Source organism: Strigops habroptila, chromosome 11 (genome assembly GCF_004027225.2).
Source record: "Strigops habroptila isolate Jane chromosome 11, bStrHab1.2.pri, whole genome shotgun sequence".
NCBI classification, from domain to species: Eukaryota; Metazoa; Chordata; class Aves; order Psittaciformes; family Psittacidae; genus Strigops; species Strigops habroptila.
The window spans coordinates 4,100,499-4,222,394 of NC_046360.1; the positions used below are offsets into that span (position 1 = coordinate 4,100,499).

General features: G+C 45.3%; 5 protein-coding genes and 5 non-coding genes across 14 annotated transcripts; 2 read left to right on the forward strand and 8 right to left on the reverse strand.

Moving 5' to 3' along the window:
* Positions 1 to 9,993: 9,993 nt before the first annotated feature.
* On the reverse strand, positions 9,994 to 29,994 carry SCARB1 (scavenger receptor class B member 1). The gene is made up of 12 exons (XM_030501068.1): positions 29,742 to 29,994; positions 26,126 to 26,283; positions 24,249 to 24,390; positions 23,592 to 23,795; positions 23,185 to 23,280; positions 22,491 to 22,603; positions 20,440 to 20,606; positions 19,677 to 19,795; positions 17,963 to 18,036; positions 17,160 to 17,211; positions 16,549 to 16,695; positions 9,994 to 11,997 (listed from the first exon to the last, which is right to left on the reverse strand). Exons 1-12 carry the CDS (start codon positions 29,865 to 29,867, stop codon positions 11,890 to 11,892), a joined length of 1,506 nt encoding a protein of 501 aa, XP_030356928.1. The 5' UTR covers positions 29,868 to 29,994; the 3' UTR covers positions 9,994 to 11,889.
* Positions 29,995 to 32,864: 2,870 nt separating this feature from the next.
* UBC (ubiquitin C) lies at positions 32,865 to 34,472 on the reverse strand. Of its 5 annotated transcripts, none has more exons than XM_030501072.1 (3): positions 34,337 to 34,433; positions 33,682 to 33,867; positions 32,865 to 33,453 (listed from the first exon to the last, which is right to left on the reverse strand). In XM_030501072.1, the coding sequence occupies exons 2-3, from the start codon at positions 33,859 to 33,861 to the stop codon at positions 32,944 to 32,946; spliced, it is 690 nt and encodes a 229-aa protein (XP_030356932.1). In that variant the 5' UTR covers positions 33,862 to 33,867; positions 34,337 to 34,433; the 3' UTR covers positions 32,865 to 32,943. The 5 variants fall into 5 exon arrangements, with proteins under 5 accessions (XP_030356932.1, XP_030356933.1, XP_030356929.1 ...); XM_030501073.1 differs by having other exon boundaries at positions 32,865 to 32,954; positions 33,411 to 33,867; positions 34,337 to 34,426; XM_030501069.1 differs by having other exon boundaries at positions 32,865 to 33,867; positions 34,337 to 34,472.
* Positions 34,473 to 36,811: 2,339 nt separating this feature from the next.
* TRNAA-UGC lies at positions 36,812 to 36,883 on the reverse strand. The gene has a single exon. It is a non-coding gene; the product is annotated as a tRNA-Ala (tRNA).
* A 247-nt stretch (positions 36,884 to 37,130) lies between these two features.
* TRNAD-GUC lies at positions 37,131 to 37,202 on the reverse strand. Its single transcript has one exon. It is a non-coding gene; the product is annotated as a tRNA-Asp (tRNA).
* A 188-nt stretch (positions 37,203 to 37,390) lies between these two features.
* TRNAF-GAA lies at positions 37,391 to 37,463 on the reverse strand. The gene has a single exon. It is a non-coding gene; the product is annotated as a tRNA-Phe (tRNA).
* A 344-nt stretch (positions 37,464 to 37,807) lies between these two features.
* On the reverse strand, positions 37,808 to 37,879 carry TRNAD-GUC. The gene has a single exon. It is a non-coding gene; the product is annotated as a tRNA-Asp (tRNA).
* Positions 37,880 to 38,062: 183 nt separating this feature from the next.
* TRNAA-UGC lies at positions 38,063 to 38,134 on the forward strand. Its single transcript has one exon. It is a non-coding gene; the product is annotated as a tRNA-Ala (tRNA).
* A 1,238-nt stretch (positions 38,135 to 39,372) lies between these two features.
* Positions 39,373 to 56,443, reverse strand: DHX37 (DEAH-box helicase 37). The gene is made up of 27 exons (XM_030501067.1): positions 56,273 to 56,443; positions 55,401 to 55,570; positions 54,086 to 54,198; positions 53,020 to 53,341; positions 52,216 to 52,364; positions 51,502 to 51,594; positions 51,154 to 51,250; positions 50,647 to 50,760; positions 49,862 to 49,963; positions 49,284 to 49,398; positions 48,814 to 48,909; positions 48,118 to 48,194; positions 47,240 to 47,378; positions 46,925 to 47,001; positions 46,219 to 46,451; positions 45,673 to 45,784; positions 44,980 to 45,086; positions 44,389 to 44,577; positions 44,157 to 44,281; positions 43,759 to 43,875; positions 43,463 to 43,635; positions 42,966 to 43,080; positions 42,414 to 42,551; positions 41,975 to 42,069; positions 41,397 to 41,470; positions 40,392 to 40,489; positions 39,373 to 39,791 (listed from the first exon to the last, which is right to left on the reverse strand). Exons 1-27 carry the CDS (start codon positions 56,376 to 56,378, stop codon positions 39,709 to 39,711), a joined length of 3,429 nt encoding a protein of 1,142 aa, XP_030356927.1. The 5' UTR covers positions 56,379 to 56,443; the 3' UTR covers positions 39,373 to 39,708.
* Positions 56,444 to 57,083: 640 nt separating this feature from the next.
* On the reverse strand, positions 57,084 to 62,934 carry BRI3BP (BRI3 binding protein). The gene is made up of 3 exons (XM_030501074.1): positions 62,661 to 62,934; positions 61,694 to 61,796; positions 57,084 to 61,064 (listed from the first exon to the last, which is right to left on the reverse strand). Exons 1-3 carry the CDS (start codon positions 62,850 to 62,852, stop codon positions 60,646 to 60,648), a joined length of 714 nt encoding a protein of 237 aa, XP_030356934.1. The 5' UTR covers positions 62,853 to 62,934; the 3' UTR covers positions 57,084 to 60,645.
* Positions 62,935 to 68,858: 5,924 nt separating this feature from the next.
* Positions 68,859 to 109,940, forward strand: AACS (acetoacetyl-CoA synthetase). Its single transcript, XM_030501075.1, has 19 exons — positions 68,859 to 69,140; positions 72,055 to 72,158; positions 76,613 to 76,733; positions 79,599 to 79,712; positions 87,281 to 87,371; positions 89,458 to 89,464; positions 91,132 to 91,246; positions 91,785 to 91,866; positions 92,554 to 92,701; positions 96,853 to 96,933; positions 97,793 to 97,917; positions 100,527 to 100,591; positions 100,772 to 100,894; positions 102,230 to 102,343; positions 102,827 to 102,952; positions 104,570 to 104,639; positions 105,513 to 105,571; positions 106,403 to 106,605; positions 108,600 to 109,940. The coding sequence occupies exons 1-19, from the start codon at positions 69,023 to 69,025 to the stop codon at positions 108,735 to 108,737; spliced, it is 2,004 nt and encodes a 667-aa protein (XP_030356935.1). The 5' UTR covers positions 68,859 to 69,022; the 3' UTR covers positions 108,738 to 109,940.
* The last annotated feature ends 11,956 nt before the right edge of the window (positions 109,941 to 121,896 follow it).

Sequence of the window (121,896 nt, forward strand, 5' to 3'; positions counted from 1 at the left end):
CTCCTGATTCAGTGTCCTCAATCCCAGCTGGAGAACCAGTTCTCTGTCTCCACTATTCTCTTGCAAAGGCACCAAGCCCATGGGTTTGGGTGTCTAAATCTAGGACTCTAATTATATTTTTAAGCCAGACATGCACAAATGCACTTGTATTGGCAGACAGCACATTCTGGACCAGCTCTGTACTGTGTTTTGAACCTCCCAGTGCCGCAGCATGGTGTGAGAGGTGCAGCCCACTCTGGCATGCCTGGCTTTGAGAGGCACCATCACCATATGGCCAGGCTGCCCCCAAAGCAGCTGTGCTGGTAGGCAAAGGCTCTCCCTGGCCACTTTCTGGGCCTTTTAAGCACCCTTTGTATCACTCCAGGCCTCTCTGTCTCCTCCTGTAATAGTCTGAGCTGGTCTCACTCCTCTGCTGTGCCCATTCACGTGCTGCTCACAGGGGTGATGCTCTGAGGCTGTCCTGGTGCAAGCTGCCAGGAAGCACAACCCTACATGCCCAAAGCCATGCCGCAGCAGAAACGCACAGCCTCCTGTCAGCAGAGAGTGCTTTCCATGGCCTCTGCCCCTTCCTAGAGCCAGCAAGCAAGAGGAAAAGCAAAAACACATTCCAAAACACATTCCCTTGCCATGCACCCAGCAAGACGCAGTCACCCACCCTGAGCATCAGGCAAAGCAGCACCATAAGGGCAGTGGTCTATAGAGGAAAGTTACAGAAGCGACTGAGAATTCACCAAACCCCAAAATGAATCTGCACCTCATTACACTGGGGACACAGAGCACATGGAAGGCATTTCAAGTGGTTTCAGACTCGCAGCACTGACCGTCACGATGCTGGCACAGCCACTGCCTGACCCCAGACACCTCTGCAGAATTCTGCCACTGATTAAATGTCAAGGGCATTTCTCCTGCCCTCAGTTAGCTCTGTGGAACCCCCACCCCAGCACACAGCCAAACCCAGCTCAGGTGATCACACACACAGCTGGGAGTTATTTGGAGGGGAACAGCTCCCCTCACTCCACATGGAGACCAGGACCACCCCGAGCTTCATAAGCCCACGTGCATCCCAATCCTTGTCCTGTGCCCAAGCTGCTGACAGCATCACAATGCAATGTACTGCAACGGGGGATTAACGGCCCAGGGAGAGGAGAGGACAAGTTAACAGAGCAGATCCCTTGTCCGGACTCTCTTGCTACCACAGGGTTTTGATCCCATTTGAGTCCTTCAGGCTAGCACAATGCTAGGGGATGATTTAAGAGTACGTAATGAAATCAAAGCCAGCTCCAATTAGTTCTTCCAGAACCACCATGTGTGTGGAATACCATGAGTTATGCTTCCAAAAGGCAGGGAGCTGTGGAGATCATATTGGCAGAGGAAACCATTCCCTGGCATGGCCAGGGGCTCACAAGAACCAAATGTGTTTGTACCAACAGGCAGCTTCTGTGCAAAAGGTACCGGCGGCTGGTTCAGAAAAGCAGATTTGGAGCCGGTACAAAGCACTTGTGTTCCTCTGCAGCCCAAATGTTTGCTAGATGTGTAATTCTTTCCACTAGCAGATCAAGGAGGAGAAAAAAAACCTGGAAGGGCTTTTGTACAGCCTCCTGGGACTTGGTTTCGAGTCTAATTGCCACTTACACATCTTTAATTTCAGGTGTTGACCTTGCAACTTCTCCTAAGGCAAACTGAGGGTGGAATGCAGAGGCTGCTCCTCTCCCCAGCCCTGGAGGCTGCAGTGATTGCAGCGGGTGCTGTGTCAGACAGCAGCGGTTTTCCCAGCTCCCTGGCCCTTCCCAGTGCCAGGGATGGTGCTGAGGCTGCCCCAACCTCTGCCCAAGGACCTGGACACACAGATGCTCACTTCAGCTGGGCTATGGGCATTTATACCCATGCAGAAGGCCAGCAAGCTGCTCAGCCCTGCATCAAGACCCTGCACAAACCCAGCCAGAGGGGCACGGCCAGCCCCAATGTCCAGAAGGGTGCCCCAAAACCCCCCCAAAGCAGCATGAAATCAGGCTGGGGATGGGAGGATCTGAGATTAACCCCGCATGGTCAATGGACAAGCAGCCCTGCAGCAGCAAGGCAGACGCAGCCCCAAAACACACCCTGACCAGCCGAAGCCAGCACACACAGCACTAGTCACATTTAGAATTACAATTGCACTTACTGACACACACATACACGATCCAGCGCTCCTCGATTTACTATTTTGTATTTCAACAAGTCAAAATTCACCTGGTCAATGATGCTGCAAGGAGAACCCATCGCTCAGCCGCACTCATGGCATACAGGCACAATGATGCATTGGCATCAATCACCGGGCACAGGAGAAGGAAAAGCGCTGGAGTATTGTTGTCCCAGGATTAATGCCTCTTGCTGGGAAAACAAACGTCCCAGGCTTGCCTCAACATTCATTTCTGATAAATGATTTGACTTCACTTTGACACTCCTGTAGCAGCAGGAGACCATTATCCTGAGACAATGTTTTATTCTATTGACATTATCTCTTAATTATAATGTGAGTGATATCAAAGAGAGCAAGAGCCCACCAATTCCTCAGGCAGAGTTTCTGCAGTTTCTCCTGTCAGGGTATCTGGGAGAGGTTTTACTACAGCAGTTAAATCATCTGCTCCAGCCCAGCCTGTAAAGGGCACGTTGTGGAGGGGAAGGGTCCTTACCTGGCCCACCTTCATTGCAGCAAGGGGTTTGGGTTTCAATGGGTTGGGTTTTGAGGGAGTTTTGGGGGTTTTGGGTTGTTTTTTTTTAATTTCCAGAAGCAGGGAGCTTTTTAGAAAGACAGGAAGGTCGTTTGCATATTTAAAAAATGAGATTTTCAGCAAGATTCAGAAGGGATTTGGCATTTACTGTACCTCAGCATATAGTTAACATTCAGATGAAGTTTTTGGAAGGGATCATAAACCTCATGCTTCAAGGATTATGTCAGTTGTGAACTATTGGCAGGAGACTGAGGGGGTGAGTTACGTGCTCACCTTTGCTATTTCGGGGTTAGTTCCTGCCCCTGGAAGCAGCAGGAACAGGCAGAGCCACAGCTCAGCCCATGCTCCGAGCAGCCGGGATTGTGCTGTCAGCAGGTCTGATTGGCATTAATTGCTTGCAAGATTTTGTTTAGCAAAACCATTTTGCACACAGTGAATAAACAAGACGAGGAACCAAAGCACTCTCTCATCCTTAAATCCCTGAATCAGAGGAAGCGTGCCTGCCCCCCCCCTCGAGAGCACTGCAGAGCAGCACATCGCTGCTCTGGAAAGAGGAGAGTACCAGAGAAAAGTGGTTTTAATATTTAAACCGAGCCAACTTAATTAACTTGCAAGAATATATGGCACAGCATTCCGTACTGGGATGAGCTTCCTCTACAGCAGAAGACAAAAGGGCAGGTCTGGTCGCCGGCTCAGCTCCCATCAACAGCAGGGCTGTAGGTGCCCATACAGCGTAGCGGGAGGGCTGGGCCAGGAAAATCAGCTGTGACATGTTCAGCCGAGCAGGATCAGAGCGAGATGATGGGGCTCATCATAACATCTTCATTCCTACTCCGCAGCCTTAAGGCAAGGCATCTTTGCCAGTGACAGACAGTGCTGCAAGTCCCCTGTGTGCTGTGGGGCAGAGCAATTAGCAGCACCCTAACAGCACAGGGAGGGTCAGGCATCCCACAGCCATACATTAAGGGGGAGCATGCTTGTAGGTAAGGACATCCCTCAATAACTAGGAGCTCCATCAGTGATGGGGTGGTGAGGACCAAGTCCTGCCTCAGCTTCATGGCAGCACTTCCTGCTCTCATACTCAAGCCATACCCCGTTCTCCATCAGCGCTTTGAAACCAGAGCATGAAGCTCTCCACAGGGAGTGTGTGTTGATTTGTTTCACGATTTCCATTAATTACCAGGTAAATGAGATCCCTGCGCACTCATTGGGCACCTCGCCTCATCTGTTTGGGCTTTTGACAGCTGCTGGAGCAGTAAGTATGTTTTCATCACGTGGTGCCTGGCAGGGCATCCTCTCCCTCGCTCTGACCTCCAGAATCATCCCATCTGCTTTATTTCAACATCCTCCCTTGGAATTTGTTCTCTGCAGCTAAAATCCATCCTGCTGCAGGCAGGGGAGCTCCAAGCCCTTAAGGATTCAATTAGCCAGGGAAAAACACCTTGGAGCCTTGGGGCTGGCTGCAGCTTTTGGGTGGATGTCACCCGGTGTGCTGAATTTAGGACCTGGAGAAGGGCTTGCGTCAGGCTGAGCTAATGCACGAGGCACCAAGCGAATCGATTGCTGCTGCGTTCAACTTTCTGTGCTGAAACCTTTCCTGGAAAGACAATTAACAGCACCTAGAGCCTGCTCCAGCTGCTCGTTTCATCATTGAAGTCAGGCCACAGCGAAGCAATAGCGACCTTTGGGTGGAGGCGATGGAGAAGAGGGGAATAATGTTTGATTTACTACAAAGGGAGGAGCCCATAGCCTGGCTGCACATGGCTCAATGACTTAAAACCCCATTGCACTGCAGGCCCAGGGGGTGAGGCAGGGCTGCTGCACGGGGCAAGGCTCCTGCCCCACCACAGGAGACTTCCAGTGATGGGAAATAAACCAAGCAGGGCAGGAGGTGCAGAAGATGTATGTGGCCATGACTGCATTTAGCCACCCGGTTAATGAGTGACCGAGGGAGGTCCTGGGGGATGCAGGCAGAGGTGAGCCAGGAGCATCCAGACCAAGGCACATGCAGGCACCTGGAGGACACCAAAACCATCCCCAAACTGGATACCTGAGGAGCTGCCCCTCAAGGAGAGCCCTCTGCTCAAGTCCTGCATGGATACGCACCTCCCAGGCACGCTCCCACCCCACCGCTTGTGACAATCCCAGCCCTGCAAGCTGCATTTCTGATTTCACAAGGATGGTTTCTCTGTGGGGCAGGGGGGGTGTTTCAGATCAAATTAAGGGCTAGGACACACTCATGTACCTGCTTATTTACAGCGAGTGACATGCCCCAGTGATTTACAGGCATGCAGAGGGCCTGCAACCCACAGCGGCTTTCAAGGATTACTTAACACAGGATGAAGTAGATCAAATGCAAATGGGTAGATGGTATGTGAACTACTCCAGGCAGGGCTGATAAACCCTCTGGTTTCTTTCACAAGGCTTTGAAATGGGGAAATGTAGCTTCAGATAATTTATTTGCTGGGGGTACTGGGGAGGGCAGGGGAGTATTTATGAGCTAAAGAAAAACCACAGGTATGTCTCTGGGGATGCACCCACCAGGGCACTGTTAAGGCAGGGAGGGGGAATGCAATCCCTGCCTTCAGCCCTGGCTGCTGGGAGAGGGGTCACCTCTTTGGGAGACCATCCAGAGCCCCACAACTATCCCCACCAGGGCATGGAGGATAATGCTGTGCACAGAGCATCTTCTAGAGAAGGAAGAGCAAACATGGGGCTATTTGGCAGCTCTCTGCAGACAGACAGGGACTGCACCTCATTCTCTGCCTCCCCATGGGGTCACACAAGCTAGATGGTTATCAGGGATGCAGGTGATACAGATCCCATAGGGCATCTCCCCTACACCCCTCCAGGATGCTCAGCACATCTGGACCTGAAGCAGCCCTGCCAGAGTCCCACAAGCAAGGGGACTGACTTACCAACACCAGGAACTGCTGTTTGCTAAAATAGTGCTCAAAAAAGAACTATTCCTAACCACCGTTTATTTTTATTGGCACTGAAGGTGGTTTCACTGCTCCTTGTGGCATTCGGAGCACTGGAAACATGGTGCTCACAAGGGAGATAGGAAGAGGCAGTGCTCAGCATCTTAATTGGGGGCACTTGATAAGAGCCGTGCACTGTGGACCTGGCCAGCACTGACCTCCAGCCCCCAATGTTCCCATGGATCTGCTCCGCTCCAGTTACTACACATGGCCCCAAGCCAGAGACTTACTTGGAAAAGCAGAGGAAGTCTGCAGCGGGAAGGGGGGAAGAGGGTAATTCCTTGAAATGCTGTCTTTGGGGATGGGATCTGCAGTTGCTGGAAATTCCTTCCCTGGAAGCTCAGCTCCCTCCCCACAACGGCTGCCAGCCCCATGCAATGCCTCGTGCTCAGCACTACGTGCAGCAGGACACCACAGCCCCACAGTCTGCAGGCACAGGGTGAAGCCTGTCCATGGCACCAGTGGCTCAGCAGGCAATTTCCTACAAGAACCGGTACAGAAACCAGATCAGATGGAAAAGGCAGAAAGCAGCTGGGCCATGTATGATTCTATGATTCTATGTAGGGAAGTGGGGTTTTAACAGAGCAGTGCAGCCACAACAAGGTTATTAAGCCCAGAAATCCAACTGAATACCCCAAGAAATGTTGCTCAACATCATCTGCAGTCGCAGGGGTGAGCACTGAAGATGGAAAGGGAGCCAGGCAGACAGCCCCAAGGTGTCTATGGCCTGCTGAGGAGTGCCGCTACCTGAGGACTATGACCACATGGGGCTGGCAAAGCCCCTGATCCCATATCAGCTGCTGGGGATGGTTCCTGGCCTTAGAGCTGGAGCAGGGCCAGGCACAGCTCCACAGACCCTCCTCATCCTGCAGACATCACATGCATCCAAAGTGGCAGCCTGTGCCATCAGCATCAAATCTGAAGCCAGCTCGTGTCTGGGAAACTCATGAACTTACAAAAAGGAAAAATAGTAAACTTTAAAAGTCATAATTGTAAAATCCCTCTAAAATAGCATTGTGTGCCTGCGCCCTAACCCCCAGGAACCACGGGCTGAGGGATCAAACCTTCCTCCTCCAGGGACTGATATCACCATTTGGTATCAATTTTCCATCTGACTGCTCCTTTTTAGGAATTGTTTCTCTTGCTCCAGAAAATGAGTGCTCCCAGGGAGCCACCGAGCACAGGGAGCCCTGGCTCCATGCCGGCTGCACGTCACCACTCCGAGCCCTGCGGCCTCAGGGTGCAGCAGGACCTCATCCCACATGGATACACACAGGAAAGGGAACAGGGACTCAATATGGGGCCACAGTCTGGTTTGCCCCATCGAAGCTAAGGCTTGACACATGAACTGCCATGGAAAGGTGATGGCAAGGTGACTTGAGGAGCCCCATGCCCACAGCAACAAAGATGGAGCATCCCAAAGAGAGCATCCCGATGCTCTGTGCAATGGGCTATAGCTGTGGCTCTCACTGCCAGGACACAGCAGCACCTCAGTAAAAGGAACTGCTCAAAACAAGGAGTACATTATGTTTTTTCCTTCCCGTTTTGAAGGGCAGGAGAGTTTCTGACAGTGCTGGGTGGAGGAGCTTGTGCACACACAGGCTTTTATCCAAAAATGGTCCAGCCCTGACTCTGATGACTAGCGAGGCGATAAAATAAAGCTCCCATCTCCTCAGGAGCAGGAGGTAGAAGGACATTTAGTCACCCTCTTTAAATGAGGCATTGAACACCATAAAGTTTAATGCCAACATCCAACACACATTTGGGAGCAGAGGCTTCACTGCCAAAGCCCAGCAGCCCTTATTTGCTTTCTGCAACGGTAACACATTGGGACACATGCGGGGTGTACCCATGGCACGGCTCACAGTGGGGCGATGCCGGGGTCGCCCAGCACTGCCCCTCTGCATGCTGCAAGGGAAGGGGTGCGGGCAGAGCACACTGCAGCACGGGGCAGCTCTCGGGCAGGCTGGTCGGCAGCCAAGGCAGCAGATGGCTGCGCAGAGCTGTGCTGGCCAAGCACAGAGGGCAGCTGAGGGCCGGGGCTGCCGGGCACCGCTCGCGCCAGCACTGTGGAGCAGAAATCACTTTCTGCTCAGTGTCAGGCTGGGAAAGGGCTTAAACCGGGGCAGATCCCCATGCACATGCTATGGGGGGGTCCAGGCTGACCCCCCAGCTCAGACACAGGAGGGATGCTGGCTTAAGTTGCATGCACCCATCAAGGACCCGAGTCCTGCACCACAACGCGACACAGCAGAGATCCCTGCCCAAAATAGGATTGAACTCAACCAGCACAGGCAAACCCTGCAGTGCCCAGGGATGGGCAGACTGCATAGACTGTCCTCCAAAATCACATGAGCTTGTTGTCCTACCCCCATCTATTTCCTCCCAGACAGAAAGGCTTTGTGGCCAAATGCAAGAGAAACCAAGTGCCACACTTCGCTTAATCCCTTCCCTGCACCTCTTGCATGGACTTTGGGCCCTGCAGCCCCACACTGCAGCCTCACACAGGCAGCTGCATGCATGTAAAGCTTGGTCCCCTGTAGCTGCCAGGAGAAAAACACTTCTCCATCCAACATCATGATGCCACCCCTATAACTGTACCAGCATCAGCCGCACATTGCTTTTGTTTGGTTGGTTGCTGGGTTTTTGTGTTTAGGGTTTATTTTAAGCTCTGCCCCAGGAGATGCGCCTGCCCACAACCTTCACAACAGCAACATCACTTACCACCCCGCATCGCTGGAAGGTTTTGTCACTGCTGTAGGAGTCCTGCAGGCAAGGGACTGGAGTCACAGCTTGTGTATGTTCAGGAACAAACCTGGGTGCAACAAGGAGGAGCAGAGCAGAACTAAGACCTGCTGCCTCTCAAACCCAGGGGTTTTAACCCAGCACAACCAGTGATGGGCACCTGGAAGCATTGGGACGCAGGTGAAGGAGATAATACAGAAGCTGCTCCTGGTGCAGGAGGGCCTGAGCTCCCTCCCTAGCCCTGCAGTCGCAGAGGATGGGTGGGTCTGGGGTGCTGCAGGGAAGGTGAGAGAGGGCTGGAGAAAGGGAGCAGCCCTGAGGAGGATTTGGGGGTGTTTGTGGATGAAAAGCTCAACATGAGCTGGCAGTGTGCACTTACAGCCCAGAAACCAATCATTTCCTGGGCTGCATCAATAGGAGCATGGGCAGAGAGGGATGTTTTACAAGGGCATGTAGTGACCGGACAAGGTGTAACGGCTTTAAACTGACAGAGGGAAGATTGAACTTAGGCAGGAATAAATTCTTCCCTGTGAGGGTGCTGAGGCGCTGGCACAGGGTGCCCAGAGAAGCTGTGGCTGCCCCATCCCTGGCAGTGTTCAAGGCCAGGTTGGACACAGGGGCTTGGAGCAACCTGCTCTAGTGGAAGGTGTCCCTGCCTGTGGCAGGAGGTTGGAACGGGATGAGCTTTAAGGCTCTTTCCAACCCAAACCATTCTGGAATTCTATGAAAGGGAACAGCATTTATATACCCCGTTTATAAATGCACCCTAACCAAATGCACATGGGGAGGGCTGTTATCCCTGGTGTGTTTTCCAGAGAAGCTGGTGGTGGCTCTGTCACAGTAGGGGAAAATAAAGTAGAGGTGGAAGCCCATTAAAATCCTTGGGAGAATGTAGAGGACTTCAACCAGGTTGGTGCAGGGGAGGGCACAGAGGTGCTGTGCTGGCCCCTCTGCCGTGGGGTTTGTTGCACAGGGCTGCTGACTGCACTTTGACAACGTTTGGGCTTTACCAGCCCCGAACACCATGTACAAAGGCAAAGGGAATCGGCAAGACAGGACGAGTCAGGGCCAGGAGAGACTTGGGGGTTATGAGAAGCACTTTAAAATGAGCTGGAAACTTCACAAGCAGCCCGCAAGGTGACTGAAGCGCAGGAGATAGAATTGGAGCGCTGCGAGCTGATGAATAACCATATTGCAGCACAGCCGGTGCTCGGGGCGGGGGGACGAGAGCAGGGGAGCTGTGTCCATCAGCCCAGCCCTGCAAGGGGGGGTCAGGGGAGGGACAAAGGCCCAACATCGCGGGGTGGCGGCTTCGTGATGCGCCTGTGGAGGGGACGGGGGGGACCCACCGGGATCACCCCCAGCCCGGGTCCCGCTGCGCGCTGCCGCCCCGCGTCCGCGGCACTATGGCGCCCTCCGGCGGCCACGTCGCGACACTGCACCCCCCTACGTCCCACCCGAACCCCCCGGGCCCACCGCAGCGTGCAGAACGAGGCTTAAAACAAGGGCTCCTGCAACAAAGACAACGAACAAACAAACAAACCAACCCCCAAAGCTCGCACTAGGAGAAATACGCCAATATTTTATTTGTTTTCACCTGTACAGCAGCAATTAGTACCAGCACATCATTAAAGCCTCAAGCAGGTGAGCCCAAGGGTGGTTATCTTTGATCTACTGTTAGCTTTGCTGAACGCTGCCCAGTCTTATCTGTGTTGATGAGTTGAGTGTCCCACAGCGCCTGGTCTGAGGCTGTGCCTCTGACCTGCTCCTACTTCACAACCGCGTGCTGAGGGTGTAGGTTGTGAAGCACTGTTTGCAGGTGGATCATTTGGGATTCAAGCGCAGAGAGACTTTAAAGCTGTAGTTTAAGCATCACCCTCAGCGAGAACTCATGCCACAGAAATAATGCAGGTAAGGCTATTCCCATCGTCCTGCGAGACATGCTTTGAGCATCTAGGCAAGTTCAGCCACAGACCAAGTTCTGGGCTTCCTTCCCCTTCATGATCTGGGCTGTATGACAACTGTTCCCATGATCAGACAGCCTAAGCCCAGCTGCAGGACGTGGCCTGCAGGGAATGTACCAGCACAGGAACTGCTGGCACTGGTTTTAGCTCCTTGTGCTCCTCCTGCCCGATAAGAGGAACAGAAGTGTAAGAGGAAAAGTACTGCTTATCCCACTAGAAGGTTCCAGGGCTGTCTTTGACAATTACAACGGTTTCCAGACTATGACAACATCCATGCCACACACGGTGCAACAAGTCCTCCGCTCCAAAAGAGACCAGGGACTCCCTGCACTGTTCCATCCTTGCCAGACACACCAGCACTGGCCCCTTTGGTTTTCTCAAGGGCTCCTGGTTGGAAGCAGGGAAGGCAGGTGTGGCAGACAACTACTGCTGGGTAGCTAGCCAAGAATATCCTTGGGCTTTGGGCTTCTTTCCCACTAAAGAATGACCCCAGCCCATCTACCTCCAGTTAAAATCCCACCCTAGATCCCACAAGACATCACTTCAGAAACCTGCAGCATTTTTATCAAAACCTAAGGCCATCATTACTTTCATGATTGCACATAGCTTCCTCCATCCCAAAAGCACAACTACCTCTGTTAATGGTCACGGATCTCTCTGTTAAAGGTCAAGCTTCTTCCTGCTCCCTTCCCTTCCCATGTGCAGGCAGCATGGCCAGAGCAATGCAGTGACCACCCAGCAACAACGGTGAGTGACAGGTCAGATGGACCAGAGGTGTTGGCAAGGCTCATCTCACACAGCCATCTAAAGCAAGGAGAAGCCAAGTATAAGGGCTGTGGGCTGGAACTGTTGGAACACAAGGTCATGGCACAGAATTAGAGCTTTAAAAGTCACTGCTGTACTCTCCAACACATGGAAAGGCTGGAGCAACCCCAAGCAGGCTTCAGGTACTCTGGGAAGAGCCATCACCAAAGTGACAGCACCCAGAACTGATTTGTGGCATAGTCCAGTCACATCAAGTGGCAATAAACCCATAAGTGGCATCAAGATAGCAAGCCCCATCTGCATGAGATGAACGGTGGCTTTTAAAACCATCACTAAATCCCATCAGTGCTACATATACAAACCTCATTTATTTAAAAGGCTCCCATTAAAGTACCTTTTATTCCTAGCAATAGGCAGTTTTAAATCGCAAAATAATTCCTGGATCAGCCAACAACCGTCTTCATTCCCAAAAGGAAAGAGGGGCTGCAGCAAAGGCCAGCCCCTTAGGGACAAGGGCTCTTGGACACTGTATTGAGTGTCTGGATGAGGTCTCCTGTGCTCCAGTGTGAGAGTGCTGGTGCAGCAGTGATGTCTTGTGGCTTTGCCGCAGCGTACAGGGTCTCTGCTGAGTTGCCCAGGATGACTTCCCCATTGGAGAACACTCGGGATCCACAGCAGGTCTTGCCTAGCACAGACATGCCCCAGTGGGAAGCGTGCCGGGGCTCAGGCTTCAGCATCATCCTGACTCAGCGCGGCAGCGTCATGTAGGAGTGGCGTGGTCTCGGAGGAGGGGGGTGGTTTGCTCTGTGTGGCGGGGTGACGTGGGGGTCTCTGCAGACGAGAGGACAGCGGTTACAGCCATGCACGTGGTGGTGGCACTGTGGTCACACCACAGCCCCACTTAAGACACGCACACCTCAAACCTCTTGGACTTTTGTGTGGCCAAGAACCCTTTTCTGAAGGCTTCTTGATGACTTTTTGTACCAACTCCCCTAACAAAATGAAGCTATTTGCATTCCGACACTTGTCACAACCCCCACAAATGCCCAACCTGAAGAGCTGTGTCACACATGGGCCTACTGCTGAATTAGACAGGGGAACTCTGGGAGCAAGGAAGACATATCCTTAGTGGAAGAGGATGAGGTCAGAGAATACTTAAGCAACCTAGACATAGCTAAGTCCATGGACACTGACGGGATGCACGCACAAGAGCTGAGGGAGCTGGCTAATACCACAGTAAGGCCACTCCCCATCATCTCTGAACAATCCTGGCCATTGGGAGAGGTGCCCAAAGACTGAAGTAAAACAAGTGTCACTCCTATCTTGAAGTTCAAGACGACCTCAGAACTACAGGCCAGTCAGCCTCCCTCCAATCCTTGTGAAGGTGATGGAGCAGCTATTGTGCTTGGCTAACCTGATATACTTCTATGACTAAATGAATGGCTTGATAGATGACAGGAGATCTGGGGATATTGTCTCTTTGGACTTGAGTAAGTCTTTCAACACCATCTCCCACAAGAACCTTGTAGAGGAACTATGCAGTATGGGCAGGCAGTGAGCTGGACTGAAACTGGGCTGAACAGCCAGGCTCAGAGCATCATGAGAAGTCTGACTGCAGGTCAGTAACTAGCAGTGTACATGAGGTGTCAATACTGCATCCAATCCTGTTTAACATCTTTATTAATGACATGCAAGTTTGCTAATGATACAAAATGAGGAGTTACACTGCCCTCCTCAGTGTAACATCTCAGGCTGGAGAAACAGGCCGGCAGGAACCTCATGAGGTTCAGCAGGAGGATGTGCAAAGTCTTGTACCCAGGGAAGAACAACCCGTGCCCCATTCCATGCTAAGGGTCACCCAACTCTTAAGCAGTTTGGTAGAAAAGGACTCAAGGGTCTTGGTGAACACCAAGTTGAACATGAGTGAACAGCATCCCATGTAGGAAAGGCAGCTAACCATATCCTAGGCTGCATTAGGAGTGATACCAGCAGGTCAAGGGAGGTGATCCTTCTCCTCTACTCATCACTGGTGAGGCCACACAAGGAGCATCATGTCCAATTCTGGGCTTTCCAGGACAAGAGAGATGAAGCTACTAGAGAGAGCAAAAGGCCACTAAACTGATTAATGGACTGGAGCAGGGGGGTTGGAACTGGATGATCTATAGGTCCTTTCCAACCTTAACTATTCTATGATTTTATTTGTGCAAAGGCCAAGATAGCTGGGGCTGATTAGCCGGGAAAAGAGAAGGTTCACGGGGGATATTACCAACATATGCAAGTATACAAAGGGAGGGCATAAATACACAGCCAGGCTCTTCGCAGTGGTGTCCAGAGATCAGGACAAGAGCCACTGGGCACAAACTTAACACAGGAAGTTCCACCTGAACATTAGGGAACACGCTTTGTTTTTTCTCACTGTGAAAACTGGAATAAGTTGCCCAGAGAAGTTGGGGAATCTCCATCCTTGGAGATACTAAGAGACATCTGGACATGGTCCTGGGCAACCAGCTCTAGGTGGCCCTGCTTGAGCAGAGCAGATGGACTAGATGACCTTCAGAGGTCCCTTCCAACCTCACCGATTCAGTGATTTTGTGATCCTGTAATACAAACCCAGATTTTTTTATACATCAGAAATTCCCTCTTGAAAGCCTTTCCATGGAGGTTGCCCCTTTATGCAGGAGGGGAATGACACCCACCGGGTGACTACCGCTGTTACCCCATGAGTTTCTACCCATTCCAAAACTTACCTCTGGATCTCAAACACTCAGAGTGGGAGGAAATAGGCAAGAAACGTGTTTCCTCACACCAGTCCTACTTTCACTCTGATCCCTGCTGATATTATTAGGGCTGCAGATCAGGTACAGCCAGAAACAATAAAAGCATGTGCTTGCAGCCTTGGTTAAGTGTGAGTATTAAGACACCTAAATTGCCCTGAATAAAGCCATGAGCCAACATCGTTATATCAAAGCTTGCTCAGAAGGCACGTCTGGTAGATGAGGACAGTAAACATTGCTGTTTGATTGGCTTTAAGCAAAGTTTAAATCAAATCAGGACAAGAGAAAAGTGTGTTACCTTGACTGGGTACCCACCTACAGTCTGGCTTCCCGCAACACCGTCCCCTTAACCGGAGGCAGCTTTTTGGCAGAGGTGGCCTGGTTGGCCTTATTACTGTCTGAGTTCTTTTTATTGCTACTCCAAAATAAAGAGCATTTTTCCTAGAAAACAATCAGGCTAGTTGATGGTGCACTTGGACATGAATTCCATGAGGGTTCCAATTTTAGGAGGAGATTTTTAAATCATTGTTTAACTAGAATCTAGTCATTAATGAAGATTTCAAAATTTAGGTTAAACTAAGTCCTATTTTAGATTTTGGGCAGTGTCAAGCCAGTTTTAAAATGGTCTGTTTGCCTTTCAAATGCGTCACCACTAAGACTTTAGGCCGTGTTAGCAGAGCAGAGCTACAATGCTGCATCTGGACATGTTTTATACCTGCAGAGCTTCACACATTGTTTAGAACTGCAGGTCCATAGGATGCATTTTAAACTGGCTCCACTGTCAGCTAGGCTAAGATTTAAGTGTTTCATAGCACCTCATCTGGACTGGGTTTAGAGCACATTGCTCCCTCCAGAAGCCAGAGGCACAGAGATCAGGGAGACCTTCATGCTGGCAGACATGTGAAGCTGTGTTCAATGCCCCCACTCAGTGTCCCTGCACCTGTGTCTTCAGGAGGGAGGACTGTGCATGATTAAGCAATCATCAGCAAAGATCAGCAACACTTCAATCAAATGAGGAACACACCTTGGCTGCAAATTGCTGTCTTCCAGTTTACAAGCTCTTATCTATTCATAGACATGAGACTTTCATGTGTTGTTGCACAGCTTGCTTAGAGATTTATAAGGTCATCAAGGCTTTTTTTATCACTTTCCAGATAGTCAGGCACTTCCTGCAGTTGATTTTTAGATCTAGCACTTCACCACACTTATGGTTGAGCAGCCAAATACAGCAGGCTTATGCCTGGGTTTGGGGTATTTCATAGATATTCAGCTGACTTGACTAAATTTACATCCAGCTTTTCTTCCTGACCATTCCTGGCATGGTTAAGGCTCTTTGATAGCAGGAATTAAGACCTGCATAAAGGGGAAGAAAATGCCAGCCCAGGGCTGCATAAGGTCTTAGAAATAATGCCCAGCAAATAGGCATTTTTCAGATATGCTGGTGCTATGCAGCAGAGTGGAGTCCATTTGCCAGCAAGCTCTTGCAGTGCTGAAGCAGAGAGGCTCAGCACACAAAGCCTGACCATCTCAGGAGCACAGCAAGGGTTTACTTCTGAGCCCTCAGCCCTAACATTGCTCCCACCCTGTGGGGAGGTGTGTGGAAGAACAAGGGGATTTGGGATCATGTGCTTAAGTCAATTAAGCAGTTGTAAGCTTGGTTAAAATCCAATTACGTGATACTCTGAGAACTCTGGTGCTGTTTAAAGTGGGTTTGTACCAGTGTTTCTGTAAGGGCAGTTACAGGAGGTTAAGCAAAAGCAGCCCCACACACATGCTTGCCCTTTAGCCTGCTTTCATCCTAAGCATTATCTTTTTATCCCCACAAATAGCTTCACTTCTGCAACTTTAGAGCCAGCTCAAGACACTTAGTTGTAGTGGAAAAGTAAATAAGCTTGCTTTGATACAGGTTAGGGAAGGGAGCTAGATCCCTAATTCAAGAGATAAAGCTTTTAGAGAGCTTAGTGTTATCAGATGAATGTTTTGGAGCTGGATCTCCATCACATGTTTTAGCTGGTTTATATTCTGTCCTTACAGCTCAGAGCTATTTGGAGTAGTTTGCTTAGAAACCAAGTGAGTTTCAGGGAAAGGCAGAGCACAGTCAGGGTTGAGAAGCAGCCACAGTGTCTGTGCCTCTTCTGCAAGAACACAGCGACTGCTTTTCATCAGGGAACAAGCTGTGCTCAAGTAGCTCCATCCCCTCACGAAGGCTCTGTTCAGATTAGAAAACTGTTGGGACCCTGCAGAGATGCACAGATTTGTGCAATGGCACAGACCTGCTGCTTTCTATGGAGGCTGGGTTGATGAGTGAGGCTTGTTCTTTCATTAACTGGATGAGCTGAGAAATACCTCCTCCTACAGGAACCCATTTTCATCGCTGTTGTGCACTGAGAAAGCCAGAAATGCTTTTATGTTATCTATTTGCAGCCCAGTTTCTAGATGGCTGAGGAAGTCCTGCTGCTACATGCTGGCATCTGGCACCATTAGGTCACTGTTCATGGCATCAGCCAATGTTTCCTCAGGAGTGTTAGATTGTCAGCCCAATCTACATCATCTGATTAAGTCTGATTGGACTTACAGCATTTCCCATTAGACATCTGCAGGTTCTTACCTGACTCATTGCCATGAGTACAGCTGCTGAGATAATGAGCGGGACGCTCAGCCCAAGGCAGATATACTGCAGGTAGTCCAGCAGCGATGGGATCAGCACCAGGTTGGTGTAAAACTGCTTTAGGACCGAGCCTTCAATGGATCCACTCTGCTCAAAGAATCAAAGCTGTCAGTGGCATTTCCCTCCCACCCAGGGCTGAGACAGACCTGCTGCACAACTCCTCTCCAAGCACAGATTAGGGAATTTGAGCAAGATTCTGTCAGACTAGAAGCTTTTACTAAACAGTTGGAGTCAGCCAGGCATGCACACAGCTGGAGACTGCACTCCCAGGCCCACATCAGAATGGGGATGCTGGCAGCTCTGTTGTGGGCCCTATTTAACCCCACATCTAGGGCAGAGCCAGAGATTTACCAACTATAGTGCAGGGTTTGTTCAGCTCAGAGGGATTAATGGCATAGCCAAGTATTGTAAAGCCTTCTGTTGGTGCTTAATTAGTCTGTCTGGCTTTAAGCTTTATCCAAAGTGGAGTTTCCCAGCACTGGGTGATGCATAAGCAGTTCCCCCTCCCACAGGAGAGGCTCTGCAGGATCAGGTCAAGGAAGGCAACTCACCTCCACAAACCACAGCAGCGGCAGGACCACTGGCTTAATCTGCCCTGTTTGACTGGGGGGGAAGAAAGACACACACTTAGATTTCTGGTTGATCAGGCCACAATTAGTGCCATAATTCTTCCTAAAGAAGAGATGGGTCTGACAGACTGATAATGGCAAGGAAATCAGTGTAAGGAAGTAGCAATTCCTGCTGCTTCAGTGAGCTGCTCCCCCCTTAACGGACCAGGTCCAACTTGGCCCTTTCGCACAAGAGCAGAACTTATGCTTCTATTTGTGCTTAACAGTAAGTGCCATTCCAAATCTGGGCTCCAGATACATGAACTCAGTGAACTGGAATGTTAAACTTCACATGGCTCCAAGACATCTCTGTCACCTGCACGGTACCAGGGGGTGCAAGCTCACAGCACTGGGGCTGTCTGCTGGGGTATGCCCTAAAGCCAGTCAAAGCAGCAAGAGCCATTCTGTTTGCTGTCAGAGCTGAAAGTGTCTTTTTGGACACAGGCTACAACTGTCAACCCTGGAGACAGAGTGTGTTTTGTCCCTCCAATGTCAGATGTGACACCTTCTGAGCAGCAGCACAGTGCAGGCAAACCACTCCTGCACTTCACCAGGAGAAACCATCCACACGCTGCACTGCTAAAGGATGCCACTTCAAGGTCACTGTTATAGCTGGCATTTCACCACATGAGCCAGCTGGCTTCTGCAACCATGACAACCGGTAATGTTAAAGCTACTTCATCTCTGGGGACAGTAAATTCTGCTCAAGAAAGGGAGATGGACATTCCTAAAAGGTGACTACTTACGTTATACCAGACACCTGCTTTATGTACAGGTTCAGCTGGAGCTTGATAGAGCAATTCATAGGGATGCCAGTCAACTGCATAGAAAGAGACCAACCAGTTCATCAGTAAAGCCAACATTTGACTGGAGAGCTTTGCAGAAGAGAAACCCTTTGCTTTCCATCCTAGCTGCTCTGGGTACCACCAGATTGGATCATCTAGAGCTCCACTGCAGTCACCATGCTCAAGTCCGGGAGCATGGCTGAGGTTTCCACCAAAGCGCAAGCATCAGCCAGCCAGGCACCACTCCCCAAGCTCTGGGGATGACTGCGAATTGAGGAACAGCACTGTCCCCGTGGCAGTTTGCAGCTGTCCCCATCACCTGAACACTCACCCTCCAGTGAGACTGTTGCAGCACCTCCCTTGGGGTGGTCTGAAGGCACGAAGTTAACTTGGATAGATGTGGCTGCTGCAGAAGGCAGCACGCATTCAGCAGGCAGACAGCATCAACCAGGGAGGTGTTGTGTGACCCAGGGCTTGTGGGACTCAACATAAGCAAGTTCAAATTACCAAGTAGTGCATATAACCTGTAAGTGACCCCCTACACAGGGTGTTTTAATAGCAACTTCAGCATTTTCTGAAGCCTGATAAGTGTCTTCTGTTGTTCATTCTACCAGCAGCAGGATGGAAATGCATCAATGCAAAAGATTTGTGCATACAGGAAAGAACAAAATGCTTCTCATAATGAGGAACAGACATCACTGTCCACCAACATCCTAAGACCATGAAAACACCCCACTTCAAAGCTGGTCTTGATGACACCCATTAAGGCATTGTTTTCTCATGACACTGCAGTTTTGCAACACATTTTTAAGGGCAGAGAGTTTCTGCTGGATTGCCCGTTTGCACTCAGCCAGCTGCAGCTAGATAAGAATACAGTTAATTGTACTGTTATCAGTAGATGTTTGATACTGTAATAAACTTAATTAGATTTCCATAACTGCGATAAGAAAAGCACAGACAACCCAACGCCTAGATAAGAGGCACAGCTTGCTTTGCCTTGAGAGGGGAATTTGTTTCTTGCTTGAACAAACATCACAGTGTTTGGAAGATCTGACCACGTTCCACACAGGCCATGGGTGGAAGATCCCAAAGTCCTCTCCCCATCAGCAGCTGGGACAACAATGGCTCAGGACACCCCAATTCATCACCAATGGAGCAGTAACTTCACCCTTACTATAGATACATGAGAAGAGTAACACAGCAGCAGACAGTTAGATGGGCAGGTTGAGAGACTGGAGGAAGCCAGCCCAAAAACAGCGGTGACAGCTTCAGCTGCAGCATGGTCTGACTTTGCCAGTCAGTTCTCAGACACGGTTGCAGATCTGGGGCGTAACTGGGCTGCTGCTAGATACACCTCCTGGTGTTACAGACCTGAGTCAGTGGAAAGAACTTGACTGTGCTTACCAAAACAATTACGCTTAAAATTGGTTCTGCAATTTTCTAGAAGCCAGGCTAATTATTCAATTAGTTTATGGCTGTGACATTTTTTATCTGCACATGTCATCGCCAGTCTTTGCACTATGGAACCTGCTCAAATCAGTGCCACGAGAGCAGAGCAAGGCCATCACGCAGCTGGTGTCAGGCTCCCCGCTCAGCCCAATGGGACCCCTGGGGCACAGTGAGGCTCCTCCATGGGCGAGGGCCCCAGCAGGCTCTCACTCACTCATACACTCACCGGGTGCACGTCAAGGAAGAGCGCGTGCTGCTCCTTGCTGGGGTGCAGACCTTCAACGGCGTCCAACAGGACTGGGTCGGCGTTGTAGAAGTGAGGATGTGAAATGAACATGGGTGCATCTGGATGCAAACAAAGACACCCTAAGTTCATCCAAACCCATCTGAGACTTTTTGTCGTGATCTTTAAGCTATTGCAGCACTTGTTCTCAACAGGTTTTTATACTTTTCTCCTCCCAACCACCAAGCTCCTTCCCTTCCCACCCTGCAGCTTATTCCATTGCTCTGGGAGGGTAAAGACCCAGTGTTTAAGCCACGCTCTCCCTCCTATGCGCCATACAATGCCCTGGCAACTTGCTGTACCCAGACACAGGCTGGGGCACTGAGTCTGAATTCTCACTCCTGCACAACCTGCACTCAGTGTCCAAAGTTAACATTTAATTTGGCAGCTACACAGCCTGCCTCTTCCCACCCATGCTCCTCTGCCTACTCCCTCCACAGGCCAGGGGACATAAAACTCCCACCTTATCCTTAGGCATTCCCACAAATGCCAGGTTCTCATAGGACCGTGGACCAAGAGGACTTTGGGCACAAGGATTTTCCCTCTGTCCCTCCTTGCTGAGATGCCTGCAAGTGAGAATGCCATGCACAAGACCCCAGCACTCTGGCAGGATTACCTGCCGGTTTTCCAGATAGCCAAGCTCATATCGCATCCCCACCATTTAATACTGGTACAGCAGGGAGAGCCTGAGGAGGAAAGGACTTACTTCGTCTACAGGTACTGACGTTCTGGATGCCAGACTGCATGCAGGGGCAGAAGCCTTCGTTGGGTGGATAGTCCGTGCCATTGGCAAAGAGAGTTTTTGGTGCCACGAAGCGATAGGTGGGCACACCCTTAAACTTCCCAGACTGCTCGTACACCAGTCTCATTGATCTGGAAGGGTTTCATTGGAGAAGGATCAGGATTAGACAACAGGTTCCCAGCCCAGAATTGGGCTCTTATCTTTGCTGGATAAGATGCAGTTGTAACGTAACTTAGACTTTGAGATCAAGATAAGCACTCGGAGCAGTGCTTTGGATGGGGAATGAGTATTTAAGCCATTTGCTTTCCATGTTTTAAACACAGATAAAGGGTTGGTCAGCACTAGTTATGGAGAGAAAACACAGGCTTATAAGTCTGTTTGCAGTATCCAGGTGAGATTTGTTTAAAGGCATATAGTAATCCCTAGGGCTGCTCTCCAAGAGATAATACCCTCTTTGTGAAAGCCTTGGCTCTGAAGTGCTCAGGAGACATGCACAGAGGATGGACACTGACTAAATCTCCTTTGCAGCGCAACTTCAGCATAGAGGCTGTCAGGGGAGTGGAAATTTTTACTACATTATGCAGCAAGACTCTTGATAAAACAGGTTAGTGATGTTATGCTGCATTACTGCCACCAGTTGTGAGGATAGGATGCAAGTTTCCAGGAAGGAGGTTTGCTCCTTTCACACTTAAGTAAGGCTTACAGGGATGCAGACAGCCTGGGCAGGGGGATGCTTATTCCTGCAGACACCTTCTGACACCAGAACAAAGTATGCAGGATTAAAAGCATGTTCAGCAGTTACACGCATGACTCTCAGCTGTGCTCACCTTCCAGCAAGGAGGCAGAGGCTGCTGCAGCACATCAGCAGGGTAAAGCCTTGCCTACCTTACAGGGACATCCAGGTAGTGCCATATCAGCATCAGCTGCACTTAATGTGCAAACAGCACAGAAGATATGCCCTGCAGTAAGGCAGATATGCCTGATCATTGTGATTCCTTCCTCACCAGCTAGGCTAGCAGAGAGGCTGAGACAGAGATCTGAGCAGAAGAGACAGCAGAGCCACTTCCCCCACAGCACTGTCAGGCAAGAACCTCCTGTGCTAACAAGAAACCAAGTATGGTTTTGTCCTCTTCACTAGACGCCTTGCCAAGAAACACGCTCTGTTCCCTAGAAGATTTCTGTAGTTCTACAGGAACAGGCATGTGTATTTAAACTTTGATTACTGGTAGACTTCCCTGTAAGTTACTTGCTCTGGTGTCATCTTGGTATTTGCTGATGCCCCTTATGTAGAAGAATTCCTGTACTAATACTTGGCTCAGCTGACTTTGCTTGTTTGAAGAGGTCATTGTTCTCTATTCAACATGGCCACTTGCTTGTTTTGCAGCTCTATCTACAAAGCCTGAGTTAACATTATCTTCCCCAAGCTGGGGACAGGGTTTTGTGCCATCTCCTGTCTCCCCTCCTTCCAGCCTCAGGGAGTTTCCACTCAGGCAGGTTCCGCAGGGTACTTTAACCCCTGGGTGATCAGCTAAGGTCAGGGTGTCTTACACAGGACAGATGCACAGCAGCACTGGAACTAGGCAGCAAAAAAAAGAAAAAGCAGCAGCCTGGCAACAAGGGCACAACTCCCCCCCACCACCCCGAAATCACTTCTGCAACCGTTTAGTCAGCTGAAATAGTTCTGCAAATAGTTATAGCTGCATTTCCTCGTGACAACTCTCGCTTCTCCCTCTCACCTCCTACATCTTATCTAGACGGGTTATTTTCTACTGATTCAACATGGGCAAGTTTTACTTCTCCAAGTGATCTGGGAGGTATTTATGAATACCACAAGACACCGCTAATTAGACAACTACACTGTTTGCAAAGCTCAGATACTGCAACACGGAACCGTAGCTGACCTTTAACTACAGAAAGGAGTCCTGAGCCCTCTGCGTCACTGCACAGGTATGCTGTGTGCACAGGATGAACACTGCATCTCCTGCACAGGGACACACTGGCAGCTGTGGCCTCACCTGCAGGCATCCGGGCTGTAGAAATCCAGCGATGTTGGGGACATGAATGGTGGCCACATCTCTCCTGCTGTCCCATTGATCATGTTGCATTCGCGGCTCCGCCAGTAGTTCACCTACACGACCAAAGTAGAGAGAAGAGCTCAGAACAAGGAGAGAGTTGGCTTCCAGGCCTGCATGAGACATCCACCACTCTACACTGCTTCCAGAGCAGCTTGAGATCACAACACTGAAGAACTTCCAAGATCTTTCCCATTCAAACATCTGCCCAATTAGTGGAAACAAGATCCACCAGTCTCAAGTCCTCCCACAGGCTGGTCTGTAGATTCAGTTGATTTTAGTTAGGAGTGCAATCCCACAAGGGAAGAATAAGCACTCCTTTAACAAGTAAAGGAACATCTTAAACACAGGCCACGGGAGCCTGGGACTTCAACTTTAGAAGCAACCAGCTCCAACAGGATTTCAAGGGAATCCAAGTGACACAGATGATGAGCTGAACTTAATCCTTCATGTAAGCTTCTTGCTACATATAACAAGAGCTACCTTCTGCCAATTTGCCAGAACAAAAGTTGTAGCAGTTGAAGTCCTGTAGAAACTTGCCTTCAAACCCAAGACCCAGAGATACAACAGCTTTCAGTTTATCATGTTTTAGATCAGGCATTGTGCCCATATTAAACGTTTTCTGCCTGACTCTTACCTCCTTTAGCCCATTCCATGAATCCACCATGTGAACTTCACTGATGTTCTTCATACCCGTGTTCACTGTGAACAGTCCTGAATTGGAGTTGTTAAACTGCAGAGAAGAGAAGCTAATTTTTAATCCATTATACACAGCAAGACTGCAATAAGTTACTGACTTCGCATGCTTCCTCAGCCCTAGGGGTGCTTCACATACTGTAAGCTACTGAACTTCTATTTATTTCAGTTGCCAGCAACAGCTTCAAACACAAGCATTTCTGCCCAGGGAGAGAATTAAGGCAGCCTGACACAACCACCAGCTACACATGGCTGCTCCAAACACTTTGTGAGGGGATTGAGTGTCTGGGCTACCCCTAACACCAGCATTGCTGTGATTTTAGTGTTCCCAATCAACAGTTTATTCACCTCTACAAATAAGCCAAATTTTCCCTTGAAAGGGATCATGCCAGGAACAATTGTATTTATTGCATCTATAAGAGCATCTTCATAGCCCCACATGATCTCCCCAACTGTCCGGTTCATGAACGCCTCCTGTTTCAGGCCAGCCAGGACTCCACTCAGCAAAATCTTCACAAAGCTTGGCAAGTTTTCCATCATTACAGCTGCTCCCTGGGAAAGAAAACAAACCTGAGATGAGAGGCCCATCTTTACCTAAGAGCAAGCAATGCATCTTTGGTGCTCAGCAAGGTCCTTTGGCTACATCAATCTACATCCCTCAAAAAGTCTTTTGGACAAACCGAGGCTCACCATTTATCCCCAGTTTTGGAAGAAAGCAGTTGAGGGCTCACAGGCTTCGTTTCCCCAGAGGGTGCTCAGGCAAGGTTGCAGACTCAAGCCCAGCTGCTTTGCCAGCCCCTTTGCACACTCTGGGTTTGGAAGGGTAACAGCCCAACACAACAACCAGCACCCAGAAAGCTGAAAATTGCATATTATAAGCTTAACCACTTAATTGCTTGATTAGCCTTGGGCCCTAAATGAAAGCAAGCTCTGAGTCAGTATTGAGCATCACTGCCCTTCCCTCAAGCTCAGAAGTTGGTACCTATCCATGGAGCAAGTTCTTACCATCATCAAGATGTTTGGCACAACGATGTAGTCATCTTCACGGCCATTGGACAACTCTGGCTGGAAGAAGAGTCTCCGATATTCCAGGAAGGAGACAGTGTTATTGTCATGGAATGTGATATTTGTCTTATACCTGAACTCTCTGCAAAGAGATGGGAGAGATCATGGGAATCTTTCCCCAGGCAATACCCTTGCAAAGCCTGTGAAGTAAGGAGGGTCTGCACAGGCCCAGGCTTGCTTATGAAGAACAGAGGAAGGAGACCAAACCCCAGCAAGAAGACACAGGACAGCAGGGAGGCAACATCCCAGGAAAAAGGCGGTGTCAACCTGACACCCCAACTAGGGTTAGAGTCTAGCAAGAGAAGATAGCAGCCTGGGAGTGAGGCATCCCTGACAGACTGGATTCTGTAGCAACTTGCAGACACAAAGTGCTTCTCTTCACAACTCAAAACCCAGCTGATGAGAAGTTTGAGACAAAAGCATAAGATCTCTGTGACTGCACCTACAGCCATTGAAAAGCCCAGCCGCACCAGGGAGATGCCCAGATAACCAAACCTACACCAACACACTACATGTCCAAATAACTTCCAGAACAGAAGACGACCAAACTAGATGCCACAAGACCCAGCAATGAGCCCACAATGATTTGCCCCAGATCTCCCTGGTGGCTCCCAGGCTCAGGGCAGCTTGACCTTCCATCGTGGCTCTCCTGCTCCTCCGGGCTTCAGGTAGGGCCACCTCCTGCACACTGTCCAGCACTGCTCCCCTTCACTCCATGCTATAGGGGCAGCTCAGTCTCATGAAGGCCGTGATGCTCCACAGTAGCATGAGGTTGTCCCCAACACTGCGAGCCTGTTACAGCTCCCGAGGGAGCTGAAGCTCAACCCACCAGCAAAAACAAAGCCCTTTATTATGGAGCCTCTGTTTTATAGCACACATTAGGGAAGGGCACTAATCTCACTCAGCAGGAACACAAGGACACTAATAAGCTTTGCCCCTTTGTTTATTCTTATTTACAGTGAGGGAAGCCTTTTTCCCCAAGCCAAGTGACTGATGCGATCACAACATACAGAATCCACAGGGTGTTACGGTGTGACCTGGCAAGCCCAAAGGAAACAAGGGCCAACATACTGCCAGATTTCCCTCAATGCTACTGAAACAGCTTTGGATTAAACCAATAATCTTCCTGCCTGAGCTTTCTTAGGCTGCTGACCTAACTTTGCCTACGTGTGTAGGCAAACACATGCTACTTAGGGGTAAGTTCACACGCTCAACATCGACCATCATTTCGTGTTACAGGTCCAGAGAAGCATATGGGGCTTCAACGACCATCCTCAGCCATGGCAAATAGACCCAGCCCTGCCGTAGGTGGGCCTGATCAATCTTTAGTGCTCCATAATGGTTTTCATAACCAGCCCATTCATTTTAGGCAGATTCTGGGTCTCATGTTGGATTGGCCTAAGACCTCTTACCCATGAAATTTGATATTGAGGTGACTCCAGCTCTGGAGCTGGACCCTTAAATGTACAGTGAAGATAAAACAAGTCCACTCTGAAGATAAGGCTTGCCCACCACCATACCAACACCCCTCATGCCTGTGTTTGGACCATATCAGCCCAGGTCTGGCTGCCCAACAGGCCCCAGCACAGGACTACGCTCCACAACTCAGTGAAGCACAGGCCAAAGGTCCTCCTACTTCTGGCTTTAGCAAGATCAGGGCAATCAGAGCACACGTGGGTCACCTTAAAATCCTATGCCACCAGCCTTGCTCCAAGTATGCTGATGCTATGCCCCCATGCCAGAGGAGTTAGCCGCAAGCCTGGCAGGCAGCATGATGAATGGGCTCGTGCCTAGCTGGACCACAAGTGGTACCTGACCTGTAAACGTAGGGTCCATGCTGGTGCAGCACTGGCTTCGCTCCCTGGAGGACCTGCGTGGGGTTCAGCACTTCAAAGAAATACACTGACATGTAGAAAGGAACAGGAATGTCTTTCCACATCTTAAAGGAGATGCTGCCGGGGTCGATCCTGACATTCTGCAAGGGAAAAAACAGAGTAAGGAGACACAACTCTTGGACTCAGTGGCTGCAGCTGAGCACATCCACCCTCAGCTCCACGTCAGGCCCAGCTGAAGGTGGCAGTTCCAGCAGGGGCTCTCCAGAGGATCCAGGAATGTTATGCAGACTGAAACTGAGCCAGATCTAAACCACGAACTCTTATGTACGCAGACGCATCAAGTTCATGCCACAGGATGTCTGTAGGCTTATTTATTCAGGCTCAGCTTTCCAGATCCTACCCACAGGATTTCAGAGCTCTTTTGACGTGCTGGAGGCTCGCTTTGAATTATAACAAGCCAGCACTGAATTATTCACAGCTCTGCATATCTGACTTGCCGAGCATAAACTACCCTGTCTTGAAGTCCTCCGCTCACCTGCAAGGTTTGGCAGCTCCGTGCAGCCAAAAGCAGGCAAAGGCTGGGAAAGGCATCACACCCATTGGCACAAGTATATGGTTACCAGCAGGGAGGACCCACTAGATTCCCAGAAAGCAGACAGAGAACTGGGATGGCAACCTAGCTGGGTACCAACAGCACCGTGCAGGACACCTTTGTGTCCTCTCAGCTGCCACCCTGCAGTGACTCATAGTTGGTCATAAGGCAGGTCAAAGGCAACGCACAATCATGGTTCCCATATCGCTGTCTTGCTTGCTGGGAAATGCCTGCAGGAGCCCAAACATGCCTTAAGCCCTCACCAGGTTCCCAGCCCAGGATCTGGCACATCTGTTTTGACTCTGTCCCAGCCTTCTGGGGACTGCCTTACAGACAAGAGCCTGTTCATTCCTTTTTGAGCACTTATTCTGGATGAGTTCCACCAATAATCTTTGCTTCCTCTGCAAGCACAAGCCTTTGTTACTTTGGTTAAGTAACCCAGCCAGCTTATGGAAGCAGGTTTGACCCGTCAATAGCCGAAGGCACATGGCTGTTATCCCTTTGCAACTCAGTTCCACAATGGCTCTCCCGCCCTGGAGCAACTTCATCTGACCATGCATGTACTTGCTGCTACATGGGGTTGAGTTGTGAAAGTTGCTGGAGGCTTCCCTGCAAATCCCCATCTTTAGCAGTTTCATGGCTAGGCTGTGCTACCTGCAAGAAGCAGCAGCAGCAACAGGACAAGTTTTTATTTAGCCTGCTTTATAATCCTGACTCCTGAGTGTCCAACAGAGTTTCAGCAGCAACATCTGCTTTCCTTCACTTGCTTATTCTTGCACTCCCTGGATCCCTTCTTGCATATGCATTTATCCATACAATATGTTCCCAGTCAGATGGAGCTGCATTCTGGCTCAGCCTTCTCCCATCTGGGCACAGCAGCTCAAGGTACTTCACAGATGCTACTAATTAAGATCTATTTCAGGTAGGTTTAGAATTTAGCTACTTGTAGGTCAAAACAAACATGGTCATATGCCTAAAATAAAAAGAACATGTTTCACTTAGGCAGGCTATAAAGTGTCACCAGGATGTTTGACCCCTCCTGACCAGATGGTGCTCAAATCCTGCTCCTCCAAGAGGGAGGCTTCAGCCACCCTGCTCAGTAGAACCAAGAGCTGAGGTTTCCTCTTCAGATGGAGAGGAGCAGTCACGCTGTACCCAAGCACAACCTCAGTATCAGACCTCATCTTTCACAACCTCTCACCACCATCCTCATCACCACCCTGCTAAAAGAGCGAAGACAGTGCTGTCAGTCTTATCCCAGCTTTCAGGCAGGACAGCACAAGAGCCCCCAGGTGGAGCAGAAACATCAAGTAGCAGATGGATGAGTTGATGCAGTCTCACTGTGTTAAAAAGCTCATATCTTAGGCAGGTCCGTGGCACTCCAGGGGCTTCCAGAAAAGCAATGTTCCCAGGTTTTGCAGGTTCAGATACAGTTTCTGACACAGATTCAACTTCTGCAACGGGGCAGGAGACAGGCTCCAGGTTTCCTGTTTCTACTGCGTGTTCCCCTACAGACTTAAAGACACACTCAAAACTACCACCTCTTTGCAACTAAGTGCTCTTCCATCTTGATAGAGCTCAGGAACATAAGGTTGTGGATATTTCTCACCACCCTGGATATAATTCAGCTATTTTTTCTATTTCACATCAAGCTTCATGAAAGCTCAGGACCATTTTGGGTCATGCTGAAGACTCGGAGAGCAAGGGCTTGAGATAAAGGGAGAACAAACAAGGGCTGGTATTTCCTCATCATCTGTCCTCATTGCAAGTTACTAGGATTTAGCTAATCAGGCAGAAAGAACCAGGATTAGCTAAAAACAGGGCAGAAATAGTTTTGCACCAAAAATGTCACTCCTGTTCTGCAGGGGCCATTCAGCATTTTGCAGGTACCAGCTCCTGATGTCCATGAACTGAACAAAGATTGCTCTTTAATGCTTAAGCCACAAAACTTTGTGTGGCTTTGCCCAGGTTGCAGCCCTTCCAAAAGATAGGTTTAAGTAATTCATTTTCAGCAGAGACTTTGCAGCACATGTAACCACAGCCATCGGCTATGAGATGTTTATTCACATCTTTCATCAGAAGCACATTTCCAGGTGTTGACCTGGAAAGCTTGGGGAAATACCTGACAGGGCCACATCTCCTTTGGGCAGGGAGAAAAAGGTTTGACTAAATGTGGGAATGAGCCAATTGGATTGTTACAGCAGGATAAGGTGTCCCAGCAGCAGGGAGAGGAGTGCTAGTTCCCAAGACTGCGCAGCACTGAACAAACCGATTTCATCCACAGCCCCACATCTTAACCACGGGGAACAAACACCCTTTCGGCCTCAGGACACCTCCTGCAGATAAGACAGGTCTTCAGAGAAGCAACTCTTTACGTTTTCAGTGACTTGGAGGTTACTCCATGCACAAGGCTCCTTCAGAGCCCTTCTGCACATCATCTGTCCTGTTTCCAGTTTGGGAATTTTCTCGCCAGAGTAAGTCTGAGCCCATTAATGAAAGGAACAACTAGTGCAGCAAATTAAGGCAGCAGGGACAGAAGGAAGGACTGGTGCTGGGCACAGTGCTCAGCTTGCCAAGCTGCTCAGCCCAGCACCACAGCTGTGCCAAAAGCCTTTGCTAACCAGGGATTAGAGCCCATTCAGACCAGGCATGTCTGCTACAACCCAAGTTGGCACATCCCAAGCCGCTATTTGCCCACACTAAGCTTTAGAGGCTGCTCAGGGCCGCAGCACTGACGCCAAAGCAGAGTCCCTCAGGGCTCAGCTGTCTCACAAGGATCACTCTACACAGAGAAACCTGCCCAAGCACCAGCCCTGGCTCCGCCACGCCAGCGCACCCGGCTCCGCACCACCACCGCGACCCCCTGCACCTTGCACTGGCCCCGGGACTCACGCCAGCCCCGCTCCGCGCTCCCAGCCACGCACCAGCTCCAGCCCCCCGGCACAAAGCATTGGGGCACCCCGCAGCACACACGCACCCCGCAAATCCCTTCCCGGCCCCGCTGACCTTGATAACCTGCTCCTTGACGATGCGGGGCCCCACCAGCAGAAGGGAAACCCCCAGGAGGGCGCAGGCCGCCCCGGCCAGCCCCAGCCCCAGCCCCACCGACGCTCTGCGGCGGGCCGAGGCCATGGCGCGGCGCAGCGAAGCGGACCCGACCCGCCCCCGCCACCGCCGCTTTATGGCCCCGCGGCCCGGCCCGGCCCGGCCCGGTCCGACGGAGGGAGCGGGGCTGTGGGCGGAGCGGGGCGGAGCGGAGCCGGACACCGCCTCTTGCACAGCAGCGCCGGGGCGGGAAGGTCAAAACACGGGAAGCAGAACGCGCGGAGGTAAACCCATGTAGTAATAGATTAAAAACATATAAAGGTGTGTATTTATGGCCCAGGTCACCCCTGGCAGGGACCGGGTCCCTCCGTGACAGCTACCTGCGAGCCCGTTGTGTTTGGTGTCTGGGGAAAGAGGACAAGAGCAGGCGGCTGCGAGCTGTCAGCCCGCGGGTGGAAACCCACAGCTCAACCCCCGGCTCTCCCCGAGGACAAAGCATCCACCACCGCTTAACTTGCCTCTGATTTTCCAAGGAATTGGGGTTTTTGTCTATTTTGTGCATCTGAAGGGGCCCTAGGTGAGACTCATCCCTAAAAGCATGTAGAAGTCAGCAAAAAACAACAAAGGGAAGAGTCTGGTTTGTGACAGCCTATTTTGAAACCATACGTAGCTCCCCCCACTCCCTCTTTCAAGGCACAGCACCAGTACCTTGCCACTCTTGCAGAGGGCATTTTTGGTTTCCACTTTTCGGCCTCCCCCTTTTCCCACTTCCCACCCCTCAGTGCATGGTGAACTACTCATGAGCTCCAACATCCAGCAACCATCGCTTTCTCCACAGAACACTTTGGTGATTTCCCTCTTGTCAGGGCTTTTATAGCCTATGGGGCCTGCCTCGTGACATTCTAGGCCATCATTGCTATGTCCACTTCGTGTACAGCTGGAATGAAAGCACATTCCAAAGAGTTTTTAACAATCTGGTGTGTCTGAAAATAAGAAGTTTGCTTAATGTGCTTTTCCAAAACTATCTACCCCATAACCCAACGAGAGGGGCCCACTCTAGCCAGAACACTTCTCAGGTCCAAGGGCTGCAGGACCCACAGTGACATCCTACACTGCCACCAAGCAGCCACCCACATCAGAGCAGGTGCTCAACAGCAGTGTTACGTTAATCCATCGCTGCGGAAACACCCAGGGCAGGACCTGCCAATTCCTGGGCAAAGCCAGATTATCAAAGCCTCCCAGCTATTGCAGTTTCACATTATATATGCATGCTTACACAACCCAACAGCTGTGTAACATCTGCAGACTGGCACCAAACACCAGCTACTGCTTCAGCTAGTTGAGGACACTTATACAACTTCAGAAGGACTGATAGCTGAAGGGCTAGTTACACTTGCCAGGCATGTGTAAGCCTCACAGAAGGCTGTTTTGCAATACCTTTTGTGTGCAGAAGCTACATAACTTTGGTTTCTTAAATGGCTAATTTGGTTAATGACATAATTTGTTCACATATTTGTTAACACTACTTTGCCCACTGTAAGAGAGGATCGGGTTCAAGATAATCTTAAGAACCTGAACGTGCACAAGTCCATGGGACCCGATGAAATCCATCTGCGGGTCCTGAAGGAGCTGGCGAATGAAGTTGCTAAGCCACTGTCCATCATATTTGAAAAATCAGTCAGGTGAAGATCACAACAACAGGATAAAGGGAAATATAACCCCCACTTTCAAGAGGGGGAAAACGGAAGACCCAGGATACTACAGACCAGTCAGTCTCACCTCTGTGCCTGGCAAAATCCTGGAGCAGATTCTCCTGGAAAGCATGCTAAAAACGACGAAGTGGCTGGTGACAGTCAACATGGCTTCACTAAGGGGAAATCCTGCCTGACCAATTTGGTGGCCTTCTGTAACAGGGCTACAGAACTGATGGACAGGGGCAGAGCATTTGATGTCATCTACCTGGACTTGTGCAAAGCACTTGACACTGTCCCAACCTTCTAAGTTGGAGACATCAATTTGATGGATGGACCACTCAGTGGATAAAGAATTGGCTGGACAGCCACACGCAGAGTTGCTGGCAATGGCTCCATGTCCAACTGGAGAGGGGTAACAAGCAGTGTCCCTCAGGGGTCCATGTTGAGACCGATCTTGTTCAACATCTTTGTTACTGACATGGACAGTGGGATTGAGTGCACCCTCAGCAAGTTTGCCACCACCACCCTGTGGTTCGGTTGATACACTGGAGGGAAGGGATGCAATAGAGAGGGACCTGGACACGCTTGTGAGGTGGGCTGATGCCAACCTCATGAAGTTTAACCAAGCCAAGTGCAAGGTCCTACACCTGGGTCGGGGCAATCCCAGGCACTGCTACAGGCTGGGCAGAGAGGAGATTCAGAGCAGCCCTGTGGAGAAGGACTTGGGGGTGTTGGTCGATGAGAAACCGAACACGAGCCAGCTGCAGTATGCGCTCATAGCCCAGAAAGCCAACCGTATCCTGGGCTGCATCAAAAGGAGCATGACCAGCAGGCCACAGCTGGTGATCCTGCCCCCCTACTAAGACCTCACTTGGAGCACTGTGTACAGTTCCAGTGTCCTCTCAACATAAGGACATGGAGCTGTTCCCCACCCAGAGGCCACGAGGATGGTAAGAGGGCTGCAGCACCTCCCATATGAAGACAGGCTGAGAAAGGGCTGTTCAGCTTGGGTTAAGAGACGGCTGTGTGGAGACCTCACAGCAGGCTTCCAGCACCTGAAAGGGGCCTACAAGGATGCTGCAGAGAGACTCTTCATCAGGGACCATAGTGATAGGACAAAAGATAATGGGTTTAAACTTAAACAGGGGAAGTTCAGGTTAGATTTAAGGAAGACGTTCTTCCCTGTGAGGGTGCTGAGGCACTGGAACAGGCTGCCCAAAGAAGTGGTGAATGCTCCATCCCTGACAGTGTTCAAGGCCAGGTTGGACAGAACCTTGGGCAACATGGTCTAGTGTGAGGTGTCCCTGTCCATGGCAGGGGGTTGGAACTAGATGATCTTAAGGTCCTTTCCAACCCAAACCATTCTATGATTCTAACTTGAGACATGAGCTTTTGTGGATGCAACAGCTTTATTGGAATGAGCAAGTGCAGCGAAGCTTTTACTTAAAAGCAAGGAACAATCAGGAGGTTCAGTTGCCACCTCTCAGGCGCAGCACGAGATGGAGGGTAGATTCCTTCTGGATGTTGTAGTCAGAGAGGGTGCGCCCATCTTCCAGCTGCTTGCCAGCAAAGATCAACCTCTGTTGGTCAGGGGGGATGCCTTCCTTATCCTGGATCTTGGCCTTGACATTTTCGATGGTATCACTGGGTTCAACTTCAAGGGTGATAGTCTTGCCAGTGAGGGTCTTCACGAAGATCTGCATACCACCCCTGAGGCGCAGCACCAAGTGCAGAGTGGACTCCTTCTGGATGTTGTAGTCAGAGAGGGTGCGCCCATCTTCCAGCTGCTTGCCAGCGAAGATCAACCTCTGCTGGTCAGGGGGGATGCCTTCCTTGTCCTGGATCTTGGCTTTCACATTCTCAATGGTATCACTGGGCTCCACCTCCAGGGTGATGGTCTTGCCAGTGAGGGTCTTCACAAAGATCTGCATGCCACCTCTCAGGCGCAGCACAAGATGGAGGGTGGATTCCTTCTGGATGTTGTAGTCGGAGAGGGTGCGCCCATCTTCCAGCTGCTTGCCAGCAAAGATCAGCCTCTGCTGGTCAGGGGGGATGCCTTCCTTATCCTGGATCTTGGCCTTGACGTTTTCAATGGTATCACTGGGCTCAACTTCCAGGGTGATGGTCTTGCCAGTGAGGGTCTTCACGAAGATCTGCATACCACCCCTGAGGCGCAGCACCAAGTGCAGAGTGGATTCCTTCTGGATGTTGTAGTCAGAGAGGGTGCGCCCATCTTCCAGCTGCTTGCCAGCGAAGATCAACCTCTGCTGGTCAGGGGGGATGCCTTCCTTGTCCTGGATCTTGGCTTTCACATTCTCAATGGTGTCGCTGGGCTCCACCTCCAGGGTGATGGTCTTGCCAGTGAGGGTCTTCACGAAGATCTGCATGTTGCTCTGCAAGAAGAACGGCAGCACCTCAGCTCCTGGTCCCCATCCTGCCCCCAGCCGCTGCCCGCCTCCCGACGCGCAACCCTCCGCGGCGGCACGCCCTGCGTGCCCACGTCACCGCCCCACGTCCTGTGACGTCAGAGCGGAGAACCGCCCACACCCCCGTTCCCCTTCCCGCCCAAGGCGCCCGCGCCCGCCATCTTGAAGGGCCGCTGCGCCTGCGCGGCCGCCATTTTGCCGGTAGCCGCTCGTACCCCCCCTCCACGGCCCATCGCCGCCGCCCGCCCGCCCGCCCGCGGTGCCGCCGCTGTAAGGGGACACACACACGTCCCGCCCCACGACTCGCCATCTCGCCCATCCGCACCCCGATCTCCCTGAGCGCTCACACACACCTCCCGCCCCGCCACCGTCACGGCAAATAGCTCTACCCTCCGTCTATCCCCGCAGAAGCACAGCGGAGCGGCGGAGCACTCACCGCAGGACCCGCAGGCGAAGCTGACTGTATAACACCAGCCGAGACTCACAAAGCTACAACTGCGCCACACATTCGCGTCCTGCCCCTTATATAGCCTTCGTGGCTCCGCCCCCGCGGTTCAGATCACTCCGCCAGGCACTATTTTTTCCTGCGGTAAGCTCCGCAGCTCTACCGGGCGGGGGTAGGGAAACGAGGCCCGGCAGCGCGGAGGAGTCAGCGCTTCGATAGGTGGTAGGATTCGGATGCGGGCGGGGCCCGTGAGTGCCTGAAGGAGCGCAGAGGAAAACCTGGCGTGGATCAGGCAGTGTCCGGAGCGGGCTGTGGTGTCTTATCGAGCCGAGCCCTCTCGGTTTGGGGGACACCCCTGTGCCTAAAGCTTCTTGTCAGAGCATTACGGTTTATTGAGGCATTTAAACTCGAACAGTCGCGTCAGAAGCGCTTCAGAAGCGTGTTTCATCATGCTAGAAGGAAAGAAGCAGTGGGGGAGCATGGAGTCCCCCCCAACCCAGGGCCATGACCTGGAGGGGCTGCCATGGAGCCCAGGGAGGGGAGAGGTGGAGCGAGGGACAGAGGAGGCCCGATGGATAAAGAGGTGCAGATATGTGTGAGGTAGAATCAGTGTGTGTATATATATGTATAAATGGAGTATGCATCTAAGATAGAATGGAGTTTATAACTCAGGACTAAGGCCTTACCACTGGGGTAAAATCGATCATAAATATAAATATAATAATAGTAATGCCTATTTCTTATTCTGTTCCCACTTGCAGAACACCTTCTGGTAGATCTCTCACACTCCGATGGCTCCTGGTCCACCCCAGTCAAACTACGCAGCGACCCAAGGGCACAGCTGAGAACAAAACGGGGCTTTGTTTGTCAGGTTGGTGAGATATCGTTCGGTTCAATCCACCCCCAAAATCCTTCGTTTGCCAGCACCCAAGGAAAACGGCTGCGTTCCAAACGGACACAGATGACACCCAGCACTGCACACCAGTAGGAAGGGAGCAGAGGCCCAGCAACAGCTTTATGATTGGTTTGAGGGAAACCCGTTTGCCTGATACAGAGAGCCTTTACAGGAGGGGAGTGCTCTGGGGAGCTGCTCAGCCTCTGCTGCCTTGTGTTTGTATTGAAACTTAGCATTGTGATAGTAATAATAACCTCAAATACTCGGGTTGGTTAGCTGGGGAAAAAAAAAGATCCACAAAAGTATTTTGTTTTCTTCTCAGTGGTTTATATTGTCTGCATTTGGAGCTGTATAAACATAAAAAATTGGAATAGTCTTTCAGATTTAGGTCTCTTGTCTGAAAGAGAATAGTAATGTTAAGCTTATTCTTTTAGTTACAGAGTGAGCACTCAGAACTGGTCTGAAAAATCATGTGGCAATGTATTTCGTGACAGGATGGAGTTTTCTAACAGGAAGAAATTAAAATGATACAGTGCTGTTCTTCATCTAATTAGGGTAATTTGCCATTGAGCATGCTGAGTGAGTTTGTACCTGATGTCTGAATCAAACGGTGGAGCAGCAACTCCAGTATGTCCAGATTTGTGTTATATTCGGATTGCAAGGCAGACAATAGGCCCTAATGCCACAGAGTCCTCCATTACCCCTGGCCGGTCTGCAGAGCAGCGCTTTCCCGAGCTGGGAGAGGCTTTCTGTGAACAAAGCTGCTCTGTGTTTCTCCTGCACTCTCTGTACCCTTGCTACGCTTTCAAGACAAGCTTGGTGAACAGCGGGACATTGGTCCTAACAGACGATGACCTATTATACTGACAAATACTGATTTCCTGTGCCAAAGTCTGTTACTTTGTGCCTGTAGCTACAAACTCTCTGGGGCAGGAACCATCTCTTTCTCACATTCATGTGCAGGGTATATTCCAGAAATACAGCTGCCCAGAGGGGTTCTGTCCAGGGAGCTGGTTACAACAGGGAGCTTCACATTTAACCGTGCTGTAGCCAAATGTTTGGCTCAAAACAACTAGAAATAACAGTAAATAAATAGCACAAGGAACCTTTCAACTGCTCTGGCAGGAAATGTCATTTTACATCTGCCTCTAGTCAGCTCTCTCCACCAGAGCTGGGTACGCTGTTGATAACTGAACAGGGCAGATAAAGCAGCTGATAACTGAACTCTGTAGATAAAAGCTGTTTCAAGCTCTACGTGGGTTTTGGTTTCTCTTGTTTCCCAAGAGCTCCTCCAACCTGCTTCAAGTGGAGCCAGGTCAGGCTGCAAGGGCTCGTTTTGGGCTGCTCTGCCTCTGTAGGGCCTTAGTGTGGCAATGAACTACCTGGAGATACACAAGAATTGAGTGTGTTTGTGTAGTCCTGAGGAGAAACAAGTGACAAAAACAAAAGCCTTTTTGGGCAGCATGTTCACGGTGCAGGCTGGTGGTGTTTCATGCGACATGGCAACTTTAACCTCGGATAAAAGAGATCACGGGGATAGGATAGAAAAAAGGGAAAGGAGAAAAAAAACGTGGAGATGCCGGGGATTGAACCCGGGACCTCATACATGCAAAGCATGCGCTCTACCGCTGAGCTACATCCCCGCGCCCGCCGCTCATGCCCTGCCTGGCGGCCACCTGAGCCCGGGATGGAGCCGCGCTCCCGGCGCTACGGTGCGGGGTAAAACGGGAGGAGGGTGGACAAAGCTGGGTGTGAACCTCAGGCAGCTCTTAGCAGTGCGGGAACGATCTGGGTTCGCACACATACAAACGTGGGTTTGTTTTCGTTTTCTTACGGAAAGCAGAAAATTCCGTCCCGGAAGAGGAAAAAAAAGAAAAAAAAAATTATAACCTCCCCGTCGGGGAATCGAACCCCGGTCTCCCGCGTGACAGGCGGGGATACTCACCACTATACTAACGAGGACGGCTGACGCGTGGCTTTCTGCACGTGCCGGCCCATCCAGGCGCTCCCCGCAGGGAACCGCATCCCACCGCACAATGCCGCACACGCGTGAGCGCCCGCGGGGATGTCTGGCACAGCCGCCCCTCGCCGGGGGCCGCTCGGCGGCAAAAGGACCCGCTGTCACCCGCGGGATGAAAGAAAAACTCTTCTGCCGAAACCCGGGATCGAACCAGGGACCTTTAGATCTTCAGTCTAACGCTCTCCCAACTGAGCTATTTCGGCGGGCAAGCAGCGGCCTCCTGGCCGCGGATAGGACCCCGCCCAGTGCCCGTGGGCCCGGCCGCTGCCCGCCTCTTCCACCGCACTGCTTTGCACCCCCCGCAGGGCAGCGACGGGACCCCCGCAGCCCCCCATTACCGGACACAGTGTTTGCAGCGGGGCTCTCAGAAAGCACCCTGGGAGGAGCGGCGGACGCCGCTCCCCTTCACCGGCATAAAAAGCAGCTCTGCCCGCCTTACCGTGCCCCGCCGCGGGGTGTGGCGCGGCCACCCGCCTGCAGGCCCCGCGGTTCCATGCCCGCGTCACAGGAGCGGAGAAAACGTCAGCGAGGGACAAAAGGAATGAACCTCCCCGTCGGGGAATCGAACCCCGGTCTCCCGCGTGACAGGCGGGGATACTCACCACTATACTAACGAGGATGGACACAGAAAAGTCTTCTCCTGCCTTGTACTACAAGGACACAGTCACCGCCCGCCCCGCGCCGCTCCCGCCAGCCCCGGAGCCCGGTGCGGGTCTGAGCGGAGCGGAGCGATGGTCCCGTCGGGCCCGACGTGCGGCTGCACCATGTACGTATTACTGTGCGGGAAAAATGGATACAGCGAGGGGATGTAGCTCAGTGGTAGAGCGCATGCTTTGCATGTATGAGGCCCCGGGTTCAATCCCCGGCATCTCCACTTGTTTTGCTGTAGAAAGCCACTGGCGTTTGTTTTCTTTCTCCCCCTTTCGCCATCGTTTCTGAACAGGCTCGATATTGTCCCTCCTTTCTTCCCATAAGCACAGCTGCAATTCTTGCTAGAGAAAGGAGCCCAGCCAAGAGCCCACAGCACCCTCCTGCCTGTGGCTGGTGCTAAACACTACCCCATTGCAACACTTCCATTGTAAACACCCAGCTACAACAGGCTATTTTCCTTCTTGCTCGAAAATGAAAGTTGTTTTCATCAGCATTAGGCGTCTATAACCCTTGTGTCCTGGTCTGAAGTGCATGGGAGTGGTGGGAACACACATCCAGCCCCTTCTGGGGTATGGTTTAACCAGCTTCCTCCAGAACATGGGGGTCCCACCTTCTCATGGTGTGGTGTTACACACAACAGTAAATTAACCCAGCATGAGCACAGGGTTTACCAAGGAGGAAAAAGATCAGGTGAAAGGGAATGTAAACTCAAGCTCTACCTTTTCTTCTGGGACCACCAACAGTTCTTGCTGCAAAACAAGCAAGTGGCATGGTTAAAATCCACCCTGTTTACTAAAAGCTGCTGCATTCCCAAAAGTGCTCCAGCCCATGAGCTGCAGGGGGGCTCAGGAGCACCAGGCGATACAAAACAGCACTGCTAAAGCATGAGCAGAGCAAAGGCACCAGGAAATACAAGTGCTTGCAGCAGCAAGCCAGTTATGAGGAGAGATTTGAAACAAAAATTGCTGAAAGCAAGATTAATGGAGACTCTGGATTCATGGCAAACCCCTCGAGAAGCAGGAAAAGGAGCAGGAGCATACTGGGACTTCTTCACAGCAGCCCGTTCCTGCTGTGTTTTGGATTTGTGACTAACAGTGTTGATAACATGCGGGTGTTTGGGCTGTTGCTGAGCAATACTTGCACAATGTCAAGGCTTTCTCTTTTCCCCTCTGGGAGTAGGCTGTGGGTGGACAAGACGGTGGAAGGGGACAGCGTGTGGGAGGTGGTGAGCGCCTTGACATCATTTGGATTCTTCTTCTTCCCTTCACTAATTAAACCATCTTCATCTCTACCCACGAGTCTTCTCACTTCTGTGCTTCCTGTCCCGCAGGAGGGACAGGGACTGCGCGAGGCTGAGGGGCTGGGCGAGGTCAAGCCACCATAAGGACCAAAGGTTCAGCCTAGGGCTGGATCTGCTGCCAAGGTCTGGACTGCCCCTTATTGCAGCATTGAAAACATTTGTCCCATCCAAGCCAAGAACTATACATATTTATTATAGTCCATATGACTAATATAGTCCACAGAGAAGCTTCAAATAAAATAAAATAAAAAAACCCCAATCTGTAAAATGCAATGGATAAAATTATCCAAACATTAATATTACAAAATACCACCAAAACCACTGGTAGGGCTTCTGGGAACACAGGGGGCTTCCCAGAAAACCAGACCAACACTCAGTTTGCTTACAGAAAGCTATTGCTAACAGTTAGCAAGTCCATCTGTGTCATCAGAATCCCAACGAAACCCAAGCTCCCAAAACATCTTGGAGAAGAGGAGTCCATGAAGAAGTCAGACACTTCACTGTGCTATTGGTGGCCACTTCTGGGCTAGATCATCATGCATAGCTTCAGGGATCCACTGACGATAGGCTGCGAGCAAATCTGGAATGAGAGAAGGGAGCAATTAGATGGCTGCAGTCAGGGACCAGAGTGGTTCTGCTGGAAGGACAAGGTCCTGCAGCATTGCCCTGCTCACAGGCTCAGAGCAAGAACCAACCTTCCATCACTGCTGCAGCCTGGGGACCTGCATGCAGATACAGAAGTGTCAAGTGTGGGAGAATGACTGTGAAAGCCATCACTGCATCACTTTGCTGCTGTTTCTATGCAGAACTCTTACCCTAATCTGTGCCCTAATACTGAACAAAATCCATTTTACCTGGAAAAAGCTTTTCCTGTACCCACTGACGCTACCATCAGAGTCTGATTTTTCAGAAGCACAAACCAAACGTATTAACTGTGGTTGGAACTACAGGGAAAAAATAATCCTAAAATACAAATAAATGTTGCTTTCTAAAGTACAGGGAATTCCAGTTCTTCACCAGAACCAACCCACAGAGCATTGCTGATTCTGGTACGAAAACAGCAAATATTTGGAGCTTATCAAGTGAAATCATCCAATTTTTAAACTATAATCCAACAGTGCTGGAGGTACTACAGAATCTGCACTGATATGACCAATAATTAAGCAAGCAGAACACTTACATTTAGGATTTTTCTTCCATGCAGCCAGTAAAGCATCACGATTATCACAATTTTCTGCCACTAGAGCCTGCAGGAGGGCTTCTGTCCTGGGCTGAAGTCTGCATCAGTCCAAAGTAAAACAGTGCAATAAAACAAAGCTCATTAGCACAGTTCACCAAAGCATTCCAGCATTCAGCTTACCTTCCTGAATTCATACTCTTAGTGTTTTTTAAAGGGCTAAATATAGATGTAGAAACACACAACCTTTGGATACAGAGACATGTCACTGGCTCCACAAAATTCACTAGAAATAAGTTTCTTCCCTCTACCACAACTTGTTGTTGTTAAATGGAGCAGCAGGTAGCTCTTACTGCTGACGGCCTGCAGCTGCACAGCACATGGGAGACCAAAAAGGAACCAACAGGTCCCATGCTGACCTCTGAACTGACTAAACTAGGAAAACACTTTGCAATTGTAGGACCCTGGGATAAGATCAGTCACTTTTAAGCAAGCCTTTCACAACCTTTGCATCTCTCAGCTCCATGAAAACTCAGAGAAAACCTATTTGGTAAGCAAGAGAGGATGCCAGGGGACACAAGGGAAACAATAGCTGACAGTTCTTTCGAGGGTCATAGTTCTATAAATGTCATCAAACCCAAAGAAAAACATGGTCTGTTGGAAACATGTTTCTGAAGAGAAATAAAACCAATGTAATTGGCCAAATTACAATGAAAAGCAAGGAAAGCAGTCGTGCTCATCAGTTTCTTACCCGTGTGAGCAGTTTAGGTGCATGAAGCAGCCCGCAGAGGTCAGTGTGAGCAGCAGGTCGTGTGTGTGCTTCCACACTGCCCTCACAACCACCCAGTTCTCTCGAGACACAATTTTTCTTGGTAAGAAAACTCATTTTCCTCTCCTGCAGCTGCAGCCAAGATCACTATCGAGGACACCCCTCCCAGCATTCATTTTCTTTCATTTTAAAGGAAGTTAAAAGTGTTTGGTGGAGTCAAACTTGAGTTTAAAACTTACTTGGACCATGTCTTCAGCATTATGAGGGGACTGGACAGCAGATACTGGCTATAAGATTTCAACTTCTTAATGATCTGGAAGATTTGTTATAACAAGTATATAAGGTAAATTAATTTGTTATAACAAGTATATAAGGTAAATTAATTGTTCTGTGGAGACAACCATTAATGAACTTGGACTTCTACAGATGCCCATCCCATATTCTCTATTACCATCTCTCTCCCATCCATGCCTCCGTACCAATCTTGTCCTGACTGGCTTGCTAGATGACTCCTGGGTCTCAGAATGGACAAAGACATGAGCTACAGCTTTTTCCTCTGAAAACCAGGACTTAAATTTGGGGGTCTCTTTCATTCAAATGCTGATTTTCATGCTATGAAATGCCAACATTCATTTTAAAGATATCTTCACCATTCCACTAACTGCAGCATATTCCTCCAGCCACCAGCAAGTTATGAGGAATTGTATGTATATTATGAGGTATGCACACAAAGAAAGAAGTCACAAGGGTCATCATCTGCTAAAACTGGGCTAAAAACTTACTGATTACATCAAGGAAGCAGCTGGAACATGCTCACCTGTCCTTCAAGCAGGAACCTGGCAAAGTATTTGTAGCGATCAATACCTTCTGGGTAATCAACTTCCACAGCAGGGAGCTGCCAGCTAACTCGATCTGGAAAGAAAGATCACACTGAGACTCCTAAATGCTCAAAAAGGAGGGTCCATTTCCAAGGGAGAAGTGCAACACGGGTGCTAAGAGAAGTGGAGAGGATACTGCCACCACCCAGCCAGCCTTGCTCCTTCACAGGGGGGCAGATGGGTACAAAATGCCCATGCCAATGGGAAGATGCTGATATTTAAATGCTATGAATCCCACGGATAAGCTCTCTGAACAGTCCAAGCTGAGCTTGACCTTTCTGGTTTGCTGATGGTCTTGTTAAAAGCAGCATTACAATAACTATACATAGTAAATATAACTATATAGAACTACTGAGTGACACTTCTCAAGGCACTTACAAAAGACACTTGGCCTGTGACACCGAACTCGGCCTGTTTCAGGGCAGTAAGACGGAGGAGGATTTTCCAGAGGCTTCCCAAAGTGGCAGTACGGTGGCAAAAGGGCTGGAATCCACTCAGGTTCGACTGCAGATACACCTTAAGAAGAGAAAACACACACCTGAATGCAGGCTTGCTACCAAGGGCCACCACTTGCTAAGTGAATACAGTGCACGGTCTCATCTCCAGACATTCACTTGTATCTCATTTTTCAAGTCAACTCTTCCTTGTTCTTGTTCAGAGACCAGCAATAGGGAGCTATTGCTGACAGGGCTGGAGCAGAGCAGCTATTTCAGAAGCTGAGCTCTGCCCCAGCCAATTCTGCTAGACAAAATAAACCAGGCCAATTTATCCCCATCCAGATCTAGAAAGCATAAGGATCCAAATCCCCAGAGGCACGACCACTCTGTAAGGAGAGTGCTCAGTCACTGCAGCAAGGGAAACATTCTGCCTAAAGCACTTCTGAATTCCTCACCACACCTGCAGAACAAGCAGGGACTGCAGCAGCCTCACCTTTCATATACAGCTTTGTAGTCTCAACAATTTCCTGATACACCACAAACTCTGGGAGTTGTTTGAAGAGGACTGAGCTTGGATGGATGAACACTGGGTCGTCCAGGAGAGCAGTCTTAAAGAAAGCACAGAAGATTGAAGCCGAATGAGTTACTGGCAAGCCAATTTCTTGATTGCATCCAATTTCAGTCTCTCTTAGATGTACCTTTTTATGCTTTCCTTAAGTGACGGAGGATTTTAATAATCCCATCATTTTCTACTTCACCTTCTCTGGAGACATCAAGCACTTTGCATGATGGACTAATGCTACTTCTTGGCTCTTCTATAACAATTCCTACCTGAGCACTGTCATATTGCAACACTGGAAACTTAGATTCTATGGGGAGGGGTTGTAGAAAGCCAGCACATGCAGTGCCAATGCCGCATCCAGCCAGAAGCTCAGGAGTGTCTTTCTACCACATAAGGAAAGAGGAATTCAGTCAATTCAAGCTGTTTACCTTATAGGCATTTTTCCACTTGTCATCCAGGAGCTCTTCTGCCTGAACCCTCCGGGCAACGTGATCCCCCAGCCCTGCCAGCACAATCTGTCTCAAGTAAGTTGCTTGAGCTTCTGTTGGGGGCTTCATCTTCGGATCAACATAGAGACCAGCATCAGTGCAGACTGAGTTCACTGTGAGGGGAAAAAAGAGGAGTTAAGATTCAACAGAAAACAAAAGGTTGCAACAAACAGCCCAGTTGATTTGTCATCCCTCAGAAGAGAACAAGCAAGGCAGCTCCTCTCAAACCCCCTTACCTGCTGTTGTCAGCTGTCCTCTCAAGCGCCGGATTTCCAGCATGGCTTTGTATCGGAGCCCATTTTCTTCACAGAACTTCCGGGTGCACCCGGCATACTCGCAGGCCCCCACTGCTCCTGGAAGTGAACAGTCAGGGGGAGAAAGCTACTTAGACAATCAGTTCTCCTAAGAAAACCAACTACGGGACGGTGCTGTCATAGCCAACACATGCACATCGCAGTTCCCATTTGTCATTAGCCTGGGACACTGGCGGGATGTCCAGAGAACAGCCTAGAAAATGCACTGCTGGACTCAGTCCTGCAGCATGAGGCTGCCTCTGCCTGTGTAAAGCTGAGAGCTCAGGGGGACAGGGAGGAGGACAGAATGGCAGTTAACAGTACAGGGAAATGTGCAATACCTAACATCACCATGAGGTCTCCGAGCTTTTGCATTGACCCCTGCCCAGCCCAGATCCTTTGTATCTGTAAAAACCTGGCTTTCTTCCCCTTCAGCTCCGCCGTCTCTTCCTCACTTACTGCTGGCCTAAAAGAAACACAAAAGAGCATAAATGAATATTGTGCTTAGGTGCAGAGGGGCCTCAATGCAAGAGAGACATCAGCTATGACAAGCGATGTCAGGTTAACCCTCACCTGTCTAACTCCTCAAAAAGCTCCCGGACGGTCATTGCAGACACTATGGTGATGGTGTAGGGCAGGCAGTCATGCTGCCTGCTCAATGCCAACATCTTTGCATAGCGGGGGGCGACAGGAAAAGTGGCCATTATTCTGCCCAGGGGACTAATAGGGCAACTCAGCTTTGCTGCCAGCTGCTGCTTCAGCCTGGGGGAGAAAGAGAAAAGTGATGTAATGAAATGACTTCTGCATTAGAACAAGTTTGTGTTTCTGGTTTTAGCAGCCCTATTTATTTGATGTGTTTTCTCAGATTTTGTTATGTGCTGGTCGCAAAGGCTGGGGGAAAGATTCCTCTTCCTCACGATGCTCCCACCTGCCCTGCATGGCACACTGCTAGCACAGTCTTTCTGTGCCCAAACACACCCAGGGACCAATAAAACAAACACCAGTGAACCTGAGACTGTTAAAATGCTGCCAGTATCTGCCAGCACATCCTCAGATGCGAGGGCTGGGATGGAAAGCTGGTGGAGGACAGCAGTACCACTGCCTTGATGGTGAAGGCCAAGCAGCACTGCCAAGAGGAAATTTGTGGGGGACTACAGACATTACCTTCCTGTCATAGGGGGCTCCTTCAAGGCACCCAGGGCTATCAGCAACTCCTCAGCTGCTGCAAGTGCTTCTGTTGGAGGTGGTGTTGGGAACGGGAAGTTGATTACCTATGGACAGAGAGATAAAATGTCTCTCAGTACATCACTGACACAGCTCCCACTGAAAAACAGAGTCTGAATGCAGTAAAAAGTCCTGGAAGGGAATGAAACCCTTCCCTCTGGATACGCACCAAAGAAAAACAGTTACAATGCTTGCCAGGAGCAAGAGGAAAGGACATATAATGGGAGGAAACGCTTAGAACAAAAACATTAGGAAACAGGAATACCAGCGTCACCCTTAGCTGCCACTGACTCCAGGCACCGCCTAGGGTGGGCTGCTTCAACATCTGCCTCTAAGCATTGTGCTTTCTGAAAGTGCTCAAGTATCTCCAGAACACAACCCTTGTTTGGACAGGGCTTTTTTGCTACTAAAAATAGAAGAAAGCTCTTATGACCTGAACAAACATGTCTGTTAAGGCCTGGTGGAATTCACACAAGCTTCTGCTATTCACAGAACCAAAATCAAGTCCCAGCATCCTAATTTCTAACACAAGGCACAGCCTCAAGCAATGATGGTAAAGACATTTTGTGTTTCTGGCTCCTAGGGGCAGCCACTTTAATGAGTACTGTAGAACAAAACCAATTTACACCTCACCTTTTCTATATTTAATGCCTTCATTTGCAGAATCAAGTCTTCTACCGGTCGCTTTGTAATTTCTGGAGCAGAAAATTTCTCAAAGTCCATGAAGACTGCTGAAGAGTATAACCTAGTGGACCAGAAGTGCTGCTTAGAGACTTAAAAGAAGTCTGAACTCAAAAGATATGCATGAAAAATAGCAAGGGATTTAAAAAAAAGGCAGCTGTGAGTGCTATTTAGAAAACCACGTCATTATTTCCATGGTTGGGGCATATTTGACTTGGCTTGGAGTGCAATCCGTGCTATTCTGGCCACTGAACTAAGTTTTCAGCAAGAGAAAGGTCCCTGAGAAGCCAAACTGTCAAACCAACATCACCAGCGACAGTTCATGTATGGCTTCACCTCTCCTATTTGAATGAAGAGCAGAGAAACCCAACACGTTTCAAGCAGCACTAGGTCCTTGTGAAAGGGGCAGCAGGACAAGGGAAGCCACCAAATTCACACTGACACTCATTGTGTGTGGCTTCTTGTTCCTCCTAAGCCTCTCCCCAGCCCGTAGCTAACCTGTAACAGTGGCCTGGCTCTGTCCGGCCAGCCCGGCCTGCCCGCTGGTTGGCTGAAGCTTGAGATATCCAAGTGATTCTGAAGGATGAAACCCCAGTAATTTTGTCATAGAAACGTTTCTTGACCTTTCCACAGTCAACCACGTATTTGATGCCTGGGATAGTAAGCGATGTTTCAGCCACGTTGGTGGCTACAACACACAGTCTCGTGCCAGGAGGAGGAGGCCTGAATACCTACGAGAAACAGATGGGCATGTGAAATGCACTGCCAACAACAGAAAAAGAGACAGGCAGCCAACTTGGATGGGTTTCAAAGGGATGACCAAGCATATGGCATTGCAGGTGAAGCCCAAGAGTGAGACCAAAGCCTTAATACTTTGTCTCCAGCTCAGTTAATCCCTCAGAAACACCCACAGGGGCTCCAGGTGGAGCAGATGGAGTTGTATTCTAATTTTAACTAATCTTACCATGCTTTAGGACTGTCACTCTTCACCTCTCCCAACCTGCTGAACTGGCACATAAGGGAGATCCCAGCCCAAGCAAGGCCAGCTCCAATCCCATCCCAACTTGCCCACTGGGCCTTTCAAGTCTGCCCACTGATGGGCAGTCCAAGATGGACATTGTAACTCACAAAGCACATGTGACTTTAGACAATGATCACACGTATCTATAAGGATTATTTACTCATTATGACAAAAATTCTTTACCTTTGCTTGTTTCTCTGGTGCCAGCAAAGAGTAGAGTGGGAGCACATAGAGTGGGAGGGACGAATCAGATTTCTCATCTGTGAAGAAACAAACCAATATTGTTAAATACACAATAAGTCAACTTCCAGGCTTAGTCACTACAATGCCTTCACAAACACCACTTCATTTAAAACCAGTAAAATACTTGATACAAAGCTGAAGCTGGAAAACCTTAATAGCTTTTCCATGACACAGGTCAGCAAAGGCCACCCAGCCTATGCTGCACATTTCAAGGTGACAGGAGATATGGAATTTTGATTTCATTAAGTGCCAAACCTTCTTCCGAGTCTCCATCTCCTAAATCCAGGTCAATATCAGACCCTGCCATATCATCATCAGTTTCAGCGTCTCTGTCTTCATCTCCTTCATCCACTGGTACAACAGAGTAATTGTCCAGATCAATTTTGGGGAGCGCCTGAGAAAGAGAGGCAAGATGACCACTGAGCATTTTAAGGGAGGACACAAACAGCACTTTTATTGCTTTGAAAGCAAAGCTGAGCACTTACTCCAAACATTTGTTGACTGGAAGATGACAGAGGGATTGAGACATTTCATTTGTGTTTAAAGGCTGAAGTTTAGCATTTGGTAACTTCAAGAGTCAGGGGGGAATAACCCAAGCATTTTAAACAGCATTTTGTGCCAAGCTTCTTCACTTGGACAACAGAGGGAAAGGGTAAAATTTCTTTACTTCAGGCCCCTTCAGCTACCAGGATCCAATGTCAGTGGACAGTGTATCTAGAACATCAAGATCTTGGGCTAACAAAGCGCATGTGGGACTTGGGTGGAAGCCAAATGCAACCCTTCATTACAGACGCATCAGTCCCAATTTTGGATAACTAACAGCGAGATGAGGAGCAGCCCTGGAGCCAGCAAGTCTGGAACTCCTTCCATTAAAGTTTTAATGGTCAATACTGGACTGAAATCTCCTGCCTGTAATATCCAGAGCCACATTTTAGCACTCTGCTGCGCATAATGCAGCAGTTATCAGTGCAGGCAGCATTACTGGATTTCCTGAGGGGACATACGTAGGCTACAAGGCTCCACGCAAGTCTAAAACAGCCTGGTGAGAAACACAGCTACGCAGGAGTACTGTTTGGCAGGGAGGTACCTGCTCCCTCCTGTCTCTGAGAGGAATTCTAACCACCACACATTACCATAACTTTCTTCTGCTTCCTTGATTTCTTAAATTTTCTCATTTCTTCCACAGATTCTCCTTTGTCATCATCTCCTCCTGCAAAAACAGCGGAATTACTGTTAGCTGAGCATGCTTCCCTCTCAGTGGGGCAAGAGCTTGGTCCCACTCCCATCTTTTTGGGGATGCAAAAAGTGTCACAATGTGAAAGCAGCAAATTGTCATATTGAAGGCAGAGGGTACAGGAATGACACACAAGTTTAACATTATAATTCCATTTAGGAGCCATACAGAGAATCATACAGCAACTGTATGCCTTAGGACACGATGAGTTGAGCTATATTAGGATTTGACTTTCTAGTCATCTTGGGAAATTCCATTAGCCTGAAAATAAACAGCCACCAACAAGCAGCAGTTTCTGCTTTAATTCACAACCAACAGAGCAAGTGAAGAAGCGCAATGAATCCTTAAGGCTCCCTTCTATTCTATGATTCTGTGATTCTGGGGAACTGGAAAGGATCATACATACAAACCTTTTCCCCAAACTCAAAATTTGAGTACAAACTTAACATTATCTGTCAAAATCATCCGCAATGAGCTCTTCCCCAACCCTTGTTTTTTGGGTTTTCTAAGTAAAAGCTCTTATTTTTCGGTGCAAAGCTCACTTCTAAGTGGGATAAAATGCCAAGTTTAAGAGTCCTTTATTCTATAGCATTACCTGCAGTGTTGTTTTTCTGGAATGGAAAGGCTTTCCTCAGCCTTCTACATAGAGAGTGAACTTCTGCCTGGCCTGTTAAAAACACCAAAATGCCACCTGCAAGAGAAGAAATCACTGTCAACCTCAACATAGGTATTTCACCTTGGAAAGCTTCAGATCTTGTTCTTGATAAGATAGGTTGGATATACTGTGAAGTAACAAGGAGGAACAGGGGGTTTGACTGCATCTGCCTTCTACTACTCCCTCGAGAAGCACACTGATGTAACTATGATTTAACTGAAGGGTAATTTTCGCATGAAAAACCTAAGTAAAAGAATACATCACTGTAGCTCCATGTTCAGGTTACAAAAAACCTCACCCCAAAACAAAATATAAACCCAACAAAATCCTTCCCCCCTAAAAAAACAACCCAGAAAACTTTTGACATATTAAGTGTAAAGTATTTGAAAGGTTCTCAGCAGTGACCTTACCTGAGGGCAACATTCGATGGATTTTACACACCTTTCTGAAGCACTCCCCACTGTAGTCATCTAGAGGGGTTTTCTTGTTAAAATGAACGGTTACAGGGAATTGCCTTGCATCTACCTAGAGAGGGAATGCAAGAAAGGGATTACTTGCTGTTGTAACACCAACACAACTATTACAGCCCTGTATTTCTGTTCAGCTCTTGGATTTGGTAATCTACAATACACAGACCCATAGAAATTACCATTGTTGTCTACCCTGAACACTGCAAAACCAAGCGGGAAGCTAAAACTGTTCTCTCTTTCAGATCAACTCAGATTGAGGTTTTCTAGTTCTGCTGAACTGTAACTTACAGTTTTTTAAGCTAATCAGATTGTGCTGGGGCAGTTTTCTGATAAAGCTGGAAAGAAAAACACCGAGTCCCAAAAGAAACAATGGTCTAAACAAAACAACTATTTAAGTTGATACCTGAACAATTTCAGCACCAGCTGGAAAGATTAGACTGCCCCTAGTTTTTAATTGGCCTTATCAAGGAAGCCCTCCCTTTATTTCAGCCATTGGATGCCAGTGAGGAGGACAATACCTGAATAACAGGAGGTGTAACAGAAAACAGCTTGTTGTTATCGGTGAAATCTTCGACACGAAGGGTGGCTGACATGATGATCAGCTTCAGTGGCAGCCCTTTCTGCAGGGACACAAACGTGTTATTCCGTGCCTGAAAGCATGTGGTGGGTAAAGTACACGGCACACAACCGCAGAGCTGTAAGCAGAACTAGATACAAGTTCCTGCACCAAAGCACTCAAAGTCTAAGGCAAGAAAAGCACCGTGTCAAGCGACAGAGGAGACACACAGCTTCAAACACAACATGTCTTAAAACACATGAAACCCCACGCTGGTGATCCTGATGCTGACTGTGACCTGCCTCTAAACTACTGCATTCTCTCTCCATCCATAAGTACACCACCGATGCCAAGCACTGTCCTGCCAAGGCACCAACCCCAGCACCAGCAGGGCTGTTGGTGGCTCATTCCACTGCAAGAGCAAGCACCTTGCTTTCTAACAAATAGGCTGTGAGTTCCAATAATTTACATATGCCTTGTGGCACTGTAAGTCTAAAATTAATTCAAAACTGACTGAAAAGTTCTCTTTTGGTACTGATATGTTCTATTTTTTCCTTTCTTGTAGGCTCTGTGCTTCTTCAATCATATGGAAAGACAAACACATTATCCGAGTGTTATTTCATGATTTCCATCAGATTTCTATTAACTTCCTCACCACAGAGTCCCTCCTCCCACAGAGCCTCTTCATGCCCAACATCCCCCTCCCCAGCAGATCTGTGTCTAACACACGAATACGGCTTCTCTTACCTTCTCCCGAAGAGGCACGATGCGAGACAAGAGGCCTATCAAGATATCTGTGTACATACTCCTCTCATGAGCTTCATCAATAATAACAACTTTGTACTTTGAAAGCAGAAAGTCCTGAGAAGAGACATCAATTTCACCACATGAAGCCTCACCCCAGGACATTGTTAAGTCAAGACAACCTACAGCTACACAAACACTGACTCCCACATCCTCACGGCTGTAGTCTCTCCAATATATCTGAGCACAATCTAATGCATTTACCCTACACGAAACAGCCTAGCTCCTGAGAGTCTCTTCCTTGCTTTCATTTTACACAGCAAGATAACCTAATGTTTAGGGACTTACGCAGGAATATAAAGGGTTGAAATGAAATACATCTCCAGTGCCAGAATGCTTTTGCTTCGACAGGTTGGTTACAAATCCACACAAAGCCCCTGGTTGGTTACAAAGCCCCTGGCTTCTCTTCCTAGCTGTACAAAATACTTTCCTTTTGATAAAACAACTTACCTTCTGAATTTCTTTCAGCAGCACACCATCTGTCATGAACTTGATTTGTGTTTCGTCTGTAACATTGCCTTCATATCGGATTTGATACGAAACCACTCTGTGAGGAAATACCAGGGTAGCCATAAGAAAAAGCATGGGGAGAAACAGAAAAATCATGTTGAGACCAGGAGGCAGCTTTCAGCCTACCTGAACTAAAACTTGATGCCAAAACAAGACAAACATCACATCATCAGCTCCCCAGAGCTGAACAATGTGCAAGATTTCAGTCTACGACACACATGGAGCATCTCTTTGCTCTGTGTTAGAGAAGCGTTATCCTCCTAGCAAGGTCTCAGCTTTTCTGCTCACCTTTTTGACAAGTTCATTTCCTTGGCGACTCGCTGGGACATGGACACTGCAGCCACACGTCGAGGCTCAGTGATCCCAATAGCACCAGCTGAACTAAAGGGGGGAAGGAAAGAAAAGGAGGGGTTGTTTGGCTGCTTGCTTTAAAGAGAGGAACACTCAGAAAGATGACAACAGGATTTCTGCACAATGGCTCTAAATTAAGCAGCATCACTCAAGTCACTTGTAGTTACAGTTAGAAGAAAAAGACAGAAAGGAAGCTTTGGGATTACCCTCCTATTTATTACATGCATATGGATCTGAAGATGCATGTATCACAGGAATTTTCTCCCCAAAATCTTGTATCTGTAATTCCAGCTCACTGAACTCTGGTCCCTGTGAACATCCCTCTGGCAACAGAGCCTATTTCAGAAGACACTCAGACTGGGGCAGCAGCAGCAAGAAGCTGGATGCACCTTGATGCAACTTGCAAGAAGCATTTTATGAGGTGCCCAAGCTTAGAGGTTTCAAAGACTGCTTATGCGGAGAGACTGTTGCAAGTCAGTTTAATTCCCTTCAGCTTTTTTAGAAGCCCATTCAACACAGCCACTACCACTGCACAGAAAAGACCAGGTTCAGTTCAGCCGTATCAGAAGAAAAAAGAACCAAAATCAGAGTAATTGAGCTCAGCTTGAATCTTTCTAATGACATTTGCTGCATAGAAAAGAAGATTCCTACCTGGAGTAGCCAGCTTCATAGAGAAACTGAGGTACTTGTGTGGTTTTACCGCTTCCTGTCTCTCCACAGATGATCACAATGGGATTCTCATTAATGGCTTCCATGATGACTTGCTCTTCAGCAAGAATTGGAAGCTTTAGTCTTGCTTCCTAAATAATATAAACCACAGGATTGAAAAGTGCTACCTTCCTCTCATTATAAAACCCACAAAAAGGAATTCTGCAAGCTTTGTGGCTGGAAAAGCTCTAAACCAGCTAATACTACACCAGCAAGAACTAGAGCCATCAGAACAGCTTCCCAGAAAGCAGCTGGCAAGCCCTGCGCTTTAATTTGTGAACCTTCAGAGCCCCTTGAGTTTATTAATATAGCACTTCGAAGCAAAACTCATTTCACAACTCTGCCTCATCTGCTCAGACACATGCAGAGCTCTTCCCTTTTCTACAGAACACCCTACCTACACCAAATGGAATAAAATTATCCAGCAGATGATACAGCATAATGGAGAGCTGAAAGTGACTTTACAAGATTTTCCAGTGAAGAACACCAGAAGACTGCTAATGGAGTCTACATTTAAAACTAGAGGCAAATGCTTACATCCTAAAACAGAACTAGTTTTCCTTCTGCTAGATTAGACAGCCTTAAAGCTCAGATGCACATGTACAACTCGCCAGAATGAGGACCCTAACTGCACACTGCTGCCATGCTGTATTAGCAAGAGACACAAGACAGTGCTACAGCATCTGCAGTGACCTAATCTGATGGGAGACACTAATTTCCAACACCTCGCTGTTCACAGAGCCTCACCTGAATCTCAGGAGACCTGTCCACTGGAATGAAAACCGCAGGCTTGCAAGGCAGTTTGCTGGAGGCTGCCTGGAGAACCGGCACACTAGGACCAGCCGGTTGCTCGTTCATCTCTGCCACCTTCACGCCTTCCTCTGGCTTTTCAGCAGTATTCAAACCACTGGCTGAGGACTTTTCTATTTCTGGTTTCTGCTCTTCCTTCTCCTCATCAGAACTACTGGGTTCCTCCTCAGGCTCTGACTCTGAGCTGTGTCTTCTCTTGTATGCACCGCTGATGCTCTTGATCTTTTCAGGTTCAGCAGTGCTTGGCTCCTGCATTATCCTAGAACAAAACATCAACACATGAACTACGTTTCAGCCAAACTTCTCCAGGACCTCAAGCCAGGCGTGTCTTCTACTCAAACCAGACAAGTCACATCATCAAAAGTCACTGCCTGAGCCTGAACCCAGGTTTCACTCAAACAGGGAAAACTTCTACCCCTCGAGTGCAGTGCAGCGCAAGAAGACATTACCCCAAGAGGGTAACCCAGTTGTCCAAGGATCCCATTCTTGGAGTTTCTCACAGCTCTGCTAGGTAAAGCCTTGGCTGACACCATAGCTGGATTCATATCTAAGCATGCCTTATACTGATATTTATCCATTTCTTCAGAAGATATCTCTGTAGTTTAATTTATTTCAACTTCTGCCAAAATGCAGCTCTTGATAAATCCAGTAACTAAGGACTGATCAGTCAATATTTTTCAATACAACAAAAAAGTAGACGTTTATCCACCAACTATGTAGTTTAGCCTAATTTGTAAGAGTATGGAGATGCGATTGCCACCCAGCTCATCCCCTATGAAAGGGAAGACCAAGTCACTTTAATTTACATCTTCTCAAAAGGATGACAATCAAGAAAACAGCAACTATATTATCAGATAAACCCAGACAATTATCTCACTCCATCCATTCTGAAGAACTTGTCTGCAGTAAGAAGAAAATAAATCCAGCAAAAAAAAGCTAACAAGGTTACAAAGTTTTCAACCACAGCAATAAGCAAGAATGGTTCTTTCAAATAACACTTTACCTTTTGGTCTGATACATGCGCTTCCCAGTACCCAGTTTGGAAGTAGTGTAGAGCAGTTTCATTTCTGCCTCAGAAGCTTGGACCTCATTCAGCTTGCTCAGCAGCTCAGCTCGCTATTTGGGGCAAAACCAATCAAAATCAGTGCTTATTGTCACCAGGAAATTATTTCAAGGTCTGTGCTTCAGTTTTAAAGGCTGTGCTCTGGCAAACCTTGCTGTGACGTTGTAAAGATATTCCTGCTGCTAAATGGTCAGTCCTCCCTGATGAGGATTTCAGCCCTGCACCAGAAACACAGGCTTGATCCTTCATCACTGCAATGAAAAGCTCAGCTACAGCCTTCAAACAGCAGCCAAGAAAATGGATTTGGACTAAAATGCTGGAGTGAGGGCCGGAGCAGTGGAAGGCTCCCTTCAACTCCCTCACATGGGACATAGTGCTGGCAGGAGTTGGCTGCAGTTTTAAACTACCTCCAAAATTAAGAGTTTGTTTGTCAAAGCTATTTTTCAGATGCTAAAACAAACAGGAATTTTCCCTGGAAAGCTTTTGCAAAGACAGAAAAGCTCTGTCTGCATACAGAAAATATACTAGAGCTGGAAATACCTGTCTCAGAAGCACCAGCAGAGTTAGGGGTGCATCAAGCTTTGCATTTTGCAGCAGAACAAAGCTTCTCATGCAACCCGTTTCACAGAATGCTTTTAAAGTACAACGTCATTTATTCTGCTACCGATGTACTTCACAACACTTGTCTGTTTGGTCAGGGTCAAAGAGAGAAGGGGAATCAGGACCCAGAAATGAGGTGTTCCTGCAATACCTGAACTGCTGAGAGGGAGGGGAATGCTTTTCCCCACTACAGTTCATGGAATCATATCATAGAATCCCAGACTGGTTTGGGTTGGAAGAGACCTTCAAGCTTATCTAGTTCCAACCCCCTGCCACGGGCAGGGACACCTTCCACTAGAGCAGGTTGCTCCAAGCCCCATCCTCAAGAGCCCACGGGGGGTGGCACGTCTTTGCCAGAACACCCAGCAAAGGGATGGCTGATGCTGTTGTAACATAAACTCCTGAACTTCAGCACCTGCATGTCCTTGAGGCACCCCTCACAGTTCACATCCCAAAACCCACTTGCTGGCACTGGTCACCCCACCTCTAGCTTTTCACACCAGCAATGCAATCACATTACATACCATCACTGCCAGTGTCACAGCACAAGGGAAACCTCAAGAGCTGCTCACTGACATCGACTGTTTCCACAGACCTTAAATTATCATCTGGCCACAGGTCACAAAGCTGGAGCCCCCAGCAAGCAGCGCCATACCTGCTTTTTCTTTTCCTTCTGCTCCAGAATTTTCTGCAGGTGTTTCTTCTGTTTCTTGCTGAGGGGTTTCTTTTGCTGTTGCACAACACATGCCACTTTTTTCTTCTTTGCTTTCTTTGCTGGCAGGACCAGGGCGTTGCTTTCATCAATTCCCTTCAGCGTTACTTCATCTGAAAACACACGTTCGATCACCCAGCGGTGCCAGGCGGGACATTTTCAGCACACCAGGCTCATCACAAACCAGTCTAGATTTAGCTGTTTTAAACAAACACAAACCTCACCCCCAGTCAAAAATAAAACCCGTATCAGCAGCAAGGGCAAAAAGACTGCAAAAGGGAGACTCTAAGTCTTCTCTTAGGTGCTTCCTAAAGCTGTGAGGGTAACTTCCCTTGACTTATAGAACAGTACGACAAAACTTTTGCCTTCCTATTTAACTACAGGCAGAGCAGCCCGGGACATGGGTGTCTTGGGGTGACAAAAAAAACTTTTAATACTAAAAACTTGTACTACTAACGTTTGAATAATGACAGCAGTATAATAAATGTGGGATTTTAAAAGTGACATTTAAGAATGGAAATGCTAAACGTAAGAATATTCTTAATAATCGGTTTGATAAAGACTTGCAGGAACTGATTCAATAGAGCTACACATGCAAGGCCTGTAAGAGGCTCTAAATTAACTCTTCCAACAGAGGTATACTAGAACTACAGCAAAGACATGAAGCTAATTCTACTCTCAGCAGCTCTAATCTCACTCCAGCGCCGTTAACACCCCAGGTTCGCAGTAACGAACACAACGCGCAGGACGCGGAGCGCTGGGCCGGGTGGTCCCGACACGGTCTGCAGGCCCGGCCGGGCCGGGCCCCGCCGCACCTCCCAGCTCCAGCGGCAGCTCCAGCGGCCCGGCGGCGGGCGGGGGCCGCGCCGTGCCCGGCTGCATCCGCGCCTTCCAGTTGTGCCGGCGGCGCGCCCGGCCCATCGCGGCGGCGGCGGCGGCCACAGGCGTGGGTCCAGCGCCGCTGCTTCCCCGGTACGGCAGCGTCTCGCGAGAAAGGGGCGGGCGCTGCGCTGGAGCTCGGCCCCGCGGGGAGTGCCCCGGGTCCTCCCGCCCGCCCGCCCGCCGAGCCTGGCCCCGCTGCCTCCCAACCCAGCGGGCACCAGGGCGGTGGGTCCGGAGCCCCCCTCGCAAGAGCCGGCCAAACCAAGCCAAGCGAAGCTGTGAATGGCAGTCAGTGCTCGGTGCAACGTCCCGGTACAGGTTTATTGTAAGCTTTGTCACAACAGCACGGGCGGTCAGTGAAACCGGCCTACAGATGGGTAACTACACAGCACATGGACTGGGCGCCCAGAGAAGTCATCGACAAAGTCAGGTATAGCTCCGTAAAAAATCAGTCCCGCAGACTTCTAACTACTTAGTGTTATCAGTGGAAGCCAGTGTTTCCCTATGGATCATATGTCAAAAGTCTACATACGCCATCTCTTCAGACCAAATTAATTTGTACCACAATCGTACAAACTCAAACACGATCATCTTGAAATCCCATGTACAAAACGGTTCATGGAATCACAAACATCAGTGTGAGTGCGACCACAGCAAATACCACTTGTGAGGGAAAGGAAAAGGTCAGTTTTTCCATGTGCTGTCATCACAGTTCGATTGAGTTATCCAAAAGGTTAAAATACATGCGGATACAATAAAATCTTTTATTTTCCAACCCAGACAAAGAGAACTTAACGGTCATTTACATCATTAGCTGCCAAATACAGATCAGTACGTGAGGCAAATCACACTGAAGAAACTTCTACACCATCGAAGAGCTAGGATTGATACTGGTCTATTTTCCACACTAACGATGCAACAAGTCTTAAAAAGCAAATCACAATTTGCAGGACACGCTACTAAAGTACAGCACTGAGTTACACCAGGTTTACACATTGCACTCTGACACCCAAAACCACTTTGAGAAGCGTTACATTCTGCACACGGCACATCAGCTATCGCGAGGCGAGGTGCGTACTTCCAAAGAAACTGCGACGGGCATTAATTCTGGTGAAAATGAATGTGTTGAAAATATTACAGCAGTTTCAAATATTAGGTCTTTAAGTACACTGTTTAACACATGGAAGACCCTACCGGAATGTCTGATACCGGACAGCCTGGAGCCCATCGCAAACAGGTCCCCCAGGGATGTTCGTTCAAGCAGACACTGCAGATAGGTCAGTAAATGGGAACCGTTTTGGCAGAGCTGCCCTGGGCCCCGAGGCCAGACAGGGTGCTCCCCGTGGCCACCTGAGCCTCCCCACCATTGCCCGCACCAGGGAGCACAGCGATGCTGCTGCCTGCGTCAGGTTATGCTGCCCGGTGCACAAGGCAAAGGCCTGGAGTTGCAAAATCAGGGGGTTTATCCCCATTTCTGCAACTGACTCTGGTGGCTTGGTCCAATTCTGCATCTCTGTTTACCCATGGGTGACCAGGCACATCCTGTGTCACTGGCAACCCCCTGTCACCAGGCCAAGCTCTACAAACCAGAGCAGAACCTCAGTGGATAAACTAGATGGCTTGGGATGGAAAACACTTGTAAAAGGTATTTACAAAAGTTGAAAGAGATTAAATACAATGCCACATTCATGTCCCGAAAGCGCTTTCACTACAGTGCATGTTTAAAAATACAGAGCTTTTTTTAAAGTACATATATTGAAGATTAGATTGTGCTTTAACAAAAAAAATCATTACTTCTGAATTTGACTACAGGAAAACTGAGTGCTGGGAAAAATACTGATTAAAAACACCCAATTTTACATATTCTGCTTTTCACATAACATTTTGCTATACATGGGATGCAAGTAAATATAAAAATACCTTTTTATTCAAGCAGCAGGGTGATCAAAATGAAGAGTATTAATATAGGAGGGCTGGTTTTACGAAACTAAGGTAAGTGATTAGAGCGAGACAGGGAGAAACTATAACCCAAATTAACTTCTATACAGTATTTTAAAAGAAATCTTTATCATAGACAACTCTTAATATAGAAACAAGTCAGTATTTGGAACTTCAACATTAAATATAGATTATGTAAAATACAATCTACACCAAACTGACTCATGCTCAGAGTCCTGAGGAAGTCGGTGGAGCCGCTCACGTGAATGAGCTTTGGTCCTCAGGCCTCAGAACACCTAAAGACCTGACAAAGCTTTGCCAGTGGATTCCGAACTTCCGGGTTGGTGTTTCAGCCCAGTTCCCCATGCACAGAGCAGGGAAAAGCGAGCTTACAGGGAAGACTGTGTAATACTATGGAAAATGAGCTATAAAAAGGATTATACTGTAATTGCCATTTTCAGCTTTGCCAAGCGGACTGGTTGTGGCCGCAGTACTTATCTGTTCACAGAAAGGTTCTACATTATGAAAAGCAGTCACTTTGCAGCTCTAAATGTGCATGGCTTGAAAAAAAATGGGGCGCAGGGGGGATTTATAGAGGAAATAAAAAATTAAAATGGATTACAACAGCGCCGACTGCATATGAACTTCAACCGTGTTGAACTGAAGTGATCACAGTTTGGAGTAAAGGCCATTAACATGGATTTTAAAATAATCCCTCACATAAATGTCACACACAGCCCAAATGAGATTAGGCGAGGAACACATTTTAACAGCATTAAACTTCAGCAGAAAGAGAAAAATAAACTCCCCCCACAGCTACATTCAGTGAAGCGTCACATCCAACAAAAGCTCTACCCAGCGAAGCAAGAAGCTGAAGCCCAAGGGCCGAGCTGGAGCCGGCACTCACGGGCGAAGCAGCACCTCCTGGTATTTGCTCCCCTTGCTTGTCAGCCAGGCCCTACCACAGGCCAGTTTTTGTTGCGTTTTTTTCCTTTACTTGGTCATTTAGACGTTACGGAATACATAGTTCTTCACCTATGGTCCGTTTTACCCCCCATGATATTGATACTGTGCTCATCACCATGGTTTAGCTGCTATCCCTCCCTCCCCTCATCTAGACCCTCAGATGCCACACACATTACACCACGTCCCGGCCTCTCTTCCCTGAGGTTTCCTTTGTTTCAATGCATTTCAGCAAACCTTACGCAGGCAGTAGCAGCCTGCCAAGCCACCTAACCCTAAGGTTACAAACACATAGAATCCTTCAAGTAAAACTGCTTCAAAGCTCCTGCACCCCTTTGAAACACAACCGTTTAATACACCCTTCTCATAAGGTGACTCGCTTTCCCCAGAAGAGTGAGGACACAAGACTTCAAGCAAAAAGCTCCTATAAAACTATTACGATTTTAGAAAAAAATCCAGATCTTCCTGAAGATAATTTATTGCCGCTTATTGGTCCTGAGAAAGCTTTAAGCAACAATACATTTGCAAGTGGTTTAACTGCTGCCTTTTTTGAGAAAGTACGTGGGTCCTGAAACTAAAAATCATGGTTTACTCTATGCTTGGAAAAATGCTTCGCTGTGAATATCAAGGATGAATTACAATTTGCCACGCTACATCTCTTCCCTTTGTGTCAAGAGCTTTCCTTTCAGACACCAAATTTAAATTCTCCGAGATGAAATGCAATGAAATAATGCCACACGTGCGCTCCTCAATTCCTCCTGTGGGACTGGCATTAAAGAGCTTCAAATCTATGAAATCTTCCTTCTCCCTTATTCCCCACTTCCTATTAAAAGCCACGGTGTGAATTTTTTGGCCTGGATACCAGAAAATTCCTCATCTGATACTCTATGAAAGGCAACTTGAAGGCAATGAAATAAGCCAACGATAAAACAAAAACATTCACAACTTTGGAAGAAAAAGAAATGTGGACCCACAGCAGTTACTTCTCAATGGAAGTGTTTGGTAGTTTATTTTTTTTTTTTGTTCTTTTTAACTTTTAAAGTGTCAAATTTGCATATGTTTTAGCTCAATTTCAAGATTTGAAAGACTATTCAATTTGCTTTTATAAAAACTTTACAAAAGATGTTTTTAAGTGCTTGTAAAAGTAAGCGTTTATCTACTGAGAAAATTCGAGTACTGGATAAAACTCTCTGAATATACAGCTGAAGTTCTTAAACGTTTGTTTTTTTTTCCTACAAGTATAATGGCTGAGTGTATAATCTAGATAAATTAGTCTCACACATGATGAAAAGTTATAACTTTTGCACACTTTTTACCATGTGATGTTTTGTTGCTTTGTAACTTCAAATGAGACAGTGCTTAGGAATTTTCTAGAGCTGGTGTACAGTGGTCTATAGGGGCTGGTTCATTGGTTACTGCCTCTGTCCAGGTTCTCAATCAGCCGAGAAAGACGAATGTTCAGAAGTCTGATCTGACTATCGAGGTGGTCCATCTTCTCCTCCAGGCTGCTGTTGCTGTTTCTTCTCCAGTAAAATCCAACTGGCCCCGTCATGAAGTAGACTGCTACAACAAAGCAGAGAGGCAGGACAGCGTGTTCCGGGTCACCTTCATACTTCTGGAGGATGTACACGCACGAGAGAGTGAAAAGGGCAACCCTCGCAATCCAGAAGAAACGACCAAACAGCATGTGCAGGAGATAGAAGAAGAATCCAAGGAAGAGAGATAAAAACCAATAGGCGAGTAAAATGGCACCAATCAGTAGAAGAGCACGGGTTGGGCTGTTGGCAATTGCTGCTGGGCTGAAATAATGAGTCAGGTTGGAGGCTGAAAAACAAAGGAAAAGTCCCAGAGTATTAACGAGAACATGCCAAATGGTAATGGTAAAAACGCAACACAGTGTCCAAGGGTCATGCAGTGGGGTCACAGCTCTGACCTCTCTAAAGGAAGGGGTAAAGCTAATTCATCCTTTTCTGGAGGGACCTTCTTCAAATCCCTGGCTCAGCTCCAACGATACAACTGAATTAATTCCTTTAAAGTAAAGGTTCTTTAAAGACAAGCTATTGCAGGGCCTAAGGTCAAAGCTCATACTGAGGGTAAAGATCCTCTTTGCGAAAGTTATGTTCTAAGGCTCTCAATTGCACTTTTCCTTCTTCTAGTCCTCCTTTATTTCCCTGCAGTGTTCTTGGCTGCATGCATCTATGTAGTGATGACACAAAGAAACCACCCATGACTTGTAATGCCCTTTAGAGACATGTACAGAAAAGGAATGGCTGGTTTTAGTCCTCTTGTTTGAAGGTATTAATGGCAAAATCAAAGCCAAGTGAAGCAGATAGATACCACTGATGGATGCTTAATCCAGCATGATAAAATGTAATTATTTTCCCACATGGCTTGTGCTTGTCAACACTGGTACAGACTGATACAGTTCAAGAGTTAAGAGGCATCACACTTACCATCAATTCCAAGAACATCTAACAAATCAGTCCATATCCTCCAGAATGTGTCCATTAATACATCCACCCCATTGACAAACCTCTCTGTCAGCCTTGAGAAAAACTGAGAAATAAAATCGAAAATTAAAAAAATAAAAATCCTCAGTTCCTGAAACACGCTTCCACTTTGAGACTCACTAGCTATGAGAATTATAATTCACTAGACAAGAATTGCAGGGTATTCTGAAGCCCTCAAGGAAAAAGAATGCTTTTAACTTTGCAAATCATAAATTTACTTATTACAATTGTCCTTATTCTGGGTATTTTGCCGTGTAAATGTATATAATAACAGGATTTAAAAATGCACTTTATTAGCTTTACCACTGTTCTGAAGTTTAAAGAAAACACTATTACTAGCAACAGACATTGGCAAAGCAAACCAGAGAACTATCAAGCAACTGAGAAATGTCCCGGGTGCCTCACCCAAATATCTCAAGTGCATTTACAGGTCAATTTAACAGTATTTATTACTTCTTCCTCCTGGCTGCAAGCAGGACCAGAGGAAGGCAGAAGTCTGTCTGCCCGCATGCCTGATTCCCTGCAAGTTCCTCTGTAGCCCTACAAGCACAGGATGCTCTGCTGGTGCAGACACACCATATTTCAGTTGCAGGGCCCCTCACCGACAGTGGTCTGCCCTGGCCGCCTCCCCCACCTAAAATAGCCTTTATTTAGAGGTTTATTATATAAATATTTCTTGCAGTTTTCTCCGCATCAAGCCTCGCCTCCCGTTTTTCTTCGCTCCAGCCGTTGGGCCGCCTCAGCCCGGGCTCGCACAGAGGACGAGGCCGGTCCACGCCGACCACCGGCCAACGGCGGGGCTCTGCCTCACAGAACCGCTTGCACAGCCCGGGCAGCAGCGGCGTGGGGAGAGGGCGCGAAGGGAAAGGAAGCGAAAGGTTTATGGGGAGGAAGCGGGCCGGCGCCTCACCTTCTGCAGGGCCCGCACGTTGTCCTCGCCGAAGAGGCCGCTGACGCCCTGATAGAGGCCGCTGGCGGCGCGGCGGAAGCTGTTTTGCTTCTCGGCGCCGCGGCTCCGCGCTGCCCAAGCGCCGGGTCCCACCGTGCCGCCCAGCAGCAGGGCGAGGAGCAGCAGCAGCGCCGGCAGCCGCCCCGCCGCCATGGCCGCCCGCGCTGCGCCCTGCGCCCGGCAGCGCCGCGATGGTAGCGCCGCCTAGAGGCCGCGCCGCAAACTCCGCGAGTGCACCGCCCCCTGCCCGCGGCCCCCTCCTCTTAAAGCGATGGAGTTGTTAAAATCACAGCGTGATTTCGGTTGAAACGGGACAGTCGAAGGTCTTCGTGGGCATCCATCCCCCCCCGGGAAAAACCGGTCTGATCAAGTCTATGGCTGTGTCCAGCCTCAGAGCAGCTTGCACTGGGGGTGAGCTTGTGCCAGTCTAAAACCAGTTGCAGTAGTTAATCTCTGCTAGTGCTTGACCTGGTGCAGCATTTAGCCTGTCTCAGGCTAATTTTTGTACTTAATAATCCACCTGGTCAAAATTTTCTTTCCCTACTATGTAACCAGCATTTCCCATGCCTCAGCTTAGGGCTGTTGGCTCTCCTGCTGCCAGCGTGTACCTTCTGGAAGGTTCTGGTTCTGTTTCCCCCCATATCCTCTGCTCAGATAGGTGCAGACTGGGATAAAGTCTTGCTTTTCCCCTTTCCGAGCACTCTCAGGCACCCTGTGCTCCAGCTCCTGGCACTGCATCAACATCCACCTCACAGCGTGGAGCCCACACTTGGTCCTGCTGCTCCAGCTGGGTCTTGGAAGGGCCAGACCGAGGGGAAGGATCACATCCCTCGACGTGCTGGCTGAGCTCTTACTAACACAGCCCAGGATGCAGCTGGACCACATCGCCAACTCACAATCTTGGCCCCCAGATCATCTCCTGTGGAGCTTTTAAATGATTCATCTATCTATTTGTGCTCTAAGACTCATCACAGTCTGTACAGAGTACAGCCTTTCCTGTGTGGGTCTCCTGAGGAGACTCCCAGGTGCAACCCCCAAACAACAAAGGGAATGTAGAAGTCTAATCTCATAAAACGACATCTATCTTATCAACTGCCAGTTGAGGGATTCTGAAGGACTCTCATGTCCTTCACCCTTGAGAAGCTCTGACTCAGATGTATAAGCCGAAATTCAGCACGCGCAATGGTGCAACTCCCTCTTCTGACAGGTTTTGTGTTGATTTTTCCTGACCAGGCTAATAAAAGACAGGTTGGGAAGAATAAACGAAATGTTATCAGCTCCTTCTGGGTAGTGAAACCCAACCAGGATGTTAGTAGAGTGAGGTAAGAATCCCCAGGAGATAGAAAAGCACTTTGCTGCCTTCAGAGCACGTTTGATTCATCATTCCTTGACAGGAGCCTGAGATAGACAAGACAGGAATACAAAGGCAGCAATATAAAAACAGATCCACAGGTTTGTGGTGCTGATTGTGCAATGACAGATGATCCCATCTGGGGCAGAAAGGGTTTATTAAGTTGCCCAACAGTAACTTCAAGGCACAGAGGATCCCAGTGCCCTCCCCGGAGCTTCTCATTGTGCTCAGGAGGGTGCAGGCAGCCTATGATCACATCTGCACCCCATCCAGGATCTCTGCTCTATCTGGCACATCTCTGCTTGTACTCACCCCCTTCCAAGTTCAGGGGCACAGCTCGTAGCTCTCCCAGACACTGGAATAACTCTAAGTATCTCTATCTGATTTTATACCCTGTCTGCTTGACTTTTAAACCTCGTAAGCCCAGTTGCTGAGCAGTTGAGCAGACATCTAGAATACAGACATCTTTTCTATGGCCTTTTTCCTAGTTCTAGCCTGGCCAAAACACTTATTTTCACATTTAGCAGAATGGCCAGTACCTTTCAGCATTATTTATATTGGGCTCCGAAAGGGTTGGGCCCAGATCCAGGAAGGTACTTAGGGTCCTACCTGATTTCAGTAGGACACAGATTCTTTATGTATTTATAAATGGTGCTTTCATGCTTTTTTAAGGTGATCCTGAAACTGCTGACATGTTAATACCCGTGTATATTCTGAAGTCTATCTCATACTCTTCCAAGACAGACTGATAACTGATGGCAGGTATTTTTGAGGCTCTTATGAGGTTCTGCCCTTGGTGTCCTGCTTTGCCTAGACTGCCAGAGCACAGCAAAGTGTCCTCTTCTGGGGCGTTTCTTGAGTGTAAAGAACCTTGTGGTACAAAACAACAACAGTAATGTAATTAACTGTACTGCGTGTTGTTTTCTGTGCCAGTTGTAACTCCTCAATTTGCTTCCAGTTGCATGGCTATCTCTAGATCCCTTTGTTTCTGGTCTGATGGGTCTTGCTTCTGCGAATTTGGGGACATTGCTATTTCTCTACATGAGTTTCTGTCATGGCATCCCCTCAAAATCACTTCTGCAAAGTGCTGCTTGTTTCTTTCCATCTGTTCTTTACCGAGGCTCAGAGGCCTATTTCAATGGCTGCCTTTGGGAGCCTGCACTCAGGGTTGCCCTTCATATGATGTCAAGATAATTTGGGAATCTTCCCTGGTATTTAACTGATTTCCTGACCTGTCTCAATGAGCCTATTTCAGGTACATTCACCTCTCTAAATCCACAGCTCTTATGAAATTACACAGTACTTCACCCTTCTTGTTTAAATAAATGAAATCGCATCTGCTCAAAGAATACGTTGCATCATGACATGAAATATTGATCTCAAGCACGCTGGACTTTTTAATTAGGACAACTGTGAGGTTTCTAGAAAGATCCTCTGGTGAGGGTCTTACTCTACAGAACAAGTATGAGTGTATGTCTCTCTTTTCTGGTCTGCACTAGTAGCTGTGTAATGTGTCTTACTCAGATATAGGCATTTAACAACAATCTGAACAGTATTTAGAATAAATTTAGGTCTTCTAGATGTCAAAGTTTTAGCAGATCATAGGGTTCTCTCATTTTAAATCATTTTCTATGCTGAAAAAATGGTGTAGCCTTAAAAAAATCCAACTGGTGTTACTGTGGACCAGTCCTTAACTTCGCTGACCCTTATTTTTGTCTTTACTTCATCTCACAGCCTCAATTTGCCAACTAGTTTTTGCTGCTAGCTCTGTGAGGGTTTTCTTGCAATGTGTCACTGCTTCTTTTCCTTCTCCTTCTCTTTCTTCCCTTTCTGCAACTGCTTTTCATTTTGATCCTGGTTACCTGCACTCCTGACACAACATAGAGGCTGGTGGCCACTCTGAATATAGATCAGATTTCCTAATCCAGGTGATCAATGGATCATGGTCAGGCCTTGGGATACTGCACAGATTGCCATGAGTTATTATTAGGAAACTTATCTCACAGGTCCATGCATTTCATCATTCGCTTTAATTTCACAGACTGACTGCACAGATGAGGTAGTGCCATCATCATCATTATTACTGTTAATCGGTCCTGAAGCATCTTTTGAAGGGCCCCTAATCTAATCTAGAGCAGAAAACATGATTTAATTTTCAACCTATTATTACTATTAGTTGGTATAAAGCAAGGCTTAAAAAGGTTTCAAAATGGTCAATTCCAGTTACTCAGGCTATTTTCCTCCAGCTATTCTAATCTAGTCTCCAAACTATTTTTCTAGTCAATGCAGTGCTCTTAATGCCCATTTTCTCATTAAAGGCTTGTTTAAACTTTATTATTTTTTCTTCCAATTTTTCCAGTCACTTTTGAAAGAAGGAAGAACTGACTTGGGTAAGGCAAAACTGGAATGTGAGCAAGGAACATGGAGGCATAACCCACTCTAATTAAGGCTGCAATAGTAAAACTACTCTTAATAAATGAGAAGCTCTGCCAGGCTTTCCTAAGAGCGCAAGTTTTATTGCTAAATTCCCAGTGCACCCCTTCCTCCTTGAACAAGTGGGTCAGTCCATTTTAAACTATGCATTTTTCAGCTCGGTGAGAGGGTTTTTGGGTCTCTTCTCAGGTGATTTGGTTGCACGTTTTCTTTTGAGATGCACATGTTGCTTTGGGAGAAGGAAAGGTGCTTGTTTGAGGTGCTTTTATATCTTAAATCGGCCAATATCGGCACCGCGCAGACCGCACGCCGGGCTCGCCTCAGCGCTGAGGGAATCACGGAGAGACCCCACCCCGGCCGCCGAGCAGCATGAGAGCGCTCCTCCTATTGGGCACACCTCCTTGTGATCCGGCCTCTCATTGGCCGGAAGAGAAGTGAGTTTGCAAAACCTTTGCTCCAATTGGCTCTTGGCTGTGTCAGCGCTTTCGCCTTCGGCCCAGCGGCGAGGAGCGCGGGCACTCGGCTGATGTGAGGCCAGGCGCGCGGCAGCCAATCAGGCTCGCCGGCGTCGCGGCCGCCGTGCGCCGCGCGGGATCCGTCCGCAGCGCCTGAGGGGCGGTGGCGGCGCTCGGCCTCGGCCGCCTCAGCGGAGGGAGGGCGGGGAGCGGCGGGGCCGTGGCTCCCTCGGGGCACGGATGAAGGGGGGCGGCCTCAGGGAGGGGCCGTTTGAAATGAAAGTGAGGGGAAAATGGGACATGACAGGTTTGCTTCCAGTACTCGCATCGAGCCTGTAGAAAACCTGACCAAAAGCTGACCTCGACACCCCCGAGCAGGACAGGCTGCACGTCAACCGGCTGTGAAGAGACGCGGGGGGCTAGGGCTGCCCTGCGCATCCCTAGCAGAGGGCCGTGGTGTGGGGCAGGAGGCAATGCCCTCGTAACACCTGACCCTGGTAAAACCTAACCCTGGCAGCTGTGCAGCAATACTCCGTGTGCCAAACCAGTGTATGTATCTCCGCATTGGTTAATACTGTCATTGCAATAGATGTCTTTACAACCCAAAGGGCAAAAACCAGAAGTTACCTTTCCTGTGGGTGTGCAGAGATGGAGTTTGTAGGTCGTTTCTCTCCACCACAGGCCGTGACTCCCAAGTCCGGCTGTAACAGCAAAGCCCCTGGGGCTGCGGCACTGTTGCTGTCCTGTGCTGCCCGTGGGGCTTTGGCAGGGTGCCTGTGCCATGCTTTCACACCTCCACCGACCTCTCTGAGCGCAGCTGCCAAGGCAAATGAGGAGTGTAAAAGCCGATAAGGTGTTCTGATTCCTCCTCCAGCCTCTCCATGTCCTCCAGGCTCTGAGAAGTTATTTTTTAATGCTTCTATGGAAGGTCTATCTTGGGGCAAATAAAAATTGTTCGAATCATGTTGCTACAGACTCCAAATGTGATGTAGTTGTGCTTCAGCAGCAAAGATCTAAACAAAATTGCAACTATAAACAAAATATAGCAACTATACTACCATGTACTGCACGTGTTTTACTTTCATATTTACACTCTATGCCTGTACAATTTACCACCAAATTTGTCTTTTTTTGAGGCTTCTATGAAGTAGAAGGGAAATCACGACCTTGACAGTCACAGTTACGTAAGCGGCATGCACACACTGTGGTCTGGATGCTGTTACAGCGTGCTTCGTGCTCTGTCACCACCGATTGCTGGCCAGGGTCGTGGTTGTGACACGGTGGTTGTCAATCACAGCCAGAGCTCACGTTTTTAAAGATGAGAAGCAATCGATTTTAATGCGAGGTGCGAGGCATGCAGGCAAGGGGTGTAACGGGGATAGCCCGGCTATGGAGAACCTGTTTCTTGCCTTTTTTGTGTCAGAGGCACTGTCAGGGGGGAATTCTGTGGGAAATAATAAGAAGTGGTGGTGATTTCGCAGAGATGTTGTTGAAAGCACGAAGCGATGTTCCCTCCATGGTGCGGACACCGCGCTCAGTGACCTTTAGAGATAGCGGGGCCAGAGCGGCGGGGCTGGGCTGCCCGCAGCGCCCCAGGGGGAGCTGGCACCGGCGGCAGCACGGGAGGGATCTGCCGCCTAACCCCGGTTAAACGGTTCCTGTCAGGGTGGACGCCGGGGGTCCGGGGCGGGACGCGGTCACTCGGCGGGAGAGACCCGGTGGCCTCCGCCGTCTGAAGGGAGAGACCCCGGCGCCCTGAGGGGGCCTCGCCGCGGCCGCCCCCCCTTTCATTCCGGCTCCTGAGGCAGGCGGAGCGGGGATCCCGCGCTCCCACCCCTTCCCCGGCGCCCCACGGTGTTCGCCGCCCTTCAGCGGGCGGGACCGGGGCACAGCACCCCGCACTCTTTTCTCTCCGCGGAAGGTTACGGCGTGAGGTGCAATGAGACGGGTTGCCGCGCTTAAAGCGCCCGCCCGGGGGAGGGGCTGGGTAGTCGGGGCGGAGGCGCCGCGGGAGGCGGGCGGGGGTCTTGGGCGGGGGGGACGGCTGCTCGTTGGGTTTGCTGTACTTTTTTGCTGCCGCCGCCATGTCTCGGGAGCCCGAGATCATGGAGTCGCAAGTGATGTGGGAGCCTGACACGAAGCGCAACACCCACATGGACCGGTTCCGTGCCGCCGTAGCCAGCAGCTGCGGGCTCCGCTTGGGTGAGCGCTGGGCGGGCGGGGAGGCCCTCGGGCTCTGCTCGGGCCCTGCTCTGGCTCCGGGACCTGGGGGGCGGTTCTGCTGCCTTGGGGTGGTCTTACTGCGGGCCTATGGCAGGGCCGTTTGTCCCTACCCCAGAGAGGGGAGCAAGGTGCCCGCAGGGTGCCTGGGCACCCCTCATATCCCCTAGCTTAGTAGTGGGCAAAGTGGTCCAGGCTGCGAGTGGGATGCTCTGCTTGTGCCTCATGCAGAGGCCTCTGGTGCAGCATCTCGCTTGGTGTGAAAGGTACATGCTATTGGGAAATGCAGACAGCCTTATCTGCTACTGGTGCTGCTGCTGGATGTCACCCTGGGCAGCATTGGTGTTGGTACCTGCTGTGTGCTCCTGTCTGCTCCTCTGTGTTGGTGGGGCCCTGCTTGCAGGGATTTTCTGTGTGAGAAGCAAAGCTGAAGGGGGAGGGATGTGGGAGGGAAGGATTGCTGCAATCATGACTGTGAGGTTAGTTTAAGCTTTAACAATAAAATGATACTTTAATAATGTATGTGTGTGAGGCTTGAGTTAAAGCTGTGTTTATCTTTGTTTATGAAGCAAGTCAAGTACTGGCTGTGAGGGCTCATTTGTGCCATGAACCAGGTAGAGTTCAGTGCATGTGGGGGCCAAACCTTCAAATTCTAACTTGATTGCTCTATGCTGTATTCTCCAAGCATTTGGGGACCAGGTGGCTTGTGTGGCTTTCCTATAGCCATTCTTCTGATGGGGAATGGAGGGGGTAGTTTTGGCAAGTGGCCTGACAAGTTTGTCAGTCCAATATAAATGTGTCTGTGGTACAGAGACATTCTGGAGTAGTAGCAATGTGTCTAGTGATTCTAGCAGTTCATGTCTGGAAAACAATTAGGAAGTTTGGTTGGGAACTTGCTATGTAGTCAAGCCAGGTTGTTATTTTGGCTGCTGGGGGACTTCCCATTTGAACACATGTATAGCACATAACTCTCCTGGTACATAGGAAGTCAATTACTATAGGATTTTGATAAACTCCTGAGTAGAAATGTTATTTAACTGGTACTCATGTGATCAAGATTGAATGCAGTTTCAGATGTGCTGCCCGTGTTTATGGCTGTAACAACTAGAACTCTTTTCACCCTATTTAGAAGTGGCTATCTCCATTCAAAAGTGGATTCCTCTGCATATATAGAAACCTTTGTCAACTTCCATTACGTTTGAACTGATGATCATCGGTCTGTGTGCTATTCAACAACAAAGAATGGATTCTTTATGTAACATTAAGATGTGGACTCACTGAGAAGAGCTAAGGGCAATATAACCCTTTAAACAGCATGGTTCTGCCCAATGCTGAAGATGTAGTAAGAAGATGCAATGTTTAATTGCAGAATAACAGGCTTGTGCTCTGAAGGATTTGCATGCTAAAGCTCAGTTGGGGCCAAACTGTATACATAAGACAGAACAAACTGTTCATACTGTAAGAAACCAATTTAGTGGTTACTTGTAGCTTTTTTGCCTTTATCAAATGATTTGGACCATGCAGTACAACTGATTTTTGAAGGAGGAGGTGGGAACTTGAACTTTCCTTGGTAAAGTCTTATCCGCACACCACAGACCCACTGATGTGCAGTTTGTGGAATAGTGGTGGAGAGTAAAAAGGGCATGTGGGAGGCTGGGACTGAGGCAACACGTAGGCAAAAGCTGAATTATGGAGTAGAGTCTTTACCTTTGCTTCTGGTATGTCAGTAGTACATATTGAGTAATCTAACATTGATGGAAAAGACTGAGTGGACTAAGATGTGGAAGGGACAGACTGGGTGGGGAAACAGCTGTTGTGATCAAGTGTGAGTAACAGTGTGGAGATGGTTTTGAATGCTTTTCTCTTATAAATCTGGAAGATGTCATTGTAAGAAGAGGATGGAAAGATGACTTCTGAAGCAGTCAGCTGGACAGCAGGATGACAAACCAAAGATAATTGGAGAAAATGACTTCAAGTGGTTTAGCTGAAAGCATCAAATAGGAAACAGTTGGCAGAGCAGGAAACTGTTACTACTGTCACTGATGGCAGTACTCATATCTAATTTGGCTCTTGGCACAGCTTCAGACAGTGTGGATGTGACTTGGGAATGTTACTTCTAAGTTGCTGCTGAGGAACCAGCTTCAGTTATTCATACCTGAAACTATTTTACACACGATTTCGGTATTTAGTGTGAATGGTGGGGTTTAGGTGTGCGTCCTCGGTTACTTATCTGTCTCACAATCATGTAAGGCTTACACTGCTCACTCTCATGTTTTTGATGACAGGTCATGGTTTTAATATCTAGCTAGTAAACATCTTGTTTAATTTTATTGATGCTGTTTTAGCATGGAAAGGTAAACTGCAGTCTGTCAGACCTCTTATCTATTAAGGAATAATGTATACTTCCTTTGTACCAGTGCTGTTGATGTTAAATGAGTGCATCTACTCTCCATGTTACCATGCTATCAGAGGTCTTTGGTTCTGGACTAGAAACATACAGCAAATATCAGGAAGACTCATTTATCTTCTGCTGTATGGAAGCATTATGCTGTTGATAAGATAGGAAGTGGAAGTGTCAGCAAGCGGGACTCTGTCCTGCTGTCTAATCCTCAGTTTCACTGATGGGGGGTAGATGTTGCACAGAGCTATTAGAAAAGGTCTCTATCTCCGTGGTGGCATATGGCTTTTAACACGTGAAATGATGCCATCTGTTTAGGTGTTCAAGTAGACTATATCTGTTGATGCTATAGTAACTTGCCTTGAACAGAAGCGTGATCAGTTTTATCTTACTGGTTGTTTTAGCCACAAATATTATTTATCTGGATATCCCTAATTGTAGTTTGTCTAAATTCCTGTAATTATCTGCATAATGCTAACAGATATGTATTACTTCCAGCCAACTACGATGACTTATACCAGTGGTCAGTGGAGTCCTTCTCAGACTTCTGGGCAGAATTCTGGAAGTACAGCAACATTGTATGCTCTCGCCTGTACGATGAGGTAAGTGTTTCTCTTAAACAGTCAACTGCAACACAAAGGGGAAATAAACCAGTTTTACAGTCAATCTTTTGACCTGTTCCTGGAACCTTTACAAGTGATATGAAGTATCTGCCAAGTGTATAGTCCTGAGTTTCCTTGTGTGGTGGGTGGTGGTGTTCTGTTGCTGGTACACTTCAGGGCAGTGAAATCCTCAAGTTCTCTTGTCCTAGACAATTGTGCTGTCATGTCCCTGTGGTTGTGTGCTCTCACTTACCTTGGCAGTCCTGGCTGCTGCTGAGGAGTCCTGCCAATATACTGCCTTCTGGCTTTAGGATTATGCTGCTAAAACATGTTGATTTCGTAAGTGCTGGCGTGCAGTCAAGTTCGTGTTTGCTCCTGGAGTCACCTCACCTGATAAGCATGCCTGTTAAACTCTGGTTTTGTAGAACTGGTTATGGAAGTCTCTGCAACCAGATATAGGCTTGAAATGTCTCTGAGGGTGTTGTGGTAGTGGTTAAATGCAGTCAGAAGTTGAATCCAGACCATGCCACAGTGTTGCTTTGAAATAAAGGTGATGTTGAAGCTCTTTGCAAAGAGAGGGCAAAAGCTGGAGCCTTGTACAGTCCTCGGGTAGGATATCAACATCACCCTGTGGTTTTCCATCTGAGGAAGATGTTGGACTAATTACTTCCCTGGACTTAGTAGAGAGAGGACTAGACTTCTATCTTAATCCCTGGAGGCCATCTGTCCAAGAACGCTCAGTACTGGCAGTTCTACAGAGGGAGCTGGTAAGTTTCTTTTGTTTTTTCCTGTCTTGCTAATTCCTGTACTACCCTGTATGATAAAGTGGTTCCCCTCCTGCTGTGAAAGTGCATGCTCAGGTGTCTAATGTACACACCCCTTAGGAGAAGTGAATTAATCAGAATTTAAGAACTAGTTCTTACTACCTTCAAGAACTAGCCTGTAAGAAGTGCTATGAGCGTGTAGTCCGAAGGCTGTAAACACTTAAATCTTTTTTCCTGTTGATGGTAGATCAAAACCTGGCCAGGTTGTATTTGGGCTACTGTTTATATTTTCTCTACATATTCTGTGCTGCTGAGCAAGGTTATTTTTTCTCAATTTCCACATGAATGCATATTGTCCTGAGCAAGCAGCTCGGAGAAGCTATTTTAGGAGCTGTTTTCCTCCTGTGGTTCTGTTCTGAAGCAAGCTGCACAGCAATACTTTTTTTCTCTTGCCTTACAGGTCTGGTTCTCCTGAAAATCTGTCCCTCCAGATGCCAACCAGTGGCTGATGGAAGGGAGACTGAATCAGGCAATAGTGGGCCTGGGATGTTTACTGAGGATGAGAAACAAGAAGATGGGGAAGTCTAGGAAGGCTTTAACTAGACTGCTTTTGAGCTTCTAGCCTCTGCATGCCTGTTTTACAGTGGTCTTGCTATGATGTGAGATCTTAAACCAGGAGAGGTCTGTCAGCTGACAGACAACTACTGCAGAAGATACTTGACTCACTCTTTAATGGCTCTTGCTGTTTGCCTCGACATTCCTCTGTGTCAGCACAGTGTCAGCTTCAAGGCTTGACTCAAGCTTTCCTGAGCCTCAAAGCTGACTTGGTGTAGTCCTACCATGGGTCTGTTTCTGTTATATGTCAGAGGACAGGCTGGTCACAGTAACTGAGCTGTTCTGTGGTAGCTGAAGAGTTTGAAAAGTTTGAAAGTGTCTTAAACTTGTTGGAAGTAAGCATTATGCTTTGAAGGAAAATAAAATTTTTCATCAACTGGAGTTGACTCCTTTGTTCACAGCCCAGTGGAACAGTTTCTACTTTCACAGGTCATTCCAAGAAACAATAAAATCTTGTGTGTGTATATATAATACAGACAGCTAGTGTTTTATTGAAACTTTAGTTAAAGGTTTTAAGTATTTGTAGACATGCTCATCACTATAGCAATTGATATCCATGCCACCTCTGAAAAGAACGAAGGTACTTGGCAGTGTGTGAAGCTATACTGGCTTGGCAGCATTAGCACTGTTATGTCAAGTTGAAGTAGCTGTTGATTTTAAATGAGGAATATAAGTCTAAAACTTACTTATTTTTGCTACAAGAAGTGCCTGACAGCCATTGTTCCTGGAGAGGAGCTGCTTTGAGCGTTCTGATAGTGCCGATTCTCTAGCTTTTCATGAAGCATGCTGTTCTGCTCTTCAGGTCAGACATAATATCACATGTACCACAGTAAGGCAAAGATGACCTGTCTCATGGTAGTGGTGAGATTAATTCTCAAAAGTATAGTTTTTGTTTAGGGTAAGCAGAATCTGAGGCATGATGATGCATGGTTATAGCACAACTAGCAAACCACTTGAAGGAGGGGAAATACAGTAGAGGTGTGGACAGAAGGAATATATCTAAATGTGATGTTTATTCACATAGCTCTGAGGCTTGCGAAGCAGTCCACTGGTTAGCTGCTGAGAAGAGCAATTGTAGAACGGGAGCACAGCTGATATTTGGCATGTTCCACACTAACCTCACATATTGGTCTTGTGTGCCATTGCTGCTGTGAGTAGGAGTAAAGCCTTACTCATTCAATGAGGACTGCAGTCAGCAGTGCTGTAGACTGCACTTAGTTCCTCTGGACTTGCTGAGCTATTGTTGGACTGTGTGAAGTGAAAATGTTTGTTGCAACGCTCTGGTAATTTTCCTAAGACTTGCTAGAGCTGACATCTACTAAAGAACTAGCAGACCTTGAGTTTTGTGTTGCTTGTTGAGAACTTGCCTCTGTGGGAGACATGAGGATGTTCATATAACAGAGTGCTACCACCTAAGAGATTGGGCTTAAGTAGGAGTCATAGGTGTTACCTGGGAAGAAAGTAATTGAGCATCAAGTATGCAGTCCAGCACCTTATGCTACTGGAACTATTTGAAGGGGTTTTCTCCTTCAAGGAAAATGGGGTATGTTAGATCTTGTCCCTCAAAAAAGCTGAAAACACTCTGCCTCACTTCAGCTAAGGAAGTCAGTAGTGAGTCAGTTTTGAATGGCTTCTATTCCTTCATCATATATGTATTATATACAAAAAAATGTAACAAATTCTACAGCCTTGTTGATAAACTGTAAATGTTGTAAATCCCATTTGTCCCATTTCTAGAAATTAATTGAAATTAAGTAGTAGAGTAGAGCACTTCCACATGAGCCTTACCTTCTAAAACTGCCTCCAGTAATACACACAGTGCACGTCTCCAAAGCACAGAAATATTAGGTTTTCTGGAATGGGAGTTATTTTGAGTTCTCTCTGGCTTTCAGAAGAGCCTTTCACTTGGTCTGGAAGAATGCTGTTTCTGTAATGCATGTGCAGTCCATGAGACACCTGAGGGTATAAGCTGAAGCTTTCAAAAACACAATTATAAATGAAGCTTGAATTTAAAGATTACAAAATACATGTGCTGCTGGGCAGTTGAGTTGCTAAACAGTGGGACATTGTGGAGGAATTTGCATTCCTTTGTGGCTAATGTGAAGGGGCTCTTTACCTATCACTTATTCAAGTATAGTCTTAATTGTGACTTAATCAGGGGTAATTTACTATTTTTGAAGCTTAATTAGTTCAAGATGAGGGGAAGTTGTTTCAACTGAATATATCATTGTGATTTAATTGCTTTTATCAGTTCTTTGAATGTCTTAGTCCTAAATGGGGAGTTACTTAATATGGGCTTTGTTTGGTTGTTGGACTCTCTTTTTAGACAACAGCAAATCAAGGGAGGTAGAAATATCCACCCTCGCAGATTGTGATGCAATATTTGTTAGTTGTTGAGGTTAGTAGCAGTAGTTCTGCGCTCTGGAGGAAGCTGTGGAGTGCTTATATGTTTACTGCAACTTAATCCTAAAAATGGAGAATTGGAATAGAAAGTTTGACCTTTTTAGTTACATTTTACTATACAGTTCACTTGTTTAGTCTAGAGTTGTTTGGAATTACTGTTGTCTAAGTTCCTGATGTTGGTCTCTGTGCCTTGTGATTCATGTTGGGGAAGAATGGGTACTCACACCTTTGATTTTTATAAGAGAGAGGCTGGAGTGTGTCCTGATAGAGAGCTACAAAACCCTGTAGCTCAGTCCCTCTTTGAGACATTCCCAGAGGCAAAACCCCAGCGTGCTCCGTGGTTTGTGTGTATCTTGTGGTCTGCACGTAGTCATACTGGTTTGCTTCACTTGTGTGTTTAAGGCTGGTCCGGGGGTAGAACTGTGAGTGGGGAACGTTTTCTAGTGATGTTGTAATGATGTCTTTGCTTGTGACAGTTGACAAATAATCTTTCCAGGCCTGTAATTACAGGATCTAGTATCTTTGTTTGCCATCTGTAGGCTGGGAGAAATTATTAATGCCTAATAGAGTACATAAAGAGTTTGGAATTAGATAGCTGATTTCTGTACAGTGCTTTGAAAAATAACATCACAGTCTTCCAGGAATATATCTATTTTTTTTTTTATTTTTCAGGTGGTTGATACATCCAAAAGCATTGTAGATGTCCCGGAATGGTTTAAAGGCAGCCGTCTGAACTATGCAGAAAACCTTCTGAGGCACAAGGACAATGACAAGATTGCACTGTATGCAGCAAGTAAGAAAGAATTAATGGCTTGTATTTACAATTCAGGCCTTATAAAACAACTCTTCTTTATATGAAGCCTTGAGATAAACTGGCTTGGGTAGGGACAAAAGAGGAAAATGAAGTCAGTAATTCTGCAGAATTACAGCTCTGCAAGTAGCAGCAAAACGTGCTCTGGGAATATAGAGAGTTCTGAAAAGTCCTTGATAAACTAAATGAAGTTCTCTTAGAATGGGCTTAACTGCATTAAGGTAGTGGGGATCATGCTGTGTTTAACATCACTCAATATTTGAGCTGTTACTTCACATTTGTCATAAACACTTGTCTAATGCTTGCCTTCAGGAAGTATTTTGGCACTGTTGCTTGATACTGTCCTTCCTGTGCTCTTCCTATGCCTAAAATAAATTTAGGAATACTAAGTACTACATGGGATGTAGGTGGGAATTAACTCTGGTTTTGACGGTAGAGAAAGGAATGACAGTTACATGCATGGGAGACTTGGAATTTCACTTTTCTGAAGCACTAAACCTCAGACTTAATCTTTTGTTATTGTGGAGAAGATTTAAGTCTCATAAAATCTGGGAATACTCATAATTAGGATGGTAATGTTAAGACAAAGTCCTTCCCTGTGTCTGTTTACTTTGATAACTTAAAAAAATATTCTGATCTGTTAGATGGAATTAGCTTCTGTGCAGGTATGTGAGTGCTTCCTAGGGAACTGCATTCTGAGCTGCTCTTTTGCTGGACATAATCCTTCCCATAAGACTGACCGAGCAGTGGTGCTTCATAATAGCTTAACAATAAACAGTGAAGACTTGCAGCTCATTAGCAGAGAAAATGATGCAGAACTATAGATTGGTTGGTTTTAGGTGTTAAAAGTCTTAGTTTCTGATTTCTGATGCATGGAGATCAGTTTTTGAATTACCTGTGTATTACTGTTGTTCTGATAGCTGTTTGAAAACAATGGGAGACAATTGTTTTCTGTAAGCTTACTGCTTAAGAAATACTTACCAGTTGCATTTTACTCCTTAGAAGTACTGAGAGAAACCTCTCTGATCACATATATATGAAAATATACACACACATATATATTAAATCAACTGCCAGTTCAGAGAGAATGGGAAAAATCTGTGACCCAGTTTTGGTGTCATAAGAATTGACCTGGTGAAGTCTGATAAGAGTGAGGCTTGTCATAGAAAGCTGGCTTCAAAGTGATGAACTCATCACTTTCAAATTTGAGACCGTTAGAAAAGCAGCCCATATATTATTTAAAGGGAAAAAAATCAACGTAGTGAAGTACATCTTGTGCAACAGCCAAGCACTGATTAGTAAGTCAACTCTTAATGTATGTGGAATTGATGCGATTGATTTGTTAATGCTAAAAGCTAAACATGCAACTTGAGAAAAAGTAGTTCAATGCTTTCAGTTCAAATTATTGAAGGAATTATTAGCAATCTAGTGAATTATTTGGTTTGACATGTGATTGCATTGTTCCTGTAGGTCTTATTTCTTGTTAGGAGAACATGGGGTGTGCCAGAAACTCACTGCTTTGTGTCATAATCACAGGCAGTGATACCAAAAGGAGCAAAATAATTTTCCAGTGAATACTGCATGAGTGCTGGGCTGAACACACTTCTCTGCTGAACAGACTTCCACCAGCACTTCTTTTCATGACCTACTGCTGTATTTAATCTTCTTAAGATCTCTTAAGTCAGAGTATTCTTTGTTAACCCCTTGCTGCTAGGTCAGAGTGGTGTTTTGGGAACCCATGCTAGGTTTGTGTATTCACTAGGGATATATTCTGTGGGAGCAATGTGGGTCTAATAGAGCACTGGAATGTAAATGTAACTTTCTTAAACAATTTCACTTGTCACTGGCTTCCACTGTGAATCTCTTACTTTTGACTCCCTTCTCCTGCTGCTTTTAATCATGGAACAATATCAGAATCCTATTTTCTGTTTGATGGGAATACTGAATCTCTCAGCAGTCCCTGCTCAGCTTATGAGCTACACATTACGTTGACTTATGTTGTTCCCTGTTTAAGGAAATCAGACTGATGGCAGCTGTACCAGGGCATGCAGCACATTTTTGTTATAACATACTTGGCATATTTGTTTTCATAAGGAATGCCGGATACTGGGAACAGGACAGTCCAAATGCTTTGCAAGAGTCGCATTGAGGAACTACATGAAGGGATCCTTGGGATGACTAACTTTGCCTTTCATAGCATTTAGATTTGTTCACTTTGTTTCACAAGTGATTTATTAACAGCTTATGTAACATCTGACATTCAGTATGAAAATGAAAACACCCTGCAGATCTTTTCAGGGATGAATGGAGTCCAGTTTAGTTTATCTGCTTTGTGGTATGTTGGCAGGCACAGATGTTTAAAAAAGCTTATTAAAAGTCAGACCTTAGTAACTGTCTGTGGATGATTTTCTAGTTAACAGTGACTTGCTGTGATAAAACCTGAAGATGGCACCTTGATGCTGCTTCCTAGACCGAATGAGAAAACTAAGCAAAAAGGGAAAAGGAGGTTGTTCTTTTCATGTTAGAAAGTAAGACTGGTGAATGCAATCTGTTTCTCATGAATGCTCTTTCAGTTCATACCTTTCTCCAGTGAACAGTTTGCGTTTCCACAGATGTATGTTCCTGTCATCATGCCTACTGAATGAATACTACTGATTAATACTTGATTTCCATTAAATAGAAAAGCATAAGAGGAACTTGAAAAGCAAAAAGTATAATTATTAGTGGAAACTCTTCTCCTGAAATAGCTTAATATTCTTTTTCTTCCAGAATTAATTGTTTATACTAGACTCTAATTATGTTGCAGTGCAGGATTTCTGACTGATTCTTTTAATCGTTTTTCCTCAGAGGAAGGCAAAGAAGAAATCGTGAAAGTTACTTTTGAAGAACTCAGACAAGCTGTAGCTCTGTACGCCGCAGCGATGAGGAAGATGGGAGTAAAAGTAGGAGACAGAATTGTGGGTGAGTAGCTTTTTTTAAAGGACAGGAGGTGAAATTTTCTTGGGTGAGTAGTCAAAGTTACGGAAACATGAATGTGAAGTACTATTTCACAGAAACATCCTGAAGAAAAGGCTCTTATGCTGCTATATTTACATTTGTATGAAATACACTTCTAGAGGGAAGGAACCTGGATTAGCCTGCATGTCCTCTAGCACTGGAGGGGGAAGGAAAATACCTCATTCATAGCTTCACTAAGGACTGCTTCATAAGCACTCCACGGAAGCAGAAGTGATGGAGACTTTGCATCTAGCTGAGCCCTAACTCACGAGGTCTGGCACATCACATGGGAGCAGTCCTGGGAATTCCTGTCCCAGGTTGGTTGTTCTGGTGCCAACTGGAAGTTACTGCCCCTAGGGCCTCAGTTAATATGGTGCACTGTGAATGGCAGTTCTCGAGGAATGGATTTGTACTACCTTCTGCCACCAGTGCTCTTGGGAATAGTGTCTTCCAGCACTGTGGTGGTGAACAGCCGGTGAGCAGTAATTTTTCAAGTCATAGCAATGCAGAGATTAGTAGTTTAAAACCCTGAGATGCTTTCAGTAACTCACAAGATCTTCTGGAATATTATTTCCTATCAAAAGATTGTCATGTGAATCTTTCTGTAAAAACAGGTTTTTTTCATGTGAACAGCTTGTGCAGTATACAGTCCAGGCATAGAAAGGAGTTATTCAAGCTGGTTTTGTTCCATTTATTTCTAAATTGCTGGGTTTGCCCTTCCAGCTGAACTACTTCATCTCTGTACTTCATGTGCTCTATAACACAGGCTTTTCAGTTTCATCAGTGTAGTGTAAGTCAAAACTTCGATATCCTTGAAGCTCCTTCACTCCTACCTGGAGGTTCTGCTGATGTGCATATCCATCTTCCTATGGGAATTGCATGTTCTTTGAGCAATACTTGGCCATTGTCCTAAGTATGTGTAAATTCTTACATGATGCAAACCCAAAGTGATGAAACTGGTTTGTTTTCTGCATGTTACAAACCAGAACTTGAGCCCATGTCTTCAAAACCAGAAGGGTATGCATTATTTTTTAAACCTACAAATATGACCTGCAAATGTAAAATATACTCGAGAGCTCATACTTCATGCATATGCTATGAGTGTTCTATGGAACTGGTAACTGAACGTTTAATTATCACAGCTGGTGGCTTGCTTTTTACATAGAATTAGAGCTAAATCCTTAATTGGATATGAACCATCCAGCAAAGTCAGGAAGGTTTGTCTGAATGAAGGCTAATGCTTAACTTTGTCTCCATTTTCAGTGTTGACACTCACATTTATACCTGTCAACTTGTTGAGGAGCAACAGTCTCTGATTGAAACCAAACTAAAGAATAGGAAAACTTCTACTCTACAAAGTTTGAATATTTAGAATTTAAGTGTAGTTTTTTCTTACTACCTGTCCTCCAATGTGTACATCAAATGTTAAAAGTGGGTTGTGTGTATTTTAAAATTGGCCCAAAGACATTGGTAAGACAATACATAATTGTGCATAGAACTGGAAACTCAGATGTCATGAAATCAGTCAGAAGACCTAGTCAGGTTTCTGCTGACATCTTTGATGCTTTCTGTAAGTGTTGTTTGGTGTTCTCAGGTTAAAGTCCATTTCTTAGACTTTACATATTGATGTGTGATGCTAAATGAGAGGTTTTCAATTTCTGGGAAGAAAATACTGCTCACCAGGGTAACAGATGTAATATTAATGTTTAAGTATGAGCAGGTACAGCCACATTTAATGGGAACATACATTCTGAATTAAGATTGAGAATTCTCCTGCATGAGCTTGTTTTGTCTTCTAAGGTGCAAATTAAAGGCCTCTCTGCAACCTGGTTATCACTGCTAGAACTCTTCTAATCAAGTTAGAAATACTGTGTTTGGGAAAAGACCACATAGGATGCTCTCACATTGTGCTCATCTTGTGGGCAATTCTTTGTAAGGTGGACTGTGCAGGAGAAACGTACTCTGTAGCTGGAGAAAATGTGCTATTGCAATATAGCCAGTGGTGCTAATAATTAAGCTAATAATGCTACTTTAATTTTAATAACAGTTCCTTTTAGTTAAGGACTGCGTTTTGCTTAGCACAACTGCAGGCTGGCTGCCTCCTGAATCGTTTGTTGTTTTGGCAGCTGGCTGACCTCTTATTTAAATTGAAAGATGAAGATTGTATGAATAGATCCCCCTTATTTTTATTTATACAGGATTTTTACGTGCAGAAGGCAGCAAGTTCAGCTCCCATCCTTTGAGTAAGCTGCAGCTTGATTTTCCCTTGGCGTTCTTGTGCATTTCCTAAGCCAAAATTTCCCGTCTGGCACTTCCACAACAGAGACGTCTCTGCCCAGCTGCTGTAGGTACCAAGTATCTGTGCTGGGCCCCTTGAGCTTTTCAGTAGCTTAAGCTCGTCTTTATGAGCAGTTATAGCTTATTTGTGGAAGCAGGCTTGCATCGTGCTTGGAGTCCTTACAAAGCCCTTTACTTTTGATAACAGAAAAGATTAATGAATCTAGGCAACCTCTTTCTGTCCTTAAAAATCACAGTATGTTTTTGGGCTCAGGTAGAGCCTTTTAAATTACCCAGAGTATTTATATGCTTTTTTTCTTTTGGGTATTTTCTCACATTTTGCTTTTTGCCACTCTCCTCTTCCCCTGGCTGGCTTTATTCCTTGTAATCTTCAGTCAGATGAACACGTATCAGCTCCCATCACTTGCACTGTTCCACTCCTTACCTTCCCCTGCTGCTCCCAGTCCTTGACTCCTGACTCGACAGATTGGCAGCAGCCCTGTGTGTAGGGAGAGCTTCCCTGTGAAAGAATCCGATGGGATTTTTAGCAAGCAATGCAGCTATTTAGAGAGAGAAATATATATTTTAATTTTCTCAACTTCTTTCATATGTTTCTCTCCTATGCCAGAAGATATTGGCAGTCCTTGGAAGAGCTAAACCGTAACATCACAGTCAGAGGTTCAGGCTGCAGGCTTTTCTCCAAATCCCAAATTGAAATGGGGGAGAGATGTTAAGTGTTGGGTGGGAAAGTTTGAGTGCTGCACCCACTTGTATCAAAGACGAGGCTCTCCAAAGCTTGCCAAAATCTACTGGACCTAATTTGTTCCAAAATTTATAGCAGGTTGGCAGAAGGAAGGGTGATTCTTCATGTGTTTTATAGCAGTAATAACAGGGCATGCTTTTACTGCCTGCTGAGAAATCAGCTTTTGAATAGGAGGGAGATACTTTAGTTTTACTATAGTTGCCCACACCTAGTCAGCCTGACAGGTTCTGAATGCCCTTTGTTGCCACTTTCTCTCTTAAAATCACTGGAAATCTTGAGCTGTTAGAATTATATGCAAGACCATTAACATTGCTTTCTCGTGAATTTCGTCTCCATATTTTACTACCTCTAAGAGAAAAACTACTTTAACTTTCATTATACTTAACATATCCCTTGTTAGTTCAATACAATTCATGGTTGCATCATGACAGTAATAGTATGTTAAAGCTGGAGGTGGGTGAATGTGGGTGGACAAGCAGTGATGTCAGTGCTTCTTCAGCTTGATTGCATCCCAGTCTTCCCTTTGTATCACTAAGGAGACAGCAGTTAATAGTAAATATAATTGAAGCAGATGTGAGGTAAAATGTATCTCTTCTTCTAAAGATGTGTTGTGATACTGTCAATGATTCTTGAACAGTTGGAAGGGACTGACACAATGCCTAATGCAAGCTACACAGATCCACATGTGAAGAACATCTCCCACTGGTCATCTGTTTGGCAAATAACAATGTCTGCAGCAGGAATAAATAAAACTGGGAGTATCTGTGTTTTCTGAGAGATAGGTTGCTTCTATTATATCCCATAGCCAGTTTTGTTCTATTGCAAGTCAGCAGTTAAAAACAAACTAATCTTCCCCATGTGTTCGCACAAAATCCTCAACAAAACATCAATGAATTACATTGTTTAAAGCTGGTATTTTACCTATAGTAACTGCATTAGCCCTTGTTGCTTACGTGGGTTTTAAAGCTAGCTTTGTAAGGAGATTAGCATGTTACTAATAGTTTCAGGCCACAGTAATGTTAGGTAGGATGACCACCTTAAAGTCCTACAGGAGTGTGAAACGCTATATTAAATCAAAGAGAAGCTGGTAGTCTGGTTGTTGTATCTTCTGTTTGAGAGCTGGTGTAGATCAATAGTACAAGCCATTAAGATATTGTAGCTCCCTGCTGTCCTTCCTCCTGATGCATTCTTTCAAGGCTCAAACTAAATCTTTGATGCAGGGTTCAAGTTTGGGGCTTTTTGGTTTTTTTTTTTTAATTCAAATGCTTGGCTGCCTCTGTTTCTGAGTACACTTTTATTCTGCTTTACAAAGGCAGTAGATGCTTGCAGGGAATGGGTTCTCAGCACTCAGAGATGAGACTTTTGACATAGTTTCCAGCATGGTCATACCAGAAATTTTTGGACTACAATTTTCACCTATTCAGTTGCTAAATAGTGTAAACAAACAACTGGAGTGTCATCTCAGCCTGTGCTAGGTTCAAGTAAACAGCACCTGACAGAAATGCTGTCCTGAGCAGATCCAGGCTCTAAGTGCCTGTAAAAAAATCCATATGGTGTCTTTTTAAGATATTACTTGTCCTGCTTACAGATTTGTCACAGGGTTTATTGTCAAAGTAAATCTTCTATGTCTTTTGGTCCTGATGGAGATTTTATACATACTTACAGTCAGGAGGAAATGCCTGCTAGGGACGCTTTGGTAATGTCCATACCCTGAATTCTAGTTGCTGGGTTCTCCCAAACTTCTGTTTTTGGAGCCTTCTATTCAATTGCTTTCAATACCCAAAGAAGGTATGAGATCCTCTTCTTCCTAATAAGAAATAGATAGTTTCCACACTTCTTAACCAGCTTCCAGAAAGGGGTAAGTTAAGATACAGAGATAGGCAACGTACCCCTGTAGACTTTACCCATGTTTGACAAATGCTAGATTTGATCCTGAGCTTAAATATCTGTAATCAAGGGACAATGGAGGCTCTTAGTTAATATATATGAACAATATATGATCGAATATTTAAATTAACTGTACATTATTCTCTGTAGTACAGATCTTCTGTACATATTCACCTGTTCTGTGACTCCCTGATGTGAATCCTGCTAAAAAGTTGTACTTTTATCCTCTGTCAGCAATATTCCTGTTCAAGTTTTAGACACTTATGCCTGTGTCAGCCTACTGAATGCTTTGAGGAGTCAGTTGATACCTCAAGGGAAACACTCAAATGCAGGGAGTTTTGCATACATGAGAGTTGCTGTCATTGATCTGCAACATCTCTGATGTGTCATTTTTGTTTTGAGAATCCAGTTTAATGTGAAAGACTGACAGCAGAAGTAGTTTGTGTCAGAGTTGGGAGCTGTTGAGAGAAAGGAATCGAGTTCTTACACTTGCTGTGCTTGGAGGATCTCTTTCCAGAATAGATCCACATTATTATTCATAATACCTGTGTGGGGATTAGGACAAACACATGAGAATCCAATGAGCAAGCAGGCTGGCTGCCTGCAGTGATGGGGTATGGTGCAGAAGTGTGGAGTAAGTTGCCTGCATGTTTCCATACCTTGGGCAGTTTTTGGCCTGATAGCCTCTAAAACTCAACCACCACCTCAAAGCCAAGTGGCAATGAAAGTGATGTTTGATTGTCCTGGCTCACAATACTAACAGAGACTTGAGTTCTTGCCTCGGGGCTTTGTAGGATGGTGAACTGAGAACTTCCTTATAGTAGAACTGATGCTTGTAAGCTATGGACATAGTAATAACTACTCCAAAGCATGAAGAGACATCTTTCAGTTTTCATTGCTCCTGGCCCCTTGATAATCGCATCTAAGAAATGCTCAGTGGAAATATTTGGCATCAATTAAAAAAGAACTGCTTTTCCATCCACAAAATTCCATTTCAGTCTGTTCTAGTTCATATATTTAAAATTCCAAACCAATTTCTCAGGGAGAGGATTCTCTTAAAGAGGAAATGTCCCCAAAAGATTTGGGATACTGTACTTTGTAACATAACTGTTGTCCCTAAGGGAAAAATGTCAAGTAATAATGCCTTTATGGGCATGAGGTTTGGGCTTGCACTTTATGTACTTAGAACTTCTCTGAACAAAACACCACAAAAGCAGTTCTAGGGAGTAATTTATATCTTAACATGGTGTGAAGCTTTTATTCACAGTTGTGTTTTCTCCAGAAATCGTTGGGCTCCAAGTCATAATGCTGTTTTCAAAGTTGCTGCACCCAAAAGCAAACAGTTTACCACATTAACTGGAGCGGTCAAGCTGGCTTAAGGAAATTGATTTTACTGGTTTTGAATTGTGAAGAAGAAAAAAAATCTCAGTTTACCAATTTGACTTTTAAAGTCTATTTTATACACAGCTGAAAAAGGATAGAATTTTCAAGCTGTGTAGACAAACTGGTAAAAGTCAAGCTCAGTACCCTCCTTGATAAATTAATGTACAGAAATTGCTATGAAGATCTGCCATCCTAGTTCCTGTACTGAAGAGAATATCCATAATCTTTCTTTGAGGAGTGCTTAGCACTGGTGAGGTTTGCTGTCTGGTAGATACTTGTGGAAGCACCTACAACTTTTACTGCAGTCAGTGCTCACCACTTCTGTTAAACTGGTTGGAAAGCATTTTTATTGCCATTTAAGTTTGCTTTCAAACACTGAGTTTGAATTAGATGTCCAAGTACTACCATTAGGCCTGTCATGCCTTTTTCAACCTACTTGGACATCTTTTTGTTACTTAAGCTGGATGATCTGCAACTCCAGATTTTTTTTTATCTATTTTAGTGTACTTTCTGATTTCAGTTGCATGTTTCCACCCTGTGGGTTGGATTCTGATCAGCTGAGGGTTGATCTCAGCCCCCAGCACTTCTGGGACATTTGCTCAAATCGAGCCCACTGAAAATCTAACTTCTTGACATTAATTTCCTTTCTGTATGCATTTCAATCTTGAATCTTGTTGCAAGCTATTGAGATTAAACCTGAAGAGCTACATTTTTGTGGGGATGTTTCAGGGCTTGTCCTACTGTGTTGTTCCTTAACAGCTGAGACACTGGTTTTGCTTGTTTGTGTTCAAGATCCTGGTACTGTAAAGTTTGAATCTCTGCTTTTGGAACTGATTATTTCTAAACCCCTGTTCTCTTCCCCTGCATGCTGTTGTATTACTCTCTGTACCCAATTCAAACCACTAACTTACTCTCTCCCAGTTCTTCTTTTCAGTGTGCTGCCCTCTTAACCTGAAAGTCTCATTAATGAAGAAAGAAACATTTGTAAATTGGAGAATAACCTGTAGATATAAAATACAGCTATTTTATAAGTGGAATTGCTTCTAATTCCTCATGTAACTCATTTGACTTTGAAGGAGGACATTATGTGTGGAAAACTTTAAAGGATGCTTCAGTCTAGGAAAAGTCTGTTCAAACTGGCTATTGTATACATTATATTTACTGTAAGGTTTGGTATGTTTTTAGTTTTCTTCCATCTCTAACTGTTCAAATTCTGCCATAGGTTACTTACCAAACAGCATTCATGCAGTGGAAGCAATGCTGGCTGCTGCAAGTATCGGCGCTATCTGGAGTTCAACATCACCAGACTTTGGGCATTAATGTGAGTAGCCTATTACTGCAGAAAAGCTATCACTGTTTCATACAAATAAAATGATGAAGTGGCAGATTTTGTTCACTTTAGTCTTACTGCCACCTCCTGGCACAGCCAAGTACACCACATTTTTTTCTAGCTACAATCCATGCTTCCAGTTATCAATAATGACATTCTGCACTGTAATTTGTGTATCTTTAGCTAACTCACTGCTGGGATATTTTTGGGTGGAATTTATAGTCTTTGTGAGCTTTTATTACATTAAATGTGCAAATGAACAGCAATGCAGCAGAGTTATCTGGGCTAGGCCCTACTTCTCAAATCTTTCCCTAGGCCTGCTTAGCTACAGACCAGTTTCTTTGTATAAGTAGTCTCTTCCTCTGCCTCCTATGTGGGTAAACTGAACAACAGTTCATTTGGTCTTTTCCAGAAGGCTTTGCCAACAAGGTGAGGAATTTCAGGTTAATATCACTAACCTCTTTGACTCTTTCTTTTTTTTTAGTGTAGGAGTAAGTGCTGTGTATAAAATATGGCAAAAATGAACATGATATCCTAACAGACATTAGTGTGCCTGGAAGCTTTGGGATATATTCTGCTTCTTTGGAAAGTCTTTAGCACACATCGCAAGCAGCAACTGATACAAATCACTTCTAAATGGAGTGTTGAACCTTTGTTCTATCTAAAAGTTTCCATGAAAGCATTGGAGAATGTACTATCTATGCACTGCAGAACCCAGAAAACACCAATGATTTTAGGTAATGCATACCCTCAATCTCCGTTAACCAGGAGCTGGTTAGATGCATGGAGCTGTCCTCTCTAGCGCTAGAGGGCAGCAGGATTCCACTTTCTTACACTTGAGGTTGTATCATTGGGAAAAAAAAAAATGATTAAAAAAATCATTACAGCATGTAATGATCAATCTGTTCTACAAATATTTTCCGCTTGCTCAGAGAATGACAGTATGAAGTATTTTCTTTGCAATGTGATTTGATCTCTCATCTGGGAGAAGATTGTTCATTTCACTTGCATTACAGAGTACTGGTTTGTTTTCTGTCCATGTTGATATGCTGTTATTTTCAGTGCCCGGCTTTATTTAGTTTTTGTGATAGTCTTTTAATGAAACTTAGCCTTGGAGCAGCAGTGCCATCGATGTCATTTATTCTCTTTTGGCTCGGCAGCGTGTGTTGGCATGAATTCAAACCCTAAGATCTTGAGGGAGATCAGCAGAGGTCTCCAGGGATATTGGCTTTCACCCTAAGGAAAAGATATTCCTCCTTCTGTGCAGTTGCATTAGTCTTGTTAACGTAAACGAAGATTCTGTTTGTGTTTTGGGAAATAGTGTAGCAATTTCAACTTTTCAAATCCAATTGTGTATATATGTTTTGTGAAGCTTAGAAATGTCACTTCTCAGAAGTGCCTACACATTGCAGGCTCTGAATGCCATACATCCAAAGACTTCACAAGCGTTCAGGAAGTCTGCTGTCAGAGAACCAGTGAGCTCCCTCCCACACAGAATGCAGCTCTTGGCAGCTTTCCCTTCATTTCTCTAGTCCTTGTTATCCCTTTTGGTATATTAATAGGAAAGTGGTTCTTTGCGGCCCGTGCATAAGAAATCATTGGCTATATTAAGTTTAAGAAGAGCCTCTTCTCTTAGAACTATATGAGGAACCTTTGGAGTAAAATCAGTGCAGCTTCATTCACGGGGCTCTGCACAGTGTTTTAGTACTGGATTTGAGGCTCAGAGAATAGAATGAGCCATATCTGGTATACCTGAATTTTTCATTAAAGCAATTCCTTGCTGAGCCATCTGGTTGGACTGAAGTTTTAGTGTAGCAATTACGTGTTCCATCTGTTTGTATTGCCCTTGTATCATACCAGGCTGCCCTGTGGGATTTGATTCTGCCAGTGCTAATGAATCCAACTGGGTGTATTAGCAGCATTGGTTAAGACCCTGAGATTTATAGCCATCTCTTTCTGATTCACACCTCTCTTCAGATGTGATTCTTCTCTTAAAGCCCTCTCATTAGTCTTTAATTTTTTTAAACATCAGGCAGCATGGATATGGGATATGTACGCTCCATGCGCAGCATGAATGTGTATATGCATACACGTGCATACACATACATGTGCTGTGTGTAATTTGGCTGCTTGGTCTGTTCTTTGAAAATGGTACAAAGAAATGTTTGATTGCATACCTAAGAAAGCAGGAAATTTGATTTCATACTCCCTTAGAGGGTAACTTTGATGTATTAATTAAATCTACATTTCTGAGTTTGTTAGCTAACACGTTAGAGGCTTCTTGAAAACAACTTCTGCCACCAAAACAGATTCTAGTGATTTTTGTTTTAAGCTAATTGATAAAGTTAGGTGTCAATGCATGCTTACTGTATTTTCTTATGATGTGAATAAGGAAAAGGAAATGCATCTTCGGGTGATAGGAAAGTTGTGACATACTCAGCAGAGACAGTTGCATATTTAGTCATATCCCTGTGGTGTTCAGCGAGCTCTCCTAAAAAGACAACACGGAAAAGTTGTCAGGACAGGACCTCTGTACTTCTGCAGGAGGCTTTCTTGCAACCCTGACCAGTCTAGCTTGGGAAGGAGGAGCGTAATAGAGATTACTTGACTGCGATGTTTTTGCATTGGTCTTTTGGTAATAATTTGTGTCATTTTGGCTGCAAAGTAGAGGGCAAAACAGGAGACGAAGAATAAAGAATGCTGGAAAGAATAAGCACACGACTGAAGTCTGATTTTTTGCAACATGATCTAGGAGATTGTTGTTGAATAGTTATCTGACAATTTTACAGTATGGAGTAATCTTGTAGTTCTTAATGTTTCAAGTAATGTAGCTAGAGAGGGATGTGAACATTGCTGTGTGCTGAGAGCTTTTAGTAAACGGATTTGCTTCTTGCTGTTGAATACAAAAAGATCCATTTGTGGTAGGCTGCTGCATGCTGTGTACCTGGGGGAAAAAATGCCAGAAGGGTTTTTCTCTCAAATGTCATAATAGCTATAGTAAATTCCTCAAAAACAGTGTAAGCTGGAGGAGAAAACTTAGCATTTGAATGTGTCCTGCCCCAGAGGTTCTAAAGGAGCTGTGATAGTTTTTTGTTGGTAGTAGGTATGGATGTGTGTTTTCAATATCTAGTAACTCTGGTAACACCCAGTGGTAGAGTTTCCTTTGTTAATCATAGCTGAACAAAGCTGCCAGTCTGTGTGAAGTGCCACCTTGCTGTGTGATAAAGGCATCTTCAAGAAGACTGGTGTTTCTCAGTTTCTCCCCTGTGCAGAAGGAGACTGCCCAACTACTGGTACATTCTCCAAGGAATGTTGGGGGCAGTTTACAAGGGCGTGCAGATGTAGGTAGGAGTTGTGTAGACCTTCAAGTAAATTAAATGCCTGACTCCTGCTCACATTACAGGTGCTTATCCTCTTTAGATGAGTATAAGTGATTCTCAAGATGAATTGTTAACTGCTTAGATTGCTTTGAGCTTGATCCTTCAGCAAATGGCATTCTGTGATTTGTGGTGATTTTATCTTTTTTATTGGTTGATGTATTTGGGAGTCATGAAATAGATTGTTACAAACCTGTTGTACTGTGAAAACCTTGGGTGAGTGAAAGACAAGCAGGCAGTCTTTGAACAGTTCTCCTGCTAATTCCTGTCCTTATTCCTTGCTTGAATTGGGATTTGCATTTAGTATCTAGTGGGTTTTCATACTGTAGCAATTTAACTTGAACTTCTTTTTCTCTATTTCCCTAGGGGGTACTGGACAGATTTTCCCAAATTCAGCCTAAGCTCATCTTCTCTGTTGAAGCTGTTATATACAATGGCAAAGAACATAACCACTTGGAAAAGCTGCTTAATGTGGTAAAAGGTATTTCACTGCATACCATCTAGTCTTAGTTATGCTGTAGTTCTGTGAGCACTCAAAGCCTGCACTGCTGCTAAAAGTGACACTTTTGACTGCTTGTCACTGTCCTTCCTCCTTTACAGTATCTCTGTGGCCACTTGGAACTTCATAACTGATTCGAATAAAAACTAACTGGTCTTTTGTGTAATTCTAATGGTCTTTTACTAGCTTAGCTTAAGTATAGTATCATAAATTAGTCAGCAGTAAAAGTAGGGGAACAGGGACTGGTGATACTGGGTTTTTTTTGAGCCCAAGTGAAGTGCTGCTGAAGAAAAATGAAGAGGTATTACAGCACTAAAGCTTGCAGATTTACACACAGGCTGGCAATATTGAGCAAATTGTATCTTAGGTAACAGGTTAGTCTTTTGGAGTTTCAAAACTCGGTGCATCAGAATTATTTCTGTTACTTAGTGCATTACATTGTATGATCCAATCAGACAGAAAAGACCTTTGTTTTATGTAACTAAATGTAGGAAATAATATTTTTCCTTCCTTCTTCCAGGGCTTCCAGATATAAAAAAAGTGGTGGTGATTCCATATGTCTCCTCAAGAGAAACCATAGATATTTCTAGGATTCCAAACAGGTAATGAGAGCTTGTGAGCTGCAACTGTCCTCACTATGGATGTGATGGATGCTGATAGCTATCGAAACTGAACTTGCAAACGCTGGGGCTTAGCCAGGTTTCTTAATGTGGGTCCAGCTTCATACTGAAAGTTGAAGTAATGTGTTGCTGCACATGTTTTGCTTCTACAAGACCACTGTTGCTATTAATGGTTCTCAAACGAAGTCAAAATTCAATAGGATTTAGGATACAGCAGGGAGAAGAAAGTCACTTCCAGAAATGAATAATTAATAATTTAAGTGACACTTTCAGAGATAATTTGGTTTGCTTATTTCCTGGTCTGGATTACATATGTTAGATACCTTTTGGAAGTGGTTGAGTTCCAGATTTTGTGTTGAGAGTCAGATCGTTCCGGTCTGAGCTGCTAAGAGCGGCAGCTGATTGTAAGTGCAGATTTATGGGCTTGATTTTGTTGTGTTACATCTTGATATTATACTAATGTTTTCTTTTAAAAACAGAAAAAGGAAACAAAATAGTTAGCAACTCAAAGAGTAGAAAGACTAGGAATGAAAATAACGTACACAGTTTGAGTATATAGCTTATTGTAAAAGAGATAGTAGATACAGAGGTAATCCTGTGTATGGGCTGCGGTAGTGATTTAAATTTGTTTTCAATGTTCTATGTTCTTTTTTCCCCCCTCTTATGCAGTGTCTTTTTAGAAGACTTCCTCGCTACTGGGAAAGGAGACCAGGCCCCCCAGCTGGAGTTTGAACAGCTGCCTTTCAGTCATCCTCTCTTTATCATGTATTCATCAGGCACAACAGGGGCACCAAAATGCATGGTTCATTCAGCAGGGGTATGTCTTCCCTCCCGGAGCTCCACTATCTATATTTAACTACCTGGGTTGCATTTTTCCTTTAACAGTATCATACCATAATGCACTTTAAGGAAGAATTGATGTGTAACTTGCTGTTTGTAAGTGACTGTTTGAAAGCAAATATGTGTTAAAAAACCAAATTATATTATATCCTTAAAGATTCAGACTTCAGCTATGTCCTGGAAGCAAGTGTCACTCGCAAAAGCACTAGTAGAACTGGCTTGACTGATACTTGCAAAATAAAGGCCAAAGAACTTGAATTGAGTGCTTGGAACTGATTTTCAGCCACAGTCAAGTAGAGGCCTGTAGGGAGCTTGCAGGGAGTTTTTTTATCTAGGATTTTTTTGACCATAAACTTTAGTCCCTGTGTTTATCAGTTCAGAGCATGTCATCCTCATCAATCTCCTTTTAAGGAAGGAGGCCAGAAGATTAGCTTATCTCTTTGGGTGCAGGTTTTGTTTGTATGGAAGCTTTGCTTTAGGCAGTGTCTTGTTGTGACTAAAGGTATATATGATGTTACTGCAAAAATGACCTGTGTTCACATGCTTTCCATTTACTATTCATGGTCTAGAATTTGTTCTAGGCAGCTTAGAAAGTTCAGGAAGTGATTCCAGCAGTCGGGCAGAGTGTTGAAATTTTAACTCTGCTGTTAGTGTGGTCCTTAATAAAAAGTTTTAGGTTTTTTTTTTCCCTTAAGGCAGGCACAAGGTGTTGTCTAGCACATTTCTACCACTTGTATAAATTAAACTGCACTACTAATAGCCAGAGTCCATTGTGTCTGCTATTTGCTCTAAGAGTCAGGATGAGCATCTTAAAAGACTGGGTGTAGAGGTTTTAGGTAGCCTGAGGGCAGGACCGCTTTGTTACACCCGTAGGGTGTAGGTTCTTGCCTCTTGGGTGGCAGGGACTGGAGGATTTGCCCACAGACAAATCCCACGCTGCCTGTAAACACTCTGCTTTATTATCAGTAGGAGATCATACCAGGCAACATGTGACATGCAAAATGGTCCCTTTGGGACACAAATCCTATGTTTGTGAAGAAGAAAGAAGTAGTTCTATTTTGAAGTTTGACAGTTCTTTTGAATCTGTGCTGGCTTTAGACTGGTTAAAAGTACTTGCAGAGATGGATTAGCAAGAAGAGGACAGATATTTTGTTCAGTGATGCAGGGTAAACAGTAGGGAGATGAGAAACACAGATGTAGATCAGAAAACAGGACTTCTCTCTGCAAAGTTCTTTCTCTTCCCATGTTATCTGTGTGGCTGCTTAGTTTGCCCTAAGTCATGCCTCTGCTCTCCATTTGAATTGTCTGTTCAGTTCTTACAGAGCTACATTAGAGTTTAGGTATGGACTACTCATCCTTGCTGAGGAGGAGAGAATGTGATGGCTTATTGAATAGGATATGCTATTTATGAGGATTCTGTGTTCCTACTGATCAGCTCTGTAATTCCTGTGTTGCAGGATGGTTTTTTTGTAAGTTCTGGTGCTAACACCTCTGTTACTTGGCCTAAAAGCAAATTATTGCATCAGAGGTTCTGTGGTTTGCATGCTTTGTATGTGTCAGCTTGAATAGGGTCTATAGTCTTCTGCACGCTTGATGGGTTCCTCTACTTGTTTTTGGCTTAATCTTGTTTCCCCTGGAAGTAATAGGAGGATTCTTATCGATTTCTACAAAAGTAGAATTAGTCCATGGTCTTTGCCTCGTTCTCCAGCCTCAGATTAACTGAAGATTGGTTTTGATAGTTAAAAATGCAAGAAAGGATGACATTTCAGTAAAGACACTTCAGTTGTTTTTTTGCAGTGTGCTTCAAAGCTGTTTTGTTACTGTACCGATCTTAGAGATGCCAATACACAGTTTACTTTAAATTCACAACTCTGTTTCTGTCTAATTCTGCAGTATGTTTCTGGTCTGTCTTCTCTGCACACATTCTGTTTTCTTGACACACAGTGAGATAACATATATAAATGGTGCAAATGAAGCCAGGTCATGGGAGATGATTTAGAAAGCAGTGCCTCAGAGGGGACTAAGGTTTTTCAGGTCTTGGAAGCAAAGCTGTGTTGTATTGAACAATTGGGTGTGCTGCAGAAAGACATTTGGAGGGTTCTTTGTAATACTTGAAAAACAATAGTAATTGTAAGTCCTAAAAACATTGCTTCTGCTTCTTACCTCATTCATACAGGCCCCTTTTCGGTTATTCCATATTCCCACTTAGCTAAGAAGATAATTTTTGGATAAAATCCTAATCAGTTGATTTCTATCCATCTTAAGGACTTGCAAGACCTGAGCTTAAATAGCTGCACTGCTGCAGACCTCTTGTGTAACTGAGGGCAAATCACTCTGAGGATTTTTCATGCTCGGACTCTTCTGAGTGCTGCACAGAGGAGGCTGCTGGTTTGAGGCCAAGGACCAGCAGCCTTGAGTAGCTGCTCTCTCTCAGCTGTGTAACCTCTTAGCATTGGCCCCTACGTGCTGGTGGTGTGGCTCAGGAGCAGCTGTGCCTACTGATACTTTGACACTCCAGATGCTCAGCACTTTATCAGCTGTATGTTAAGCCCAATGAAGACAAGCAGACCAGTAAGTTCTTTAGCAGCTGCCAGATCTGTGTCATGGGTTTAGGGTTTATTTTGAGGGTCATAAAAGTCCTATAAATAAATAAGCCCCAGAAATAAACTTGAGAGAGCATACTGGGCCATAAGCTCTTTAGAACAGCTATGCAATCTACCACAATACCTTAGTTTCTGGAGTGAGACTTACCAGGTTTTGCAGGGGATTAGTTCATAGCCTCTACCTAAAGTAATTGTTTAAAAAATTGCTTTTGTTTCCAAACCTGTGAAATAGCAACAACTAAAGGAAGGCAAAAGAAAGCCAATATTTATTTTAATTGAATTTGACTTTTAATTTCACTCTTACGTGGCTCTTTCAGACTCTCCTGCGGGGGCGATGTGCTTACTTTTGTAAATGGAATAATTATGTTAACACCTGCAATTCTTTTGGCAACCTTAACAATTAAGTTAGACACAGTAATTTTAAATCCTGACTGGTTTTCAGTTTTCAACGTAGGCAATGGTAGCTATAGCTAGGTGGCAGCATTGGGACAGCTCAATGTGTTCAAACAGTAGCAGGTGAATCCAGACCTGATTCCTTTGAGCTTCAAAGAGAAAACAAGACTTATTCCTCTATTTGTATTTAATGGTTTTTTGCCTTTTCTCCTGAAGCATGTGCCAGTTTTATGACTCTCCTTTTTCATTTCAAATGGTTATGTGTAATCTATTTTCTTTTGGCATAAATCTTGTTTCATGCTTATGAGGATCTTGATAGTTCCACTATAACTCCTTGCATAAAAGCAAAAACCATCTTTATTTTCAAATCAACCGCACCAATTTGTCACTGCAATTTAGTGACTTACGGAAGTAGTTTGTACATTTATTTATCCTAACAAGTTATGCTTTAATGATGATAAGAAAGGTACTTAAGCAGCATTTCCAACAAAAGAGAATAGGAAGTAATATATTTAACTACATTATCAATATTGATGCTTTGAGCAGTGAGGTTTCTCACGTTGCTGGTCACTTCCATGTTTACAGGAGATGTGTGTAGTTAGGTCTTTCCTCTCCTAGATGTTAATAGATAAGATAGTTGGGACACACAATGTTAATGTATAGCAGCTGCTGCAGTTTGTAGCAGTTCTAAGTCCTTCATTCCTCCCAGTTGCCTTGGTATACTGAAACAAAACTCTGTCAAAGGGCTTATCTTGGAAAATCTGACTGGTAAAAGCATGCTGTTAAAATTATGACTTGCATGAAGCACTCTGCAACTCTGGTGGCTGAGGAGAGTTGGAAGCGGAGGAAGTTATTTAGTCCATGGATTAAAAATGATGTGCAGGGGGAATTGCTGAGGTCTAATGAGAGAAGCTGAAAAGTTACATGAAAGAATGGAGAATGCAATTGCTGCAGCTGCTGTAGATAGGCCCTGGGACTTAATTCAGTTGTGGTTAAGGGAAATACTTGCCTTTAATTGTGCAGTACATCCTGTGAAGTATTGACAACATTAAGGGTTTTTTTTAAGTCTTAATGTGCCAGAGTTTTGCTTTTCATTTATGTGAACTTATATTTTCCTTTCTCTGTTTTTCAGGGTACACTAATACAGCATCTGAAGGAACACATTCTTCATGGTAACATGACCAGCAATGACATTATTATGTACTATACAACGGCAAGTGTGGCTTATTAAGGCATTTTTAAAACTACTTTAATATATTTTTCTTATAAGGATGGGAGAGCTTTCCATACAAATCTACAAGTACATTTTTATGTATCTTTAATTCTTTTGCAAGGGATTGTCCTACTGAACTGTTTTGGTGGGGAGATAAGAAGCTGCTGAATAAATCTGATTGTGTAGGAGTTCAGTTATGTGGTGGGTTATTTTCCTAATGTTGTGGTAAAGAAAATCATTCCAAAGTCTTCTGAAACTCTTTGAGAAGGCTAATATATTTCCTCATGAGTTCCTTTCTGAACTTCAACACCACTAGTCAGTTTGCAATATCTCCATGAAGGAACCATTATAATTACCTCGTCTCAAAGTTCTGTCTTTCAACTCATGCTTTAAAAGTATGTGTATAAGGAGGTACGGAATCTCCATCTCACTAGGTATTTGTAAAGATAAATTAGGTGAACATTCATCAGGAACACGTAGCTGATTCACTCTTGGGACAGATGAGAGGATAAGCAGTGCTCCAGCCTTATTTTCTGATTCCTAAATAATATGATTAGATGTAATCAGCAGAGATGGACATAAACTCAGGTGTTGGTTTAACAGTTTCTTAAAGCAAGAAAACTTGAGGCAAGGAAAATAGAGGGCTTGCATGCTCCCTCTTGCACAAGGGCAGGGAGCATGCTTTGGTCCAGATGATTTTGCCAAGAGCTACACATGTCCATCATTTTCTAGTTGCCTGTAGCTCCTCTACCAGCATATGATAGCAAGCAGCACTCCTGATGCTGGGATAGAGCTGCCAGCAAAGCAGACAGCTAGCTGACAAAGATGGAAATTGATGTAGGTATTTTCTGTTTTCCAGACTGGCTGGATGATGTGGAATTGGCTGGTGACTGCGCTCGCTACAGGAGCTTCGGTGGTCCTCTATGATGGATCTCCTCTAATTCCATCACCAAATGTGCTCTGGGACTTGACTGACAGGCTGGGGTATGTAAGCAAGATTAAAGGGAGGAAAATGATCCGCTCCTGTTACGATGGCCACATACAAGCAACCTCATTAAAGGTGCCATTGCCTTGATCTAAGCTAGTATGTGACATGAGTTTATCTTGGCTTAGCCTTGAGTGGAACTACTACTTTGTTCTAAAACAGTTTTTGAGAGACAGCAGAAGAGACAAAGAGCTGATTGTCTCAAATTTGAGTCAAGTATTTGGATTCAAGGCAAACAAAGAATTTTGGTTCAATAGTCAAGTTTTCAAGAGCAGCCTTTTCAAAAGGCAGTAATTGGGAGCAATCTGAGGAGTAATTTCTCAGCACACTCAGAACTTAGAAAATAAAAATCCTTTTTTCAAGCAGTTCAACATAAGACTCAATATAACACTGACTTAAAGACATAAATTGACTGGAAAGGCTCAGGAGGGTTGCTTATATTTTCATATTTTGCTTTTAAATCTAGAATGCCTAATTTTCCCTGCCAAGCTGTTTGTTAATTGTTTTACACAGCTCTTTGTGGCACAAAATGCTCACAGTGCCCTCTCTCTCAAAGCCCAGAGAACTGGCAGGTATTGGATAAACAGCTGTAAAATCCTGTGCTGGTATTTAGCCTTGTACATTGCCTCAACTTTATTTTTCTGGTAACTTTCCTATTTGGCCAACTGGATGTAAGGAGTAGAACTAAATGTTGTTCCTGATAAAAATAATGTCATTTTAATAATTGAAATTGTGGTAGAAAGTGGATGTCAAAAGATTCACTTTCTGACTCTTGATAATTAATGATTTAAACTTCAGTGAGTCTTTTGTGACATGTATTATTCAAAGGCTGACATTTTGTCTCTGGCTATTATAATTGAAGGTTAATGCCTAATCAGAATGCTTCCAGTAAAAAAAACCAACACGAAACCAACCCACAAACTTAGGACGCCCCTCACCTCCCCCCAAAAAACCCCAGTAGAACAACAGGCAAAAATTTAGACTCGAGAAATAACACAGCTTATTTTTAAGCATTGTTTCTACATGCCAGAAGTAAGTGAAGATAACTGAAATGTGTCTGCATGTCTCACTTTTGTAATCTGGCGCTAAAAGCGGTGGCCATCTGCGTGGTACTTCATAATGCAGTCTGTTCCCAGCTCAGTCATATGTTACATGCTTAAAAAAAAGCCTTCAAACATGTTAAGACTACCTTGCTTCTCTGAAGATGTGCCACACTTTCCTTCTGAGAGCATATTCTTGTAGTATCATCAGGATATCTCATACTGCATGACAAGATTTTAAGTGGACATCAATTAAAGATCTGTTCAGGTGAACTCTATTTTGTCACCATCCACCAATTATGTAGCATTTGGAAGGAAATAATAGAAGATGAGGCTCTGCATGTGCTGCAGAGGAAGTGTCAGAGCTTAAAAACAGAGAAGTGTTATGTATTCTAGCTGTAAAATAAGCAATAATTTGAAGCATGGAAGGAAAGTAAGATATTACACAAGAGTGTGTTGTGATTGTGGTATGTAACTGGAGGAGCAGTACACCTCTGGGCTGTCATGATGCTATTCCCATGTACTTGATAAACTGCCCTATGCACCAGTGTGGAAATAGCCTGTCCCTACTCAAGAGGTGGCAGCCTCTTAGTAACTGTCATCCACCTAAAATGTCAAAGACATCCCCTTTTGATAATGTTGAAATAGCTCTCTCCATGTCTGAAATAGTATTATCTCAAGAGCTGTTCTACCTTTCCTCTTGCCTTTGGCATAAAAGCAAAGATAGCAGGATCTTATTTTAAGTTCTACTGATCTGTGATTGCCCATGTTCTGTGCCCTCAGACTGTATCCCTTATCCTTGTCTGTCCCTATGCATTTTCTTGAGTGAGTTTATTGCTGTAATATAAAATGAATTAGCAGAAGGCAGGGAAGAGGATTTCCTGAAAGTCAGCAGAAACATTGAACAAGCACTTCTATTGATAGGGTAGGGAAGAGGTACAGCCTTCATTTCAAGTTTTAATAATGTTGTATTGGAGAGCTGTACCTTTTTGCAGGGGCAGAATTCAGTTATTCAGTTAGCTAGGCCACATTTCGTTTCAGTTAGGCACCTGCAACTCAGACTTTCATCAGTGCAAACCAAAGAGATATCTAAGAGAAAATCACTGGTTGCTTCAGAGCAAAGTATTTTTGTTAAACTGTGCCCTGAAATGGCAATTTTCTTATAGGTAAGAGTGTAACAAGGCAGCAGTTTTGTGTTAAACAGCTTAGTGGCAATTATGGCCCATTAATGAAATAAATGTTACAACATTTTGTGATGTCTTTGGAGTATTCTGCAGTTAGGAATTCCTGTACATGAAAGTGCACATTCTCCATGAGGTGGGAAAGCTTTGCTTAATATTTAAAGATAGAATTAAAAGTTTCAAAGCTGCAAAAATGACGTGATCTGACTAATTTTGATTGCTCAGAAGAACATGCCTTGCACTTAGGAAGCTTTAAGAGACTGCACTGCTTGACTGATCAATGTAAAGTGTCTAACAGCCTCTGCTTACCGCAGTGGGAATGGCAAGCCTTTAGTGTCTTAGCATATTATTTAAATATGCCAAACATTGAAACTTTTTTCACTCTAGGATCACCATCCTTGGAACGGGTGCAAAGTGGCTGTCTGTGCTAGAAGAGAAAAATTTAAAACCATGTAAGCTTCAAAAAGCTATTGCATCCCTTCTGTCCTCCCTCCTACCTTTCCTATCCAGGTTCTGGCCCTGAATCTTGTCAAAGTACTTTATGTAATTGTTCTGGATTGTAGTGTCAAATAGATACAAACTCTTGTAAAAATGCTACCTTAACCTAATTTGTTGATTTCCTCCTTTTTAAGGTGAAACACACAATCTCCAAACCCTCCACACTATACTGTCTACAGGATCACCGCTCAAATCTCAAAGCTATGAGTATGTCTACAAACACATAAAAAGCAGCGTTCTCCTGGGATCCATTTCAGGTGATGCTTTTATAGTGCCTGCATCTTCCTAATTCTGTTCATTGCCTGTGCATTTCCTTCTTGCTTGTTTGCTGCTGTGTATTTAAGAAGCTTAACCTTTGGATTGTTCAGGCTTGGTTATAGTTAAACTGGCATTAACTGTCTTTTTAGTGCAGAGATTTTCTGTGTAATTCAGTGTGCCATAATGAAGCTCATACACTCAAAGGCTTTTAGGTGGAATGTTTCTGACATGGTGGATGTTTTGGGTTTTGGCTTTTTTTTTTGTTAAGCAGGATCATTTATTTTGCCTGGCTGTCCTTAGGGGTAACAGGGTGAGATCAAGGAAAGAGTCTATTAACCTACAGAACACACTGTTCTGCAAATAGCTGACTTCAGCAGAAAATACCTCTTGGAGAGGTTTTTTCATGTCCCTGTTTCGATTCTTTTGTGGTAAGTAATTGGCAGACACGTGTTTTTGTAAATTACATGATTAGGGAAATACCAAGCCCACATACTGTGCAGTTTGTTGTGAGGAGTGCGAGCTGAGGCAGCTTCTATTCACATCAAGTCCACCACGGAACTCCTCGTTCTGCTTTGTAACAAGCACTGACTTTTTCAAAGGGCATTTTAACTTGGTTTAGTTTGATTTTTTTTCTTTTTAAAGTTTGACTGTTCTGCTACTGAAGTCACCTCTGACTCAGGCCTTAGTAAGGGTAGTGCTGAATCTAGAACTTGCTACGATAGACATTAATAGTCTCATATGCAGAATACTGTTTTTGAGTGAAGCTAACACGATTGATATAATTCCATTTCAAGTTCTAGAAAGACTATAAATATTTCAGTTAAGTAAGCACTTTGACAGTATCTATTTTCATTAAGATAACTGTTCATTCAATAGACATGGCTCCCTTTTCTTCCCTTCCTCCCCCTCCCTGCTAATGAGAATGAGATATAAAAGCTAAGTAAATATTGGGTGGAATAGCTTGACATCACCTTAAACTAATTAAAACCAACAAGAAAACATTTCTCAGTGATCATAAATATCTGAGTCTGAAATCTAGGGCCTGTTTTTCTCATTCTTGTATAAACAGAAACTTCCTTAAATGAGATTAAAGAAACTGTTGGAAGAAGTTATGCCTTAAGGAATATTCCTGCATGAAGGGCACAAATGTATAAAGACATGTAAAGTAAGAAAAGAAACCTTCTTTTATTAAGTCACATACCATCCTGGATAATGCTTGCCTATTCTTTGCTACTTAATGTGGATCAGAAGCTGTTCTAGAGTTCTTAAGTAGTTTTCAGTTTTGCTTTTTCCAAAATATCTTGTGTATTCTAAATGGACTTTTTTTATTGTAGGTGGGACAGATATAATTTCGTGTTTCATGGGTCAGAATGTTACAATCCCAGTTTACAAAGGAGAAATTCAGGCCAGAAATCTTGGAATGGCTGTAGAAGCATGGAATGATGAAGGTAACTGTTCCCAAAACTATTATGCAAACTTATGAAATACAGTAGTTATATGACCTTAAGTTTCATTCATCAGAAGGGTAAACAGCCAGCTGTTAAATAAGTGATTTCACTTTGGAAACATGTTCCATAAACCTGCCTCTGGATCCATCTCATCTGGATCATACGGGACTCTAGTGAAGATAATCAATGTGTATAAAGGCCCTCCTTTTCCATTACTCTGCTAAAACACATCAAGGCCAAATTCTAGCCTCTGCTGTGTGTGTTGGCTGTGTTGCTGTGCATGCCAGGCTGGCTTCCACCTTGTGCTGCAACTCTCCTGAAGTTACTGAGGTTGATAGGGATGAGTTTAGGAATTGAACACAAGCTGTTACGCCCATCAGTCACTGCTCATCTTCAATCCACAGCAGCATCTGGGATGTAAGTAATAACTGTAGATGCTCTTTGCTTTGGTACTCTATTGTTTACCTCTTTCCTTGTAAACAGGAAAACCAGTTTGGGGTGAAAGTGGAGAGCTGGTTTGTACCAAGCCTATTCCCTGTCAGCCTACACACTTCTGGAATGATGAGAATGGAAACAAATACAGGAAGGCATATTTTTCAAAATTCCCAGGTACGTAACAAAGGGCCTTGGATATTGCTCAAACTGACCAAGGATATAAATGGTATTGCTGCTCTTAGGAAAGTACAGGTTTATTCCTGCCCACTGATATGTAAGTGCAGTTTTGAATCTAGATTTCCAAGGTGAGAAATCCATAGCATGTTTCGTAGTATCTCACTCTGTCTGTTTTCTAGTGATTCATTTTGAATATGGATCCAAATCAATTTTAAGAATTTCTGGAAAGCTCCAATCCCATTTTGCTCCTGCTCTCATAAGGCAGATGTGCTGTAACAGCCTGATAATCTGTAGTGCAGATATGGACTGCTTGGCATGAGTGTGAAATGAAAGTGCTGAATAGGTCAGGGAGCAATCAGCCATTAATGAGTGCTACTGCACCTCCGCCAGACTGCTGCTGCCTAGCTGGAAGAGTGAATCCTAAGGGATAAGTGCTGACCCTGCTACCTTATTAGCATGAGGTTTAAGTATACGCAGCTTCAGACATGCATAGTCTGCATTTGTACAGTCTTCCAGTGGTGGTAAGAGTAAAGGAACAGGTACTGTGTGCCAGAAGCTTTCTTCCTAATAATTTGGGAGGACTCCTGTCATCCAGAGCTTTTGCTTATGTGGCACAGCGATGCTGAACTCCCTGCTGCCTATGGGGCAGGGGCTTTTATAGGGGCAGGATGTCAAGCTGCTGCTTTTTGGAGATGGAATCTTTTTTATAAATAGCAGCAATACAGAAGGAATTCACAAGTGAAGTCAGGACATGCATCAGGAGATAATCATATAGGAAAACTGAGGGAATGTGGGAGTTAATCTGCATGTGAGCCTGACAACAATAAATGGGGAAAAAAATAAACCTGTGTTGACAGTTGTTAGATTGAAATCACTGGGGTCCAGAGATTCTGTCTGAATCTTTTCTGTCCTTCCTTGCAAATGGGCTAAAGGTTGTCATAGTGAAGTTAAATGGTCTTATGTGTACATGCATGTGCTAGTAATTGAGGGTTGTTTGTTTTTCTTTGGAAAAACTCAAGTAGAATTGGCTTGTATTTCTGTTTGTGGCAGGCTGCTGTAGTGATACTGGTCCTAAAAGGAATACAAAAGTTATTCCAGCTCTGCAGTCAAATCTGATTGTATATTAACACAACTCAAGATCATTAAGCACATAAGCTCCTAGGGATTGTTGAGACCTATTGTGCAAGCCCAGAAAGCTGCTTTCAGAGAATTGCACATCATAAAAGTGGATCAAGAAAGACTGGTGGGAATGTTGTTATTTTTGTGGGAGATTCCCCTGATTTCCTCAAAATATGGTGTTCAGAGCAACTATTCACCTGTTTTCTAAAGGATGCTGTGCAGTCATGCAAACAAGTAATCAGAAGATAAGCTAGGGTTTGATCCTAATGTGTGTGAACTGCTCTCATGTGTGTTAGCTCTTTGTAGTAAATGCAGTATGGATTGTTTGCATAGTTAAGTACTGCTACATTTGCTGTGGGTAGTTCTCAAACTATATTTGATATGTTACATTTTTGTATGTATTTTACTAAGTTAACATGAGTTGAGTTACACAAATGCCTGCCATGACTGGATGAATAAGAAATCAGCTGCTTAATCTCTGTCATTCTCTAATAGGTGTTTGGGCCCATGGTGATTACTGCAAAATTAATCCCAAGACAGGAGGAATTGTCATGCTGGGTCGCAGGTATAGTATTTTGATGAAAGCATTAAAATTTGCAAACTTCACCTTAGAGCATAATGTACATGATTCTCCATCATGCCTGTTAGCTTTATATTACTTTTGTTAAATCCAGTATTGTGAATTCCAACCCTGAAATGAATAGGAGCAGCTGGATTAGAGGGAAGGAGCCCATTTCAAAGTTCTACTCCACTTTTATATATGTGAACACAAGACAGTGTTGGACTTGTTTTTCTATTCCATGGTTTATAATCATTTATGAGAGTTCAAATTGAGAGTGCAGCTCATTCAAGGAGGTGAATCAGGAAATTTCTGGTCTTGGCTTTGCCAACTGAAATTATAGAAGGTCAGGTATTAAGTTGTGCTTGTGTTGGCCATCACAGATATTCAAGATCACAGTTGTGGCTAAATTTTCTGCTTGCATTTAAAAGTTGTTGTTCGAAACAAAGTGGAGTGGATGCCTTGAAGCTGTATCTGGCATTGTCACAAATAGACCTGCTCAACAGACACACAGTGTGAGGCTGCTGTGTATGAAACATGAGTTGCAGCTATAAGACTGGAAAGTAATGATGTGCAATTGCAATATGATGAAGTACTAAGATCCTTGGGCTGTTTTGTCATCAGTGGCATGTGTGTGTAGTTTTAGGCTACTGGAAAGAGGAGGCACTAGGAAAGGGTCAGTGAATAATGTTGAGCTTCTTTGTACAACTTCATTTTAATGAGCAAAATGCCTTTTTGAAACAAATTCTTTTAAAATTCTAATGTGGCTGCATACTCACTGCATGAAATGTGGAGAGATTTGGTTAATTGCATCAATTTTTCTCTTTTCATCAAATTAATCGCATTTCAATGCTTCTTTGTTTTGTTGGGGTGATTTAGTGATGGTACCTTAAATCCGAATGGAGTAAGATTTGGAAGTTCCGAAATCTACAACATAGGTATGAAATTAACTTTCCACCTTTCAGCTATGACATTGTTACCTTAAATCTTTATAATGCTTACATTTCAGGTGTTTGGAAGGATTAGGTAATAAAAGACTTGCCATTTTTCAAATGTCAGCATAGAGCATATTAGCATTAACAGTAAAATTCAGTTTTGAAGACTTGAAATGGATTGCTTTCCCAAAGTTTCTGTAGGGCTGGAGATGACTACTCAAGATCTGTTCTCTCTAAGATGATGCTTTCATATAATAGGGCCTTAAAGACTAATCACATAATGCAGATTTCTAAGAGAACCTAACTTCTGAGGCTTTTCTTCCTCCCTGCGAGACAAGCGGTTTTATTCTGTCTTTCCTAATAATTAGAAGAAGTTCCTGAGCTTGTGCTTCATATTTCAGAGGTCTGTCTTGTGAAAGGCTGTGAAACTGCACCTGCAGAGGTGCTAATCTGAGACTTAAGGGCCTGTTGCCTCTCCTGGTTCTTGTGTGATCAAGCATGTTAGTTTTCTGTCTATGCAGTAATGAGGGTTGTGAGGAAGCCCAAAGAAAATGGCTTAGTGTAAAAGCTTGTTGCCTGTCCCAAAAGCTATAGCAATTTTTTTTGTCCTGGACTTACATATTTATGGTCCTTAAACCTGGATTTTCACCTAAGTACAAGTTAAAATTTCAGAGCAGCCAGAGGGAAGCTTGTTGTAGAATAACCTCACCAGGATGTCTGTTTTGCCTTTGCAGCTCTGGGGAGCTGATACTTCTTTTGGTGCAACCACAAAACATGTGCGTACTGAATAATACACAAATGCAAGTGCTAATAAGGATTCTCCTTTCTTTTCAGTTGAAGCCTTTGAAGAGGTTTCTGATAGTCTCTGTGTCCCTCAGTACAACAAAGATGGGGAGGAGAGGGTGATACTCTTCCTGAAGATGGCATTAAACCATGCATTCAGCAAGGATCTGGTGAAAAGAATCCAGGATGCAATCCGTAGAGCGCTTTCTGCCAGGCATGTTCCAAGCCTCATTCTAGAAACCAAAGGCATTCCGGTATGTCATGAAAAATGCTGCCTACTTTTTTCTTTGTCACCTTGAATAGTAATTAAGGAGCAGTTGTCATTGCTCTTCAAACCCACATGCGTGGAAATTTTAGCATCTCAAAAGTGTATTCGAGCTTTATAAATAGTTTGTCTATGTTGCCTAGCAACATAATTTCATCTCCTTTTGAGCTAAGCATGTTTTTGTTTAACAATACCTAAAAATGCCCATTCTCAGTTTATAAATGTGTTGTGCTCTCTTAGTAATATATACTTAAACCTTTTAAATTACCTTTTTAATATTTGCCTTTAACTTCAGCTTTTCTGGCTACCCATAAGCTTATTTTGGTTCTGTTTTCCTGTTTCAAATGGCATGCTTATAAAAGCTGAGAGCACTGAGCAAGTTCATAAAATCATTTTGGAAGCCATTTCATCTTTACATCTCTTTAGCCACTTAAATGTAGCTCTATCAGTGCCCTAACTGTAGCAGTAATTAAAATCCTTGTGCTTATGGGAGGAAGGTAGAGAAATCTGTACAGCTAAAGGTTCTGCATACTCAGCCTTCTGGAGCCATTACTCCAGTGCTCTCCTTTGCTGTATGAACCTTTTAGTTGGAATGCCTGTGTTTTATAGTCCTCTCTTATGGTCTTCTCAACAGCTGTATGAGTGGCAGAATGGGGTGCAGAGTGTAGTTGTCTCAAGTCCATTTGCATGTGGACCTGAGTGTGCCTACAGAAAAGACTCGAGACTTCAGACCAATTGTTTCATATAGACACCCATTTACTGCCAATATTGGTTTCAATGTGAAAGTAGTCTTCAGGACTGCCAGCCCCTGTGGTGCATGCAGTGATCTGGTTCTAATCTGTTGAGTTACTGCTGTTTCAGGCCACTGTTGGCATTTAATCTTTGGCTCAAAATGTCTTCTTTGCATGAGTCTAAAATCCCCTGTGCCTGTGAAATGGTGAAGCCTAGATTTTCTGGGCTGCAACTTAGTTTCTGCATGAAGTGTTGAACTTGTAAAGCGTGTAAATCACCTGAATGTATGGCACAAAGTTGATGGCAGTGAGGTGCTTGTGATGGGGTCCCTCAGGAAAGCCTGCTCAGATCATTAATTAGTTCACACTTTGACTGAATTTACAATTGAGTGAATTTTAATTACCTTTCAGGTAAACGTGCTAGTGGTGAAGTGATCAAAGCTCTCTCCCATCTTTGAAAGTTTGGCTTGGAAGGGAAACATTTTCCTATTTTCTGCTACTTTTAGAACTGTATTTGAATCCTCATCTGAAAATACAATCTAATCCTGACTGCGTGCAGGCACTATATACCGGTAGAAAAATATTGTAGCTGTGTTGAAGTGATTAGGATTTAAATAATACAAAGCACAGGTTTTAATGAGGTATCAAGGTGTTAAAAACATATTGAAAACTCTTAATCAAGTCTTTCTAGTCCTGTCCTGGCCAGGTAAGCATTCTGGTCATCATCCACAACCTGTTATGATTTGTTCTGAGACATTTAAATGTAAAGGACCATTTAAGCTCAGTGCTTCACTTCACCCTGTTAGAAACAGACTGTCCATTTAAGACACAAGACATGGTTTTCTTCTCCCCAAGCCCAATGGAGTTGGGCTTTTTTTTGAGCCCACACTTAGAAAATTAAAAATGGTTTGAAAACTGGAAGTGTCAGAACATGAAACATTGAAGTTTTTTGGTGTTTATACCATGATTCTGATCTGGTTTCATTGGATTAAGTTGGAGCTTGATCATGTTCTCACAGTATTTCCAAGTAGGAATAATAAGCTAAAATTACATCCAGACTCTTTGAATTCCAGTTACCCTTCAGTTGATTTTCAGAAGAAAGATCCAGTGCCTCAAGTGTAACAGAGAAGGGAAGACATTGCACTAAGCTTTGATTTTGTTCTGGGATTGGAGGGGAGAGTGGTTCATGAATATTTCCATAAAGCTACTACATGAAAAGTGTAACTTTGTCATTGCCATTTTTGTTTTTCAGTATACAATAAATGGGAAAAAAGTGGAAGTAGCTGTGAAGCAAGTAATTGCAGGGAAGGAAGTTGAGCAGCGGGGCGCTTTCTCAAACCCAGAGACTTTGGACCTGTACCGAAATATTCCTGAGCTTCAGAACTTCTGAAGTCACTTGTTTGGGTTTTTTTTTTTTTTTTGCATCTGTCTTTGTTTTGTGTTTGTTTTGTATATATACCAATACTGTATGTAAAGAAAAAGCTCTATTTAATACCAGTGGTTCTTTTAAAAGAAAAAATATTTCATGAAGTGCATTATGAAAGGCATGGGTAAAGTTTAGCTTCCTTTTATTGGTTAAATATGCCATATATCTTGGAGTTTTTCCAGCCTGGAAGGAGGAACCTGCCTGTTTTGATTTTTATCTATATGAGTGCATCTTTTCTGGTTAGACTTACATCAACAGCCCATCAAACGGCAGCACCGGTAGCATCAGTTACAGTTGCAAATAGAATGTTTCTTTCATAAAATACTCACTTTCTGGTTTTTTTTTAAACTGGATTTTTAGCAACACTTTTTTTCAGGCCATGTGTTTGTCACCTGTAAGGAATACACAGTGATTTAAACTACTTGACCATGAAACATGCAAGTGTTCTATATGTAGTGTGCACTTAAATGTTTTTATAAAGCCAAATCATAATGCACTAAACCCATTTGACTTGACTCAGAACAATTTCAGTCTTGAAATATCTCATGGTACTCTTGAAGGTAATTGCTGCTTCATGTTGTGATGTAACCTTCCTATTGTTTTAAGCTTTTAGTTGATAGACTTCCCGGGGTTCAGAAGGTGGGGGAGCAATCATCTCCTCCTTATTCCTGATGTAACTTCCTGTTATTTCCAGGGAATTTTCTGTCATTACTGTGGATTAACATCATTGCAGTTGAAGGCAGCATTTTGCTTCCTTGTTTTGAACTTCCTTTATTGGCTTTAAGGCAATGATCCCATGTTATGTTAGCTGAAGAATTCCAGTGTGTTTATTAAAAGCTGATGGATTTTGTAACTTTTTTTACTAAGTGTCACGTTGAAAGTTGAAGCCTAAAATGTTTTCTAGCTCTGTATCCTTCCAGTTTATAAAGGGAAAAATACTGTCATGAACATACTAAAACAGTAAAGCGGAAGCACTAAACCATTTCGTTTTTCATCAAATACAGTTGCAGTAGTTGTACCGAGCCTCTGGCATTCAGTATCTCCTGCACTATTTGAGTTTTGTGGGCTAAGTATTTAATGCATTAAAATCATGGATGTACTTACAGTTGTGTTGAATGCATTCAGCATTGATAGTTAATTAAAAGAAATTGATTCTTTAAATATATATATTATATGTTACATGTGTTTTAATTTGCACTTGGTTGTTGGCTTTTTGTTTTCCTTTCAATTGGGTGTCATGGAATTATTTTTAGCTTAATTTGTTACTGATATTTAGCTTAATTTGTTACTAAGTTTAATAGTTTTTATCCAAGTCCATCCCCCTACAAAATTATTGTTCTCTGAAAGTTTTATCCTGTTTTCTTACGCAGAGCCCAGGACAAGTAAAACATTGCTGCTAGTTACGTATGCACGGTTGGCTCATTGAGAAGGTCACAGGTGAGCAGGAGTGGAAGACAGTGTCCTGAAAATGTGCCTTTTGTCATACAGTAAGAAGTTGCAGGTTGTGATATGTTGATGTTACTAAAAGGGATTGCACTGTAAGGCGTGTACTCTGTTACTTAGGGCAAAATTTAGATGCTTGTTTGGCTACAGCTAGTAAAAGTTTAATGTATATTTCTTCCACCCTGTGGTAGATCTGCTGCAGAATATGTCTCGTAACTCAGTAGTGGTGAAACTGCCTATGAATGCAGCTGAGGAGTAGCCCCTCTCAGGTGGTCTGTGGCTGAATCAAAAGCACACAGTCATTGTGGACACCAGCTCCACATGCACTGCAGGATGCAGAAATGCCTCATTAGCAAATGAGGCATTAAATGAGCTGGTCTCCATTTGACTTTCTGAACTGTACCAAGGCAGACAATATACCATGCTGGCATGGTAAATGTGATAGTATAAATACCAAGCACCCATTAGAAAAGTATAAAAATGAGCTATACAGCTGCCAATAACCTATGATTAAAAGTACTTTTAAATTCCTTTCCCCTCTGGCATGCTATATATAAATTTTACATTAACTGTGACTTTGTATTCATTAAAACTTCATTATATTGTTCTTTAATTCATGCAAAATGTCTGGGGTTTATAAAGCCCACAGATCCTTATTAATAAGTAATTTTGGGATATTTCATTAATTAAAGATAATTTAGAAGCACAGATGCATTAAGAACATATACAATGCCTAGAGGCTGCTTCTTTAATGTTATCCTGCTGTAAACACTGTAGAAAGTTTTGTTAACGGATATAATTTGATCTCTTGCAAATGTCATGTTGCAAAACTTTTCCCAGACTATAGTTACAAACAAAAAATAGATCTAGTTATATATTGATCTGTGTACTGAAAATGACTTTATAGCCATGAAGCCTTGACGGGTGGTACAAAATGCACTGTGCAGACCAAGGACTTGTCGGTGCCTCTCCTGGTTTCAAGGGTCTGAATTTCAAAAGTGCTGGATGCTGACAGCCATGGAAATCCAGGGAGGAGGAGAGGTATGTGGGTACTTACGTTAGGCTGCAAAGTGACTTGAAAGGAGGCTATGGCAGAGCTGGGAACACCGTCCAACTTCCTGAGTGGAGCTCCTCCCATTACAAATCCTGTCCTACAAGCATCCAACTTGGATTTATCTTAGCTTCTAGCGTAAGTGACCTGTTTCTTTGGTTACTGCCATGGAGCTGTGACTATGGCAGTATCCATCCAGTTGGGGATAGTTCAGAGCCTCACTGGCATGAAAGTAGGGAGCTAAAGTCGTTGCAGTTTGCAAAGGAAAAGCAGAGAACATAATTTGCTGCTTCCCATTCCAGGTTATGAGCTAGCTGTGCTCTTTCCAGGGCTTGGGCATAGTATAATTGTGGTCAAATATAATTTCAAGGGTGTCCTTACAAACTGCTAGCATCCAGATGCTGGGCTACAACAACAAGGTCTGGTGTGGTAGTGCAGCTCCTGATGCCATAGCATTGGCAACAACAGCTCCTGTGAGTACCACAGCTCTGGTGATCCTAAGGCATAAGCTGGGCAACCCTTGCAGAATGCCTGAGCTGACGGAGTGCTGACCTACCTCAGGTGGCTTTATCCAGAAAGACTTGATGCCTTGATTGTACCTTGAATGTGTAACCCCCTTCCTTTATTTTTTTTGTTGCCTATTTATGATTTGGGGTTCACAGTGTTTTGCCTGGAAAGTTGCATATGCAGATGTTAGTGGCATGCAAATAGAGCTGGTTCTGGAAACTGCTGTAAGCTCTGACATAATGCCCAACAGCAAGGAAATTCAGAGCAGAGGTACTTGAGGCCAGGTGCTTTTCTCACTTGGTCTTCTGCAGATTTGAGAGTGACTGTTGAGTTATGTGATGGAATCAGCACATTTGCTCTTGACTCATTGAGAGACGTAGTTTTATCATACCCCTTCTAGAAATGTGCTTTTGTCAGCTCCTGTTAGAGCAGGCACTTCCCCCACCCACTACCTCATGATTTCAGTTAATTTCTCTGGTTAGTGGTGGTTCTCAAAGAAATAAAGTGAGCTGGTACACAACAACCCAAGCAGGGCATAGCTGATAAAATTGTTTGTTGTTATGTGCAAGAGAAATTGGTTGTATGAATTACTTATTCAGTGGTTTTAGAACCACAGGTAATTGCCTGACGGAATGCAACTTCCCTGGGGCTGTTACTGTCTTTCAGTTTAATGCATACATATTTAAAGGGATATCATTTACAAGGCAGAACAGTCACACAGGTGAATGGGTGTTAATATGTAAAATGCATTAGTAAGTAGTACCAGTATGTTCTTGAGATCAAACTCTGCAGGGTTTTGGTTTTGGGAGAACCAGTGTCTATAGGGAACACTGGCAGGAAGATGGTGTCCAGGTGAATCTTTGTGGAAGGTGCTTGGGAATGATATACCCCATGCCATATCCCTGGATGGAAGTGCTGCCATAGTCCTCATGTAGGTAAGTGCAGCTCCAGCTGGCACACACCAGGGCTGTGGTGTGGCTAAATATCAGGACTAAGTTATTAAATGTCTTCCTGAATAGTGTGTGAATCTTGGGTGCTCCACAGGCTCTTGAGGGAGGAGAAGGTTTGTGGATCATGAGCACTTCTGTGAATGTGACACACCTTTGCTGGAGAAGGCTGCTGCAGGAGCACAGTGCAGGAGCAGCATGAGGTCAGGCCCTTCATCTCTGTGATTTGGCTCCTTGGTGCTCAGAGGTACAAGAGCTTTGGTGGGAAAGGCACATTTGTCAACTAATGCATTTGAAATTGGCTGATACTGGGTTTCATGCTTGGGTCACAGCATGGAACAGACATTGATTTGGAAGAAGTGTTCTTTTGAATAACGCTTTATTTCTCTGTATCTGCTTTTTCATTTCTTCTAGTTGGTCACTTTATTGAGCACTTAACCTCTGTCCACCTTTGGGACTCTGATCGGAGATGTTTCAGTACATAGAAGGCTTTGGTCTTCCTGCAGGTCATCTTTGGAGCTCTGCATTGAGCAATTTCTCCACTTAAATCTTCTAGCTCACCACTGGTTTCCCGAGGTGTCTGTCTACTGGCTGGATCTTGTGCCCTACAGAGCTAAGTCCAAAAATGCTTGGCTCATCCTTCTCCCTTTGTGAGGAGGATATTTTTAGTTCTTAAATAATCAGGTCTTAGACAGCAACAAGAGGCAACTTAATTTTCTTCTACATCTTTTATAGAAAGAGGAAGCTACATGTCATATGCTGTATTCTTCCAGAAATAAAATGAGGTTGCGAATTGCTGTGAAGCATGGCCACAGTCCAGTACAGCAGCCTCCGAGCTGATGAGAGCACACTTATTTTCCTTGCTGGGAATTAGGGGCCTTTTTAGATTCAAATAATGAGATAATCAACATCAGTTTGAGCATCTTGCTCTACATGATCTGTGTGCAAAGTGGGAGTGACTCTGCTTCCCTCTCCTTTGCATAACAGTCTCTGAAATGCCATTAGCGAGTCAAAGAGTGTCTCAGAACAATTTCAGTTGCAGAACAATAAGATGTCCCAAAGTATTAATGTAGCAGGCTGCAGCTGTCCACACAATTTCTCATCATTGCTTCTGATGGCCAGAGAAATTCTTCCAAACCACCGGTTGGAGATGAACTCAAGTGATAAAACAGCGTTGGTGGCGGTGGGAAAATCCTTGGTATGCCATTGTTTAACATGTTAGTGAAAGCTTAATTGGACCTTGTACTTCTTAATTAGAAGACCTTAACAAATTCTCATCTTACTACTTTTGACAAGTGGTTTTACAAAGTTCAAGAGGCTTATCAGCATTCAGGGTGAGATTGCTGCTGAATGATAATGTCCTTTGAAAAACCCCCATCATCTCCAGGATTGTTAATGAGTTTACAATAGCAGATTAATGTATACATGGAGACGTTCACATCACTAATGAGCAGTCTGGTCAAAAAAAAAGAAAGAACAATCCCTTTTTCAGTTCTGTTCCCTCTTCTGCAGTGATTTAGAGGAAGTTCAGAATTGGTTGTACCACTGATGGGTATATTCCTCTGTGGTTTCTCTTTTAGTTCTACAGTGAGGTTGTTTCTAATGTTTCTAGCTTATTGATCTACAGCCTGTGTGTTTTGCCAAGGAATAGGAGAGTATTTCTTCTCATTGTATGGTTTGCACGCTCTTAAAAACATGGCTTGGTTGTATTACGTTGTTCTCCATGGCCCTGGATGCGGTATTATGGCAAATGGCTCAAACACCAGCTTTTAAAGGAGAGAGTTTGTGTTACAAGAACAAGCTCTGAGCTGCACAGTAAGAGCTGTTAAGAGGAGAGCTGAAATTGGTGGCGATGTGAAGGATTGAGAGTTGGATGGGGGGGTGTGTGTCTGGGGCAGGAGAAAGTAAGGCTGGAAGAGGAGGAGGTTCTGGCGGTGCCCCTTGCTCTGCAGTCGTTGGATGCTGTGATTTTTGGGAGCCTGTAGCTGAACACCCACTCCTAGGAAGTGCCTGCTCAGTTTGGCTTTGCTACTTTGAGAAGATATGTTTTGGAAGCTGTATGCAAAACCTAGTCGCACTGAACCAATGAAGTTCTCTTTGATGGGGATAAGAGCTCTAGTGTCATGTTCAAACAGCCTAATTTTAGTTAAGCCCCATCTTAGCATGATTGACTTTTTTCCCTTTCTAAAGATGACTTTATCTCAGGCTCTTCTCTCTAGAGCAGCCAGAGGAGGAGAGTCCCAGCCTGTTTATAGCACTGTTACCTCTCATGATCTCTGCCTGCATCTGTGGCATCTTTTGCTCAGGAAAAGGTGTTTTTTACGAGCTTGGTGACATGTGGAGTTGCACTTCCTTCCTTTGCAGTGGGTTTTAAACTGATGGGACTTGCCTGGTGCAGCTGGTCCTGGGTGATGGGACTGGGACAGGCACAGGCAGTGGCACTTGAGCAAGTGGGTGGCTTGCTCAAGTTCTTGCTTGAGTTCTTGCCCCCCAAGAACACAATCACAATTAGCATCCCTGGCAAGCGCATTTATTTCCCTTTAAACCAGATGTATTTCTCTTCAGCTTGTATGAGCTACAAAGAGGTTAAAGCTAAATTGAAATAAATTGTGTGGAGAAAACTGTAAGGATTTGTGCTGGTTTAACTAACTTGGTTTAAAAGGCGAGCTGAGTTTAAACAGGTGAGACTTTGAAACCTCAACAGGGCCTGAGGAGGTGGCCTTGAATGTGCAAATGTGATACTCAGCTGAGTGTTTTAGTTTGCCTAGTTCTCATGTATAATAAAGTATGCTAGATACATGACACTTCATGAATTAATGCAAGGGTATAACGCATGAAGAGAGATTTTTGTACAGGATTTGTTCTTATAATGCAAATGCCAAGCAAGGCTTTAAATGGACCTGGCTGTCTGGAATCATGGAGCCTATTTCATGCTTCACTTCAAGGTTTGTTTCCATTTTCTCAACCATTTTATTATTAGAGGGTGTGGGCATGCATGTGGGGAGGGAAATTAGGGAGGAAGTGCCCAGACCAGCACAAGCCCATAGAAAACCCTGCATGTGTATGTGAGCTTTTAGCACACTGGAGGCTCTTGTGGTGGTTACCAGGTGATGATCAGCCTGTCAGCCCGCTGTCCTCATACACGTGTTGGTGAAAGGCATTATCAGACTCTGTTGGTGTGAATTAGATCACTGGGGCTGCTGCAGTGGAGGAGAAAAAGGCCTGATTGCTTTTGGTCCAAGTGCTTTGCCTAAGAGGGAAAGCACACTGGGGAGATTTCTCTTTAATTTCATGCAATGGACAAAAAATGAAGGTATTGCCAGGGTTGGTGTACTGAGAATAATCCATGGCTGTAACCCGCCGGGCTTCCAGGTACCAGTGTAATGAAGAGATGCCAAGTTTACAGGTGATGCAGCAGCAATAAACTGCATCTCTGCAGAGAGGGATGGGGGTGCAGGGGGGTGCTCATGGCCCTCTGCATCCTCCTCACTCTCCTCTGCATCTCTCCTGCCCATGCTAAAGTGAGACCAGACCCTGCCTTGAGCAGCACAAGCCAAAGGGAGGGCAGCTGTTGCCCCAGAATGTTTGTGCCAGCAGTTCCAAGATGACTGATGAAAGGACACCTGCAGAAAACTCCCCCAAAACAAGGTAATGCAACATGGTGAGAGCCAAAGGCAGCTACAAACCCACATTAATACCAGGATACTATCACTCTCCTGGTGAAACCTGTAATTAGATTTAGAAGAGGACAGCTGCTTCTGACTGCAAAGAAATATTGAGACATGGCTGCAAAGGAGATTAGGAGATTAGGAGATTTTCCTCCTAATGCAGCTGGAATTAAAACTGGGGAGGGGGGAATAGAGATTTCACTAACTTATAAAAGTAAACCTCTTTTTTTCCCTGAAACAGTTCATTATCTTAATCTTTGGGCAAGTAAAGCAGCTATGTAAATGGGAAGAAGAAAGTTATTGCCACTAGGGCTCCAGGCTGGGATTACGGTGGTTACAGGTAGGGAGTGTGATCAATGCTGCTCTGTTTAGTATCTCCAGTGATGATTCTCCCCATGTCCCCCGCTGTGGTCTATCCAGACAGTGTGTGCTTCATCTTGCCCTGTGCATGTGGCACTTGGCACCACGGGCTCCTGATGAAAACCAGCACTTGCTTTCAGAGTGCAAGAAGTGCTGGAAACCTCTCGACATCTAAGAGAAAAGGTTGATCCCGTTGCCTCCCTACTTTAAAAGTTTCTGCCTTTATTCCCTGATGCAAAACCTCAGTTCCCACTGAGTTCTATATGAAATAATTACTTTTATGTGCAAACTGGAGGAAAAGAAGTTTTTAAGCTGTGAGGAGTCTGATGTGACAATTCTATTAGGTTTCGGTGGGCACCTGCTTGACCCTGTAAATTGAAACTCCAGAAGGTGACTCTCTGTGTCTTATCATGGTATTTAATTTACTGTTTCAGCAGCAGGGGGTGAAAAGAGGCTGGCATGGGTTTATTCAAATCTACGTAGGAATTGAATGTGACGAAAATAACTCTATTTTTAAAAATGGCTCTGATCATGTGGAGAGTGCTGCTCTTTCTGTTCTTCCCCATCTCTGCCTCCCTGGCTCCTGAATGGGAAAGGCAAGTTGGTGTATTGACATGATAGACCAGCTTGTCAGGGTTCTGTGAACTCCTCTGTCTGCACCACATGCTTGTTTTTCACTCTTAGCATTAAAAACCCGGCCTTCACAGAGGCTTTGATTCGTGTGGTAGAGATGGAGTTGAGGAGAACTATAACGTAATGTCCAGTTCTGAGCTGCCTCATTAACAGGCTAATTCCTGAATTTAGGATCACTTTAAATGCCATGTATGTACATTAAAGGCGTTAATGTAATTAAGAAAATGCCAGGTTGAGGTAATTTGGGAGTAGGTAATATGCCAAGAACTTCAGCTCCTGGGAAGAAGCATTTTGGTGGGAGAGAGTGACATGATGTACTGACACCTCCCATTCCCCCTCCCCAAGCCTCCTGAACATTCATTATGCCTTAAATATTCTCAAACTGAGGTTTTTTCCAGTGGTCTAATTATAAACTTCATTATAATTGTTCATTAGTTTTATTTTGTTCAATTAGCTTAACAAGTTGCCAAATGAAATACAAGGCTGGCAATTAGCTTGATCTAATTGTAATGAGCCACTCAAATTGGGTCACCAAATATGTTCATTTATAGCACTTCCTTTTTTCCCCCCAATTGGTGAACAATAACATAATATTCACAGCATCTCCTGATATAAGTAGTGGAAATTTCCCACTCATTTATTGAAGTAGAAACAAAAAAATCAATCATTTTTGCTCTTGGCAGGGCAGAAACATGCAGTCCAGGCACTTGGTTGCCCCAGTTTAACAAGAGCCCAAGAGGGGACCCCACCCCGTGTCCAAGTCCCTGTCCTGCACAGTAAAACGTGCCACCTGAGCTGCCAGGAGAGAGGTTGGTTCTGTCCTAATGTCTGTCTCTTCTGAATTCCAGAGAAATCTGCTTTTAAACACCTTGCAAAAATACTTGTGCAGCAAATCCTGCTGTGCTGCCTCTGCTGGGGCGGTGCTGAGTGCTGTTGAAACCAGGAGTGGTCCTTGCTGCGGTGTCTTCAGTGTTGTGTATTGACACACAGATGGAAGTTCCTCATCACTTGAGCCTGTCTGGTCTTAGAATGACCCACAGGGGCTTTGCCCACAGCCCCCTCAGCTGCTAGGCTGGTAATGTTGGACCCATAGATGAGGCCAATGTGGTTTTAGCCTGGAGAGAGGCTCCTGGGGCAAACTCCTTGGGGAAAAAAGGGATCTCAAATTCCAGTTTCTGTGGGGTTTGCAGCAGCAACCTGTGCTATACACCAAGTGGTTTGTGGTGGAAGGAACTTTGAAAGATCATCTAGACCCAGCCTGGCCAGTGCTCCAAGGGATCACCACAATGGTGCCATGCCCTAATGAAAGCTGAAAGGTAAAACCATGCTACAGAGGGGAAAGCCCAGTGTGAGCTGAGCTGTCTCCCTTTGGCCAAGGGTGTTGGGAGGCTTTGGTCAGTCAAAGACTTCAGTTTGGGCTACTCCATGGTTCTGGCCACTTTGAGCCCTGCACAGGAGCCGGTTTTGCTTTGGTTTTTGGATAACCCTGAGCTTTCTTTTTTGCCTGACTTCCCTTTTGCCACACAGTGCTCAGATCTGCTCCCGTTAAGTAGCTGCTTAGCAGAAGATCTTGGCTCACATGGTCCAGTGGATTTGCTGCAACCTCTCCCAGAAGTTAATATGGGTAAGAGAAATTATTTGGTATGAATAATTCCTCCTGCATGTCATGTGCACCACATCTAAATCGCAGGGATGGGCAGCACACTCATGGCTCCTCAGCAAACCTAAGTGGTGGCATTAACAGGACTCTGCATCTGACCGATGAAAACAAGATGAAATATTAAACCAGCCCAGAGACTACAACTACCTGTAAGTAATTCATAAGCCACTGCAGTGATGGCAAGCCCAATGGTTCCATGAAGCTGTGTGCCAGCCCAAATCCGTACTTCTTCCATGCAAAATGTGCTTCATTCCTGAGAGACGGATAAGTTTGGTGATCTATTAATGCAATCTCTTAAAATTTCAGCCAGGGCCCTTGTTCCATGTGGGAAGGGGAAAGGAGTGACTCATCCTGTTGAATAGACAAATCCCCACCTCAGACAGGGCACCCACAGTTGCTTTTTGCTCTGCAACCCCCCTTTGATGCTGCGCTGTCTCTCGCACTGTCTCTAATTAGTTGTGTTTGCCAGCTGGGACACGGATGGTGTCAGCGCTCAGCTCGCTGAGAGGCTTCAGATTAAAGATGCCGACGGCACAGAACGGGAGAAAATTCACACCTTTGCCTTTCGCGACACAGGCAGCTACCTCAGCTCTTCAAACACCAGCCAAAGGCATTGTTCAGCTTAATGAATGCACCCGGAGTGAATGTCTGCATCTGGGGCTGCTGCAGAGACTTACTTCAAGCACTTCCCAATGGTGGTTTTCACTCTCTATGTCCCAACTTGACCCCTTGCTGCAGCTGGGAGAGCCTGAGGAGCTTTACTGGCTATGGGGATGCAGGGATGCGATGCAATGGGATGTCCCTGCATGGTGCCAATGACACCAGGCACAAAGGAGCAAGTCCTGAGGCTGGTATGGGCCTGGGTCTGTGCCTTTGGGCTTCCCCCTGGTACCTGCTGGGCTTTGACCCACCAAACACCAGCAGGACCCATCTATCTGCCCAGTGCCAGGAGCGTGCTGCACTTGGACAAGTTGTGGTAAGAGCATCTTTCTCCTAATTCCCTTTGCTCACTTTATATTAGTTTTATTCCTGCTGGGCTTAAGTCAGGCAGGGACAGATGTAAACAGGCTTGTAATAAGCTGCTAATATTGCAAAAGGGCTGGGTGACACATGGCTTTGCATTTGATTCAAGTAGTTACAGTCATGATATCCATTAATTTTTGTAATGCTCCTGGGAGCAAAAGTCTCTCCTTTTCATTGGAGACCTGGATTTCTAAAGATCCTGGTGTTAGATGCAGCCTGCTGGGCACTGTGCTGTGAGAAAATCCCTTTGTTTATACAGACGATGGCCTGGGGATGGTCCTGGCACTGGGGCCACCTCCCCTACATTTTATTTAAGGCTCTGAAACGATCCCAGCGCTGTGCTGAGAGGCAAAGGGTGGGCGGGTTGGTTTTAGAAGAATTAAATATATATTCCAGGCAAAAATGTCTCAGTATAAATGTTGAAGCAAAGCAGCGTCACAGATGACAGGTCTTCAAAGCTGAAGCACGAGCCATGCTCCGGGAGGGAGGAAACCAGGCGGATCCCCCTCCCTTGATTAGCAAGGCTTTCCAGGCACCGGCTTGCTCCCTTTCTGTCTCCAGGCTGCCTTTGAAACAGCCCCTTTGACAGCTTCAGGCATTTCTTAGTTTAGCTGAGAACGAGCAAACATAAAGAGAAGGAATCTGTAAGAATGACAGGTCCTGTGTGCGTCTTTTTTATGCATTTCTGGAGCACAAAGACTATTTTATTGAGCCTGCAGGCACGTAGCTTTGTGTGACTCCTGCTTTTAGCAGCTCTTCAGTGATGGAGCTACCTGAGAACTTTCCCAGCTGCGACCTCCATAGAAAATGCTCGATTTTGGGGTTGGTTTTGCTTTGTGTGGAACATCATGTCTTGATGGCTTGAATTCAGGCATTGGAGCATCCATTGGTCCCACTTGCATGATGTGCTGGGGGCTGAGCTCTCCTCATCCTCCTCCTAGGGTAGATCTTCCAGTCATCTCTTAGTTTAGCTGAGAGTAAGTGAGCATAAGAGAAGAAATCCATAAGAACGGCAGGTCTTGCCAAGCATCCCTGATCCCACCTCTCTTCCCCATACAGGTGGTTTAAATTGCACAGAGAAATCAGTCTCCTGCTCAGACCTGTCTTAAACCAATTTAATTAAACACAGGTAAAGGAAGGAGCAGAAATTATGTCAATTCATCACCCTTTACTCTCTGCAGGTGCTTGGCTACAGCAGGGCACCACACTTCCCACTGCTCTTTGCTTTTCCTATTGGGAGTGATTAACCTGCTCCCTTCTGGCAAGCAAAGCCCCCTCCACCTCTGGGAAGAGGCTTTAATGATAATGAGAAAAATATGATTAAAAGCTAAACACATGAAAAACAAGACCCCCTGATTCAGTTCCTGCCTTGCTCACAGGTTTCCTGCGTGCTGCTGGGTGAATCACTTACCTCTGTGATTCACACCGGCCCCACGCTGCCGGAACAGCAGCTCCTTATCTCCCTGCCTTGCCCCTTTGGTTTTTTCCTCTCTGGATGATGCTGGGGACCACAGAGGGGCAGATCCCCAGAGGACCCCATTTTGTGTGTCAGAGTGCCACATTGCAAGCTGTGGTGAAGTTCCTATGGATGGGGAAGGACAGGCCACAGGGCCTGGGTTCCTTCAAAGTACCCCTGAATAACAGGGCTGATGCACTTCCCTGTCTGTAAGATGGGACAGCGATGATTTCTCTGCTCATCTGCTCTACAGGGCTGCTGGTGGTAACTTCATATCAGCAGCCAGCAGTGGCACACCAGCCCCATCATTCATTACCTCAGTGTTTTCTAACATTGCAAAGTGGATGCAATTATATTTTCGCAAAATCTGGGCTT

Excerpts from the sequence above, each read along its gene's own strand:
- UBC (XM_030501069.1), bottom strand. The coding sequence starts at position 33,861 with ATGCAGATCTTCGTGAAGACCCTCACTGGCAAGACCATCACCCTGGAG.
- DHX37 (XM_030501067.1), bottom strand. The coding sequence starts at position 56,378 with ATGGGCCGGGCGCGCCGCCGGCACAACTGGAAGGCGCGGATGCAGCCG. Across the intron at positions 45,087-45,672 it reads AGGCATTAAATATAGAAAAG|GTAATCAACTTCCCGTTCCC; the intron begins GTGAGGTGTAAA and ends CTCTGTCCATAG. Across the intron at positions 42,552-42,965 it reads TACAAAGCTGTATATGAAAG|GTGTATCTGCAGTCGAACCT; the intron begins GTGAGGCTGCTG and ends TCTCTTCTTAAG.
- BRI3BP (XM_030501074.1), bottom strand. The coding sequence starts at position 62,852 with ATGGCGGCGGGGCGGCTGCCGGCGCTGCTGCTGCTCCTCGCCCTGCTG. Across the intron at positions 61,797-62,660 it reads ACGTGCGGGCCCTGCAGAAG|TTTTTCTCAAGGCTGACAGA; the intron begins GTGAGGCGCCGG and ends TTTATTTCTCAG. Across the intron at positions 61,065-61,693 it reads AGATGTTCTTGGAATTGATG|CCTCCAACCTGACTCATTAT; the intron begins GTAAGTGTGATG and ends TTTGTTTTTCAG.
- SCARB1 (XM_030501068.1), bottom strand. The coding sequence starts at position 29,867 with ATGGCCTCGGCCCGCCGCAGAGCGTCGGTGGGGCTGGGGCTGGGGCTG. Across the intron at positions 23,796-24,248 it reads TGCCAAACATCTTGATGATG|GGAGCAGCTGTAATGATGGA; the intron begins GTAAGAACTTGC and ends TTTCTTTCCCAG. Across the intron at positions 11,998-16,548 it reads TACTCATGGCAATGAGTCAG|AGACCCCCACGTCACCCCGC; the intron begins GTAAGAACCTGC and ends TCTCGTCTGCAG.
- AACS (XM_030501075.1), top strand. The coding sequence starts at position 69,023 with ATGTCTCGGGAGCCCGAGATCATGGAGTCGCAAGTGATGTGGGAGCCT. Across the intron at positions 72,159-76,612 it reads GCTCTCGCCTGTACGATGAG|GTGGTTGATACATCCAAAAG; the intron begins GTAAGTGTTTCT and ends TTTATTTTTCAG. Across the intron at positions 96,934-97,792 it reads TTATTATGTACTATACAACG|ACTGGCTGGATGATGTGGAA; the intron begins GCAAGTGTGGCT and ends TCTGTTTTCCAG.